This window comes from Salvia splendens, chromosome 21 (assembly GCF_004379255.2).
Source record: "Salvia splendens isolate huo1 chromosome 21, SspV2, whole genome shotgun sequence".
Taxonomy (NCBI): domain Eukaryota; kingdom Viridiplantae; phylum Streptophyta; class Magnoliopsida; order Lamiales; family Lamiaceae; genus Salvia; species Salvia splendens.
The window spans coordinates 911875-1018346 of NC_056052.1; the positions used below are offsets into that span (position 1 = coordinate 911875).

The 106472-nt window shown below is 39.7% G+C and overlaps 18 protein-coding genes and 1 long non-coding RNA gene across 25 annotated transcripts; 12 read left to right on the plus strand and 7 right to left on the minus strand.

Annotated features, from left to right (window-relative positions):
- The first annotated feature begins 2694 nt into the window (after positions 1–2694).
- LOC121784874 (putative late blight resistance protein homolog R1A-10) lies at positions 2695–6510 on the plus strand. 2 transcript variants are annotated; one of them, XM_042183132.1, is made up of 3 exons: positions 2695–3273; positions 3921–6136; positions 6239–6510. In XM_042183132.1, exons 1-2 carry the CDS (start codon positions 2794–2796, stop codon positions 6120–6122), a joined length of 2682 nt encoding a protein of 893 aa, XP_042039066.1. In that variant the 5' UTR covers positions 2695–2793; the 3' UTR covers positions 6123–6136; positions 6239–6510. The 2 variants fall into 2 exon arrangements, with proteins under 2 accessions (XP_042039066.1, XP_042039065.1); XM_042183131.1 differs by having other exon boundaries at positions 2696–3273; positions 6223–6510.
- A 481-nt stretch (positions 6511–6991) lies between these two features.
- LOC121785085 (putative late blight resistance protein homolog R1A-4) lies at positions 6992–10345 on the minus strand. The gene is made up of 2 exons (XM_042183434.1): positions 7459–10345; positions 6992–7331 (listed from the first exon to the last, which is right to left on the minus strand). The coding sequence occupies exons 1-2, from the start codon at positions 10271–10273 to the stop codon at positions 7324–7326; spliced, it is 2823 nt and encodes a 940-aa protein (XP_042039368.1). The 5' UTR covers positions 10274–10345; the 3' UTR covers positions 6992–7323.
- Positions 10346–18615: 8270 nt separating this feature from the next.
- LOC121783218 (putative late blight resistance protein homolog R1A-10) lies at positions 18616–21789 on the plus strand. The gene is made up of 2 exons (XM_042181227.1): positions 18616–21309; positions 21462–21789. Exon 1 carries the CDS (start codon positions 18768–18770, stop codon positions 21297–21299), a length of 2532 nt encoding a protein of 843 aa, XP_042037161.1. The 5' UTR covers positions 18616–18767; the 3' UTR covers positions 21300–21309; positions 21462–21789.
- Positions 21790–22069: 280 nt separating this feature from the next.
- On the minus strand, positions 22070–25364 carry LOC121785087 (putative late blight resistance protein homolog R1A-10). 2 transcript variants are annotated; one of them, XM_042183437.1, is made up of 2 exons: positions 22755–25361; positions 22070–22323 (listed from the first exon to the last, which is right to left on the minus strand). In XM_042183437.1, the coding sequence occupies exons 1-2, from the start codon at positions 25281–25283 to the stop codon at positions 22312–22314; spliced, it is 2541 nt and encodes an 846-aa protein (XP_042039371.1). In that variant the 5' UTR covers positions 25284–25361; the 3' UTR covers positions 22070–22311. The 2 variants fall into 2 exon arrangements, with proteins under 2 accessions (XP_042039371.1, XP_042039372.1); XM_042183438.1 differs by lacking the exon at positions 22070–22323 and having other exon boundaries at positions 23007–23310; positions 23381–25364.
- Positions 25365–26440: 1076 nt separating this feature from the next.
- On the minus strand, positions 26441–30124 carry LOC121784625 (putative late blight resistance protein homolog R1A-4). 2 transcript variants are annotated; one of them, XM_042182807.1, is made up of 3 exons: positions 30040–30124; positions 27060–29719; positions 26441–26745 (listed from the first exon to the last, which is right to left on the minus strand). In XM_042182807.1, exon 2 carries the CDS (start codon positions 29673–29675, stop codon positions 28584–28586), a length of 1092 nt encoding a protein of 363 aa, XP_042038741.1. In that variant the 5' UTR covers positions 29676–29719; positions 30040–30124; the 3' UTR covers positions 26441–26745; positions 27060–28583. The 2 variants fall into 2 exon arrangements, with proteins under 2 accessions (XP_042038741.1, XP_042038739.1); XM_042182805.1 differs by having other exon boundaries at positions 26441–26777.
- LOC121785237 (putative late blight resistance protein homolog R1B-16) lies at positions 27070–28362 on the minus strand. Its single transcript, XM_042183621.1, has 3 exons — positions 28210–28362; positions 28073–28152; positions 27070–27991 (listed from the first exon to the last, which is right to left on the minus strand). Exons 1-3 carry the CDS (start codon positions 28360–28362, stop codon positions 27070–27072), a joined length of 1155 nt encoding a protein of 384 aa, XP_042039555.1.
- A 517-nt stretch (positions 30125–30641) lies between the features above and the next one.
- On the plus strand, positions 30642–31340 carry LOC121784626. Its single transcript, XR_006046740.1, has 2 exons — positions 30642–30900; positions 31104–31340. It is a non-coding gene; the product is annotated as an uncharacterized LOC121784626 (long non-coding RNA).
- Positions 31341–46712: 15372 nt separating this feature from the next.
- On the plus strand, positions 46713–48698 carry LOC121783827 (pentatricopeptide repeat-containing protein At3g48250, chloroplastic-like). Its single transcript, XM_042182003.1, has one exon. The coding sequence runs from the start codon at positions 46719–46721 to the stop codon at positions 48594–48596; it is 1878 nt and encodes a 625-aa protein (XP_042037937.1). The 5' UTR covers positions 46713–46718; the 3' UTR covers positions 48597–48698.
- A 16-nt stretch (positions 48699–48714) lies between these two features.
- On the minus strand, positions 48715–52116 carry LOC121783828 (pachytene checkpoint protein 2 homolog). Its single transcript, XM_042182004.1, has 14 exons — positions 51841–52116; positions 51627–51690; positions 51419–51525; positions 51240–51307; positions 50966–51069; positions 50785–50889; positions 50445–50534; positions 50296–50371; positions 49871–49940; positions 49716–49786; positions 49541–49631; positions 49294–49427; positions 49097–49225; positions 48715–48996 (listed from the first exon to the last, which is right to left on the minus strand). The coding sequence occupies exons 1-14, from the start codon at positions 52001–52003 to the stop codon at positions 48856–48858; spliced, it is 1413 nt and encodes a 470-aa protein (XP_042037938.1). The 5' UTR covers positions 52004–52116; the 3' UTR covers positions 48715–48855.
- Positions 52117–56342: 4226 nt separating this feature from the next.
- LOC121785238 lies at positions 56343–56726 on the plus strand. Its single transcript, XM_042183622.1, has one exon. It carries the CDS (start codon positions 56343–56345, stop codon positions 56724–56726), a length of 384 nt encoding a protein of 127 aa, XP_042039556.1.
- A 3178-nt stretch (positions 56727–59904) lies between these two features.
- LOC121785336 (pentatricopeptide repeat-containing protein At1g08070, chloroplastic-like) lies at positions 59905–62097 on the plus strand. The gene has a single exon (XM_042183718.1). It carries the CDS (start codon positions 59917–59919, stop codon positions 62020–62022), a length of 2106 nt encoding a protein of 701 aa, XP_042039652.1. The 5' UTR covers positions 59905–59916; the 3' UTR covers positions 62023–62097.
- On the minus strand, positions 62033–65042 carry LOC121785337 (plant intracellular Ras-group-related LRR protein 3-like). The gene is made up of 3 exons (XM_042183719.1): positions 64308–65042; positions 62983–63149; positions 62033–62909 (listed from the first exon to the last, which is right to left on the minus strand). Exons 1-3 carry the CDS (start codon positions 64992–64994, stop codon positions 62282–62284), a joined length of 1482 nt encoding a protein of 493 aa, XP_042039653.1. The 5' UTR covers positions 64995–65042; the 3' UTR covers positions 62033–62281.
- Positions 65043–67772: 2730 nt separating this feature from the next.
- On the plus strand, positions 67773–69973 carry LOC121783221. Its single transcript, XM_042181232.1, has 2 exons — positions 67773–67942; positions 69516–69973. Exons 1-2 carry the CDS (start codon positions 67799–67801, stop codon positions 69669–69671), a joined length of 300 nt encoding a protein of 99 aa, XP_042037166.1. The 5' UTR covers positions 67773–67798; the 3' UTR covers positions 69672–69973.
- Positions 69974–71237: 1264 nt separating this feature from the next.
- Positions 71238–72863, minus strand: LOC121783220. The gene is made up of 2 exons (XM_042181231.1): positions 72620–72863; positions 71238–72490 (listed from the first exon to the last, which is right to left on the minus strand). Exons 1-2 carry the CDS (start codon positions 72765–72767, stop codon positions 72048–72050), a joined length of 591 nt encoding a protein of 196 aa, XP_042037165.1. The 5' UTR covers positions 72768–72863; the 3' UTR covers positions 71238–72047.
- A 6038-nt stretch (positions 72864–78901) lies between these two features.
- LOC121785384 (L-type lectin-domain containing receptor kinase S.1-like) lies at positions 78902–81170 on the plus strand. The gene has a single exon (XM_042183798.1). It carries the CDS (start codon positions 78989–78991, stop codon positions 80987–80989), a length of 2001 nt encoding a protein of 666 aa, XP_042039732.1. The 5' UTR covers positions 78902–78988; the 3' UTR covers positions 80990–81170.
- Positions 81171–90294: 9124 nt separating this feature from the next.
- LOC121783775 lies at positions 90295–91860 on the plus strand. Of its 3 annotated transcripts, none has more exons than XM_042181954.1 (4): positions 90295–90742; positions 90915–90989; positions 91276–91394; positions 91506–91860. In XM_042181954.1, the coding sequence occupies exons 1-4, from the start codon at positions 90500–90502 to the stop codon at positions 91732–91734; spliced, it is 666 nt and encodes a 221-aa protein (XP_042037888.1). In that variant the 5' UTR covers positions 90295–90499; the 3' UTR covers positions 91735–91860. The 3 variants fall into 3 exon arrangements, with proteins under 3 accessions (XP_042037888.1, XP_042037886.1, XP_042037887.1); XM_042181952.1 differs by having other exon boundaries at positions 90296–90737; positions 90859–90989; XM_042181953.1 differs by having other exon boundaries at positions 90298–90737; positions 90871–90989.
- A 1285-nt stretch (positions 91861–93145) lies between these two features.
- LOC121784838 (DEAD-box ATP-dependent RNA helicase 20-like) lies at positions 93146–97115 on the plus strand. Of its 2 annotated transcripts, XM_042183082.1 has the most exons (10): positions 93146–93362; positions 93527–94113; positions 94310–94489; positions 94581–94742; positions 94824–94978; positions 95059–95151; positions 95280–95365; positions 95431–95657; positions 96374–96607; positions 96749–97115. In XM_042183082.1, the coding sequence occupies exons 1-10, from the start codon at positions 93304–93306 to the stop codon at positions 96847–96849; spliced, it is 1884 nt and encodes a 627-aa protein (XP_042039016.1). In that variant the 5' UTR covers positions 93146–93303; the 3' UTR covers positions 96850–97115. The 2 variants fall into 2 exon arrangements, 1 of the variants encoding a protein (XP_042039016.1); XR_006046844.1 differs by lacking the exon at positions 96749–97115 and having other exon boundaries at positions 95431–96234; positions 96374–96515.
- A 536-nt stretch (positions 97116–97651) lies between these two features.
- LOC121785478 (60S ribosomal protein L27a-3) lies at positions 97652–98313 on the plus strand. The gene has a single exon (XM_042183923.1). It carries the CDS (start codon positions 97715–97717, stop codon positions 98153–98155), a length of 441 nt encoding a protein of 146 aa, XP_042039857.1. The 5' UTR covers positions 97652–97714; the 3' UTR covers positions 98156–98313.
- A 3975-nt stretch (positions 98314–102288) lies between these two features.
- LOC121785481 (60S ribosomal protein L27a-3) lies at positions 102289–102944 on the plus strand. The gene has a single exon (XM_042183926.1). It carries the CDS (start codon positions 102343–102345, stop codon positions 102781–102783), a length of 441 nt encoding a protein of 146 aa, XP_042039860.1. The 5' UTR covers positions 102289–102342; the 3' UTR covers positions 102784–102944.
- The last annotated feature ends 3528 nt before the right edge of the window (positions 102945–106472 follow it).

Below are 106472 nucleotides of genomic sequence, written 5' to 3' on the forward strand. Positions count from 1 at the left end.
ATTATACTTTTAGCTTATAAATGTTAGGTTTACTGCATAAAATGATAGTTTTGCCGGATAGAATGATACTTTCAGCCGATAGAATGATAGTTTTGCCGGGTAGAATGATACTTTCAGCCGATAGAATTATAGGTATTTTTGGTGTATAAAATAACATTTTTGTTTAATAAAATGATACTTTTACCTGATAAAATGATCATCTAAGCGGATAAAATGACAGTAACCATATAAAAATGATAATCTGAGTTGATAAAATGATACGTTTACTGCTTTGTAGGTTTGTATATTATGTATTGTGCTGATTATATTAGGTTTATTGCATAGAATGATAGTTTTGCCAGATAGAATGATACTCTGAGTTGATAAAATGATACTTTTGACTGACTGATAAAATGATTAAATGATTAAATGATATATGTTAGGTTTATTGCATAGAATGATAATTTTGCCGGATAGAATGATACTCTGAGTTGATAAAATGATATTTTTGACTGACTGATAAAACGATAAAATGAGCGAAATTCAGAAATTAAATGAGCGAAATTTGGATACGTAAATTTTATCATGAGCGAAATGACATATTTACCCCCGCGCTTTTTTATGAAGTAAATCTAAGTTTGAATCTAGACCGCATGATTTTAAAAATGTGTGGTCCAGATTTAGTTATAGGGTTATTATGGAAATTGGGGTTATCATTATAATGCACCCATATATATATATATCGGCAAGGGCGAACGCAGAAATCATTTCTGGTAAGGGCTATTTTATAAAAACAATTATTTAACCTATATTCATGTATAATTTAGCTCTTGGATAAGGGCTTTGGTATAAAAAATTACAAAAAATTAGTATAAATTAAAAAAATTATAAAGGAAAATTATAAAATATCATGTTTATTAGGGGTTTAAGCCTCTAGTCATCCCTATGTGTGTCCACCCATCGATTGCGGGGTGACACTCTTAAAGTGACAATGTGACAACAAGTAACATGCAATCTGCAATACATATGCAAGCAATATGTGATACATAGGCAAACAATTTGGCATATGGTTCTAAGAAATATGAGATACGAAATCAGAGCACTATGGTGACACAGTTGTTAAAATTACAATCTAGGAATGCAATCTGTGATACATAAGCAAGCATTCTGCTATACATGAGCAAGAAACTCGGCATATGGTTTCAAGCAATCTGCGATATGAAATCAGAGATAATTAAGCAATCCACAATACATAGGCAAGCAAGTCTGCCACGTGGCAGGCTAAGGTCGAATCTGCTCCTAAATCTAACGGTTGTCCTTGGTTGTACAATGTCATCTTAAATGGTGTTATCATTTTAACACAAACCTACTAATTGCTTTTATATACAGTTATTTTTGCATTATACACAATAATGTACTTCCTCCGTACCGGATAAGATGACACATTTCTTGGTGGACCAAAATTTAAGTGTTATTGAGTTATGTGTTTAATTAGATAGAGAAATGATGATTGTAAGTATTAAAATAGAAAGAGAAAGAAAGTTGAATATTTTAATAGGAATTAGAAAAAATGGTTGGATGTATTAATTGGAGAGAGAAAGTTACCAAAAAAGAAATGTGTCTCTTATTTGGGACAAACTAAAAAAGAAAACGTGTCATCTTAAGCGGGACAGGGGGAGTAATACTCAACGATCTACAGTGCAATTCATCTATTACTATCATGCAATATGTAGAAATCCATCTAAAACGCCTACTAATGAATATTGTAGGATACATCCCTAATATTACAGGATAACGTGTCACGTGGTAGCACAAGGTTGATGGTATGTTGTCACTTTAAAATTGGTGGCACCATAACACATCCCTATTTTGTTTTTTTTTTCATATAATTTTAGTTTTTTCGATTTAGTTCATTTTTAAAATTTGGTTTTCAGTTTTTTAAATTTGATTTTTCAATTTTTCGATTTCGATTCAGTTTGGATTTTGAACTAAATTTGATTTTTTGAATTCGGTTCGATATAAGAAAAAAACAAACTGAAACCTAATTAAAAGTAGTCGTATAATTATAAAGTAAAATGAAAAGGTGGTTGACGTGACATTTCAATGGACTAGTCCGATTAGTGGGGTAATATAGCGATCGATGAGAACATAACAACTAAGAGAATAATTAAAAAGTAAAATGAAAATGACTCACTACTATAAAATATACTAAAATGGCAATAAAAATTACCGACTACTATAAAATATACTAAAATGACAAAATGATTATATTATTATCGAACGGAGGGAGTAGTATAATTACTATCTTTGTCCGTGAATAAGAGTTCTTTTTTTAATCCATCCACGAATAGGAGTCCCGGTCTAACCTTCCACTAACACATTACACTCATATTTCATTTAAAACTAATATATACTAGTGAGACATCTATTTCACTAACTTTTTTTGGGGTGGAATCCCCTGTTGTGCACTTATGCACAGCAACCCAGGTTGTTCCTCACAATAGAATAAAATAATATATATTTATTTAATTAAATTTATTTAATTATTTTATTTGTTTGTATATAATAGGGCATAGCAGAGGATCCCATCCTTTTTTCACTCGCTTTAGTTAATATTCCTTAAGATTTGTGCTACCGTGAAATGAGACTTCTAATAATAGATGGAGGGAGTATAAAATAAAATGGAAAGCTGGTTGACGTGACATTTCATTTAGTGGGGTAATATAGTAATCGATGAAAACATAACAACCAGGAGAACTGTGTATGACTCAGATTTGCATCAGTCAACGCAGTGTGATTGTTGGATGATCGGAGATGGCGGATGCCGCAGTGACGTTCCTCTTGGAAAATTTGGTGCAGCTAGTGAGGCACCAAGTGAGACTCATCGGCGGCGCGGAGCGTGAGCTGGATCTGCTGAAAGATGATCTGGTGTCGTTGAATAGCTTCCTCCGCGATGCGGCCAAGATGCCGAACAAGCCGGAAGGGTTCCGAGACATAGAGAGGCAGATCCGAGATGTGGTTCACGAGGCTGAAGACACCGTCGACTCTTGCATGACCCACGCTGCAGCTGCAGCTGCTGCACCTGCAACTAAGAAGAAGGTCATATCAAAGGCATTGAATTCCATGGGCATACGTTTCAATCCAACAACCGTCAACCTCGCCCAAGAAGTCAAATCCCTTAGAGAGAGAGAGAGAGGTGTTGTCGAGATGGTCAACAAAGCCCATAGATTTCGGGAAACTGCAATGGCTAAGGCCTCCCAACCACGCCTACAGGATTTGCCTCCCAACCCCAAGGTAACCACCATATTCCAATTTTTATATTCAACTTTAATTTTTAGCAAACATATATGAGTAATTGTTAAGCAGGTAAGAAAACGTGAGATGGGATATAATGTGTGGATAAGGCTAGATTGCAAAACTTTAATCGCCGGTGCTGGTTATCTTGATCTAAGCACCAAATACTCCCGCCAGCAACTGTATAATTAATACCCCCACTGCCATTCAGAAAATATCTCATACTAGATTCATTCAGTTTTAAGAAATTGTTTAATTTAAACAAAAAAAATAAGTTATTTTTTTTTAATTTGAGTTTAACTTTTATATACGACATTAGAATTTGAGTATGGGGTACTAAAATGTGAGTGAAATGAATTAATAAGGTGTGGTCGATTACCAAAGTGAATGAGACATTTAATGCCCGGTCGAAGTCAGGATAGGGGTCTTATAGCATTGGTTAATACACATCATGATAATTTGCGAGATTAATTATGGAGTATGTAATACTCCCTCCGTCCCTTCATAGTAGCGACATTTCTTTTGGGCAAAAGATTTTTAAAAAAATGTATAAAACAAAGTAGCGAGATGAAGAGAGAAAAAGTATAAATAAATATTGTATTTGTTCATGTTGTAATTAATCTTTTGCATCTTTTACTTCCACGCAGCTCCAGATAATCAGGGAAGAAAACGTGGTAGGTTTTGAAGAATATGAAAATATAATCTTAGGATACTTATGGGAAACAAAGGAGGAATTGGATATTATCTCCATCATTGGTATGCCGGGTCTGGGGAAGACAACACTAGCGTGGAAGATATTCAAGAGTGATCTCGTGAAGCACGAATTCCCCAATCGCATCTGGGTTTACGTTACACAGACACCGAATATCAAGGATGTGTTCCTCAGCATTCTCAAGGAATTCACCAGTGATGACATGTCAGGTCTAAGTGATTATGCATTAAAAGATCGGGTTCAGTTTTATCTCAAAGAGAGAAAATTCTTGCTAGTCTTGGATGATGTGTGGACTATGGAGGCTTGGAGTGCTATCCGAACGGTTTTATCCAAGAGCAATTACATGAGTAAAGTCATCATTACCAGTCGCGAGAAGAGTGTTGGAGACAAAGCTAGTCAACCAAGGGAATCCTTTGAGCTACCCTTCTTGAAGGATCCACAAAGTTGGGAACTTCTCCAGTATGAAGTATTTGGTAAACTCAACGTGTGCCCTGATGATTTGAAAGTTATTGGGGAATGTATAGCTCATAATTGTCATGGATTGCCACTTTCAATTGTGGTGATAGGAGGAATTCTTGTGGAACAACGTGCAAAGAATAAGGATATAAGAGCAATAGAAGAAGCATGGGTTAAGGTGTCGAGCGATGTGATAGAATTCTTAAAAAATGACAAGAAGCAGCAAGTGTCAGATATTGTCGAATTAAGCTACAAAAGACTACCTGATGAGCTGAAAGATTGCTTGCTATATTTTGCGGTGTTTCCAGAAGACTATGAGATCTCTACTTGGAAATTGATCCGCTTGTGGATTGCAGAAGGTTTTATACAAGGAAAGAACTTGGAAGAAGCTGCAGAAGAGAATCTAAAAGATTTGATAAGCAGGAACTTAGTGATGGTTGTCAAAAGAAATTCCAAAGGTGAGGTTAAAACATGCCGCGTTCATGATGTCGTGCATGCATTTTGTGGTTCAAAAGTTTCACAAGAGCAGGAAAGGTTCTTCCTTGAAATGAAACTTGTAAATGGAGATTTTGTCCCTCCACTATCTGAGATTGACAAACCCCGCCGCCTCTGTGTCCATTCTGATCTTGAGACCTTCTTGGCTCGGGAAGGAAAGAAGAAAGTTCATCGCATTCGTTCTCTTTTATGCTTCTACAAGACACCAATAAATTTCCCTAAAAAGTATGCACCAACTATGGTTGATGAATTGGATATGCTGAGAGTTTTGGAATCTGAATTCATCAGGCTGGATCAGATTCCTAGAGGTGTTACCAAACTATTCCACTTGAGATACCTCACTATATCTGTTGAGAATCTGAAAACTCTTTCTAAATCCTTCTCTAGCTTGTGGAACCTCCAAACTCTTGTAGTCTACACAGAGCAGAAATCTATTGAAATCGATGCAAAGATATGGAGGATGATACAGCTGAGGCATCTGAAGACAAATTCAGTCATTACAAAAGTAGACGAAGACGACGGTGAGGGTTGCAGGAGTCTCCAAACCCTCGGTAGAATATCACCTGAAATTTGCACCACCAAATTCTTCAACAAGGCCCCAAACTTGAAGAGATTGAGCATTCAAGGAAAGTTGGCCATTCTGTTTAACCCAAATCCCTTGCAAATGCCGGATCAACTTGAAAAGTTAAAGCTGGTGAATACATTCCATGATTCTGAATCCCAACAGTCAATGCGCTTTCCTAAGTTAACAAGTTGGTTCCCAGCAGAACTCAAGATGCTGACTATCGCGGGCACAAGTTTGGATTGGAAGCATATGTCTACGTTGGCTACGATAGCAACTCTGCAGGTCCTCAAATTGAAAGACAACGCATTCACTGGAATGACATGGGAGGCTGATGGTGGAGGCTTCCACTCTCTCCATTTCTTGCTCATTGAAGATACAAAGCTATATATCTGGAAGGCCTCAAATGATAGTTTTCCCAAACTTCGGTTTCTTGTGCTTAGAAAGTGCAAAATACTTAAAGAAATTCCCGACGGTGTGGTGGGATGCCTAGAGAAATTGGACATAGAGCACCTATCAGCATCTGGAGTTGAGTCTGCCAAGAAAATAAAAAACACGAAAAATGCAAATCAAGGGGAAAAGGGAGCTTCCAGGTTCAAACTCACCATAGGTGCCGGATGCTAATTCTAGCAAACCAGGTAACGTTTTCTATTTCACACTCTAAATAATTCAGTGCCAACATCAAATAGTAGTCTGTATCTGTTTCTGACTTTCAATGTTGTAGTTGGCTCCATGTTCAGTGCCAGGGAAGAATAATGAAGTGAAGAAGACAACTGATGAAGCTTGTCTTCGACCTCTCAAATAAATGTTCGCCACCTCTTTTGAAAATCTTCAACATGTTTGCATTAGTACTAGCACTATTTTGCTTGATTCTATTGCCTAATTTGCTGCTCGGTTGGATGCTGTTTGTTTAGCAAAAATTGAACAAGATACTATATTGTGGTTTGTTTAAGGATTGTTTGTTTGTTTGTGTTGAACCACATAATAAAAGCTTTGATGTTTGTGCTGGTTATCCCTACGGGTAATGATTAGTGTTAGTGATGATCTATTTACTATTGCTGTATTGCAGAATCGAAAAACAAGATCCACGCTAATTATTGCTTGCTTACATTGTCTAATTTGCTGCTCTATTGGATATTGTTTGTTTTGCAAAAGTTGAACATGATACTGTTATATGGTTTTTTAAGGATTATTTGTTTGTGTTTAAGCTCATTATAAATGCTTTGATGTTATGTTTGTGCTATTTCGAGCGAGTGAACAAGATAAAAAAAAATGTTATGTTTGTGTAATTGTGTTACACGCTAGATTCGGTCAACATCAACACAATCGAAAGAAACAACCAAAGAATTGTTGGATTAGCCTAACATGCCTACCTCAAGTTTTATTACAGTGATCGATAATTTAGTTTACACCTTCTATTAAAGTACCTAAATCCTTAATTACTACCATGAGAAAATAGATAAAGAAGGAAACAAGAAGACTAGAGAGAATAATTGATATAGAATGATTTAGCCCAATAATACATTGATATAGAAATTCATGTACAGCTAGCTCTATATGAGCAATGGTGCAATGATCGAAATATAATACAGAGAAAAATCAATCCTTTCTTCTGATCTCTTCTTCCTCTACTCACGGCATATGTAACATTCAATACTATATACACGCGTGAAGAACCCCAGTTTTGAGGAAACAAATAAAAACACAAATTTATTGCACATGCTCAAAACAAAACGAGGGGGAAAAGGATGCAGGATTAGGCCATGATGCCTAGCCTCCAAACTCCGATAATAAACTTCATAATCATGTCTTCCAAGTTCCACATTCAGCAATCTGTAGTAAAAGTAAAATCCACATCAGTAAAATGCCAAAAGAAATAGCATTATATCATCAGTTACTACTACAAATTAGTAACTTCTCTGGAAACTTAATGATAAAGCATGAGCAGAAAGATACATACCATTTGGCAATGTATTCTCTCCCCACCAAGAGTAGATGTGAAGATGCAAGTCCTTTCCATTATCCATAAGATCTTTCCTAATTTCCTTGGCGCAATCAACAGCGTCATAATTGCAGCCGATCAATTCAACATGTTTAAGGGTTCCTATGCTTCCAAGCTCTGCATCAATACCCTCCAGTTCATAGCAATTCTTGATAATAAGCCTTTCGAGATTTTCACAGCAGAAAAAACCAATCCTCAAGAACTCCAAGTCCAAGCATTCAATCAGCAACAACTTTAGCTCAGGAAACTGTTTATCCTTTGGGATCCACACCGGTCCTTGGAAGGCAAAGTGTCGCAGTTTCAGCACTTGAAGACATGGGAACTTCCCGATATCATGCAGACGATCCCATTGGAGGCCACAGCCACTTAAACTCAATTTCTCAAGTTTCTCCGGGAAAACAAGATCCCTCTGCAGATCAATCTCTTTACCAGGGATGGGATTGAGCACTCTGAACTTAAAAGATTCAAGGTCTGGGAGATTATCTAGATACAAACTCACAGGTCCCGGTGCTTCAATCCAAACTCCCAACTTTTTCAAGTTAGGCACGTTTTTGAAGAACTCTTGTGTACAATTAGAAGCATTGATTGTGGAAAGAGATTGAAGGTTTCCAAGAAGAGGAGAATCCCCTTCTTTAATTTGTGGGAGATTAGGGAAGTCACATTCTGTCAACAGAATATGTCTGAGTTGTTTCATGTACCATATCTCCACTGGCAAGATGGATTTCCCCATGATTATGATCTTGGGATGTCGACGAACAATCAGAACCAGTAGATTTGTGAGTTGAGATAGGGATGCAGGAAGCTTCCCGTTGAAAGTTAAAGAGAGATACCTCAAATGACTCAGTTTAGCTAATTCATTTGGGAACTCAATCAAATGGACTGTAAGAGCATCTAACACCCTAAGCCAGTCGTAAACAAGACAATATGGTAAAGGGTGATGGTGGTAATGGCCAGCATAAACAAGAGTGCGTGCAGGTTTAATCAATTTGGCAGATTCATAAACATCTTCCATGCACATTAGAATGTTTTTATGAACAGATAAACGCCTTTGAGTTTCTTTACCTTTAAGAGTGCCTGCAACTTCTCCACGGTGTGGTTGGCTTGTTTGACGACTGGGAAACTTCTTAAAGGAAACAAAAAAACTCTCCTTGATGGACTTGATCTCTGCCACATGCCGAATGCTGTCATGCATGCCACAAGTTTTAACTTTTCCGTTTGAGGCTAATTTGACAGGAAAGATCAGATTCCTGTCAAGAAGATCAGCAATGCACTGCCTAGCAATGTCTTCAAAAGATGATTTTCCTTTTCGGATCAGAAACCCTTCCGCGAGCCATAGCTTCACGAGCTTGGAGACAGGAATCTCACTGTCTTCAGGGAAGGCTCCCATGTAAAGGAAACATCCCTTCAGTTTAGAAGGCAAGTGCTCGTAGCTTCGAGACAAGATCTCCATGTAAGTCTCTCCCTCTGAGTTAGCAGCATCTTTTACATCATCTTCAACAATTTTCCAATACTCTACATCATCCATTTTTGCAGAGAGTTGGCCGCCGACCACTGTAATTGACAGGGGAAGACCACCACAGTGCTCGGCAATGCTCTTTCCTACAGCAATCAGATTAGGAGGGCAATGCCCGTCTTCGAACACCTTCTCACGCAGCAACTCCCAACTCTGTTCTTTCTTTAGCAACTCCATCTTATGACAGAAACCGGACTTAGTAACTTTCCCAGCAATTATATCAATTCTGGTTGTCACAACAATCCGACTGTAGTTATAGTTGTTTGGGAAGTAGTTCTTGATTCTGTCCCAGACATCAGTATCCCACACATCATCCACCACAATCAGATACCCTTTGCTGCAGTCTTGTAGACTTTTGTACAACTGATTGGCTAGCTGCTCAGCATTCCCTTGCTTCACTGAGCCATCACTACTCCTTTGGATTGAAGCCAAGAGCTTTGAGAAGATTTCAGCATAATTACACTCTTGGCCTACGGTCACCCATGATCGGGTGAGGAATCGCTCCCCAATTTCTTTATCATCGAAAATACTTCGAGCAAGAGTTGTTTTTCCAATTCCGGGTAAACCCGTGATTGGGATTACTTGAAGATCTGTTTTTTCGCTTAGGATCTCATCCTTCAGCTTTCTGCAATCTTCTTTTTGCCCCACAATCTTGGAACTCTTGCTAGCTCGACTACTGGATTTTGAAGCTTCGGGCTTTGCAAGCGGCGTATGCTGCTCCTCTTTCATGGAACTTGCTATCTCTTCCGCCATGGCCAAGATCTGATCGAGCTTTCCTTCGTTTTCCTTGAGATCTACGAGGAAAGCGGATTGGGATTTGTTTGCGGAGATCAAGGATTCGATGAGAACTTTGGCTTCGTGGATTGTTTCCTTTATTTTTTTGGTTTCCACTTCAAAATTTTGAAGAATAGCGGATTGGGAGCTGCGGCCGGAGATGAGGGTTTCGACCAGGTCGACTTTTTCTCTGGTTTCGGATTCGCGTTGGAAATTTAGAAGGAAAGCGGAATTGGAGTTTTGGGTGGAGATGAAGGCTTCGATGAGATCTTGGGCTTTGTAGACAGTTTCTCTGATTTTGGATTCCAGTTCATTCACCTTATCGCGTTTGCTTCTTCTGACGGGATACATCTTTTCAAGGCATGACTGCAAGGAACGGATCTTGCCATGGAAACACTCGATTGTTGACTTTGGAGCAGAATCATCAGGATGCAAGATCATCTGCTTCAGAATCTGCTCAACCGAAACCACCGCAGCGAAAGCCATCTCACTCGATCAGCTTACGAACAGTTGAATTATGAATCGACTGAGCTTCAACGACAGCAAAATCAACGACTGTTGTTTACGGCAAATTGAATTTTGAAGGGTTTTTTCTTTTTTTTGTTCAATACCACGGATAACATTCCTCGAGTGTACTGGACTTTTTTTTATTCCGCCTTTGGGATGCGTCTTCTTTTAATGAAACGCATGACGGAGATGCGTCTTTTATAGAGAGGGACATGCGTCGTTAAATTTTTAATTTTTTTCTTTGTTTTTTCGAAAGACGCATAAGCCGCATGCGTTTTTGCCTGTGACGCATGACGCTAATGCGTCTTTCAAAAAAATAAAAAATAAATAAATTTAACAACGCATGAGGGTCATGCGTCTTTCTCAAACCCGGAACAAAAAAAAATTCAGTACAAACACGTATTATAGGTTCTATTCTGGAACAAAAAAAAACCTAAATTTTGAACAAGAAACCATTTAAAAAGAAATAAAAAAAATGCCAGTTAAAAACTTCTTTTTTTGACATAGCAACATGGTAAAGTTAAAGTTGGGTTCGATATAAAAATAAGTTTGGATAAGAGCATCACCAGTGGCACGGAGCTCCCGACAGAATTCCCCACGTAATTCCCAAAAACACCTTCTGCCACATTATGCGGACTTTCCACTGCACTGCCACGTCATACGGACTTCCCACTGCACAGTGGCAGAATTCCCCGCGAAATTTCCGACGGACTTCTCAAAATAAAAAAATTCACAAATGCACAAATTAAACCATTTCCGGAATTAAACAATTTACGGAATTAAAATTTCGACGCGAATACAGAGAAAATGCAAACGCACTTCATTAAAAAAATACATAATTACCAAAAAAAAGTACATTATTATTAAAATAAAAACCGGCTTCTCACTCCTAGGATTCCCCATCGCCAGTCCCATCGCCGTCCCCGCCGCCGTCGCTATCCGACATCTCGTCGAACCCAAAATCGCGCCGCATACTGTTGAGGAGGGGTTTAAGCTTCCGCTTGTAATGGGGGTCGGTCGCTTGGCGCCATTCAACCATCGCACGTAACAAGGTTTCATGTGCCGCGATGCAGGCGAATGAGGGGTTCTCGGAATCGTTTTGGGGTGCTGCCGATTGGGCCTCGGCAGATCCGCTGGTGCTTCACCTCGACATCCGCGCCGAGGACTTTTGCCCAACCAGGCGACAGCGGCGGGCCGACGATGTGGGTGTGGGGAACTCTGCCTCGGGGGGGAAGGGGTTCCGCGGAACCAGCACTGTTACTGTACTCTCCGGATGCGCTGATCTTCGTCCGCTTCGGCCAGCCAGATTCAACACCCGCATTGAACTTGGGCGAGGACTGCACCACAAGATACACCGACCAATATTTGAATTCCCCAAAGCCCTTGTCATCGTCGGGGAACTGCTGATGAGACAGCAGCTTCACATCCTCGGCAGACATGCCGCTGGTTGCCGAGCGAGGTCGTTTGTGTAAATGTCGGCAAATCGGTTGAGCTGTCTCTTCAACCGATCTCACTGTTTCCGGCATTGCTCTGCGTTGTGAGGCTTCCCCCTGGCGGTTTGAACTGGAGGTAGCTTTGGCTAATGCGCCACCACATCCGGTCGATATGCTGGTTCGCCCCGACGTATGGATCCTCCACTACACTGATCCACACCTTCGTCAGCGCGACGCACTCGTCCTTGAACCAGACGGTCCTCTTGTTCTCGTTGGATCCCTCCCCTACCTCAGCCGCCCCCAGCTCATCACCGTACACCGGGACGCCCCGTCCCCTGCCCCTCCCTTGCTCGGTCCTCCCCCTCCTCACTGTCGTCGGTGATGCGTCGGTGGGAGAATCCCGGATCGGAGAAAACCCCAACTCCTCGAGCGAGAACGTGTCATTGCCAGTGAACTGAGTCTCGAGAGGAGAACTCGTCGGGTTGTCCGTCAACAGTAGGTCCATATAGGGCCGATAGACGTTGTCCACCGGCATCTGTGGCATCATTCCCGGCATCTGGGGCATAATCTCATACCACTGTGGGTACATGTTGTAGTACTCGGTCATCATTCCCGGTGGCATTTGAGATTGGGGCATCATCCCTGGCATTTGAGGCATCGCAGCGGACATCGGCGTACTCCCTCCGATGGGAAAATGCAGCGCCGGTGACTCGCTCGAGGCGGGGGAATCGCTATCGTGGTGCTCCATTGTTCTTCGAAAGAAATGTATTTTTTGAGAGAGATACTCGTTAATACAAGTGGTGCGAATGAAATGAAGTTCACCGGGACGTATTTATAGAAATTTAAAAAAAAACATTTACTGCAATAAACGGGAATTCCGCGCGGACGTCCGTGGGAGTCAACGCAATGGCGGACGTCCGCACGACATTCCCCGCGGAATTCCACGAAACACCGCAGAACGTTTTAATGAAAAAATTAATAAAGTAGGAGAATAGGAGAAAAGAAAAAAAAATGCAATAAAGTAAGAAAGAGAAAGAATAAAAATACGTAGATCAGAAGAGAGAAAGGGGAAGATCCCCTGCGGTGGGAAAAACACAGTATTTGATACTGTGCCTCAAACGACGTAGTTTCGTCGTAAATGATACTCTAGCATTTTTCTTGCGAATTTATTACTATTAACCCATTTATCTCGTTTCCTTCCTTTTTCTTTCCTAACAATCTTAGCAAAAATTTTGTTTTTAATTTAATTGGTGGAACATCTTTTTTTTCAACCTTCTACTTGACTCACCAAATTTAGTTTCTGAAAGATAAAATATTTTTGCATATTTTATTTTCATTAGTTGTAATTAATTAATTTTTTTTCTTTTTTTAGTTATCCCAACTAAGTTGAGTCATTTCTTTTTTTGATAAAATAACAAAACATTCAATCAGTCTTACTTTATTCTATCATATATTTTCCTCTCTTTATCTTTCATAGCTACTTCTTCTCGCCTATTTTTCAACACAATTTCTTAATTTCCGTATCCAAAAGTTGTGACTCAACTTAGTTGGGACGGAAGGAGTGCTCTAATAAAATGTGAGTGTAATGAGTTAGTGGAAAGTGAACTTCATTTACCAATAATTGAAATAAAGCAAAGTGGACAATATATTGCATATGAACTAAAATGACAAAATTGGATAACGTTAGTATGAACATATTTCAGTGGAGACGTATCGAATGACAACTATCAAGATATGGAAACCGAGATTACTAATATTAGAATGTATTTTTGATACAAATAAATACACCTTCCTTATGTGTGTTTCAATTTAATTTTGTATTTAGTCACTCAAATATTATATTACAGTAGTATGATTTTGTATCTCATGTCAACTATTAATTGGGTATCATTGTTTTTTAACTTTGATTTTCTATATTATTTTTTTATAAGATAAATTTGGTGGTATAAGTTACTATGAGTTATTAGTATTAAGCACTAGAAAAAAGATTAAGAAAAGATACGAAAAAAGATTCCATATAATATGCCCATAGATAGAAGGAAGGAAGGAAAGGAAAAGGATAATAAAAGTAAAATCACGTGAATTAAGTTGCTGCAGTGATGATAAAATACTATCTCCGTCCACAAAAATTAGAGTATATTTGTCATTTTTTATTATCCGAGCACATTTTAAAAAAAGAAAGTTTTCAATAACTTATCTCCTATTTTTTCCCCTTCTCTCTTACTAATAATATGGAGCCCACATTCCACTAATACTAATTCACTCTTACTTTTTTCTCTTCTCTTTTACTTTATCAATTTCGCATTGAAACCCGTGTCATTTACAATATGTCATATTTTTCTTGGACGGGGAAGTATGATGCAATTTAAGGTGAAACTACGTCGTTCGTGGCACAACATCAACTGTGTTTTTGCCCACAACAGGGGATCCTGCCCTAAGACCATCTTTATCGGTAGTAAAAGGACGACCGCCACCTCATTTACATATTAAAAAGAAAAAGAAAAACTGAAATAACAGTCTTTCTCTCTCATAAATCACGGTCTGATTCATAGCAACCTCCATCGGCCAATGAGATTTTGTCAAAGGGCACAATCTTATTGGCTGATAATTTTTAATTTAAAAAATTATGTATCTTTAATATATTATACTTCCTTCGTTTTTTAATAATAGCAACTATTTCTATTTGGGAATGTTCCTTAAAAATAGAAACTTTAGAATCTTTCTATTTTAGGACATGGATCCCACAATCCACTAAGTCCACCTGCAATGCGTTACGCGGGTGGCTCGTGTCCCGTCCCTCCGTGACGAGACGGGCGCGGGACGCGTTGCAGCGTCCCGTCCCATCACCATTCCGCCGGAACCCCCGTCACGCCGAGACAGCCCGCGAGCTGTCTCGCCACGCGCTTGCGCGACGTGGAGCGCTCTTGGGCGATGCGTGGCGCCCACTCGCCGGCCCGCGAGTGGGTTTCGTCACGCTGACGCAATAAATTAATTTTTTATTATTTTTTATTTTTTTTACTCAATAAATACTCATATTTCATCTTCATTTCACACATAAACACACATCTACTCCTCTCAAATCATCTCTCTTTCTACTCCAATTTTCATCTCAAATCATCTATTTTATTCTTCCCCCAAAATTTAATCGATCTAATGGATCCATATGAGCTAATGCGTCAAATAATGGAAGAATCACTTGAAGAAGATCGACGCCGGGAGGCGGAGGAAGCCGCCCTGCCCCAAAGACGCTCCCGGTCTTACATCCATCGTAACCGGGAGGAAGCCGCCGCAAGGGGATCCTGCCCTAAGACCATCTTTATCGGTAGTAAAAGGTCGACCGCCACCTCATTTACATATTAAAAAGAAAAAGAAAAACTGAAATGATAGTCTTTCTCTCTCATAAATCACGGTCTGATTCATAGCAACCTCCAACCGCCTGGTTGCCTTACTAGTATTTTATTCCATCGGCCAATGAGATTTTGTCAAATGGCACAATCTTATTGGCTGATAATTTTTAATTTAAAAAATTATGTATCTTTAATATATTATACTTCCTTCGTTTTTTAATAATAGCAACTATTTCCATTTGGGAATGTTCCTTAAAAATAGAAACTTTAGAATCTTTCTATTTTAGGACATGGATCCCACAATCCACTAAGGCCACCCGCAATGCGTTACGGGGGTGGCTCGTGTCCCGTCCCTCTGTGACGAGACGGGCGCGGGACGCGTTGCAGCGTCCCATCCCATCACCATTCCGCCGGAACCCCCGTCACGCCGAGACAGCCCGCAAGCTGTCTCGCCACGCGCTTGCGCGACGTGGCGCGCTCCTGGGCGATGCGTGGCGCCCACTCGCCGGCCCGCGAGTGGGTTTCGTCACGCTGACGCAATAAATTAAATTTTTTTTATTTTTTATTTTTTTACTCAATAAATACTCCTATTTCATCTTCATTTCACACACAAACACACATCTACTCCTCTCAAATCATCTCTCTTTCTACTCCAATTTTCATCTCAAATCATCTCTTTTATTCTTCCCCCAAATTTAATCGATCTAATGGATCCATATGAGCTAATGCGTCAAATAATGGAAGAATCACTTGAAAAAGATCGACGCCGGGAGGCGGAGGAAGCCGCCCTCCCCAAAGACGCTCCCGGACTTACATCCATCATAACCGGGAGGAAGCCGCCGCAAGGTTAGTCCGCGACTACTTCTGCGATAACCCAGTGTGGGGAGATACCTACTTCCGTCGCCGTTTCCGCATGCGGCGACCGCTATTTCTCCACATCGCAAATACATTGGCAGCCCGGGAAGAGTTCTTCCAAGAAAGGTTCGACGCCGTCGGCCGTCCTAGCCACACGACGCTGTAGAAATGTACTGCAGCAATCCGTCAGCTTGCGACTAGACAAACGGCGGATGTGTTCGACGAATACCTCCTCATTGGAGAAAGCACTAGGAGGATGTGCTTGATCCAATTCTGCAAAGGCGTCCGGGTAGCCTTCACCGACGAAGTTCTCTGGAAGGCAAGCACGACAGATTGCCAGTTCCTGCTCCGCCTTCACGAAGAAGTGTACGGATTCCCCGGGATGCTTGGCAGCGTCGATTGTATGCACTGGAAATGGAAGAATTGCCCGGTGGCGTGGAGGGGGTCGTACACGAGCGGCCACAAAGGCACCCACCCTACCGTTATACTCGAGGCTGTCGCCGACTACCGGCTATGGATCTGGCATGCGTACTTTGGGGTCCCCGGCTCGAACAACGACATAAATGTGCTCTACCAATCCGACCTCTTCGCCGAAGTTTTGGATGGTAAAGCGCCTGCCATCAACTTCACCGCTAACAACCGGCGCTATAAATGGGATACTATCTTACCGACGACATCTACCCGAAGTGGCCAACCTTCGTGAAGACGTGCACCAGTCCTGTGAACGCAAAGCAGGCTCTTTTTGCGCAGAAGCAGGAGTCTACTCGGAAGGATGTGGAGCAAGCGTTCGGGGTTCTCCAAGCGCGCTTCAACATTATCAAAGCCCCGTCTCGTACGTGGTTCATGGAGAGCATGGTCGACATCATGTATAGTGCATAATCTTGCACAACATGATTGTCCAAGACGAAGGACCCGAGGCGGGAAATTGATTCGACTCTGAAGCCCCCGGAAGCTCAACAGCAAGAAGTCTGCCTCGAAGTGGAGTGCATCCGTCTATACAAGATCGGTTGTCTATTCGGGCAAGGACACGTGACTCTACCGCCCACGCCCAACTCCAAGATGATCTAATGGAGCACATTTGGGCAAAATTTGGCGGAGGAAATTAAATTATGTATTTTTAATTTTTTTAGGATTTTTAATTATGTTTTGTTTTATTGTTTTAAGAATGTAATGTTGTAATTTTATTTATTTAATGAAATGTGTTTTTATTAATTGAATTTGTTGGAAATAAAAATAAAAAAATGAAATTGAATAAATAGTAATTTAAGGGACGGTTAAGGGACGGATAAGAGATGGAGGGTTGCAGGTTCCGTCCCTTAGACCATGTTTATCAGCAACCCCCAACCCAACACAACCATCCACTTTTTCAATATTTAATTCATTTCTATCTCCTCCACATCATCTTCCACATCATTAATATTCATCCAACCCAACCACACATATTTTCATGGTTTATCAATGACCACCCAACCACACTATTATATATTTATTTTTATATTATTTTTAATACTATTATTATTACATGAATACTTATTATTGGGAATGGTAGAAATTTGGAGAATCGGATAATATATTATTCTTATCATCCTCCATCGCTAGCAAAAAGGGAAACTAAAAAATATGAAATTCTATTAAACAATAAGGATTATAGGAGGAGAAAAGATGATATTTTTTTGTGTGTAAAACTATAGCAAATGTGGTCTCTATTTATAGAGGAAGAAAAATTATGAATTTTGGTATAATTTTTATAATTTTTTAATATAATATATTAAAGATATATATTATTAAAAATAATAATATCAGCCAATGAAATTGTGCCATTTGGCACAATCTCATTGGCTAAGTGGTGAAAGGGGAGGAGATACCTTTGGGTCTATTTGAAGAGAGAGATAGACCGAGATTAAAGAGAGAGGGAGACCTTTAATTTCATGAAATTTTTAATTGGGTAATGGCACGGAGGTCGGCCTCCACCAACCGATAAACTTGGTCTTAGTTAAGAGATGGAGTAAAAAAATATAGTGGGGCCCATGAATAGTAATTAAGGGACTGTTAATGGATGGATAAGTGACAGCGTTGCGGATGACCTAACTCAACATTCACTACATTTTCTCTTCCTCTCTCTTACTTTACTTATTTTTCTTTTCTTCTCTCCTACATTACCAATTTTTATCACTTACTTTACCAATTGTGCATTAAACCCCGTGTCGTTTCAAATGTTTTTATTTTTTGAATACGGAAGGAGTATTAAAAATTATAAAAATTATACCAAAATTTATAATTTTTTATCCTCTATAAATAGAGACCACATTTGTTATAGTTTGTCATGAAAAAAATCTCATTTTTCCTCCTCCTATAATCCTTCTTCTTTGATACTACAATTTCATAGCATTTTTTAGTTTCCTTTTTAGCTTACTATGGAGAATAATGAGAATAATATATTTACAAGTTTTCCAAATTTCTATCCTTCACAAAATATGTTTTTTTGTTTATTTTTTATAATTTTTAGTTTTTCATTTATTATTTTTTTATAAATTTATTATATAATAATAAATATTTTATATAATAATAATATTATTAAAAATAAATATATAATAGTGTGGTTGGATGGTTATTGATAAATTAATAAAAAAACAAGGATGGATATCTAAAATAACAAAATAAGTTTTTTTTTATCGGAGAAGGAGAACTCCCCAACAACCCAATATACAATAAAAAAAAATTTGTATTCAAGGTCAACATGGAGTTGGCTGTCTGAAATTTCAGGTGATCAAGAAAAATTTCGTATTATCATCAGTTTCGTCATTTTTTGTGCAAGTGTTTGCAACAAGCTGAGAAGAGATGGCATACAATCTCCAATCCCTCATCACCGTCCTACAGCAAATCCTTCATCCTCAACAAACACGATGGATTGTTAATCAAAACAAGCCACAACTCGAATCCATACTTGAAAAAGCTGAATCTCTGCTGCAGATTCTTGAAAAGTGTTCACACGCCAAAATAGCAAGCTTGGAGAGCCGAATCAGAGATTCAGCACACAGAGTAGAAGATATAATTGAATCTCGCATGGTTCATCAAATGCTTTCAACCCCTCAAGGCGTGGATGGATCTCTCTTATTGTTTTCTTTCTTCACACCATACCTTGAACAAGTTCTGCAACAACTCGATTTGGAGCAAGATCTGGAGCTAGTAACTCGAGATCTTGATTTTGCAACTGGACAGGCGGTGAAGCCCACGGAACTTGAATCTGTGAAGCTCGTGGAGGTGGAGGAAAAGAAGATGCTGGATGGTGCTCCTTTCTCGAGCTCCAAGAACTATTTGGTGGGAGTTGATGAAGATCTAATGCAGTTGAAGGATCGTCTTTTAGGTATGGAGAGAGAGTTGGAAATCATCGCCATCGTTGGCATGGGTGGGATTGGTAAGTCCACTCTTGCTCGAAAACTTTGCAACGATCGACTCATTATTGACTACTTTGCTTATCGTGGTTGGGCCTCAATATCACAAGATCCAAATTTGCGAGAAATTTTGTTATGTCTTCTTCATGGCATAATTGGAAAGCTCACGGATGAACTAATTGAGTGCAGCGATGATGAGTTGAAAGATATGTTGTTTAAGAGCTTGTGTGGACGAAAATACATGATTGTCTTAGATGATATATGGAGCTCCGAATCCTTCGATGAAATAAGGATGTACTTCCCAGATGACAACAATGGGAGTCGAATTGTGCTCACCACCAGGATGGCTAGATTAGCTGGATATGCTTCAAATGAAAAGAATTTGCACCGTGTTAAGCTTCTTGATGAGTCTGCAAGTTGGGAACTATTTTGCCAAATTGTGTTTGGAGAAGAGGATTGCCCTCTTGAATTAGAAGAGATAGGAAAGAACATTGCAAGAAATTGCAGTGGGCTTCCTCTTTCAGTTCATGTGATTGGAGGGTTGTTGTCAAAGGTTGAAAGGTCAAAAGGTGTGTGGGAGCATTTTTCAACAGATGTAGCATCTTCAATTGTTGAATCAGACGAGCGGCTCTTCAATATACTTTCCCCGAGTTATAACTACTTACCAATTTACTTGAAACCATGTTTCTTATATATGGGAGTTTTTCCAGAACATTATGAGATTAAAGGATCTAGACTAATTCGTCAATGGATAGCTCAAGGATTTGTGAAATCTAATGGAGATAAGAGTTTAGAGGAAGAGGCTGAGGACTACTTAAAAGCTCTTGTGGACAGGAATCTACTTTCTGTTACACGAAAAAAGTCCAATGGCAAACCATTGAGTTATTCAATCCATGATCTTTTGTGGGATCTATGCAGAAGGGAAGCTAATGAGGACAGCTTTCGCTGTGTAAGTTTTCAGCCATCATATGAAATGGAAGATGAGTATGTTTCACCACAATTGATGCCACATGCTCGATCTTTTATATGCACTTGGAAGAAGAATATATCTCCTATGTTTTCCACATTAAGATTGCTTAGGGTGCTAGATGTAATTAGAATGGTATTCGAGGAGTTCCCACGAGAAATAATACAACTTGTCAACCTACGGTATTTAGCTTTCTCCTGCACTTCAGGTTTACCTATTGGAATATCAAGATTGTGGTATCTGCAAACCTTGATTTCTGCACAATATGTGCCCTATGTGCCATCTGAACTATGGGAGATGTCTGAGTTAAGACATCTCAAGTTGATTACAAAATTCAAAATCAAGGAGACTACATTTGTTCATAAGAAGCTGCAGACGCTTTCCTGTGTGTGGGTACTTCCTTCTCTAATTAGGAGTGGTTTTTTCGAAACCATTCCAAATATCAGAAAGTTGGGAATCTATTATGAAGACTCACCAAAGATTGAAATTGATCTTAGCTATCTTCACAAGCTTGAAAAATTAAAATGTCAGTCTGCATTGAATAAAGATGGTAGCCGTTTTCTGCACAAACTTAGATTTCCATGTTATATTGGAAAATTAACTCTAGTTGGCTGTGTGGTATTTCGGAGTTTTTTGACAACTCTACGTGCTCTACCGAATCTGGGAGTGCTCAAAATAGAGGCTTGTGTCTTTGAAAGCGAGGTAGAGGTAGAGGAAGAGTGGAAGTTGGCAGATGGAGATGAATTCTGCTCACTGCGGTATCTATGTCTCAAAGACTTAAATCTGGTACGTTGGATAGCCGATGAGACCAACTTCCCTAGGCTCGAAAAGCTGATTGTAAGCGGATGCTTTAAGCTAGAGGAAATTCCCAGCGGCATTGGAGAAATCCCAACTCTCCAAGAAATTAGCCTACATGAATGTGAAGATTATTTAGTGGCCTCAGTAGAACGAATTATGGAGGACCAATTAGAATGCGGTAACGATGATCTCAAAGTGGTTATAACACATTAGAAGCCAAAAGGTATAATCCTAAACTCCAAGCAATCACAAACATGCTCCATTTGTACATATAATGTTCTCTTTGCCCTTATGTCATTGATATTATTTCTTGATTACGACTTCTGGCTATTAAACTCTATGTTTTTTGTATGGTGTAACGATTCAACACGCAAGAATCACTCTTCGTTTGAGCTGAACTGCTTGCCATTTTCTGCTGCTGTGTTGCAAGTCGAGATCTCCAGGAGACAATGGAGATGTGATTGGCCTCGTTTCTTCGCGACCAAGACGGAGTAGCCAAGTCCTTTGTGGTTTAAGTTCTTTTCTGTAATTGAGTTATAGGTGGGCTTGAGCCTGTTATAAGCTCCTTCGTGGGTGTTTTTTTGTTTGGTTCTTTTTCCATGTTGCAGTCTTTGAACAAAATTGGGAGTGTTGTTTCTTATAGAACATTACAAGGCATGCTTTGAATGTTTATTTCATCATGATTGTTTTAGGTTTTCAAAAATTGATATTTTGAATCTGTTGGTCTTGAATTTACAGTCTAACAATGTGTCTTGAGACTTATTATAGGCTTTTTCTTGAGAATTAGGAAAGATCAGTGGCTCATAATATTCAGAGAAAATCTTGAATTTTAGAAGAACCTCAACTGGAATCCTACTTCTTGATGGATTATAGATAATGCTCTTCTCAAATTCCCCACTGCCACTAGTGATACTTGCTTTTTTCCACACACCAATAATTAGTTTAACAGCAAAGAATATTACACAATATGAGTAGTTCTTAAGTATTGGAAAAACAACTAACATTACATCGATTCATACAACATCTCAGACTCTAAAAGCAAACGAATACTACAATATTCATTAACTAAGATAATGAAACACATATGTAGAAATATGTGAAACAGAATTAGAAACATGGCAGTCTCAATCTCTAGGAGCAATCCTCTCTGCAAGCTGGACAACCTCATCTCTCATCCCCGACGTTCCTCTCTCATCCATTTGATTGCATTTTGATCGCGCTCATCTCACGCCAGATCCTTAAAACAAAAGGGTTATATTCAAGGATCACCCTTGAGCAAAAAAGAGAAGGTGTGTATAGAATCACCCTTATGAAAATAGGTTGAGTTACACACATCACATAGACTCATTATAACTCAATGCTCTAACAACTCATTATATACAAAAAACGATTATGCACCTTTCTCCACTCTGTCTACCAAACATTTATGAAAATATGTGCCAACCCAAAGTGATACACATTTTTCCATGGAGAGATGGACTACTAGTCGTTCTATACATTAAAACAAGTAGTAACTTTTGCTATAGTTGTAGTATAACTTTAAACATCCATAGAAGAGACAAGTGCACATGTTGATCTAGTATTTGTGCTTAAATTCAGCATAACACAAGCTCTGATATCAGTGATATTAAAAGAAATTCATTGAATCCAAGGAACGAGGGTTCTTACTATCAGAGATGAAGAACGGATCCGAACTTGTAGGTCATCATTTCTTCGTTCCACTTGCTCCTCCTGTATGCGTCTTGCTGATTGAATGAGGGATATACTGCAATCATCCACTTCTATAACTTTAAGTGTTAGGATATCTATCATATCAAGGGGGATCTGTTGCAGATAGTAGCATCGCCTAATAAGTAATTGTTGCAAAACCGGGAAGTTGTTAGGCTCTGCTATCAACTCCTTGATATCCAACTCTTCCAAAACAAGGAATTTTAGACAACGATACTCATCATCTTGTAATTCCCACTTGGGGCCGCAGAAGGCGTTCCATCGCAACTTTAGTACTTGAAGATTTGGTAATTGAGAAATGATGGTGGAATGCTCATCCCACAGAAATCCACATCTTCCCAGGGTTAGCTTTTTAAGACCAGAAGGGAAACCTTCAAGGGAAAATGCAACTCTTGATGGGTTCGTGACTGCGCATTTGAATGAATCAAACTGATGGAGATCGCTAAAGAGAGCAGCAGAACAGGATATTTCAACACCGTGGAGTGCTGGATCAAACCTGATCCCTAACTTGGTTAGCTTGGGAATTCTTGCAAGAACTATGTCACAACAAGTACGAAAACTCACACCTGAAAGCGTGAGAAGGTTCGTGAAGTACAGATCATCCCCATGTTCAGTTGAAGGAACTGGCAGGTCAAAGCCCATGCAGTGCAGGTGCCTCAGTTTCTCCAATTTCCAGATCTCTAACGGCAGAAAGACAGGGGAGCAGATGGCCTGACGAGAAAAAATAATCAAGACTTCAAGGTTCAAGAGTCTAGAAATTGATGATGGCAGCTCCCCTTCAAATGTGATGGCCAGGTACCTCAACCGAACTAGCTTTAGTACTTCCCTGGGGAACTCGCGAAATCTGATCGGAAGTGCATGCAGTACCCTTAGCCATCTAACACCCTCAAACACCAGAAATGGATCTTGATGCTCCGCACACATAAAAACAAGAGAGCGTACACGTGAAACAGCCATCCCTCCAAGTAAAACATCACTCTGGATGCTCAGCCGCCTTTGGTTTGTTGTGGTAGAGCCTTTGTTTACAATATGGAATATTTTTTGCTGTTGAGATTGAGTGACACATATATCCCGAACGAGCTTATGGATCATTCCGCAGGTTTTGATTCTACCAGTGTAGCTCCGCTCATGAACCATAACAAGACCTCTGGAAACAAGTTCCTCCAGATATTCCTCGGCTATTTGTTCCAAGTTTTGATCAGCTTCAGGATCGATGAATCCCTCAGCCACCCATAATTTGATGAGTTGAGAAGTAGGGATATCATGGTTTGGATGGAATAGGCCCAAGTAAAAAAGGCATGCCTTTAAATGGTGAGGCAATTCAGCATTCACAACCTTTGGGATGGTTGTTTTCCGAATAAGTGAATTCATATTCAGAACAGCTTCCATCCAACAATCCACTGTTGTTGGACACTTTGATACGTGTTTACCAATCTCAACCAGTGCTAAGGGAAGTCCTCCCATGTTTCTGGCAATTGTCTTCCCGATTTCCTCAAGTTCCGAAGGACACTTATCGGAGAATGCTGTCTTACAAAACAACTCCCAGCTTTCCTGATCACTCAATAAACGCTTTTGGAAAATATATTTTCTGTGAACAACACGATCCACGTTGGTCATTCTAGTTGTGAACACAATCCGACTACCATTTCCCTCATCTGGAAAGTAGGGATGAAGTTGATTCCAGGCTCCCATATCCCATAAGTCATCTAATACAACCAGATAAGTCCTACGAGATAAAGATGCCTTGAGACGGTTCCCTAATTCATGAACCGTCTCTTCTTTCTTTACCTCGGAAGCCTTTAGTACTTGAGAAAGAATAGCCAGCAATAATTCTTTCAACTGATAATCTTCACCTATTGTTACAACTAAACGCAATTCGAACTTATCCTCAATATATGTATCTTTACATACCTCCTTGGCAAGAGTAGTCTTACCAATGCCAGCCATCCCAACAATACAGATTACCTTGAGCCCGGAATCTGGATCCAAAAGCCGCTGTCGCAGCATCTCTACTTCATCTTCCAATCCCACAATCTCGTGGTCGATTATTGATGAAACAGAAACAGGAACATCAACGTCAACATCAGTGTGCAGTTGCTGGTTTCCTGTGAGCTTGTTTTCCTTGGCCTTCAACGTATCGATAAAGGGACTGAGTTCAACTTTGACTTCCACCAATTTTTGGGAAAACCCAGAAGTCGAACTCCCAACTCCTGCAGCATGAATTAGATCTGATAAGTGGGATTCGATGAGATCTCGAGTATTCTGTAAAACATCCTTGATATCTCTTTCCAGCTCCTCAACGCTGTTGCTGTCTTCCAAAGAATTGATTTTATCAAAAAATGATTTCAGGTAACAGAGGTCTTCGTAAATGGGTTGAAGCTTTGAGCTGGAAATTTGAAGTTTTGATCGAGTTGAATCAAGAAGAAGCTCTAAAGTTTGTTTCAGAGAAATGACTACTGCATACGCCATTTCTGCCCTCTCTCCCAGTCTCTCACTCGATCCTTACCGACTGCAGCTAATCAGATATACTAATCGAATAAAATTGAGTCAATCAGTACACTTTTTTTAGTGGATCAATTGCTGAAAAGAATTGACGGTCCAATTTAAATTGCATTAACTCCTTAATTTTTTTATTATATTCTGTTCGTAAGTTATACTCTCTCTTTTTTTTTCTCTTTTTTATTTTATTATTTATACATTAAAATTCGTGTTATTTTAAATGTCGTCTATTTTTTGAAAGGACAGAGGAAACAGTAGTTAACAAAACTAACCATGTTTAAAATATTTAAATTAGTTTATGGATGGGAAATAGTGTTAGGCCAACCAAAACCCAATGGACCAACACGGCAGCCCAATAGGCATGAATAAGGACCAATCCCGTAGGCCCAATAAGGCCAACTTTGTTTCTGTGAGCCACGTTATTCCAACAAGCACAATTGAAAGTCCAAAAAACAAAATTAAAATTTTAAATTAAATAGACCAACTATATAAAATTTGATTTATTATTAGTTTATAACTGATATATATATAATAAAGGGGTGTGATAACTTTTTTTAAGTGATAACTCATTAATGTAGTGTATTAAAAATGTCAACACGATGATAATGAAATGTTAACATAAACTTAAGTTGATATTTTAATACATTGTATTAATATTTTAATACATTGTGTTGATGAGTTAGCAAGTTATCAACTTAAGAAAAGTTAGCAAACGTATCACACCTCATACAATAAATATGGATCCTCCAATTCATCGAAAGCTTCTTTTGAACAAATTGCTTATCTCTCTCCTCGATTTCCAATAAAACCAAATTAAGATGTCTTAATTAAGATATCTCCCTTAATTCAGATACTGGAGATATCAATCTTTAACTCATTAGGAGAAAGCTAAGCAACTTAGGTTAAAATTCATACCACACTATGTCTAAATGGGTAAAAGAAGTCGAAGACACTGCAAGTGTCTATTGGAGCAAGTTTTTGTCGAAATTACCTCAAAAACTACAAAAACATTCAACATCAAAGAGACAGTATTTACTTTTCATGATTGATAAAATAGAGAATTGCATAGATATATCCCTTGTTATAATTTCTCAAATCCTACCTTTTCAATGAGATATCAATAGGCGTTATCAAGGAACATGTCAATGTGTCATATCTTAGAAGTAAAAAATTGAATCAGTCAATACAATTTTTTTAACACATGGGAAACAACCAAACAAAGAAAAAGAAAATGAAGAAGCTTATAAGTAACACATTCAAGCCCGCTTACAACTTAATTATAGAAAACAAATAAAAACACAAGGACTCGACTACTCTTACTAAATAAGCGAACAAGCACAGTTAGAGTCACGGCTCGATCGGTGGATAAGTGCTCCATCTTGGTCGAGACGAAGTGAGCCCCTGATCACGTCTTCATCGTCTCTGGGTGATTCTGGACATGTAACAGAACAGCCGCAGCTGAAACTGGCAAGCAGTTGGCTACCAAATTAAGGGAAAGTAATATATAGCTAGATAATACCAAATCCAAATCTATCAAAAATATATATGTACATATCTTTTACTACATAAGTTCAGCTCAAACCATGAGTGATTCTTCCATGTTGAATCGTTGCACCATACAAAAGACATACAGTTTCATGACCAGAATTCGTAATCAAGAAATTCTACCAATGATGTAACAGCTAAAGGAACATTATATGAACAAATGGAGCATGTTTTTGATTACTTGGGGTTTAGCATTTTTACCTTTTGGCTTCTAATCTGTTATAACCACCCTGAGGTCGTAGTTGTCGTACTCCTCTTGCTGCACCTTCTGAATTTGTTGTGCTGAGGCTACTACAGAAGCGCCACATCGATATATGCTAATTTCTTGGAGAGTTGGGATATCTCCAATGTTGCTTGGGATATACTCTAGCTTATAGCATCCTTTCACAATCAGATTCCGAAGTCTAGGGAAGTTGGTCTCAACGGCTTTCCAACGCACCAGATTTAAGTCTTTGAGACATAGATACTGCAGTGAGCGGAATTCATCTCCTTCTGTCGCCTCCCACTCTTCCTCTTCCTCTTCCTCTACCTCGCTTTCAAAGACACAAGCCTCTATTTTGAGCACTCCCAGATTCGGTAGAGCACATAGAGTTGTCAACAAAGTCCGAAATACTACACAGCCAACTAGAGTTAATTTTCCAATATAGCATGGAAATCTGAGTTTGTGCAAAACGCGGCTACCATCATTATCCAATGCTGACTGACACTTTAATTTTTCGAGTTTGTGAAGATGGCTAAGATCAATTTCAATCTCTGGTGAGTCTTCATAATAGATTCCCAACTTTCTGATATTTGGAATTGTTTGGAAAAAACCACTCCTAATTAGTGAAGGAATTACCCACACACAGGAAAGCGTCTGCAGCTTCTTATGAACAAATGTTGTCTCCTTGATTTTGAGTTTTGTAATCAACTTGAGATGTCTTAACTCAGATATTTCCCATAATTCAGATGGCACAGAAGGCACATATTGTGCAGAAATCAAGGTTTGCAGATACCACAATCTTGATATTCCAATAGGTAACCTTGAAGTGCATGAGAACGCTAAGTAGCGTAGGTTGACGAGTTGTAATATTTCTCTTGGGAACTCCTTGAATACCATTCTCATTACATCTAGCACCCTAAGCAATCTTAATCTGGAAAACATAGGAAAATTAATACTCTTCCAAGTGTTTATGAAAGATCGAATAAATGGCAACAATTCTGGCCATCCATACTCATCTTCAACTTCACACCCTGGCTGAAAACTTACACAATGAAACTTTTCCTCGTCAGCTTTCCTTCTGCATACATCCCACTATAGATCATGGATTGAATAACTCAATGGTTTGCCATTGGACTTTTTTCGTGTAACAGAAAGTAGATTCCTGTCCACAAGAGCTTTTAAGTAGTCCTCAGCCTCTTCCTCCAGACTCTTATCTCCATTAGATTTAACAAATCCATGAGCTATCCATAGACTCATAAGTCTAGATCCCTTAATCTCATAACCGTCTAGAAAAGCTCCCATGTATAAGAAACATGGTTTCAAGTAAATTGGTAAGTAGTTATAACTCGAGGAAAGTATGTTGAAGATCCGCCCATCTGATTCAACAATTGAAGATACTACATCTGTTGAAATATGCTCCCACACACCTTTTGATCTTTCAACCTTTGACAACAACCCTCCAATCACATGAACTGAAAGAGGAAGCCCACTGCAATTTCTTGCAATGTTCTTTCCTATCTCTTCTAATTCAAGAGGGCAATCCTCTTCTCCAAACACAATTTGGCAAAATAGATCCCAATTCGCAGACTCATCAAGAAATTTAACACTAAGCAATCATTTTCATTTGAAACATATCTAGCTAAATCAGTCATCCTGGTGGTGAGCACAATTCGACTCCCGTTGTTGTCATCTGGAAAGCACATCCTTATCTCATCCCAGACCTTGGTGCTCCATGTATCATCTAACACAATCATGTACCTTCGCCCTAACAATCTCTTATACAAGTTGGTTTTCAACTCATCGATGTTGCATTCAATTAGTTCATCCCTGATCTTTTTATTTGGGCCATGAAGAAGACTCCATACGACTTCTCGTATAATGGGATCATGTGAAATTGTGGCCCAACCACGGTAATCAAAGTGACTAATAATGAGAGGATCGTCGTAAAGATTTCGAGCAAGAGTGGACTTACCTGTTCCACCCATGCCAACTATGGAGATGATCTCCATCTTGGTCCCCATATTTGTAAGACGATCCTTCAAATGCAGTAGTTCATCGTCAACACCCACCAAATCGTTCTTGGAGCTCGAGAAAGGAGCACGAGTCCGCATCTTCTTTTCCTCCACCTCCATGAGCTTCACAGATTCAAGTTTCTGGGCTGCTTGCTGCACATCTGGTCTTAGACCACTGCCACCTAACACCGCCGTCCCCTCCATGAGCTTCACCACTTGTTCCATTGCAAAATCCAGCTCTTGAGTTACTCGCTCCAGATCTTGCTGCAGATCAAGTTGTTGAATAACTTGTTCTAGGTATGGTGTGAAGAAAGAAAACAATACGAGAGATTTATCCACGCCTTGTGGGGTTGAAAGCATTTGATGAACCATGCAAGATTCAATAACATCTTCCGCTTTATAGGCTGCATATCTGATTCGGCTCTCCAAACTTTCTATTACGTTGTTGGGTGAAGACTTTTCAAGAATCTGCTGCAGCAGAGATTCAGCCTTTTCGAGCAGGGATTCGAGTTGTGGTTTGTTATGATCAAAAGTCCAGCGTGTTTGCTCAGGATGAAGGATTTGCTGTAGGATGGTGATGAGGGATTGGAGATTGTATGCCATTTTTCTGATCTCTTTTCAGAACACTCCAAGAATAAATGACGAAACTAATAGTAATACAAAATTAATCATGATCAGCTGAAATTCTCAGTATTGACCTAGAGCAAATAATAGTGGTACTATAAAATTTTAATTTGATACTAATATATAGGGTTGTTGCCTATAATTTCACAATATGAACAAAATTTGAGCTCGCAAATGAATATGAACATAAAAAATAAAGTATTTTCCTAGTAGTTCATTCAAGTGAACAGATCCATCCCACCTTTAAATTATGAAAACAGAACATGATCCTCACATTTAAAACAAGGTTCACCATAAATGAAATTCCTTTAATCTATCCATCCATTCAAGTCAAAATTCTTACCTATATTCGTATGAAGTGGAAAGGCCGACGGTAGCAGGGCGGTTTCCGGCGAGCAAAAGAGAGATCGGGAGAGGGGAATAAACGAAGACTCAGAGTGGTCTTAAAGATGGTAATCGAGAGAGGCGTTGTATTGGAGGTAGAACATGGTGGCAAAGATAGAAGAATGGTTTTGATTGTATTTTTCTGTTATGTTTTGAATAGGTTACACATGTTCCCTTTTATAGGGGAATTACAACCATAGGAAATACCACCATTACACTAGGAACTATCACTAATTAAATGTATCTAGGAAAGTTCACTCATTTATTGTAATACCAATTACCAAGTTATGGAAACTTGGTACTAGCCGTTATTCTCTTCTTTTTGACACTCCCCCTCAAGTTGAGCAATGGTATCTCCAATGTTCAACTTGGCCAAAACTTCTCTAAAAATTTTGGGATTCACTGCTTTGGTTAGGATATCAGCCAATTGTTCCTCGGATCGCACAAACGGGAATTCTATGACTCCACCTTCCAATTTTTCTTTAATGAAGTGGCGATCGACTTCAACGTGTTTGGTTCGATCATGTTGTAATGGATTTTCTGATATGCTGATTGCCGCTTTATTGTCACAGAATAACTTACTCTTTCGGTTTGGGGGAAAACCGATCTCAGTAAGTAATCTCCTAAGCCATATGATCTCCATGAGTCCACTCTTGATGCCTCGGAACTCTGCTTCAGCACTTGATAAGGCTACAACCTTTTGCTTCTTACTTCTCCAAGTAACTAGGTTGCCTCCGATGAAGGTAAAGTATCCACCGGTTGACTTTCTATCGACTGGATTACTTGCCCAATCGGCATCTGTATAGCCATCTACTTCAAGGTCCTTTCCTTTTCTTAAGAACACTCCATAATTTGTTGTGCCCTTGAGGTATCTTACTATTCGTAAGGCTGCGTTCATGTGTTCTTCTTGTGGTTGGTGCATGAACTGGCTGACAATTCCTACTGCATATGCAATGTCTGGCCTGGTGTGCGACAGATAGAGTAATTTCCCTACTAACCTTTGATATTTCTCTCGATCTGCAGGTTCAGCTCCCTCAACAATTTTTAGCCCATGATTCGGTATCATTGGTGTGTCAGCAGGCTTGCAATCTAAGAGGCCAGTTTCTGCCAACATGTCGAGGACATATTTTCTCTGTCTTAAGAATATTCCATGATTCGACCTGAGCACTTCAATTCCTAAGAAGTATTTTAGAGGGCCGAGATCTTTCATGTCAAATTCTTTAAACAGATTGATCTTGAGGTTGTTGATTTCTTCTGTGTCATCCCCTGTGATGATCATATCATCGACATAGATGATGAGACAAGTTATCTTATCTCCTCTCTTTTTTGTAAAAAGCGTATGATCAGAAAGACTCTGTTTGAACCCATGCTTGACCATTGCTTGGCAAAATCTTCCAAACCAGATTCTTGGGGACTGCTTCAAGCCGTAAAGAGTTTTCTTTAATTTGCACACTTGCCTGTAACCAAATTCGGTCTCAAATCCAGGTGGAACTGCCATATAGACCTCCTTTTCTTCACCTAATTCTCCATGGAGGAATGCATTTGTCACATCAAATTGATGTAGCGACCAATCCTTACATGCTGCAACTGACAATAATGCCCGGATCGTGTCAAGTTTAGCAACTGGGGAGAAAGTCTCGTCGTAATCAATTCCATACACTTGAGTATATCCTTTGGCCACCAATCGCGCCTTATATCTCTCGATTGATCCATCTGCACGTCTTTTGATGGTGAACACCCATCTACACCCGACTGGTTTCTTCCCTTCTGGTAGACTATATTTTTCCCACGTTCCATTTTTGATCAGGGCATCAATTTCCTTTTTCATGGCTTCTCTCCAATGTTTGTGCTTAACAGCTTCTTGGAAAGACTGAGGAATTTCTTCTTCTTCATATAGGGCAACCTCGAATGCTCTGGCCATCTCTGTGAGGTGTCTTTGAGCTATGTTTGCTATTGAATACGTTGTTTTCCTTCCTTTCCAATCTGGAGAGTATCTTTTGGGAGGGATCCCCATTGTACTTCTGTGTGGCAGTTCATACCGCTTCTCACTGTCCCCTTCTTGGCCTTCACTGTAAGTGTTAGTGATTTCTAAAGGAACTATGTTGAGTTCAGCAAGATTGTTTACCTCAGGATTCGAAGACGGAGTTGATGGTTGGGTGATGTCTCCAAACTTTGCGGCCTGACTAGTGGATTTTGATAGCTCATTGGCATGGCTTGTTTCCTCGTTTAAGTTGAGTTCTGTGCCAATGATAGGTCTGTTTTCCTTCCCCTCATCTCCCCCTTGCTCGGTTTCCCCTAGTATAGGTTCCGGCTGATGGATTGCGTCCGTTGGGATGTATAGCCAATTTAGTGGGTCGCTAATTGGTCTATGTGGTTGGCTCTCCCCCTGACCGCTAGATTGGCTATAGTAGTATTCTCCCTCAACAAAATCACAGTTCATGGTAGTATACATGTGCTTATTTATAGGGTCATAGCACCGATAACCTTTCTGATTGACCCCATACCCGAGAAAAACACATTTAACGGCACAAGGAGAGAATTTGGTACGGTCATGTTTCGGGATGTGGACAAAGACTGTACAACCAAAGACTTTCGGGTCAAGGGTGAGATAGGTTGGTTTCTGTATGGCTTCATGGTTGATAAAAGTATCGATGGGAGTTTTGAAGTTGAGGATACCTGTTGGAAGACGGTTCATAAGGTACACAGCGGTGGCTATAGCTTCTGGCCAAAAAGATGTGGGGATTTTTGACTCGATGAGGAGAGCCCTGGTGATTTCTAGGATATACCTATTTTTCCGTTCTGCTACCCCATTCTGTTCAGGTGTGTATGCACAAGAAGTTTGATGGATAAGCCCTTTTTCAAGAAAGAAGGATTTCATGTTGGCATTTAAATATTCCCCCCCATTGTCGGACCGTAAGACTTGGATATTTTGTTTATACTGAGTTTGGACCATGCTGTAGAATTGGGTGAATTTTTCAAAAACCTCAGTCTTATTTTTTAAGAAGTAGACCCAAGTCATACGAGAAAAGTCATCTATAAACAGGAGAAAATAACGGAGACCCTGGCCCCCATTGATTGGGGCAGGACCCCAAACGTCAGAGTGAATCAGAGAAAACGGGGTAGACACTCGAGTATTATTCAGTTTAAAAGAATGACGATGGCTCTTGGCCAAATGACAAGTTTCACAATCAAGAGAGTGCACACTAGAAAACATCTTAGGAAACATTAATTTCAGATATCCTATGGAAGGATGTCCTAACCGATGATGTAAAAGCCAAGCCTTTGTTGTAGTTGCTTCACGGGTTAGTAATGCCGCACTTTGTTGAGCTATCTCATCCACGTAGTACAATCCACTTCGTTCAGTGCCACGCCCAACTATCATCCCCGTCTTGGTATCCTGTAACACGCAAAAACGAGGTTGCATCAGTAATTTACAGTTTAACTCCTTGGTCACATGACTAACAGATAATAATTTGTGTGAAAAAGTTGGGACAAAGAGGCAGTTAGAGAGCCGGAGAGTTGGAGAAATATTGATAGTGCCTGCCCCCTCGACTCGAGCTAAATCCCCCCCGGCAGTTTGGACATAGGTTTTAGTCGGTTTAGATATTGTGGAGAAGTCATTTGGATCGAAGGAGATCGTGTCAGTAGCCCCACAGTCAAAAATCCATTTGTGCTCCTTTTGTTCGACTGTGGTGGATGAGGTAAAGGCTAAGGCTTTAAAAGGGTTATGACACGGGATATTAGGTTGAAAGACTAGCCCGTCTGATTTGTCGGGGAATTTTTTGGACATTTTTGGGGCATTTTTAGGATTTTCGGAAGTGTTGAGGTAAGTTTGGGGTTTTGTGGTGGTATTGGGGTTAAATTTGAAAGTTGAGGAAGTAGTGGGGTGATTTCGGGTAGGATTAGATACTCGGGAGTTGGGGGGGAATTTAGGAAACTTCTGGGGGGGCGATTCGAATTTCCGAAATTTGTTAAAATAACCCCCAAATCCCTCAGCCCTAATTTCATACGGCGCCTCAATCATCTTCTCCTCTCCAACTCTCAATTCGGCCTCTGTCGTTCCGTCGGTGCTGGTGACCGTTGACGCCACCGTTGACGCCGGGTTACCTTCCGACCAGACCCGGGCGATTGAGACCGATGCGACGGCTTTTTCATCCCCGCCGTTCCCCGTCGCGATGAAGCTGTGGCGACCCGGACCTGGAAGCTGCCCGCCGCCGTTCCCCACCGTGTTGGCTTGACCGACGTTGCCCGCCGAGCTCTCGGTGTTGGTGGCTCGGTCCCCAACGGTCACCGCCGCTGTTGCTCTGCCTCCTCCACCCCGATTCCGGTTCTGCCTTTTCTTCATGTCTTCCCACCAATCGGGAAATCCGTGGAGGTGGAAGCATGTATCCACCGTGTGCTTCTTCCCACCACAGTGGCTGCAAGTCATTTTGCTCTTGTCGGTTGGAGTCGCAGATCCGGCAGAGAACTTGGGTGGCGGTGGTGGTCGGCTCCGGTTCATCGCTGCTAATCCGGCACCTATTCCAGCTCCTTGTGAATCTCCATAGAGTTTGTAAACCCGCTCATTAGCCGATTCGCGTCTTACCAATCCGTAAGCGCTTTGTACAGTGGGTAGTGGATCTTTGTTTAAGATTTCTCTCTTTAATGCATCATATCTTTCATCCAACGCCCATAGAAATTGATATAATCTATGCCTTTGAGTGTTGCTGTTGTATTTCTGAATAGATGATGGAGTATCCATCGGATTTGGATCCATTTCGTCGATGGAAATCCAGAGCTTCTGGAACTTATTCCATAAGTTTTCAAGGCTCATATTCCCCTGCTTCATGTTGTACGCTTGCCTGTGCAGATCCGAGACTTGGAACGGATCAGTTCCACTCCCGTATGTAATGGCCAGACCCTCCCATAGGTCTCGGGCCGTTGCGTATTGTGATACTTCGTTGACAAGATTGGCTTCGATGTTGTTTATAATCCAGTTGAAGCAGCAATGATCTCTCTGCTTCCACTTCGGATAACCGGGATCACTAGTTGGGGGAGGGTCGGTAACTCCGTTGATGTGAGACGACAGACCCTTCCCTCCGATTGCGTGTTCCATCAGAGTTGTCCAGAGGGAATAATTGTCGCCATTCAATTTGGTTTGAAGGTGTATCTCCCCCAATGATTCTGGTTGATTTGAGGGTGGAGGGGGCTGTTCTTGAGTTTTTGGTGGTATATTGATTTGCCTAAGGAATTCGGCTAATTGGGCAGCGAATTCCCCTGAGAAATTCATTAATGGTTGGTTGGTGTTTGTAGCTTCTGAGTCAGATCCTGACATGGCTTTATTTCTGATTTTGCAGGTTTAAAATAAAAGGGCCGGGAAAGGTATAAGGCCGGGAAGGGTATAACCGGGACGGTGATGAGAATTTTCTGAGTCCCACACCGTTGCAACCTGCTTTGATACCATCTTAAAGATGGTAATCGAGAGAGGCGTTGTATTGGAGGTAGAACATGGTGGCAAAGATAGAAGAATGGTTTTGATTGTATTTTTCTGTTATGTTTTGAATAGGTTACACATGTTCCCTTTTATAGGGGAATTACAACCATAGGAAATACCACCATTACACTAGGAACTATCACTAATTAAATGTATCTAGGAAAGCTCACTCATTTATTGTAATACCAATTACCAAGTTATGGAAACTTGGTACTAGCCGTTATTCTCTTCTTTTTGACAGGTGAGAATGGAGATTAAAGTGATTTAAGGACTGCAATAATGTTGCACTATATCACTTGGCCGACACCACATAACACCATTGGTAGGTAGCATTATTAAATCATTGGTTTTGGTTTGCATTTACATATGATTTCACTGCCGCCGTAATACATGTAATTATGCTAAAAAAACAGATTCCTCTCACGATATCATTGCGATTTGCAAGAATATTCAATCCTAATGTTTTTCTTGTTCATTTTTCAAATTACGAGAAGGATTATAGTTTAACTGAATTTTAAAAAAATTCTAATTTACTACTCTTTATTAATAAAAGAATTTAAATTCGAATTGGTCCCAAACTAGTACTAGAGAAATACTCTTGCCATGGACCGAGAGTGAACATTTCCAAATAATTTCTTAGGATTTTTTAAAGGAATTTATCATTTTCATATTGTAAAAATAAATTTTCCAATCCAAATATTTGTTTATGGTATTTTAAGGGAATTAAGTTTAGTCTTTACATTTTATACTAAAAGCTCCCATATAAATGGATAAACGGGTTCGGGTCGGGACTAACCTGCAGAGACCCACCCGTATATTAAAACTTCCCCAAATTCAAAAGCCTTGCAAAAGCTGTGAGATCCAATTGTAGTTGTAGCGAAAGAGAGAGGATAAAATGAAGTAAGTTGGATACAAAATCCAAAAATTGAAGAAACAAAATGGACCGAAATTGGAGCTTCCCTTTTTACCTTCTCTTTGCAACTAACTTCATCCTATAAATCCAGAATTGAAGGTGGCGCTGAAAAAGAGAGAATTTGATTTTGGAGAGAAATGAAATTAGAGATAAAAAGTCGTAATATAAAGTAGAAAAAGTCAGTCCCATTAAAGTCAGTTTAAACATTAGTGTATATCAAACCTAATAGGCTAAAATTTGTCACTTAATCCAACCATTGAATTCCGACTTAACGGGATTAGCATCCAGCACCTATGGTGAGCTTCAACCTGGATGCTCCCTTTTCCCCTTGAATTGCATTTTTCATCTCATCTATTGACTCAACACATAGGTGCTCTATGTCCGGGATTTCTTTAAGTTCCTTGCACTTTCTAAGCACAAGAGACCTAAGTTTAGGAAAACTATCACTTCCAGATAAATAGCTGCTTTGAGCAAGAAATGTAGAGAGTGGAAGCCTCCCATGACATTCCAGTCAACGTGTTGTCTTTCAATTTGAGGACTCGCCAACCTAGACATATGCTTCCAATCCAAACTTGTGCCCGCGATAGGAGTTTTGTCAGGAACCAGCTTGCTTGTTAACTCAGGAAAGCGCATTGATCGTTGGGATTCTGAATCATGGAATGTATTCACCAGCTTTAACTTTTCAAGTTGATTAAGCTTTCCCAAGGAATTTTTTTCAAACACCTTGAATGCCCAATCTCTTCAGGTTAGGGGCCCTGTTGAAGACATTGGTGGTACAAATTTCAGGCGATATTCTGCTCAAAGTTTGGAGACTCTTGCAATTTCTGTAATGACAGCATTTGTTTTCAGATGCCTCAGTTGTACCATCTTCCATATGTTTGCTTTGATTGGAAGGGATTCCTTCTTGGTGTAGACTACAAGAGTTTGAAGGTTCTACATGCTGGAGAAGGCTTCAGAAAGAGTTTTTAGAGTATCAACACATATGGTAAGGTACCTCAAGTGAAATAGTTTGGTAACACCTCTAGGTACCTCACCCAATTTGATTAACGCAGATTCCATAACTCTGACCATATCCAATTCATCAACAATAGTCGGGGCATACTTTGTGGGGAAATTCATTGGAGTCTTGTAGCAGCATAAAAGAGAACGTATGCAACCAACTTTGTTCTTTCCACCCCGAGCGAAGAAGATCTCAAGATCAGAATGGATACAAAGTCGGCGGGGTTTGTCAATCTCAGATAGTTGTGGGACAAGATCTCCATTCACACATTTCATTTCAAGAAAGAACCTTTGCCCCTTCTCAGATGAAATCCTAGCTACGCCCCTGTATACATTGCCCAACAACTTTCAAATCGTCATGACACTTGTCGAGTTTACCAAAGACTTGGTATACTGCAATAGTTCCCTACTTTCTTGACCCGTCAAGAGAGGTAGCTCGTAGGATCTTGTAGCTTTTTCTCCAACACTTTTCTCGCAGCTAGTGATGAGGGCATTACTCATGTTGTTGCTCTTGGACAAAACCTTTCTGATATCATTCCAAGCATCAATAGTCCACACATCATCTAAGACTAAAAAGAACTTCCTCCATTTGAGGTAAGACTCAACCGTCTCCATTAGTGTAGGATCCGATAGACCCTACACGTCGTCGCCGGTGAATTCCTTGAGAATGTGGAACAGCACATTCCTGATATTCGGTTTCTGAGAAACGTTAACCCAGATGCGATTACGGAATTCATGATTCCCGCAGATATCCAACGATTACACTTTCATGATCTTGGAAACCTAGCAAGCTTTCTTCCCTGATTATCTGGAGCTGTGTCCGAGACCGAGTAAAAGGTAAGATAATTTTCTCAAAGATTATGAAATTTGGAATAGAGTTTTGGTTGTTTACCTTAGGTTTGGTAGGCGAATATGATTGGGGAATGTTGGCCATTGCAGCGGCCTCAAAGCTTTGAACCTTCTCTCTCTCTCTCTCTCTCTCTAAGGGACTTGACTTCTTCGGCGTAAGGGTTGCCTGTGACTTGCAGATGCAGCTTGGGCAATGCAAGAGTCGATGGTGTCTTCAGCCTCATAAACCACATCTCGGATCCGCCTCTCTATGTCTCGGAACCACCCTTCCGGCTTGTTCGGCATCTTGGCAGCGTCGCGGAGGAAGGTATTCAACCTCACCAGATCCTTTTTCAACAGATTCAACGCCGCGGATGAGGCTGCTCACCTGGTGCTTCACCACGTTTTCCAACAGGAATGTCACTGCGGCATCCGCCATATTCACTTCAGTTGTACTAGTATTGTTTTACAGACATGCAACTGCTACTATATATACATGAAGATGATTTACACAGATTGATGGAGTACGTACTAAACAAGCCCAACAGCAGTAAAGCCCAAGACAGAGTATCAGTTCGGCATGACTAAAGAGTATCAGTCCGGCGTGACTAAAGAGTTCAGTTCGGTACAACCAAAGAGTTCGGCCCCAGCCTACAGCTCGGTGAAAGCCAACTCATCAAGCTCTGCTCTCAGGTCGGCATCAAGCTCTACTCTCAGATCGGCAAAAGCTGCTCGGCAATAATTCAGCAGTTCGGTCTCAGTATTCGACCGAACTAGGAGATAGTGGACTCATACAAGATTTCCACCTCCACTACACCGACGATCTATTTAGTGGTGTCAAGCAGTCATTAACTCATGCAGGATAGTGGACCCATGCAAGGTCGCCACGATCTCCACGACATCCACTACCTAATAAATGCTGCATGCCACGATCTTAGTTCACTGTATAAATAGAACCTAGGTCAGATAGATAAGGTCTTCTGCTTCTTCTTTTAAACTCTAAAAAAGCTCTCTAGAGAGAATATCATAAAGCAGGCCAGTGTTGTAAGCTGTAATTCGCAGATCAAGCAATACAAACCTGCCCCCATTTCTCCCCGTGGACGTAGATTTACCTCAGTAAATCGAACCACGTAAAACCTCTGTGTCGTAATTTATTTTTACGTGCATTAATTACCATCGAAAATTCGCCGCTTCATCACTGGCGCCGTCTGTGGGAAACGAAGAACCAAATTTGTGATAAAGCGAGTTTTTGATCCTCTTCTACCAAAAAAAAAAAAAAAAAAAAATGCATACCAGATCACATAACACCCGTGCCTCCGTCCGTGATAACCATGAGGAAGCTAATCCAGCAGCCCATAGGCCTGGAAAGCAGCCTCGTGAAAAATCTACTTCCAGTTCTCACGGAGAAGGAGCAAGCCGCTCAAAAGGTCCACACACCGAGTCTTCCCAGCAGCCTGATTTGAACGAGGCTGTCAAGCTGTTCTTGGCCGAGAAGCAGGAGGAGTTCTTAACCTTCCTGCAGAAGAGCCAACAGTCGGAGAAGACAACGGCGGATTCTCCCTCCTCATCCAGACATGAAAGTCACTACCGCAGTAGTGACGTGTCTTCCAGGAGAAAGAATCCTCAACCCCGACATGTTCCTCCTCGGTACCGGAACCACAGGAGAACTCCATCTCCTCCGTACCGAAGAGATGTCGGGTTCGCCATGTACGGAGCATTAAAGACTCCATTCTCGGACGACATCACCCGGACTCCTTTGCCGCGGAACTACCGGACACCGTCAATGACTTATGACGGGCTAGAGGATCCTCATGACTTCTTGGGACGCTATCAATATAATATGGCGAACCAGGGTCTCAATGAGGTCCACATGTGCAAGCTGTTCCCCGAGTTGCTCATCGGGAACGCCAGAAGGTGGTTCGACAGCCTTCCTCAAGGCAGCATCAGATCCTACCGAGATCTCATGGATGCTTTCCACAGGAGGTTCTTTCAGAAAGCGGAAGCCCGAATCACTTCGGCTCAGCTGCTTTCTATACGTCAAGGTCGCGACGAAAAGATCAGCGATTTCCTGACGAGATTCCATAAGGAATGCCTACAAGTAGATAATCTCAATGATCTACTTGTCATCTCGGCATTCCAAAATGGAATCCTGCCCGGAGCTCTCTACAGAAAGCTCGTGGAGTGCGGTCCGCAAACAGCTCAAGAAATGTGGGACATTGCGGACCAGTTTTCTCGTGCGGATGAGGCAGACCGTCGAAAACGGTCGTTAGACAGCTCATCCCAAGGAGACAAAAGGAAGCCCGATCAAAGCGACCAGGTGCTTCCTCGCCGAACTCCTTTTGAAAGAATTCAAAGGGCACCAGTACAAGGCAGATTGGGACCACGTCTCCATCCTGAGAAGCCGCCCGCTCAGTTCGTACCATTAAACAAGTCAAGAGCGGAAATTTTCGAACTACATTCCGATATGTTCGAAAAACCAAAGCGGATGACGAAATCAGCCGCACGGCGACTTCAGGATCAATATTGCTCCTTCCATCAAACCCACGGTCACGATACCGAGGAGTGCCGAGATTTGGCTGCAGGTATTGACGTTCTTGTGAAAACAGGAACGTTAAAAAAATACCAAAGCAAGCAGCCGAAAAAGAACAAAAGGCAGAGAAGTGCGAACTGCAATCCTCAGGATCCGAAAAGACATGAGGATCCCGAAGACGACGACGAGCCGCAATACGATGGAGTAATCCTGACTATTGATGCTCTCCCAGCCGGGAAGACTAAGTCGTCCCTAAAAGCAGAACGCAGAGGTTCCAATCAAGAGGAACCAACACATAAAAGGCTGAAGAAAGACGAAGTGATTACATTTTCAGATGCCGATCCCGTCCCAGCCATCTCTCCTCACCAAGACGCTATTGTCATCCAAGCCGGGGTGGCAAACAAACTGGTCCACAGAGTATTTGTGGATACAGGAGCGTCAGTCAGCATTCTTTTTAAAGAATGTTTCGATAAAATGGAAGTGGATCCAGCTCGGCTCAGTCCGGCTCCACTTCCTCTGAAAAGTTTCGCCCAGGAGGACACCCGCCCTGAAGGTATTATCAGCCTTCCGATCACGGTGGGAAAAGCGCCTACAAGCTCCAATACGATGATCGAGTTCTTTGTGGTGAAAGCTCGGTCTCCGTACAACATCATCCTGGGGAGGGACTGGCTCAACACAGTTCGGGCCGTTTGCTCTACTTATCACCTCACCATCAAGATTCCCACTAAAAATGGGATAGCGGTCATCCGAGGTGATCAAAAGAGAGCAAAAGAATGTCTGCAGATTGCGCTAAAAAGTGCCGAACAATCAGTTCGGCACCATCAAGCATAGCAATCACAGCAACCGGAGTCGGAGGCAAGCGAGATGACCGAAGTCACTTCAGAGCCGAACTCAATGACCGTTCAGTTATACGAAGATGATCCATCCAGAACGGTCAACGTCGGCTTCGCAGGAACGCCTCTACTCCGGGAAAAGACCATTCAGCTCCTCAAGGAGTACAAAGATGTCTTTGCATGGTCTCCGTTGGACATGACCGGAGTGCCCCCCGAGGTAATCACTCATCGGTTAAATATTGATCCTTCAATCCGGCCAGTAAAACAGAAGCAAAGACTCTTTGCGGCAGAAAGAAGCCAAGTCATCCATGACGAAGTCCGCCAATTACTAAAAGCGGATGTACTATTCGAGGTGAAATATCCTTCTTGGGTGGCCAATCCTGTGATGATCAAGAAAAAAGGAGGAGGATGGCGGATGTGCATAGATTTTACCGATCTAAACAAGCACTGTCCAAAAGATTGCTATCCCCTTCCGAATATAGATAAAAAAGTAGAAGCTTTGATCGGCTTCGAAATTTTCTGTTTTCTTGATTTATACAAAGGATATCACCAAGTGTTGATGGATGAGAGTGACGCTCCGAAAACAGCTTTCATCACCGATTTCGGCATTTTCGCTTATAAAAAGATGCCATTCGGTTTAAAGAATGCCGGAGCCACTTATCAAAGGATGGTAGACAAGCTTTTTCGGCACCTAATCGGGAAACAGGTTGAAGTGTATGTCGACGACATAGTTGTCAAAAGCAAAAGCACTTCGGAGTACGAAGACAACCTCAAATCCACTCTCGACGTGCTCCGGAAAGCCAACCTCAAACTCAACCCCCAAAAATGTACCTTTTTGGTAGATTCAGGAAAATTTCTGGGTTGTTGGGTTTCAAAGGACGGACTCAAGGCAAACCCTTCAAAAGTCCAAGTCATTCAAAACATGGCAATGCCGAAGTCCATACATGACGTGCAAAGGCTAACCGGATGTCTAGCCGCACTGAATCGATTCCTTTCCCAAGCAGCCGAAAAGCAACTGCCGTTCTTCAAAGTGTTGAAAAAAGCACCAAAGTTCGAGTGGGGAGCCGAGCAGAAAAAGGCCTTTGACGAGCTCAAAAGTTATCTAGCCGAGCTTCCTATTCTCTCTGCTCCAACCGAAGCCGAAGTAATATTCTTATACTTAGCGGCATCAGATCAAACCATCAGCGCGGTGCTTGTACGAGAAGAAGGCCTAAAGCAGTTTCCCATCTACTTTACAAGCCGAGCATTAAGAGGTCCAGAAACAAGGTATCAACCTCTGGAAAAAATTGCTCTGGCGTTAGTAAATGCAGCAAGGAGACTGCGGCCATACTTCTATGCTCACAAGGTATGTGTCTTAACCGATCTGCCTCTTCGGCAAGTTTTGACCAAGCCAGAAGCATCAGGCAGAATCGCCAAATGGGCCATAGAGCTGGGAGAACACTCGATCGAGTACCTACCTCGGAAAGCCATCAAGGGACAAGCCTTGGCAGATTTTCTTACAGAGGCCAAGTTCGATCAAGCAATCCCTGTCATTGCCGAACAGAAAAAGTCTGCCAATGCCGAACTTGCACAGCCCTTGGAATCCGAAGTAGAGCCGCCAGACTGCTGGAGCGGATTCGTAGATGGAGCTTCAAACAAGATGGGAAGTGGAGCTGGTATTTTACTCGTCGCTCCCGACGGACACGAGGTAACCTACTCACTTCGGTTCCTATTCCCCACTACTAATAATGAAGCCGAGTACGAAGCCCTCCTTGCCGGACTTCAGTTAGCGCAAAGTCTGCTCGTCAAATCTCTCAAAGTCCATTGTGATTCACAAGTCATAGTAAATCACATGTTGGGTACCAGTGAAGCCCGTGACGAGAGAATGAAGAAGTATTTGGACAAAGCGCAAAGCATCAGCCGAAGTTTCTCCTATTTTCGGATAATCCGCGTTCCCAGAGCGGAAAATAGCCGAGCAGATACCTTAAGTAAGTTGGCCTCAGATCCGAGCTCAAAGGCGGAAGAATTAATGCATCGAAGCATTGATGAAGCCGAGGTACATTCGATATCCAGCTCGCCGAACTGGATGACGCCGATCTTGCAATATCTGGATCAAGGACAATTGCCCGAAGATAAGAGAGAAGCTCGGAAGATCACGTGCCGAGCACTTCGGTACGAACTTCATGAAGGAGTCCTCTTTAGAAAGTCTTACCTCCAGCCGTTATTGCGGTGCGTAGGACCAGAAGAGACGGACTACATCCTCAGAGAAGTTCATGAAGGGTCGTGCGGTAGCCACATCGGAGCTAGAGCTTTAGCTAAAAAAGTTCTAAGATGGGGATATTATTGGCCAACCTTGGTACAAGAAGCAGTGCAGCTCGTCAAGACATGCCCGAAGTGCCAAATCCATGCAAATATCCCAAGAATGCCGCAGACCGATCTATCCACTATGCAAAGCCCTTGGCCTTTCATGCAATGGGGCATAGACATAGTGGGACCACTTCCTCAAGCTCCTCGGCAAATGAAGTTCCTAGTCGTTGCCGTGGATTACTTTACGAAGTGGGTAGAAGCTGAACCATTAGCTACGATAACGAGCTCGAAGGCATTGGATTTCGTCTGGAAGAACATAGTGTGCCGATTTGGCATACCCCACATCCTCATCTCGGATAACGGGACTCAGTTCACCGACAAGACGTTCAAGAATTGGTGCCAAGAGCTGAATATTCAACAGCGGTTCACTTCGGTCTCTCATCCACAAGCAAACGGACAAACGGAGGTAACAAATCGTATCCTGGTGAAAGGGTTAAAAGCTCGGTTAGAACAAGCCAAAGGACAATGGGTAGAAAATCTCCCTCAAGTCCTATGGTCCTACCGAACTACACCCACAACCTCCAATGGTGAAACTCCATACAGTCTGGTGTACGGCACTGAAGCCGTAATTCCGGTGGAGATCGGCGTACCCAGTCCCCGAACTCTAAATTTCTCCTCAGAAATGAATGACGACGGACTGAGAGCCGAGCTAGATCTTGCCGAAGAAAGAAGAGAATTGGCATGCATAAAAGCAGCCAAGTACAAGGAGCAAGTAGCCCGGTATTACAACCAAAGGGTGAAGAAGCTGCAATTTCAAGTGGGAGATCTCGTCCTGAGAAACAACGAAGTAAGCCGAGCAGAAAAGCTGGGCAAACTCGAACCCACATGGGAAGGTCCGTATCGGGTATCAGAAGTCCTCGGCAAAGGGTCTTACAAATTGGCTCACATGTCAGGAGAACAGGTACCCCGAACATGGCACATTTCCAACCTCAAAAAGTTCCATTTGTAAGAGACAGTCCGGTCAGTCAGTCTTGAGTCCTGTTTGCTCAATGTGCTTTATTTGGTTTACTTGGTCTTTATTTGTCTCTGTGCGTTTTGTTTGTGTGTTTTGTCTGTCTCTGTGCGTGTCGTCTCTTACAAATGTTACTGAGGTATCTTGTTCTTCGAAGACTGATCCCCTTCTTAGAACATATACAAGCTAAACAATTGTGAGTCAAAGCTTCTAAAGAGGATACAAGACCACAATTCAGCTTAAACAAGCAGTTCGTCTGAAACGAGCTGCAACAAGCCCACGATTGTGCGTCAAAGCTTCTAAAGAGGATACAAGACCACAATTCAGCTTAAACAAGCACTTCGTCTGAAACGAACTGCAACAAAAGTCCAATTCTCGCGATAAAACTTGCCTGAATTAGGACTAGGGAAAGTCCGATCCACGCGATAAAACTCGCCGAATTAGGACAAGGGAAAGTCCGATCCCCAAATTAGGACAAGGGAAAGTCCGATCCCCAAATTAGGACAACGGAAAGTCCGATCCGAGCGATAAAACTCGCCAAATTAGGACACAAACCAAGTCCGGTCAAAGAAGAGTTCACTTCATGAGACCGTGGACAAACATCAACTTACCCCATACTTTTTTCCAGAATGCCGAAGTGATTCACTTCGCTTTTCGGGGGGGGTAGTGATGGAGTACGTACTAAACAAGCCCAACAGCAGTAAAGCCCAAGACAGAGTATCAGTTCGGCATGACTAAAGAGTATCAGTCCGGCGTGACTAAAGAGTTCAGTTCGGTACAACCAAAGAGTTCGGCCCCAGCCTACAGCTCGGTGAAAGCCAACTCATCAAGCTCTGCTCTCAGGTCGGCATCAAGCTCTACTCTCAGATCGGCAAAAGCTGCTCGGCAATAATTCAGCAGTTCGGTCTCAGTATTCGACCGAACTAGGAGATAGTGGACTCATACAAGATTTCCACCTCCACTACACCGACGATCTATTTAGTGGTGTCAAGCAGTCATTAACTCATGCAGGATAGTGGACCCATGCAAGGTCGCCACGATCTCCACGACATCCACTACCTAATAAATGCTGCATGCCACGATCTTAGTTCACTGTATAAATAGAACCTAGGTCAGATAGATAAGGTCTTCTGCTTCTTCTTTTAAACTCTAAAAAAGCTCTCTAGAGAGAATATCATAAAGCAGGCCAGTGTTGTAAGCTGTAATTCGCAGATCAAGCAATACAAACCTGCCCCCATTTCTCCCCGTGGACGTAGATTTACCTCAGTAAATCGAACCACGTAAAACCTCTGTGTCGTAATTTATTTTTACGTGCATTAATTACCATCGAAAATTCGCCGCTTCATCACAGATCATTGCAATGTTTTCTATATATAAAAATCTTTCCTTTAGTGCTCCGTTTTTTAAAATACAAACTTTCCATATCATTCATGTATTTACATATATACTACTATAAAATAAGAGTTTTAGAAATATTTAGCATTTTAGGAGAAATTTTTTACTCCTTGATTAAGGATAGTGATTATGTAATTAAGGTAGTGATTTTTAACAATATGCCAATATCATGAGGTTTATATTTTTATGATTTTTAAGGGATTATTTTTAGCTTTTTCTTTTTATGAAATAAAATTCCAATCCGTTGACCCATGATATAAATGCGTAAACGGGTGCGGGTCTGGACTAACCCGCAGACCCGTTTATTCAAACTCACCCAATTTCAAAAACCCTTTCAAAACCTCAGAAATCCAATTGCACAGAGCAGCCATGAATAAAGCTAAGAGAATCCTGACTCACCACCTACTCGCTAACGCGCTCTACTCAACTCAGCCCTCTCCACCTCTCTCCCTTCGAAAACAGGTGACCCATGTGCCTCATTTCTCTACTTCCTTACTGGTAAAAAACCAATCTTTAATCAATTTCAGCTCCTTCAATAAAGGCATCTTCTTTTCATCAAAACCTGAATCCTTTATCGAGATACTATCCTCAGATGATTGGCCTATGAAATTGGAGAAGGAGCTAAAGGGTTCGAATTTAGCGTTAACCCATGAAACTGTAGTCTATGTGCTGAAGAAACTGAGCAAAGCCCCCAAAAAGGCATCGAAGTTCTTGAAATGGGCAGTGGGGGAGAAAGGGTTCGAGCCGAATTCGTCGATTTATAGTTTAGTTTTGAGAATTTATGCTAATAAGGAACTGATGAAGGAGTTTTGGGTGACTATTAAGGAAATGAAGGAGAAGGGGTTTTACCTTGATGAGGAGACTTACAGGACTATTTGCTCGACGTTTCGTGGCTTGAGGATGGAGAATGAGGCCACTGCTTTGAGGCATTTTTATGAGAGGCTGATTCAAGAGAATGTGATGGAGGATAGGGTGAAGGAGGTGGTTGATGTGATCAAGAGCTGTGAATGGGGAGAGGAGGTTGAGAGGAAATTGGAGGAGATGGAGATTAAGGTTTCGGATAATTTCATGTTGAGGGTGTTTAAGGAGCTTAGAGGAAAGGGTCACCCTTTGAGAGCTCATAAGTTTTTCAAGTGGGCTGAGGGGAGTTTGGGTTTCAAGCATAATGGTGTGACTTATAATGGTATGCTGAGGGTGCTTTGTTGGGAGGAGTCGATTTCTGAGTTCTGGGGCGTGATGGAGGAAATGAAGGGTGCGGGTTTTGAGTTGGATATTGATACGTATATAAAGGTTTCGAGGCAGCTACAGAAGAACAAAATGGTGGGGGATGGTGTGAAGCTCTATGAACACATGATGGATAGCTCCTTCAAGCCCTCGGATAGCGAATGCAGCTTGCTTCTGCGGGCAATTGCAACGTCTAGTACTCCAAATATCGATTTGGTGTATAGGGTTGTGAACAAATACGAGGCATCAGGGCATTCTTTCTCTAAACATATATATGATGGGATTCATAGGTCTCTTACTAGTCTCGGGAAGTTTGATGAAGCTGAGGAAATCGTGGAGAAGATGAGGGATGCCGGGTTTGAGCCTGATAACATCACCTACAGTCAATTAGTATTCGGTCTTTGTAAAGCAAGAAGATTTGATGAAGCTGCTGAGGTTCTTGATGAGATGGAGGAACGAGGCTGTCCTCCTGATATCAAGACATGGACAATTCTAATCAAAGGGCATTGTGCAGCTAACGAGATTAGTGACGCATTGGCTTGTTTCACAAAGATGACAGAGAAGGGCTTTGATGCCGATGCTGACCTCTTGGATGTCTTAATAGGCGGGTTCATGAGTCAGTCACGTGCAGTGGGTGCCTACGAACTGCTGATGGAGTTGGTGCAGAGAGCTCGTTTGAGGCCTTGGCAGGCGACTTTCAAGAATCTGATTCAGAAGCTTCTAGCTGAGAGTAAACTCGAAGAAGCCATGGAGCTTCTCCGTCTGATGAAGAAACATAACTACCCTCCTTTCCCAGAGCCATTTGTGCAGCATATTTCCAAATTCGGGTCAGTCGAGGATGCCTGGGAGTTCTTGACCGTGCTGAGTGTGAAAGAGCATCCATCTGTTTCGGCTTACCAGCATGTCTTCAAATCCTTCTTTAATGAAGGTAGACATTCTGAGGCCAAAGATTTGCTGTTTAAGTGCCCTCATCATATTCGCAAACATCCTGCAATTTGTAGCCTTTTTGGTTCTGCTATTTAGTGGCATTATTCTTGTTGTATTTGCCCATATTCTGCTAAGAGTTGTTACACTTTATTTAACTCTTATTTTAAACATCAATAGTTTTGGGGTTCTTTTTTGAGATGTCCAGGCTTAGAAGTAGAGTGACAAAAGAACATTTTTTTTATCATAAGCCGAGGCTAAAAGTTATATACTGAAGTAAATCCATACCTAAAACTAGTACTAATACATTTCTAATACTCATGGCACCGGGTGTCATTGAAGAAAGACGAAGATCAGTTCACTCGAGCATCTCGGAGCGTTCTCTTCTGGATGTTTCAATCATCTTGTGCAAGAATTTTCCAGCTTCACAACCGAATGGATTTGCAAGAGCTGCGTGTGTCAAAAACGGAAGCTTCCTGAGCGAGCGGCCGCTCAGTCCCTGAAGATGAAGAGAAGATTATAGTAAAGCAGACTTCTCAGACTTCTATTTTTGGTTATGTAGTAGCAAGAATGTACGAAGCTAAACCATAAAAAATTACCTCACATACTTCGGCAGCTGCAAGCAGATGCTTAGCAAGATAGAATGGAGATGCTGTGTCTGGGCTAACAGTTGAGTTCAGTTGCTCTCTCAGATTGGTATAACTTGGAATTAAGAAGTTATTCCCATCCTGTAAAGATTCCATGTTAGGCACAGATTCGAGTAATGTATTCAGTTATTTAACTCTTGAATGAAGACCTGAAACTCAGAATTTGATAGTATTCCAGTCCTTAGAAGCTCTTCCAAGCAAGATCTTAGAATTTCATAGCGTGCTTGGAGAGTTGGAGGCCCGACATATGCCTTTATATCAGCTCGATCAACAAATGCGATGTCTGCATATAGGATTGATCTTAAGACAACGATTCATATAAAGCAGCACAAAGAGGGCATAACAGATAGAATTCTGTTTTAGGACAGACATCAAGCATTAGAACTCGTATCTTACCAATTGCAGTGGTTATGTTCGATGTAGTAAGGATTATTACATTAGGTGACGATTTCAACTTGTCCATCTGGGTCAGCAGGGCATTCACAACCTGGAAGACACAATTGATTTCTATCAAGGGAGATGCAAATGTATTCAATAAACTTAGTTGTTCTGTTTAGAGCAAAAAAGCTACCCTTATAGAATCCGAAGGCTCAGACCCAGATAAAGCAGCCTTCCTGGCAGCAGCAAGGCTTTCAACTTCATCTGCATAATTTGTTTGAGAAGTATTGTGTCTCAATGTATATAATTTGATTGCTGAAGGAAAATATCTGTTATCAAAATACTCACCAATCAGGACGAAAACGAGATTGTTTTCTTCCTCTACCATTTCTTGTATTTTGGAGAAAAGCTTTGCAACCTGATATTCAATGACAATTAAAAACCACATTGACTTGGGGCTAAGAATAAAGAAAATAAGTGATCAGCATAGAATGTGAACTTGAAGAAAGTTTAGCATACAACCAGTTGCAAAGAAAGCAAATGTAATATTTATTCTTGGACAGAGTTATATTTTAAGAAAATCAGATCTGAAGATGTGTGCAAACTTATTAATAAAAAAAACATACTCCACAGTTTGTATGATTCAGATAGATGCAAGATATTTAATCCTCAGAGGATACTTATCACCATAAATGTAAAGTAGAAAATAATTTGAGAAATTGAGGGAAAATGGAAATATTTATCTTTGCATAACAAGGATTTCAAAAACTTACCAGCTTTCCACTTTCAGAAAACCATTTACTGAACAAAGAATGGGCATTAACCTCGATCAACTGGCACTGAGGGTATCTGGTTTGGTTACAACAAATGTCATGCAAATGATACTTATATACATGAAGAAACAGGAGCAGTTCGACTCAACCTTGCGCTAAAGCGTATTGAGAGTTTTTGAGCCAATGCTTTGCATAAAGACGTCTTGCCAGTGCCCGGGGGTCCATGAAGAAGAACAATGCTGCGAAACAGTCATAGATGGATCAGCAAGTCATTGAGATGCAATATGGAACTCCCCGAGTAAAGCATGTATGATATCATTGAATGGTTTTAACATTTCTAGAAAGAATATATTGAGATAAAGTAAACATAAATTTATTATACTTAATACATATCATCAAGTTAGTAATCCTGTAATCAGAAACCTCATGTAATGTAGGCATTCAGAAAAGGATGAGAAAGTCAAGCTTTCTGGGTTCAGAAAAACTCACCGGTTCCAAGAAACAAGGACATGATTGACACCCTTCTCAGTGAAAAGCAATGCACTTGCTGCATATCGTAGTAATCTCTGTTTGAGACCAGAATCATATATTAAGCTGCAGAGAATAACAAACAGCGTGATTTGGAGTTTCAACTTTCATCCATGGTGAAACTGAGAATTGTTAAACAAACCTTTCCCACATTCCATCAAATTCTTTTGCAGGAAGAATCCATTCATGAAAACTCGCAAGTTGACCATCATTGCTTAATTCTTCGCATGGTCCTTCCTCACTGAGCTGGAAAATTAAATATCTTACATCAGAAACAAAGATTTGATTTGTCACCTTCAGCTATTCCCATCGCTAAACCTCCAACAAATTTTTGTCGTCTCTCATCCGATAAGGATGCAATGTAACATGTGAGAAAACGGACAACAGTAACCACAGCCACTAGGGAAAAAACTGACCTGGTAAACATGCACAACAGGCTTGACTTGCCAAAATAAAAGAATATCCTGCTTTTCCACCCAAACATCTGTAGAGTTCATTAAACATACAGTATATTAGGAATTGAATTGTACAAAAAGACTTCAGTTTTAACAAAATGATACTTTTCAAGGACTTGCATATAGATAACATAAAACACCTGAATCACATATACATATTCGTTGCACATTGTCCACTAGAAATGTATCATCCAGTGGGACTGGGATCGGACCATCTGCATAGCTCATACTTCTCTTTTCCAGCATTCTATGTTGGAATCACAAACCATAACATACTCATCAATCGGCAAAAAATGCAAAATGCAGAAGTAAAAACTAATACTGCAATAAACACCATGCTAATTTTACCTCTCCACTGCCATACGCACATCTTCAGCCCGAGCTGTGCTAGATGGTTTCAGTAAAACCTCAACTGCGGAAACAATTTTGGATCATGTTACACAAGATACAACATTGCACACGATTCAGGAACAAATTAGGCTTGCATTACCATAAAGCAGTATCTACTCAGAGAAACAAGCTAAGAAGTTTCACATTCCGTAACTAACTACCCACGCATTACCTGAAACAAGGACTTTCTCTTCGTTGATTAAAGGCGGCGGAGGTGGCGGAGCAGACGCCGCAGCAGGTGGCTCGAAAATGGTAGCTTCCTGCTCGGGGCCATTGCATTCGGCGATGTGAGGGATGGATATATCCATGGGAACACTCGTTTCGGTAGCAGACATCACTCCATCGGCGAATTTGATAGGAGAAGAATCAATTGACCTAACCCTAGGTTGATTGGGGATTTTCAATTTGAAATTGTGCGCGGGAAGAAGGAAACTATAATGCAGTCGGATTAAAGAATTCTTGGAATTACGCGCTTTTATATCTAAATATTAAGCCTTACTTTTAAAATGAACTAGTATCACGCCCGTGCCTTGCACGGGTCATTTTAATTTCTTCATATTTATTTCGTTATGCGAAATAAAATTTGTGAAATGAAAAACAAAAGAATATTCGACATCATCTTCCTTTGGATTATACTGTTTCAATTACATTAACCCCACATGGCCACAAGAGTGCGTTTAAATGCTAACTTTTCTTAAAAATGTCAACACGATCACATTAAAATTTCAACACATATTTATGTTGACATTTTAATAAACTGTCTTGACATTTAAATATCAGACTTAAAATTAAAAAGCATTTTAATTCTGTGAAAATATGAATTAACCGTTGAGTTATAACTGCATGAGCAAGTTTACGTTGCAATAATTTACGATTGCACTGGTGAGACACTTCCTAGTCGAGCTTCATTTCATTGCAATATAGTGACCCTATACACTAAAAACCCAAACCTTGAAACCTAAATCATAAACCCTTAACTTTAAAATATACTCATCATGACTAACAAATGAGTCAAATATCAATAAAATTCTCCCTCCGCCCCAGTTCAATTTTACTTTGTTGACCACTTATTCAAAATATACTCATCATGACCAACAAATGAGCCAAATATCAATACAATTCTCCCTCCGTTCCAATTCAATTGTACTTTGTTAATCACTTATTCTATTTGGGGGGTTTTATATCTGTATTTGATATCTTACATTGGGTCGGCCTACTTGATAATCCTTACTGATAGTGGAGGTTTTTTACCTGAATCTTGTCTGTAAATCTGCTTATATGCTCATATCAAGAAAGTGCTTTACAATAGGGCTATGTGAACGGTAAACAAAAAAAATCTTGCTTGCATTCATCCAAGCATTAAAATGAAAAGGTTTTTAGTGATAGTAAATTTATTTAAAAGATTTCTTCAGTTACATAACTTGTGTAATTATTTATTTTGGAAATTATGAAAGAGAACGGTTGGAATTGAGAAGGTCGAGATGTCGTTAAAATGTAAAAAAAATCTGTGTGAATTAAGTGTACATTTCATATGCTACTAAATTGGGGATTTTCATCTTTTGGCTTGTCATTTTAATCAAATACTAATAATATTGTAACTGAAGAAATCTTTTAAATAAATTTACTATCACTTCTAAAGAAAATGTATAAGAATTTTAAAAAAACATAAAACTCAATCAATTTGACATTTAAATAATGCAAATACATACGCCGATATATTTTGACTATAATACTTTTGGATCTGTATACAACTTTAAACAATTATACTATTATACGCATGTCCTTTGAATTTCCTCATTAAATGTATGTCATTCATGTTTTAGAAAATAGTAGTAACTCTCTATTTTGGAAACTGCCGCATTGAATAAAAATAAAAATCGTAACTGCTAAATTTTATTTTACAACTTTCCACCAATTGTACTACAAATAATTACTCTTTTCATTTTTCAGTATTTATGTTATGATTAAAACTATAAATTAAATTAAATTACTACATATTATAATACTTTTTGAATCAATTTTAATTAATTAGTTAAAATTAAACAAAATATTTAAAAATTTATTTAATTATTGTGAATCAAGTAATGACAAAAATAAAAAGCATTTTCACATAACATACTCATTAATTTTATTAAGCAATCCATATTATTAATCTCAATTCAATTTTATTACGTACCATACAATCCTATAAGTGATCATGTTATTAATTATTTTTGGTAATATTGAAAATTCAAAATAGTTTTACATAAGTGATTATATTATTGATTATTATTAATAATGTTGAAAATTAAAAATACAACTCATCAATTACACTTTAATGCCCAACGAAAAAAGGCAATCTCACTTTTCATCAATAATTCGTGATTATAAGTTAGAAAAGTCAATCCCACTTTAATACATTATGCTGATTGAAAAAAAATAATTCGCATAATATATATTTTATTATACATCCAATATTTGAATAAGGAATGATCTAAATCTTTCAATCGGGACGTAAATTTACCCATTGACATCAATATTATTGAAAGTGGTAATTAATAGTACTATATTAGTATGTGGTTGTAGATTAGACTTTCTAAGCTAAATCCAATTACTACCGTTTAAGAATTTCATTAATTGAAAATCAATTAACAATAAAGTACTATTAATAAACTCTTTTAATCAAGAAATTATAGATTAGAAAGAAAATGAAAATTTCAATAAATTCAATTAGGTTAAAATCTGTTTTCCACATATATAATATGAACCACCATAAGTTATAAACCTACTAAAAACATACAATAATTAAATCAATACATTAATATGATACAATACAAATAAACTAAATCAACCATCCATTCTTGCCCCAAAAAAACCCTAAAGAAGAATCCAACGCCTCCGTCATAATTGCCAGAAAATTCACCGACGGCTATGAGAAACACAAACACAAACTCGCACCACCAACACTACTCATCTTCCCTTTCAATTTTACATTTGATCTATCTCCAGGTTTGGTCATTTCAAAAACACAAACGCCTCGAAATTTGATGATTGATGAAGTTATGCTAGACCGTACGTAGATCATTGAGGAGGATGAATTTTTCTTCTTCTAGGAAGATCACAATATTAGTAACATAACAATCACACAAAAAATTTGTGTAAAATAGATGAATATAAATATACTACTATTGGGCATTAGTGAAGAGCAAAAACCTATTGAAAACAAATTTTTTTCCTTCAAAGAATTCAATGATCCAACGGAAGAAAGTAATAGAGAAATGAATAATAAGCTAGCAACAAACATATTTATAGACAAAATATGTAATGAAGCTATAGCATGGTGCAGCCAGAAATTGATATTAAATTATTATTAATACTACAATTCATAATAATATAGCAGTTACAAATCTTCTAATTTATTAATTTTATTAGACAACGTATGTCATTATTGTTAAGAAATTTATATTAAATTGCCAAAATTTTAATACTACAATTCATAATAATATAGCAGTTACAAATCTTCTAATTTATTAATTTTATTAGACAAAGTATGTCATTATTGTTAAGAAATTTATATTAAATTGTCAAAATTTTAAATGGATGCTAAAAGGAAGGAATCCATTTTCCATTGTCAAAGGAATTGAAACGATTCTTTCTATATATAAATTTTTATGCACCCATCAACATAAATATTATGATTTCCACATTAATATGGTTAAACCGCTTAAACGGAGGATGCTATTGCTTGCAACAGTCAAACTTTTAATTGAATTATCATTAATACAATTATGAGTAATTGGCAGTTACAATATTAAGAAAATACTCAAATTAGTCCAAAACTTATTAATATTTAAATTCACATCCAAAAGTTCATAAATATTCTAAACCAAGGCCAAAACTCAACTTTTATATATGTATAGATTTAAATTTAAGCGTTATGATTTGGGGAGGCTTACTTATTTTGTAGTTTAGTGATCCACTGAATTTCGTTCTATTATTTCTTGTTTGCTATTCTAGAGTTGGATTTGAATATCCTAATCTATACACACATAATAAAATATCCTAATAATGTGAGATTGCATTCATCCTTTTTATAAAAAAGACTTGACAAGTGCTTTAGTTTTGGGTTTAAATTATGTTTAGAACCAATGAAATACAACAGATTAAATATGGACCCACTAGCAATTTGGCTTATACGAATATTGAAAATGAAAGGGACATATACCATTAATTGGTGCAATGAATGAAATTAATGAACAAGAAATGGAGTACCTAAATATGTGGTGGTAAAATAGGAAATTAATTATGTTTTAAATTTATGATTTGATACCATATTAACGTGGAAGACTCTCTTCCATACGATCGGATCATTAATATTTTTTTCGGATTTTTATTACAGTGCAATTATTAAATTTTTTGTCACTAGTTTAATATACTAGTATTCCCAACATAATAAGGAAAAAGACAAAAAAAGGGCCATCCATGCCCTTCACATTCCTCCTATCCCATTAGCCACTCATCTTGAATCACAACACTTCCCCTACAAAAACACAAAAAATTGATTATTGAATCAAGATAAACAGCTCCCAAAATCTTAGAATTCCATCATCACAAACTCAACATGAGGCTCAAATTCACCCCAACAAAATAAAACATGGCCCCATAAACAATCCTCAAAATAAAAATTTTTAAAAAATGAAGAGGAATCAAAAGCAAGAAAAAGAAGACGACACCGAGCTCCTCAAGGCCGTGGCGCAGGCATGGCACGCCCACTCCGCCTCCGCAAAGGCCGCGGCCGACTCGGCCGAGTTCGACGCGCATAGGCTCTACTTCAAGGGGAGGCCGAGTCGGTTCAAGCTCGAAGCAATGCGCAAACCATTTAAAAGAGGAGATGATAATAGTCAAAAGAGTTGGGATTTCGGGCAGTCGCTGTGGGACTCTTACGAGATTTTATCGGTCTCGAAGAAGCTCGAGACCGGGCTGGTGGCGGACGATCCCTTCTCGGACGAGCAGCTCCGCCGGTCGAGGCGGAGAGAGAGCAAGAATAGCTTGAGGAATTTGTATAAGATGTCGTCATGAAGGTTTAGTGAAGTTTGATTAGTTGACTATCAAAACAAGATTGTTTTGGTTATTTATTTAATAATTCGGAATTTAGTTATAGTTCGTGGATTTATTATTTAAGGCCAATTGGCGTTTTATTGAATTTCTTGTTTTTTTTTATATACTTTTTAGTTTCATAGTGAAACTGAAATCAATTGAGGATTTCTCTTGAAATGAAGCTAGATTTTGATCTTTAAATATAGTACTCCATATTATTGGATAAGTGTTTGTGGTTATAAGATATGTCTACTTTTGAGGATTGGTCTAAATAAATGAAAATGGTTTAGATTAATCGTTTATTAAAATAGATTGAGATTTTGGGATTAATTTCTTAAAGTTCATGTTAATTCATAATGTTTGAATTTATTTTGCTTGATTCATATTTTATTTCGGGAAAGTATTATAGGAAGGTATTAGGGAAGTCCTGATAATTATGATAAAATATTCAATAATTCATTTTAATAATCATGAATATGAATTTCCTTGATATAATGATTTTTTACTAGTATCCTACAATCTACATATATCACGTGATTCACATGAGCACTAAGCAATTTTTGGGTTATTGGCATATTATTCAGCATATGCTGCTGCTGAATAATATGCTAAAATAATTATTCCTACCACTTTTTTTTATTTGTATTGATCTAAATGAGACCAGATTATTCTACAAGGAATCTCGTGTGTTTTAGAACAAGGTATGTGCCTTTATTCTTGGACATTTTCAAGAGTTTTTCACGAGATAGGAAATGGAAAGTATTTAGACCTAGCTAGAAATGATACCTTTGAATGATTGGTTGGGCCTGCCCATGTCAATATGTTAATTGTTGGGCCTAATAGGATCGTTCAATTCCTATAAAACATATTCCTAAATTATTGAGCTTAGAAGAAGAGGCAAAATTGGAACAAAAATATCATTGATCCTCAAAAATAGAAATATGTCAAGTTGCGAAATGACAAATGAGAAATTTGTGAAAAGTTACAATCCCATTACGTATATAAGCCGAAACATCTCTCGATTGATTTTCAACTTAGCAAGGCGGCCATACTCTCTTCACCTAAACTGGAATTAAATTTAGGGGCACTTTCTAAAAGGTAAGAATTTTTAAACTATGCCCAAATTGATTTTCATATAGACTATACTAAAGTCTTGGCAAAGAGTGATTCTCTTTGAATGTTAGAGAGAATGTGTGGAAAACTACATAACTTAGAAACTAACTTATGGCATTAATTTGAAGAAGAAGAAAATACATTACACAAAAAGTGAAATTTTGTGGCCACACCTAAATAAGCAAGAAACAAATACTACTACAATACTAGACATGGTAGGGATGTTTTTATTTAAAGCATAGATTCAAATAAATATCACACAAGACATCCCAAATCTTCAAACTTAGTAGCCCTTGTAGGTATTGCAAGACTCAAAATTCTTGTGCCTTTTCTTGATAAATCCATCAGCTTCCATATCAATGGTCCTCTCCTCACACACTTGATGTTTGCCGCCGTTCCCATCAACTTCAACACGCTCTTCACTCTCCGTGAAGTGCACTTTCTTGTGCACAACGGGAGCCTGTTGTTGTTGTTGCTGCTGCTGCTGATGGTGGAAGATCATGGTGGCAGGAGCTTTGTGCATCTTGTTGATGTCATCAAAGAACTCATCAATGGAGGGCATGGAGTTCCCTCCATAGTAGTAGAGACTTGTCATATGATTTTTTGGCTTTTGTTTGAGGAAATGTGATCAAAGATATTTGGGTTTTATAGCTAAGGGGGGAGATACTTTTATTCCATTTGGAGATATATGGCTTAGGTTTGTGATGAATCAGATGCTTCTCTTTAAGTCAGTTTCAAATATTTGCTTTTTTTAATAGTGGTTTATCTTGAAAAATTAGTCCAATGCATGTTGGTGATATTGATATGGAAAACAGAGTGAATCTTGCTTTGTTATTTATGGCTGGAATTGGAAATAAAGATGAGTTGATAGTTTATATAAATACACACGGAGTAGTATATTTGAAAGAATGAAGTTTGGAAACATGAAGTTACATTTTTGCCATATTCCTCCCTTTTCTTATTCAAGTTGATTCATCGATTTTAGGCTAATTTTATTGACATACCAAGTATTGATCGACTGGAATAATCAATTTGGATCGAAATCGCTTTTTCTAGTATTCGAAATATAACCACCTCTCTCGGAATGGACCGAAACCAACATAGTACATGCTATAATTCTTGGAACTGCCGTCACTGATAAGAGCATTAGCAATGGGGCGCCCTAAGGCGCGCCCTATGGTGCGCCCGTCAGCAGTTTTATCCTCCTACCTCCCCACATGCAGTGGGGCGCCCTAAGGTGCGCCCTATGGCGCGCCACATCATCATTTTATTATTTTGTTTAATTAATTTAAATAACAAACGGTGAAGTATTAATAAAAAAAAGTTACATCATTGAACTAATAAAAAAAAACTAAGTCGGACCAATTCCCAACTTCCGACGCAGCTCATCGAGCAACGCCCGGAGATATTCGGCTTCGTCGGGTGTCGAACGAACGATAATCGCCGGGTTCTGTACCCGGCCAATGCGCCCCTGTGCTAAACGTAGGACTATTGGGGCTTGAATCCATTTCGTAGTAATTATGTAATTGTAAGTTTCGAAAATGAAATCGAGTGAAATGAAATGTTACAAATGAACGTATTTATAAAAAAACAAAACCGCGTGCCATCGTCCGCGGTTGATCGTCAGCGACCTCCACAATGGGGCGGACGATGGCCATCGTCCGCGGCCATCGTCCGCGACAGCCGCAATGGGGCGGACGATGGCGCGGACGATGGTCATCGCCCGCGCTATCCTCCGCGACCGAAGTATAGGGCGCGACTATCGTCCGCGCCCTATGGCGCGCACCTGCAATGGGTGCGGACGATGGATGGCGCTGACGATGCGCGCCATCGGGCGTGCCATCGTCCGCCCATTGCGGATGCCCTGAGCTACCAATTTTGGCCCAACATTGAGAAGAGTAAAAAAACTTGGGAAATTGGTTATAACAAAACACAAAAACATTGAAAAAGTCGATAAGTAACATGGAAAAAACGTCCAAAACCAAAATTGAAACTGTAATTTCATTTTCTCCGTATGAAAATAGCTTTGGTTGGCAACAAACTCAACAAAGCAAACAAAATGGTATTCGCCCTTTCAATTTTTCCCTCCCATTTTCCAACGACAAAAACCGCCATTCCCAAATTCCCAGCAAATCCGAAAACCTTCATTCTTGAAAAATGCAAAACAACCAAAGACTTCAACCAAGTCCACGCCAGCTTCATCAAAACCCGCCTCTTCCACCACCCGGCGGCGGCGGAGCCCCTCCTCGAGGCGGCGGCCCTCCTCCTCCCCGACTCCACCGTCGACTACGCTTTCTCGATCTTCCGCAAACTCGAACACCCCGACGCCTCAGCTTACAATATCATGATAAGGGGCTTCACTAAAGAGCAATCTCCTCAAAAATCAATTGTTTTATTCAGGCAAATGATCGAACAGTTGGTGCGCCCGGATCCGTTCACATACTCCGGCATTCTGAAGGCGATTTCGAAGCTCGGGGCTTTGAAGGAAGGCGAGCAGATCCATGCCCACGTTTTGAAATCAATGGAAAAGTTTGACCGTTCGGAATTTGTTGAGAATTCATTGGTTTACATGTATGCGAGCTGCGGTCAGCTCCAATCAGCTCGGACGGAGTTCGATGAAATGTCAGAGAGAAGCCTCGTCGCTTGGAGCTCGATGTTTTCCGGTTATGTTCGGTGTGGGAATTGGTTAGAAGTTGTGGGATTGTTTAGAAAAATGAGAGGAATGGGTATTTATTTCAATGAAACGACTTTGATTAGTGTATTGAAAGCATGTGGGAGGCTTGGTGATTTGGAGTTGGGAGAGTGGATTCATGAGCATGCTGTTGCTAATGGGCTCATGAAAAATGATAACTTGATCACTTCTCTTGTTGATATGTATGCAAAGTGTGGTCGTTTGGGAACGGCGAGGCGCTTGTTCGATAGCATGTCTAGTAAAGATGTTGTTGCTTGGAGCGCCATGATCTCTGGCTATAGTCACTCGGACCAGCGAAGGGAGGCTCTCGCTCTATTCCACGAGATGCAGAAAGCGAATGTGAAACCGAACGAGGTGACAATGATCAGTGTGCTTTCTTGTTGTGGGGTTCTTGGAGCTCTGGAGACCGGAAAATGGGTGCATTCTTACATAAAAAGGAAGAATTTGAAACTCACTGTCAATCTCTCAACTGCTCTAGTTGATTTCTACGCGAAATGTGGTTGCATGGATATAGCCCTCGAGGTGTTCCACGCAACGCCTTCTAAAAGCGTGTGGACGTGGACAGCATTGATCCAAGGTCTTGCTAGTAACGGGAGGGGCGAGACGGCTCTCGAATACTTCAACCTGATGGTTGAGGAGAATGTCGAGCCAAATGAGGTGACATTCATCGGCGTGCTCAGTGCTTGCAACCACGCGGGCTTGGTTGATCAAGGGCACGCCTACTTGGCTAGGATGAGCCAAGATTTTGGGATCAAGCCAAAAGTCGAGCATTATGGTTGCGTGGTGGATATGCTTGGCCGGGCAGGGCTAATCGAGGACGCGCACGACCTCATCACGAAGATGCCCTTCAAGCCGAACACAGTGATATGGAGAACTCTGCTTGCTTCGTGCAGGCTGCACAAGAAGCCCGAGATCGCAGAGGAGGCACTGAAGCAGGTCGCGAGGCTGGAGCCCATGCACAGCGGGGACTACATACTCCTTGCAGACGCGTACGCGTCTGCAGGGAGGCTGGGGGACGCCACGAAGGTGAGGGATAAGATGAAGAAGATGGGAGTCGAGAAGAAGAAGAGCCCGGGGTGCAGCTACATCGAGGTTGGTGGCGTGGTGCACGAGTTTCTGGCGGAGGACAAGGGGCACCCGGAGGTGTTCGAGGCGGTGCACGAGGTGATGGAGAGGATCAAGAGGGGAGGGTACGAGCCGGATTCTACGCAGGGGAGGGCGGAGGCGGAGGGAGAGGGTGATAAGGAGGCTTCTGTTGCTCATCATAGTGAGAAGTTGGCTATGGCGTTTGGGATTATAAGGCCAGGTGAGGGAACTACGGTCAGAGTGTACAAGAATCTTAGGATGTGTAGTGACTGTCACAATGCTGCCAAGGTTATCTCTAGTGTTTATAGGAGAGACATTGTTGTTAGAGATAGAAGTCGTTTCCATCACTTCAAAGATGGATCTTGCTCTTGTCATGATTTTTGGTGATGTATGAAAGTTTTGATGCAATTTGCTTTGTAGCTATTGATCTTGTTTTGTAACGATTAATATCCCAATGATCCACCAATCACAGATCAGAGTCTAAAACAAAGCTAGCACAGCAAATGTATCCTCAATGTTTTAAAAGTACACAAACAAAAAGAAACAAAATAGGCAAAATATCCGTTTCTCTCTGGTTTCTTGTCATTATGCCTCGATCATGTGTTTGTGGAAAGTAGATGCTTACGGCGTATCCAGGAGAGAAAAGTCACAGCTGCTGGTTCAGGTAAGGGTCCTCGTTCGATTTCCCCGTGCTTCCAAAGTATCCCGAAACAGCACCTCTCAGCCAGGTGGTGCTTCGAGTAAACAAACTTGCCTGTGGCTGCTCTTGCACTGGGGTCATGCTCTTCTGTTGTTCCTCTAGCAATATATCAGCCCAACGTTTCGCCATGTAACCCTTGATCGCTACAACTCCTGCAGCCACAGTCTCCTTTGGAGGTATCGTAAGAGGGTTGTGCTCTACGTTGAGCTTAGCCAGATTCATGAGCCGCCCAAAGGCGTCGGGCAATGCATGAATCTGGTTGTTGCTCAGATCAAGTTCTTTGAGGTTGATAAGGTCAGAAATTGTCTCAGGGATCTCAGTCAGGTCATTGAAGTTGCTACTGAGATTCAGAATCTCGAGATTTGTCAGTTTCCCGATCGTAGGTGGAAGCCCACCTAGCTCATTGAAATGCAAGTCCAGATGCTGCAAGGACTTCATCTCGCCTATAGACGTCGGCAGGGAGCGGATCTTGTTCAGATTCACCGAGAGACGTCTAAGATTCACGAGTTCGAAGCCAATATTGGTCGGTAGGTAGGTGAGTTTGTTGAAACTTGCATCCAACTGCTCTAATGACCTGGCAAATGTAAGGAAACTCAGCAGCATGCTATGAAGTTAAAGTTTTCATCTCCTATGCTAAATAAGCAAACCTGCAGTGAGAAATGCTGTCGGGCAGGGCGTGAAGCTTGTTTCTAGAAACATTCAAGATTCGCAACTTAAACAACAGACCAATGGAATCAGGCAACGACACCAAAAGGTTTTCTGAAAGATTGAGAGTGTCGAGATTTTCCAGTCCGGCAATCGAATCAGGAAGTGCCTGCTTTTGTTAGAATATAGAGCCAAATGTTAACATCTAAACTCATAAAGCTGTTTTCCATTTCAGATCAAACACTCGCTGTTAAAATAGTATAAATGCACAAGATGATATTTATACTTCAATATTGGATCTTTAAATAGAAAGCACATAAACTCCACTCACATCTAATCTTTTCACAGATGTGTTGTAAAAAATCCCTTGTGACATAATAGCATATTGCAAAGCATACTCACAAAAGTTACAAACTAGAAAGCAGAGCATACAAGATCAATAGATAATCAAATCTTCAAATCTCAAGTCAGTTTATTGAATTAGACAAAATCTAGAGCACAATAAGTATCCACAATTTTCACATTCTTATCATTATTGCAAAAGTACTATTAGATTATGATGAATTAATACTCCATTGATGTATCTCCAGTTTAAGTCAAACTTAATGGATATTGATGCAACAGTCCATTCATATCACCAATGTTATCAAATAGCGGATATGGCGGCTCCATGGCGCTATGGCATGGCGTTCGGGGGTGGAAACGCCATAGCACCATTTCGCTGTCATAGCACCAGCATATCCGACATTTGACAACATTGCGTGTGTACTGCATTTAGGAATAGGGCATTATGCAAGAAACATGGTGGTTAGAGTGGTATATTATGCTTTATTAATTGTTTAAAGTGTTTTAGATGTTATATTTTTAATATTTTTAATTTTTGAATTATATATAAATATATAAGTATTATTTTATTTATTTAATTTTTGACCGCCATATCCGCCATACTAATACGCCATATCCCTGTGGCGGTTTTTAGGCAAACCGCCATAAGCCGCCATACGAGATTGATAACATTGCATATCACAGATTCACAGTTAAGTAAACCATATTCAGAAAATGAAAATTGATCAACTAGGAATCAAATTCAAACCCAATTTTCAATAGCAATCACAAAATCAAACGGTTCAAATATGCAATCTCAATATTCATAATATCCAAGGTAGAATACTATCCCTATTTACTGTTAGCTATCATCTCTCACCACATTCATAAAATGAAAATGCACGAAATTTAAACACGATTCTCAATAGCAATCACAAAAACAAACAATTCAAATATGTAATCTCAAAATTAATACGATCCAAGGTAGAATTGTATCCCTAACCTCGAGCTGGTTATTCGACAGATCGAGCAAAACCAATGAATTCAACCTCCCAAACGCCTCCGGCAAAATCCTCAACTTCCTCCCAGACAATTCAACACTCTCAATCACTTTCCCCAATTCCGCATCCTTCAAAATCCCCACCACTTCCTCATCCAATTCACCCTTCTCCAAACCCTTCCCCTCGCCGCCTTCCTCCTCATTCAGCTCCTCCCCAGCCACCGCCGCCTCGTAAATCCTCTCCAGCCTCCGCTCCGCATCACTCAGCATCTTCTCATACTTCTCGTGCATTTCGTCCAGATCGATCACCGCCTTATAAATCTCGTAATCCTCGGCTCTCTTCTCCGGCGTCAACGAGGTGTCGGCCTCGATCTCCGCCAGCCTCAGCCGCGCCAGGTCAACGGCCTCGTGATCGGGTCGGGTCCCCAGGATCCGCAGCGCGGATCGGGTATGCGCGACGCCGGTGACGGCTTCGCCCATGGTGGCGATGAGCTTGCGGTTTTTCAGGTACGGCATACTCGCGGAGGCCTCGAATTGTGGCTCATTGGGGGAGAAGTTCGGCACCGGCTGATTCTCGATGTCGAAATCTTCGCCGGTGGAGGCGCCGGCGGTGGATGAGGTGCGATTGAAGGTGGGGAACTTGGTCATGACATAGGAGAGGATCGGGAATTTGTTAGGGTTTGGATCCATGGCTGAATTTTGAAGACGCTCAGATTTTTTTTGGATATATTGCGAAAGCTGAAATGATAAGAGTGCGAGTCAGTGAAGTTAAATACTCCTAATAACAACTTAATTAATGATTAATGGTAATTTGCATAATATATTTATTTGCGGTAACTGAAATAACAAATTTTGACCAAATTTTACTAACTAACTAACTACTACTGCAATTTTAAATTTAATCGCAAAAATCTTAGATTTTGTAGACCAATTAACATTATTGAGTTACTACTACTATTTAAAGTATTTACTACACACTAAATGAGTATTTAGCAAGTAGTAATATTAACTAGATGATAATAGAATAACTTAGGATTTGAAATTTTATAACAAATCTCATATATATTGCCTACTTACATGAAAAAAAATTCTAAATCCAAAAATAACTTAAACTAAACAATAAAATCAAAGCTCAATAAGATAAACCCACAATCCCAACGCTGCGGGCTACAGATTTACAACCTCCTAAAGGAAAGAGTAATAAGCTAAAAGAGGACGGACTCACCGTGGTCCACCTTTGTATCTATGCCAACATGGGAGTGGATCCTCTGCTGTGTATTAAACACAGCAGAGGGTGCTGTGGAGTGAAACACAGTCGTTTTAACACAAATATGAGATTCCTACTTTTACTTCTTTCTATTCTTAAATATTTTATTCATTTTCAAATGTGCTACAGTGTTTTGTTCCTTTTTTGTCTTGTTATTTGTTTTCTTTCGTCTTTTTTGTTTTCATTCTTTCACATATTACTATAACCGACCGATTTTCTTATCAATTAAGAGTGCTGCTATTTTAATTTTCTAAGAAATATATAGTAATGAAATATAACTCATTATTATTTTGTAAGCTCATTAATTATTTCATATAGTGTAATTATCTAATAGAGCTCATAAAAATATAAAAACGTATGTGCTTATTCCAAATAAAGTTGTTTTGCTCTATTCGCGCCGGATTTGCTTCCGAGCATCACTGATGGTACTTGGAAATTGCTTTGTTATATTCATCGTTTTACATATTTTGTGGCTATGTAGATGTGCTCGGAAAATGCTCAGTTATTTTAATTTTTGCTCACAAATGTGCTTGCAATGTTGTCAGAAATTTGCAAGCACACCCGTGATGCTCAGTGTTTGGTGGTTGGAAACGATTTTCTAAAATAAAAATGTAACTTTTGTGGGACAAACTGAAAAAAAAAGTGACATTTATTATATAATGGATGGAATACCATATTTTTTAAGATTGTACTATGTAAAGTTCAATTGATACTTTTGATAACTTACGTGTAGACCGTGATAATTTATGTTTTTTAAAGTATAGTTCTATTAATAATTATATTAAATAATTTATAAATTTTGCAAGATCAATCACACGCAGTTTAATACGATGTGATAGAACTCTTTAAATATTTTGCAAGATTTGATAAATTTTGAACTTATGTACTGTATTAAATAAGTTATGAGCGAATACAAAAATAATGAGTTACGCTATGTTTTACAAATAGAAAAATAAAATAGTAGCACCGTTATCTATAAGAAAATCACTAACTTTGATAATTAAACTATATGAAATAATTTATGAGCTTACAAAATAATAATGAGTTATATTTCATTACTATATATTTCTTAGAAAATTAAAATAGCAGCACTCTTAATTGATAAGAAAATCAGTCGGTTATAGTAATATGTGAAAGAAAGAAAACAAAAAAGACGAACGAAAACAAATAACAAGGCAAAAAAAGGAACAAAAACACTGTAGCACATATGAAAATGAATAAAATATTTAAGAATAGAAAGAAGTAAAAGTAGGAATCTCATATTTGTTTTAAAACGACTGTGTTTCACTCCACAGCACCCTCTGCTGTGTTTAATACACAGGAGAGGATCCACTCCCATGCCAACATACATATCGCTGTCCAAATGTGATCAAATTCATGAAAGCAAAAATTAAAGAGCAAAATTAAGATAACCAAACAATATGAGCCAAATTATGACGAGGGTTTATGTCAAGGGTGACTCATTCGTCTCGACACTGAAATCTTTAATTAAATTAGTCAAGTTGGTCCATCCTAACGAAAGTTTCATTAGCAACTATGAAAGCATCATGCGATTGTGGACCATATGATGACTCACATCCGCTACTTCTAGGCGTCCGAAAGAAAGCAAGGCGACCGCAACTGTTGTTTCCAACTCTAATCAAATATGTCAAAAAAATTGCATAGCTAGTGACAATCCGTGAAAAAGAACAGCAAGCTTCGCTTTGAAGCTTGAGGCTATCTTGAGTGGAGTGCATGAGGCACTTAGAAGGCCCCCATCTGGTCCACGGACAACTCCACTGCCACCGAACTCTTATGTTTCATTGAAGAAGGCACTATTAGTGTTCAACTTCATCAATGAGGATTATGAGGATCTAAAAACTCCGAGAGATCTCAGAACTCATGGACAAGAATGAACTAAATGCAATCAATATGATTGAACTATCACACTTGTGAAGGGGAACATATTCCTGGTCGCCGCTAAAGATTTGTAGCTCCCGTAAAATAACATGAGAAAGAAGAACGAAATAATATCACAATTTTTAATTGTTTACATATAAATCAAATGATTATGAAAATAAGTATAGAATAATTGGTGATTCCCTTAGAGAATATTTAATGAAAAATTATTCATGATTCTATTTTAAAATTTTTAAATTAAATATTGAAATAAAATTATTATCTAACTCAATAAAAGCCTCTGTTCATTAACAAATTTTAAAGATACCAAAGAGCAAAGAGAGAGAAAATGCTGCAATACCCTGCGTTCATGACTCAGTTCCCATCGTCGACGAGGGTTATTCCGACGTCGTATCTTTTGCCGGCGCAGTGGCCGCAGCCCCACAACGACGAGCTTCTTCTCGCTATGGAAGAGTCCGAATACGAAGATAAGGTCCATCTCTCATCTGCTCATCTACACTACACACTTACTAGTTAGTTACGAGCGCAGATTTTTAACTTTTGGGCAATTTAAGAACCCTGATTTGTGTATACGAACAGTTTATTCTTCAATTTTGTTACTGGAGAGAGGGATTGTTTCTTTTCTGCGGTTCCGAAAGACGATTTTTTATAGTAAAAAAAATTAGGGGATTTGAATTAGATGATTGAAAATTGGTAACTGGATCGACATTTTTTGGTCATTCTGCGGTTTTGGCTCAGAGTTGATTGATTTTGCTAATTGTACAATTTAATTTTTAGTCTTGGCGATCATACCAGTACAATTAATTCAAATAGATTGGAAAATGTGGCTTTGATTCATAGTGGATGAGTGATGAACTCTGTACTAAAAAGTTGAAACATATTAGTATATATTTTTAGGATAGCTTATGGCACCTAGTTAGGCAGTCCGCAGTAGCTATTAAATATACAGCTGTGAAAAATGAGAGTTTTGTAGTTGGCTCAACACTCAGCATAAATGTGATGGATTAATTTTCCTGGCACCTTTAAGATCTTTATCGTCGTTTTGAATATATGCTCGAAATAGTTGCAGAATAGATTGTAACAATCATAGAAGCAGCAGCATCGCTTAGCAGCTCTATGACTAAAAGCTTGATGTTAGAAGACCTTAAGATTTTTATACCTTTTACATATACTCCTCTCTTAATGGTTTCAGAATCAGTTGCAACATTTGTAGAAGAAGTATTGTAGTAGGCTAGCATCTCTAGAATGTTACCAAATAGTAGATGGTAGCGTTTTTTACCTTAAGAGCCTAATTGTAGTTTGGAAGCCTTGAACATACATTCTCCTTCTAATGGTTGCAGAATAAGTTGTAACATTTGTAGAAGAAGCATTATATAGCAGCTCTAGGACTAAATGGTAGATGAATGAGTATTCTTGACCTTAGGAGTTTTATAAGTTTGGAAGCTTTCGACATGTACTCCCCTGTAATGGCTGCAGAATTAGTTGTAACATCAGTAGAAGAAGCATTATGTAGCAGCTTTGGGAATAAATGGTAGATGTTTGAGTAATCTTGACCTTAATACTTGAGTTTTATAGTAGTTTGAATTGAAAGCCTCCGACATTCACTCACCTCCTAGTGGTTTCAGAATCAGTTGTAACATTTGTAGAAGAAGCATTATATAGTAGCTCTAGGACTAAATGGTAATGTTTGAGTATTCTTGACCCTTCAGAATTTACAGTAGTTCAGAAGCCTTCGACACCTCCTAATGGCTGCAAATTCAGTTGTAACATTCATAGAAGAAGCATTCTAGTACATCTAGAATGCAACATAATGGTAGATGTTAGCTAAAGTATTCCTGGAGCTGGGGCTAGAGAAGATTTGGACTGCTTGATTGATTGCCATACTCAGTGATATTGTTTTAGGGTTCATGGTTAATTCAGTTGTGGGTATATATGCTGTATAAAGCTTGAAGTGCAACCATTTCTGCATCTTGATCTCATTTTCTCTTTTCCATGTGAACTATATATTGGGAGATAAGTAACCGTTGTTCCTTCTAATTTTGCAGTGCAATGAAATCAGAAAGACAAATAGCAACTTAACCATAATTGGGAAAACAACAGTTGATCACGATAAAGAAGATTTTGACAATGATGCTGATGATGACGATGCTGACAATGCAGAAGAGTCTGAAGGTGATGAATTTGAGCAGGAGACTGGTTGAAGTGTGTGTGAGAGAGAGAGAGAGAGTTTGTATGTTACAATGAACCACGATACTTGTATGTTGCAATGAACCATGAAAAGATTTGAAGATAGTTTCTGAAATTCAATCACTCACACTCACATTGAAAAGTTTATAGGTGATCCACATCTGCAGTCTCTGAACAAAGATAAATGCATGTTTGAAGTTTCTGTAATAAGGTATAATATCGTTCGAGGACGTATTTCGCCTTTTGTTTTATTTTAGACGAAAATGCTATTTGTGTCTTTACTTTGGATGAATAAACCATTTTTGTCTTGTTTCTTCCTTTTCTTTCACATGCTTCTATCGATTATCTATTCTCGTAACATTGTCCGATTATCTATTCTCGTAACATTGTCTTGTCTTCCTCTCTCTTTTGCGAGTTTTTCTCTTCTTCCACGACGGATCCGGGTGATAATCACAATGCTTCTCTTAATACTTCAATGTTTTAGGTATCACGTATCACCTAGGTCTTGTCGTTGAAGAAAAAAGGACACCTGAAGAGAGAGAATTGTGATAAAACAAAAGGGGTAAGTCAAAAAATTGAAATAGAACTTTGGAACATCACATGTGTGACCACCAAAATTCATGAACTAAATTAATAGTTTGCTCTAATAATTAATAGTACCATGACACATTGTAGGTAGCCATTGATAGGAAAATGTAATTAATATATCCTTCAATAATCCACTTGAATTTGGCTTCTTGCTCTCATTATCATCGGCTCCACTTTAAGACTATTACTTTCAAGAAAAGCAATAGTGAATACTCCTAAACTCTTTCTCCCCATGAAATATGAATTCACTACTCTTTTTGTTGATATTATGCGTTTAGCATTTATATACTTGAAAGAGTTGTTCAATATCTGTCTCTATCCTTGGATTTTCAACCCCAATTTTTGGAGTAAACAAATTGTGAGACACACTACGTTTTGAAGGTGCCAAATTCATAGTATTAGTTGACATGCATTAATAATTTTAAAATAAATAGAAAATTTCAGTTCAACTTTACGTTTACACAAAGGTCAGGATTTCGAGGGCAGTTGTGAGTCTTTCCATTAAAGAAAATAAATTGAGGACATAAAAGAAAAAACAAAGGGGGAAAGAGCAATTGGTTAATTAGAAATTTAGAACTATTAAGTCATTTTCAACCAGAAATTTACAACTATTAAATTTTTCAGTCACAAAATTTAGGACACAATTTAATTTTTTAATTCATTATTTTTTTGTTAACCTACAATTTTATATATTTATTTAAATTGCTTAAATTTTCAACATATTTATTTGAACTTCAAATAATATAATATACTATTATCAATTAAATATATTAGAAATAATACAATAATGTGAATTTCATTATAAAATAAAATTATTGTTTAATTGAAAAAAGTACATGAGTCTAATAAGAGAAATATTGTTTTAATAATTTGATAAGCTTCAAAACTAAGAAAGGAAATAAAACTAAGAAAAACAGGAAAAATGACAGAAAAATTATCACTCATTTCCCCCCAATTTTTTTACCACATCAAGCCACTTGTCACATTTTCTCGTTCATAACCTGCAGGAGTACTATTTTATAATTTCATAAATGAAAATTTCTTCATCAAACAAAGAAGTGCCAAATTCACCTTAAAATGTCCTTTCACACCCCCTCTTGGGCAACTTTTGTAACACACGTAATTTACACTGAAACAATCCCCAATTATGGTGTCCTTCAAATTATTAGCTGGCCAAGTTGCCTTATTTCAAATCAAAACCCCATTTATTATCGTTGTAATACGATTCTCCGACTTAACTCTATTACTAAATATTATTGTGTAACATACCAATATCTGATTAAAATTCTAAACATGGTATTGCAGCCTTGTAGGTCCCAAAATCACATCAAATCCGTTGCTTTTAAGGTGAAGTCATGAAACTCCTTCCATAAAATATACCTGCCAATATAAATCAATTAAAAAATCAGTCAACGAATTAAAAATCGTAAAATAAATTAAATAGCATATTAACCGTTGTAAAAACTATTTTGCCCTATCGTGAACCCACGCGCCTATCTGCAAAAGGAAGAAATCAATATGCAACGACTTGGTCGCGTGTACACCACGCGACGACGGAGAATAGGAAGAATAGGCGGTGTCGGAAAATTAGTTAGCGGCAGCAGGCTTTTGATTGATATAATCAAGTTTTCGATTAACGGCAATTGAAAATTTTCGAGAATAAATTACCAGAAAAAAATATATCGTTTGTATATTCATATGTTTTTTTTTCTTCCCCGTTTATGTTCAATAAAGAAAAAAAAAGCTCATCAAGAAAAAAATAGAAACAACTTCTTCTTTTTCCCCTCTTTTCATTCCAACAACTATTGAGTGTAAATCCTTCTCGCCGCATTGTGAATATGCCTCAAACTCCTCACATCGTGGCAGTAGTTGTTCACGGCGGCGACGGGATATCCGATGACTGGAGACGCGTACCGGTACCCCGCCGTCGGTTTCTGATACCGCGGCGGCGGATTTCTCTGGAAGTGCTGGGCAACCGCCGCGGCCACCACATAGGGTTTCGAAACAGAGGGGAAATCGAAACAGGATACCGGAGACGGCGGCTGAGAAATTTTCTTCACTGATTTCAACGGAAACAAAACGGCTCTGATCTTCGATTCCGGCGAAACTCTTTCGTACTCTTCGATCACAATACGTAATTCTTCGTCGGATTTGATTGAAACCAACACATCTAGATCCTCCGTCGGTAGCTTGCACTTCAAAATCATTGAAGATCCACACGATTCAACGAATTTCACCAACAGTTCTGTACGTGAAAATTGGGGGAAAACACTCAATTTCTCGCGAATTGAAAATAATTAAACAATGCGTGGTAAATTAGCGATTAAAGGAATGCGAATCGTAATCGGAAGAAAAACGGAATCGGAATTAATACCTGCGTATGAAATGGAGCGATCGACGGCGAGGACGCGAGTGGATCCGCCGTTGTAGCGGAGTTTGCCGTCGGTAGGTCGGGGAACGATTTTGCCGCCGTAGCTGTAGAGGAATTTGAGTGTTTTGGTTGAGTTTTCTGGCTGAGCCATGGTAGCGAGGAACGAGGTTTAAGAGAGGAAACCAGAAAACGTGTAGAGAGGAAAGCTGCGGAAGTGTAGAGAGGACTTTGGTTGCTTCGTTCAAGAAACGGAGAATGAGAGCGGTGGGGGTATTTATAGAGTTTTGGAGACCTAAATATTGGAATTATTCTTAATTTGAATTCTTCCTAAGTTGAAATTCAACAAAAAGATATTCGAATATTCGTATTTCGTAGTTTTTTCAAACTTTTATTAATTGATGGTCAAAGTAGTACTAGTATTCAACTATTTGTGGGAAAAGGAGTAATATTTACGCGTAAGAATAAAATTTGCATAAAATAATACTCCTAAGTAGTATACTCCATTAGTTATGGATCATACGTAATTATAGAATATTTTCAATTATTAATTTATTAAGATAATTTTTATTAAATTTTAAAATTATAAATCAGAATCATATTTTAGTGTATAATTATTATTTTACCAATTCATAGTTAATACTTGTAAAAATTATTAATTTCTTTATTATAGTATATCAGTTAGTTGGATGTTGTTAATCAATAAAGTTCAAAATGGTAACATTCTTCTTATATTTCAAGCACAATAGTAATCTTTTCAACATCATAATACTAATTCCTATATATAAATCTAATTTACTAAAATTATACTAATAATATTAGAATCTAAAAGTATCGGAATCAAAAATCTACTCTTGAAAATATTTGTGGAAATTGTTAACATGAAATGCAAATTAAATTAAGACCATCTTTATTAATTTTAGAAATTTTATTTTTATAAAAATATTAGGTTCCTCGCCGTGTTCAATTTGTAAAACAACAAATATGGATAGCCATGTGAACATATGAGATAAACTATATTCCTTATAATTAATGGAAATAGTGATAGCTTGATCAATAGTAAGATTATTCACCAAATTATTATTTGCATATAAATCAGTTAACTAAAGGTACGTATATAATTGACTAAATTGGTTAACCTTGGTGACACTAATCACACTATTATATGAAATCCCATTTTGTGAATGATTAAATTAAAAAATCTAATTGCAATATTTTCGATATTTAGTCGTAATATTTTTTTATAAAAAGAACATACGAGTATATTGAGTTAAAATATTTGGATCTTCAATCCACATCCTCAACATGTACAAGCATCACCATCCACTAAAATGTGCTCCTAATGTATTAAATTGTTTTCAAGGAAAAAAATAATAGTACTACTATGCAATTTCTTAGAACTGACTCAAATTTAGGCTTCAACAATGGTGTCCCATACTCATCACTTAAATTACACTATTTTATAAGCATCAATGGCACTATATAACTAAAATTTCAATCACTCAAAATCATATCATTAACTCATCGCTTCCGTATTTATAAGGCTTCTACAATGCTAAATATTTATGTAGTACTCCTATTAATGTTCATATTAAATGTAAAAATAAAATAGAAAATATAATAAAATGGAGAGTTTTTTCTTTTTTTATTTAAAAATGTGTTACTTTGGATTTGATTAAAAAGTAATTTGTGCTACTAAATATACTAGTATAGTACAACCTAAAAAGATAAGGAACAAATATCGGATAACAGGTATTAGGATTCAGACTCGAATATTTGCACGTCTTTGACTAACAGGATACAACAATTTATTTCAAAATATTCTTCGAAACATTGCAGCAGTAAGCGGTCATGCGCGTGCGTCTCACCGATACTCGTTACGACACCAACCCGTCGTATCATAAATGAAGTCTCTGTATTTAGATGGGGTTGTGGATGACCTTACTTAACGAATCCTAACGATCCTCCAAATCGAGCCACTAATCAGATTGTGTGTGCGTGAGAGAGAATCACGTGACATGGCCCACTGAGGGTGAGATTAGTGGCATTAGAGAGGTGGAGTCAGTTACAAAGACATAGAAATTCGCGCTCATATGGAAGCGACACGTGGAGTTAGGTTTGCTATGTCTGTTGCCGATTCACGCCAAACCCATTCATATTTGGACACAACTATAACCGCCTCCGCCCTTTTCCTTTTTTTAAGGTGGGCGTGTTTTGGGATTTTCCGCCCAACATTCTTTTGTCGTTATTCCTCACTAACTAATTCTGTTTTAACAAAAATAAATTAATTGTATAGTAGTAACTCATTTTTATTTTCTATATAATAATAACATGAAAGCGTTATGCAGTATATTAAAATGAGAAATATTATGGTATTCATGTTAAAATTTTGTAACGTACAGTCTCGTTTCACGCTATGTAGCAACAATATGACGTACCATCAAAAAATTATTTTTAAAAATATTAATTACTCCTAATTGTCTTATTTAATATTTACATTTCTTAACACTATTACTCATTTCGCCGATGGAAGTATAATAATCATTGTAAAAATTATGTTGTTTGGTGAATTAATTATTTTCCTAAACTACTAATCATATAATTATGATTTGCATGATTTTGTAACTGCAACTCATAAAATATTTTTTATTGCTTTTTATTTATTGATTTAATAAATTAAATGGAGGATTAAACTATAATTGATTCGACCAACAAAACCACTAACATCGATTGATTTCCTCCCATTAAAAAACTCACTATGATGGAAAATGTTGAGTTCATGTGCAAAGAATCAATTAGAGGGAATAAATCTCACTAATTGAGATTAATTGAAATTAATCAATATTTTTTGTGGTCCTCGAGCAACACGTACATGGAATGTGAGCCAGATTTACGCCATTATTCCCAATTTTATATGATGATATTATTCTTGAATGCTAATATATAATTATGATTATGCGCACAACATAATTAAGATTCTTGTCGTATTTTTTTCTTTAAAAAGGTGCTATAATATCAATCATAATTGTATATCATGAAACAGACGAACAAAGAGCATTACGTGGCTCCAATAAAGTAAAGATTCTTGTGTACTGTTCCCTACAAATATTACAAATTGAAAAGAATTAATCATGATTGATAGTTAGTCCAATATTTTTCCAACATTTCGCTATGGTATGTTTGTTAACTTTAATAAAATTTTCAAAGTAATAGTAGCATGAATTTTGGATATCTCACTCAAAAAAGATATATTTTTATCTTTTAATTTATTCCTTTTCACTTAACTTACTTAAACACCCACATAGATTCCCTATCGAAAAAGACTTGGGTCACTAAATTTTACAATATTATTTATTTTTATTGACTTTAGTAGTGATTTGAAAAATTATATTTTAAAGTGAATTTAATGTTATGAAATCACAACAACTAAATCAAATTATGGCAAATCACATTTCCTTCTTTTTCAAATCCATATATTAACAACATCATCATAATTGGATCAATTTGGGCCAGAACTTTGGGCTTTTCAGTTTTTAGTTTGGGCTTACCGTTTTATAAACTCTAATTTCATTTTCAGCATATCCAATGTAGTTTGCAAAAGATTAGTGTGGTATAATGGTACAGTATATGGTTTAATTTTTCAGAGTTAAACCTTAGGAAAATGAAAATGAGACTGGTTGGCTATTTAGCACTTTGAATTTGTGGTTTAATGTCTAAATAATATATTAGTGCTTAGTAAGGAAGATAGACATTTTAAATGGTGGCTCTCAGCTGTAATAACTTAGATAGTCAGATTCCAAATGAACTGAGTATTCGTGGCCATTCGAGTCTCGGCTCGAAAAAAACTCGTTATTCCTATCTCTGTTCCCAGTAAACAAGTCGAGCTTGAACATGATTTTGAAATCAAGCTGGTGGCACTGTACACATGTTTGACCTTAGATTAGTAGATCTCCTCTTCGAAATTCAAACCTCATTAATGCATACTTAGTCCAAGTTCTGGTTTATCTGATTTGCAAATACTAATTATAATAGTATTAATATTAATTATAAAGGGTTGATAAAATCTCAAGTGCCATATAAATGGTTTGAACGTTACTCTTAAAAACTAAATATTAAGGTTGATCACAAAGTCCAATAATAAAGGCATGCATTAGAATAATGCGACTTCCGTTCACATACAACCACTAGAATTTATCTAAATATTACTAGTACTCTAGTATTTTCCCATTGAGTCAAAGATATAAATTTCGCAATCGTCATTTAAAACCGATAACTAGGGTTTGACTAGTAATCTCTAAATCAATTAAATATACAAAAGTTATTTATGAGATATATTGTGAAAAAAAGTGCTCGACATTAAGTGATTTTAGAGACATATAGTTAAAGAAAATTCATAACACTTATTTATACATACTAAAATACTTATTCTGTTAGAAAACAATGTTATTTTTGCCACCCTAACATTTCCGCCGAATTGGAAAAAACAATTAATTTTGAGAAAACAATAAAACAAATTATTAAATTTTATGTATATTTAAATTTTAAAAAAACTCGAAGATAAATAAAAAAAAAAGTTATCAAAATCTTGTACTTTATGTTTTATAAACAATAGGAGCAATACTACCAAATTTACATGGTTAGAGAAAAATAAAATCATCAGAGCATCCACAATAGCTTTCGCTCAGTAATAGTTCAGCCATAGCTCAGCCACAAACTCTTCATGCCACATCATCAGCACTAAAAATCCTCTTGTCACATCATCAGGACAAGCAAATAGCCCGTCCAGCAATAGCCTAGCCACATCACTCAAAATTATATAAGCTGAATAATTGACAATCACACAAAATACGGAATTAAATTGACGACATAGATACGGGAAAATCCAATAATTTTATTTAAATTAAAAAAGAAAGTACATTTTAAAAAATTACATAATAAAAAAAACTAACGCCGTACAGTCCTCCGCGCCCACAACTCTTCAATTAAATCCTTTTGGAGTCGAATATGAGCATCCGTTTAGCACATGTCGGCATGTGCTTGGAGGAGGTCGGCTTCATCGTGCGGGACCCCACTTCGTACGTTGGGGGCGGCCATGCCGTGGCTTGGACCGGCTTCATTATCATCGTTGGCCCAACTAGTCAGTTATACACCTTCATCTTCGACAATCATGTTGTGCATGATAATACATGCGTACATTATATCAGCAATGCAATCGATATGCCACAAACGCGTTGGACCCCTAATTGCCACCCATCGAGACTGGAGTACACCAAATGCGAGCTCCACGTTCTTGCGCGCCGACTCCTGCCGTTCCGCAAAGTAGGCCTTCCTCTCATCTGATGCGCATCTGATCGTCTTCACAAAGACGGGCCACCTAGGGTATATCCCATCCGCCAAGTAGTAGCCCATATCATGTCGGTTGCCGTTGGCGACAAAACTAATGGTCGGACCGATGCCCAGTGCGAAGTGGTCTTCGTATAGGCGCTGAGTGCAGCTACGTGATCACGTTCAATCACTGTTCGGCGGTGGCCAACTGGTCGTGGTCGAGGTCGAGGTACTGCCGGCTGCAAGGCCCTCTTCATCAGCCGATCAATCTCACGGTTCGTATAGGCCTCTAACGCTTCGTTCATTCGACGTTCGTACTCCTCAGCATCCCCAGCACTACCACCACTACGTACTACCACCAACGTTGCTCATTTCCAGTTGTTGATCTTGTACAGAAATTAAGATAGAGAGAGTACTCGTTAAAACAAGTGGTGCAAATGAAAATGACGTGTAAAACGCGTATATTTAGTGTTTCGAAAATTTAAAAAATAAAAAAAATCGCTCGCCGGTCCAGAGCCTGCAATAGCGGCGAGCGGACCGGCGAGCGCATCGGCGTGCGCTCGCTGATTTTTTCACCGAAATGGCGCTCGCCGGTTACAATGGTTCGACGAGCGAACCGGCGAGTGCCGGAGATCGGCTAGCCGATCCTCTCGCCGCAATTGTGGATGCTCTCAAACAAAGTAGAGAATCTAAAAAAAGTAAAGTGAAAAAGTCCACGTTCTTCACCACGTAAAAATTCAAACTTTCTGTCCGAAAACGGCAACCATCATCATCAATTCATCACCATGTCGGAGGTCTAGCACGGATTTGGATCCCCTGCTGTGGCTGATAGCACAGCAGGGGATGCTGTTACACACAGCACAATAATTTAATTTAAAATAATAATAATAAAATATTAATATATTTTTTTATAAAATAATGTATTGTGTGTGTAAATATTGGCACTGCCCCTGCTGTGCACAGCAGGGGATCCTTGCCCGTCTAGCACACCTCCAAAATTCCCTTAAAATTCCACAAATCCAACACCAACACTAGCCGAAATCCCCAACAATGTTCCCAATTCCACCAACAGCGCTTCTCCTCCTCCTTCTCCTCTACTCCGCAGCTCCATCCACCGCCCTCGACTTCATCTTCAACTCCTTCCCCGCCTCCGCCGCCGCTAACTTCACCTTCGTCGACCACGCCCGCATCGACCCTCCCGTCATCCGATTCACCAACGACTCCGAGGATCTCTCCAACGGCCGCGCCTTCCTCCCCTTCCCAATCCCCTTCCGAATCCCCAATTTTCCCGCCAACGCCACAACGACGTCTTTTTCCACCCAATTCGTCTTCTCCATCCTCCCCCAAATCGCCGACAGCCCCGGCTTCGGCCTCGCCTTCGTCCTCTCCAACTCCACCACGCCGCCGCGCGTCGTCACCGGCCAGTACTTCGGCGTCTTCTCCTCTCCCCCCCGCACCGTCGCGCCGCTCGTCGCCGTCGAATTCGACACGGGGAGGAACACCGAATTCAACGAGGTCAACGGGAATCACGTCGGCGTCGATCTCAACAGCGTTTTGTCGGAGGCGACGGCGCTAGCTGGCTATTACGATTCCGATTCCCAATTTGTGGAAATCGATATGAGGAGTGGGCAGAATGTCCACGCCTGGATCGAATTCGACGGCCCGGGAAACGAAATCAACGTCACGATCGCGCCGGCCGGAGTTCCCCGCCCGGCGACGGTTTTGCTGAGCTACAAGAATCCGGCGGTGGCGGACTACATCGCGGCGGAGATGTTCGTCGGGTTTTCAGCCTCGAAAACAGAGTGGGTTGAGGTGCAGAGGCTCTTAGCTTGGAGTTTCAGCGATGAAGGAATTGCTAAGGATATAAACACCACCGTTTTGCCGGTTTTCCGCCCCGGGAATTCGGGTGGATCTTCGCTATCGGAAGGGGCGGTTGCAGGGATCGCGGTGGTGGCGGTGGTGGCGGTGGTGGCAGCAGCATTGCTTGTTTCTTGGATTTGGTGGAGAAAGAGTGGAAGCTTTGATGAAGAGGATGATGACATTGAGGATTGGGAGATGGAGTATTGGCCTCATAAATACTCTTACGAGGAGCTCACCGTTGCTACGAAGGGCTTCTCGAGCGAACAATTGCTCGGGTCGGGTGGTTTTGGGAGGGTTTATCGAGCTACATTGGCTGGCAACGACGCGGACATGGCGGTCAAGTGCGTGAGCCATGACTCGAAGCAGGGGTTGCGAGAGTTCATGGCCGAGATCTCGAGCATCGGGCGGCTACAGCACAAGAATCTAGTGCAGTTGAAAGGGTGGTGTAGGAAGAAGAATGAGCTCATGCTTGTTTATGACTTCATGCCTAATGGGAGCCTCAACAATTGGATTTTTCACAATCCGAGGAAGTTGTTGGGTTGGGAGGGGAGGAAGTTGGTTCTTGCTGACGTGGCAGAGGGGTTGAGCTACCTTCACCACGGGTGGGACCAGGTGGTGGTCCACAGGGATATCAAGTCGAGCAACGTGCTGCTAGACGGTGACCTGCGGGGGAGGGTGGGCGATTTTGGGCTGGCGAAGCTGTACACGCACGGGCAGGTGCCTAGCACGACTCGGGTGGTGGGGACGCTGGGGTACTTGGCGCCTGAGGTGGCGACGCTGGCGTCCCCGACTGCAGCCAGTGATGTTTATAGCTTTGGGGTCGTGGTGCTGGAGGTGGCGTGTGGGCGGAAGCCTATTGAGATGGGCGTGGAGGATGAGGAAGAGTTGTTGATAGACTGGGTGAGGCGGAGGTACTTGGAGGGGAGGATATTGGAGGTGGCGGACGCGAGGATTGAGGGGGAGTACGGGGCGGGGGAGATGGAGGCCGTGTTGAAGCTTGGGCTGTCGTGTTGCCACCCTGATCCGGGACGGAGGCCTACTATGAAGGAGGTGACGGCCGTGTTGTTGGGCGAGCGCACGGAGATGGAACCGAGGGATATGCTATTTGGATTGACTCCGAAGCATAGCATGATTGATAGAGATGAAGATGAAGATGAAAATGAGCAAGAAAAGGTGTTATTGCCTCAATAAAAGGTGTTGTGTATATATATAGTTTTATTGTGTAAATTGAATGTATAAGGTTCATGATATTGTTGTTATATCATATAGTAGTACTTACTTAGGATTTTTCCATTCATGTACAAAGTGCTTCGTTACATTTCCTTATGAACTATGATACCCGGTGCTATGTCTAAGTTCTTTCTTGTTGGAAGTATATAATTTTAGATCAAATCACTTAGTGCTTGAAATATATGTGTTTCATATGCATCGTTTCTCGTAGTGGGATGATAGATAATTGTGTGGGGAAGTTGACCTCAAAGATTCTTGATGATGTGCTCAAATCTTTGGGAAAGTTATACTACATGTGAAGAGAGAAGAAAGAAGTTCAAAGCTATTGTAGTAACATGTGAAACAAGTGGTCTCCTTTTGTAAAAAAAAAAAAAAAAACTTGCAACTTTTGTTACGTATAGCGGTTCGAATATACATAAACTATGTGAACTATAACTACCAAAAGAGCTAATTTTTATGAATAATAAATTACTTGGATTGATTATTCCATAATTTAGGACCATCTTTGAGTAATAAGCCATGAAGAAACAGACATGAGTGGAGACTACTTAAAGAAGAAGCCAAAATCAAGTTTGGGATTATAATTTGCATTTTGTACAACGAATTTCATAATGGGCGGTTAATAACAATAAATAAAACAAGTTTGTTTTTGCTTCAATTCTATCTCAAAATCTCAATTCAGTCACATGAATTGAAAAGGGTAGATAAATCGAGTTTCTTACAACATCACTCACATTTGTTCCTTTCCTCTTGTGTGAATCTGCTACCTCAAATTAAAAGCAGTGAACTAAAACACCCAAAACAAAGTGTGAAATAGAAACCATACTTAATTAATTATACATTGTGCCCTACTCTCCTAAGGTTGCAGTGAACTAAAACACCCAAAACAAAGTGTAAAATAGAAACCATTTTATTACAAGACCATATGAATTCGAAGATACCACCATACCCGCAGCGAGTCCGAGCTCGTGTAGCCTACATATCTCAATCTATATATATCAGCACTTGAGACAACCATCCCAACCATACACATTATTTTTAGACGACCAACGATGCAATACCTGACGAATACCGCGAATCAGGATGCAAGCAAGCCCCCAATGGCGAAGAACACCAAGAGCAAAGCCTAGTTAATTTTGACCATATTAAGTGGTCACCACAAACCAAGAGCGATCTGGGAAATATTAACAAGTTCAAAATTTAGTATTTCTATTTCAATAAAAAAAAACGAACAAAATCAAAACAATATATAGAATTATTCGACCTTTGTTAGTAGAGCGATCATTGTCTCTCTTCATAGACGGCCACTGCATTGCATTCAACGTATTCGAGAGTTGAAACGGATCAAAGAAAGTAATTAAATTTATTCAGAATTTGAACAACACTCGACCTATTCACATGATATTGATCAAATCCTACATGAACACAAGAAACTCAATTAGAGAGCCTAATCTCATAGGAAGATAAACTTATGCATGATATCTTGAGGAGATAAACACAATATCTTGAGGAAATAAACACAAGGAATCTAATCATACAAGAAACTCAAAAGATAAAACCTATATAACAGATAATGACATTTGGTTGTTGATCAAGAATCTCACCAAAGATAAAAAAAAATCGAAGAACCAAAACACAAATTGTTAAGAGAAGAGTCCCTCAACACTGATTTGACGGCGATGAGAAGACGGCGTCGGATACGTAACGTGGACGTCCCGGGCTTGCCCCGAGATCAGCTCCAATATTTAGGGTTTGCGGAAAGTAACGAAGACAAAAATGGGAAAATATGTTATTTCTTGATTAGCAATTCATAACACAATCCCTTTTTATAATCTAAGGACCCTAGATGATTCGACTCTCTTTTGCGATCCGGGAAAGAATCACCAAGAAAACCCGGAAAGGAGCTTATTGGGCTCGACTCTAGTCTTTAATTAAATAAGTCCAAATAATAAAATAACAACATTAAAATTAAATACTATTACTATGGAAAGCAAAATAAATCTTCACGCATGAATCCTCAGCGCTTCTTTCGCGTGACCACGAAGTCTCCATACTTCACTGGCGGCTTCGTCTCTCGTCGTGGCCGGTCGCTCCTGACTGGTGCTATCGCTGGCTGTCTTTCTTCCTCTGCAGTTTCAAACACTGGTTGAGTCTCCTCTGCTCCCGGTACTCCGTGCTCCTCCTCCCGTCTCACTCCGTCCTCGTGACCCTCCGTGATCGTTGTCGGGGGTACTCCCGTATCAACTCCTCCCCCCTTAAGTGACTCCTTGTCCCCAAGGATGTACGGAAAATGCTCTTTCACCACCGTGAGTGGCTCCCACGTCGGCGCTGCTCCCCCATCATCACTCCACTGCAATCTACATTCTTCTCGCGCCTCTCCGGCGTTCCACACCACACGGCGCTCCAGCAGCTTTACCGGTCGGGCAATGGACTGACCTCTAGCAAACACAACTGGGAAGTCCGCCGTCTCCTTTGTCAAGCCCTCCACGTATGGTTTTAACAGGCTCACATGAAAGACATTATGAATCCTACTACCATCCGGCAACTTGAGGCGATATGCCACCTGGCCAATGCGCTCCAATATTTCAAACGGCCCATAGAACCTACGAGCCAACTTCGCCGATATCGGACGAGCGACCGAGTGCTGTCGATAAGGTTGCAACTTCAAAAGTACATACTCGCCCACCTCGAACTCCAGATGCCGTCGGTGGCGGTTTGCTGCTGCCCGCATACGATTTTGTGCTTTCTCCAAGTTTCGGCGCAATTCCACCAGCAATTCCCCGCGTGCACGAATGTCCTTTGCCACGTCTGGCGGAGTGGCAGCTGATGGTGGTGCGGCTATCAAAGCCGGGGGATCCCGACCGTATAACGCTCGATACGGGGAGGTCCCTAACCCCTCGTGATAGAAACAGTTCAGTGCAAGTTCCGCCCATGGCAGAAAATTCGCCCACTTCGCGGGTCGATCAGCCACGAATGCCCTCAAATATTGTTCGAGGCCGCGATTCCGAACCTCGGTCTGCCCGTCAGATTGGGGATGGTAAGCCGTCGTGAAATGCTGCTTGGTCCCACTCAACTTCAACATATGCTCCCAAACCTCATTTAGGAATAGAGGGTCTCTGTCCGAAACGAGCGTTTTAGGAAATCCGTGATGTTTGACCACAGTGTCAATGAAGAGGTTCGCCACTCGCCACGCATCAAACTTCGACGGGAGTGGGGCAAAGTGGGCGTACTTAGATAACCTGTCAACTGCAACCAAAATAGTCGTATAACCCCTTGATTGCGGCAAACTCGTAATGAAGTCCATGGAGACGTCCTCCCAAACCTGCGACGGAATAGGCAATGGCTGGAGAAGTCCCGCGGGCTTTTGTGTTGAATACTTTGTAGTTTGGCAGACAAAACACGAGTTCACAAAGCGTTTGACGTCCTTGCGCATCGTATCCCAGAAGAAATAAGTTGCTAGCCGGCGAAAAGTCCGATCCACCCCGGGATGCCCCGCCAAAGGCGTGCTATGGTGCTCATATAACAATGCACCCTTCACCGCAGAATGCTTCGCCACTACCAGGCGTCGGCCCGAATAAACCAACCCATCAGCCACCGAAAAGCCCGGCTTGGCCACCCCCCGCGTGACCTCATCGTGGAGTTTCAACAAATCTGCCTTGGTCCGATTATCCTCCCGCAAAATTTCCATGATATGAGGGCTTGGGTGACATACAAGTGTCAACACAGCTGCATCCGCCGCTGCTTGCTCGGTGTCCATGTCACGCCGAGATAAAGCATCCGCCGCCTTATTTGAGGCGCCCGTCTTGTATTCAATGCGGAACTTGTACCCCATTAACTTCCGCACATAGAGTTGCTGATCCGGGGTTTGAATTATCTGATGCAGCAAGTCCTTTAGACTCTTCTGATCGCTCCTAATCACAAATTCCCGGCCCAATAAATATTGTCTCCATTTCTGCACTGCTTCCACGATGGCGTACAATTCCTTGTGGTACGTCGACGTCACCCGACGGCGTGGACCAAGTTTCTTACTGAAGAATGCCAATGGGTGGCCGTCCTGCAACAACACCGCGCCCACTCCAAAGTCTGAAGCATCCGTCTCCAAATAGAAAACCTTAGAAAAATCCGGCAAACGCAAAACCGGGGCTGATGTCATGGCTGCCTTCAACTGCCTGAAACTGTCGTCTGCCAAAGGAGTCCACAAGAACGCATCATTTTTAAGCAGCTCTGTAAGGGGAGCTGCAATGGAAGCATAACCTGCAATAAACCGCCTGTAATAACCCGTCAGTCCCAAAAAACCACGTAACTGCTTGACTGTTGTAGGCTTTGGCCAAGCCACCATCGCCTCTATCTTACTCGGGTCGGCCTTCAACTGCCCCGCCTCGATCAAATGGCCTAAGTAATCCACCGTAGAGCAACAAAATGTGCACTTCGATAATTTCACAAAGAAGCTATGTGATGCTAGGATAGAAAGCACCTCCTGCAAGTGCTCGGTGTGGCTCTCCAATGTCGGGCTGTAAATTAAAATGTCATCAAAGAAAACAATGACTGACTGGCGAAGAAGAGGTCTAAATATATCATTCATTGCCGCCTGAAATGTCGACGGTGCATTCGTCAGACCGAACGACATTACCAAAAATTCAAAATGGCCGTCATGCGTCCTGAATGCCGTTTTGAACACATCCTCAGAATGCATCCGTATCTGGTGATAACCTGCACGGAGATCTAGCTTCGTGAACACCCGGGCTGCCCCGAGTTCATCAAACAGCTCATCCGTCGTCGGGATGGGGAAATGGTCTGGCACAGTCGCTGAATTCAAAGCCCTGTAGTCGATACAGAAGCGGAAAGACCCATCTTTCTTCCGGATCAGTAGCACAGGTGACGAGAAGGGGCTCTGGCTTCTCCTGATGATCCCCGCATCTAGCATCTCCTTCACTTGCCGCTCTATTTCTGTCTTCTGAAAGTAAGGATACCTGTATGGTCGGACATTAATTGGTTTAGAGTTGGGCAATAGGTGAATCCTATGGTCAAATGGTCGAGCCGGTGGCATGCCGGACGGCAACTGGAAGACCTTGCGATGGCGGTCCAAAACTCCGACCACCGATTATGGCAAATCAGCCGGGAAAAACATCTCGCCCTCGGGCTGATCCAAGTCAGACGCTAACTGTAGTAATTCAAACACATGAGCCTCTCCCCTCAGACGGAGCAACGAGGCAGCGGCACTGGGGGAAACCTCCCGAGGCACGGAGGGCGCCACCCGCAGACATACAGGGGCATCATCCCGTAAGAACTCGATCGTGCCCTTGACAAAATCGTTGGTCACCCGCCGGAGGGAGTGTAACCAAGATAATCCCAACACAACATCCAACCCATGTACAGGTAGAATATGCAAAGTGACAATAAATTTCTCCTGTTGAATCCACAGCTCTGTTGCCACGCTAGCAAAAGAACAAACCAACGACGCCCCATTACCTACGTAGACCCGGAATGGACGTACTGCAGTCAGCGGCAGTTTCAGCCTCTCCGCAATTCGCGGGTGTAAAAAGTCATGGGAGCTGCCCGTATCGACCAAAATCGTCACCTGTTCCTGTCCGATCTGACCCTGCAACTCCATTGAGGCCGCATGCGGTCCCCTTCCTAGCGCGTAAATGTGGGACAGATCCGCTGTGATGACCTCCTCCGCCGCCTGCTCTGTCTCCACGAGCTCCGATCCCTCGTCGTCCATGCCCATATAAACCAAGAATTTCCCCCTACACACGTGCCCGGGGACCCACTTATCTGGACAATACCAGCACAACCCTTTTCGTGTACGCTCGGCTCTCTCGGCAGCCGATATCCGGACCACTGGTAAGCCTGCAAAGTCAGCACTCTTCCCTGTTGGCTGCCCCTCACGCTGTTGCTGCGGTCCCGTCGCTGACCCCGACGGTGTGATGGTCAAGGAAGATGGATGTTGTGCGTTCTCCCGGGGTTGCCAAGCTCTGCGCTGGAAGGACTGTTTAGGCGGCTGCTTGTCGATTGCAGCATCAAACTCTACGGCCAAAGCCATTGCCGCAGCCACCGACGGAGGGTACTGAAATTTAACTTGATTGCGAACCGGTTGTTGTAACCCCTCCACATACAAAGTCACCAATCTACCGTCTGGCACCCCCCGAACTCTGTTCAGCATACCGTCAAACTCACTGTTATATTCCTCCAACGATCCCGTCTGGCATAATTTAGCAAGAACCCCGAAATAGTCAACAAAGCATTTAGGGTCAAAACGTCGACGAACATCCTCCAAAAACTCCGACCAACGGGCCGACGGGTTACCCTCCCGATAGTTGAAAACCCATTCAGCAACCGGTGGTTCAAACAACATAACCGCGTAGTGTAAGCGGTGATCCTCTGGCAGCCTACAATGATCAAAATAAAATTGGACTCTAGAGATCCAACTGACCACGTTTGATCCATCAAAACGCGGCGGCTTCATCGTTAAACCGCCTGGTTTATCCGACCCATGCGAGCCGCCCCACTGACGCGATCCCGGCAGATCCCATGCGGACCCCGGATTCTGAAATTGCTGCTCCGGAAACGGACGTTGTCCCCACGCGTCCCACGTCGTGGCTGGTCTAGTCGCGGCCGGTATGTCCCATGACGAGTGTTGTTCCGGCATGGAGAATCGCTGGGCCGATGAAAGACGCCCAAAGCCTGGTGGCCCAGTAGGGTTAGGGCGGAAACCCTCATGAAATCCTAGGAACGGGGCGCTCGCTGCAAGCGGTAGAGCTGGAGTCGCGATACTAATCGCCGACGAGGGTGGCAACGAGGGCATCGTGGCCGCAACCGGTGTGGTGGTGACACCAGAGTATGGTGGATCTGGATCGGGCCTGGAGGCCTGTCGCGACGACGAAGAACGACGTTCGAAGTCATCCATTCGAACTTCAAACCTAGCCATATTCGCCACCAGATGTTCCAGCAAAGTTTTCACCGGGTCCAAGGCCGGCTGATCCGGCAACTGAGACACCACCGGGGTAGTCACCACAGGCAGAGAACAGATCGCCTCTAGACGCCCAATTCCCGATTGAGTATTTGCCATGAGTTCGTCAATGGAAGCACCAATTGTTAAGAGAAGAGTCCCTCAACACTGATTTGACGGCGATGAGAAGACGGCGTCGGATACGTAACGTGGACGTCCCGGGCTTGCCCCGAGATCAGCTCCAATATTTAGGGTTTGCGGAAAGTAACGAAGACAAAAATGGGAAAATATGTTATTTCTTGATTAGCAATTCATAACACAATCCCTTTTTATAATCTAAGGACCCTAGATGATTCGACTCTCTTTTGCGATCCGGGAAAGAATCACCAAGAAAACCCGGAAAGGAGCTTATTGGGCTCGACTCTAGTCTTTAATCAAATAAGTCCAAATAATAAAATAACAACATTAAAATTAAATACTATTACTATGGAAAGCAAAATAAATCTTCACGCATGAATCCTCAGCGCTTCTTTCGCGTGACCACGAAGTCTCCATACTTCACTGGCGGCTTCGTCTCTCGTCGTGGCCGGTCGCTCCTGACTGGTGCTATCGCTGGCTGTCTTTCTTCCTCTGCAGTTTCAAACACTGGTTGAGTCTCCTCTGCTCCCGGTACTCCGTGCTCCTCCTCCCGTCTCACTCCGTCCTCGTGACCCTCCGTGATCGTTGTCGGGGGTACTCCCGTATCACAAATGCATGAGCAATGCTATGTTAGAACACCAAGAGCAACTAATGAGTCAACACCATTACAAAAGAACACACAAATGAACTTGATCACAGGGGCTTCAAAAGGTATTATAGATACCATAAACATATAGCTCAAATTTTCCTCAATTACTGCTCCATTTAGTATTTTATGAATTTGAACATAGTATAAAGAAAAATATTTGAATTTAATTCTTCCGGCACACGTGAGAATCAGTGTTGGTTCATCCACTCAGTTGCAATCATCCTATTATTTTTGTAGAATTTATATTTTATTTTAATTTCTAGTTTGGTGTATTATTTTGCAAATCACTCACTTGGAGACCTGCTTAGGCTGTATATAAGCTACATTGGTTGGCAACGATAGTGGCGGATGCAGTTAAGTACAAAGAGGTACGAGTGCACCCTCAAAAATTGTAAGTTACCTAGTGGTTCATATGAAATATGTGCATCGTTTCTCGTAGTGGGATGATAGATAATTGAGTGGGGTAGTCGGCCTCAAAGATTCTTGATGATGTGCTCAAATCTTTGGAAAAGTTATTCATGTGAAGATAGAAGAAAGAAGTTCAAAGCATTTGTTACATATGCAACAAGTGGTCTCCTTTTGCTATAAAAAAGGTGCTACTTTTGTTAACTAATCAATAAGACATTTCAAATCTTTAGTTAGTAGATTGGAGTATGTGATAACTACAAAAAGAGCTTATTTTTTATGAATAATTAATCATTTGGATTAATTATTCCATGTAATTTAGGATCATCTTTTAGTAATGAGCCATGGAGAAACAGACATGAGTGGAGACTATCTAAAGAGAAGAAGCCTAAATCAAGTTGGACTTATCGTTTGCATTATATATTCTGTGTACAACGAATTTCATAATGGGCGGTTAATAACAATAAATAAAACAATTAATAAAACAATTTTCTTTTTGCTTCTTTTCAATCCCAAAATCTCAATTCAGTCGCATGAATTGAAAAGGCTAGAATAAAGTATTAGACTATTTATAGTGGAATCATATGCAAGCAATTTAGTCTTACATGTATATACTCATTAAGACGGTAACAAAACGAATGGATAGTGGTATTTTTAAACGTTCATTACCAAAATAAGTTTTCACTAGCATATACCCTTTTAACTTTGTGTACTCTATTTGATTACTTGCAATACATCAACAACATAAATTAGGAAACAAAACTCGTGAAGTTGGACAAAGAGAAAAAAGTCATAGTTAGCGTAAGGCTGTGCCACGATCGTTGTTGACAATGAATGGTGAATGAATAATAAAAGTAAACCAAAATCCAAAGGTGATTAGGTAAAATTGTCACGCCTTGTGATCAACTACAACTTCAAACGTTGAAGGGTATAGAGTTTAACAACCGTCATAGGTTGACGATGAGATCATTAAACCCCGATCCGCCAATAGAAATAAGACATAAACAAACCAAAGACAATTTTAAATTAAAATTTTAAAAAAAGTTTGAGGAGAGTGCAAACCTACACCACATAATCCATACCAAGTTAGCCAACTCAAAATGGGTTTCTAGCAAGTGGCCATACACTAAAGAAAAAGCACCAATTTTTTTTAGCAATCACTCACAAATATAGACAATTTATAAATGTTAAAAAAAATTCATTTTCCAATATTTTCTGTTTTGTTTACTCCCTTTTCTTACAACCTCATCACTCACATTTGTTCTTTTCCTCTTGTGTGTGTATCTGCTGTCTAAGGCAAAAGTGGTGAACTAAAAGGTTAAGCGATCACATGGAGGGGCACTATCGTAATTTCCTAGCTACCTCGTCGTCGCCAGAGATCGTAGAGATCGGGGAGGAGAGCAGGAGCACAGCCGCCGGCAGAGATGGTGGAGCTGGCGACGTATACGTTGCTGTCGGCAAACGCGATTTACACGTGCTTAAATGGGCTCTCGATCATGTGGTCTCGCCGGAGAGTCGCGTTTTCCTCGTGCACGTTTTCTCCCCGATCGCCTACGTTGCCACACCAGGTCCGGTTCGTGCAGTTGCTTAATTAAGTGATGTAATTTGTGAATATCTTGTTAGTTATCTATTTATTTCAGTTTCGATATTGCAATGCAATTTTTTTTCAATAATTAGTTATGTCTTAAGAATTAATGGCAGTTGGGAGGCTATCAAGAAGCCAGCTTAGTAAAGATCAATTGCAGGTTTACATAAGGGAGGAAAGCAATAAGAGGAGACACCTCGTGGACAAGTACATTCAACTCTGCAATGAATCGAAGGTATGTAGGATAACATTTCTCGAATCAAGATCGTATATGTGTTGTTCTGTTGTTAGAAGTAGCGGACACAAGTGAAGCCAACAGGACTTAAAAATATTTGAGAAGTTCCATTTTAATTGATGCATTTTTTAATATAAAAATATTATTTTCTCTATCTTATTTTCTCCTGATTTAACTTATAAAACAATAGTACTGCTACATAAAATCTCGTGCAAAATAAAAAATGTGTCTCTTAGAATGAGACGAAGAAAGTAATTTTCGAACACGTTGTTGAATTATTATGCAGATAACTGTGGATACAATGCTAGTAGAGAGCAGTGCATCAGCCAAGGCCATTTTAGAACTCATTGGTGTTGCTAACATCACTCATCTTGTTATAGGAACGAAACAATCTCCCTTCTCAAGGTAAAATTTCCCATCACAAGATTGAAAATTTGGTTTTGACCCATTTCATCAATGCATGTCATGTGTATTGTTGATGACCTTATCATATCAGTCGTGTCTTCTTGTTTTTAGGATATCGAGAAAAGGGAAGGGCGAATATGTAAAGAAATATGCACCGGAATATTGTGAAGTTAGTGTGGTATATGATGATGGCAAAAAGATGAAAGACGAGCAATCACTACCACAAAATAGTGAGGTGTCCAAATCATCCAAGAATGCATCTAATCAAAGGCCACAAGTAGCCAAGAATTATGAAAGGCACTTCTTTGAGTGTGTGTGCTTTTCTAGGAAATTCGATTGAGAAAAGTTTCATATTTGTAGTAATTTTAAATATTTGTCCGTTTATTATTGGGGTCTAGAGAAATAGGAAGGGACTATATACGAAATGTGTTGGATGTTGATGCAAATAAATTTTTTTGGTTTTGCATTGTCTGCATCGACGAATTTAAGGAGGCGAGACGAGATGGTCTGGCCGCCCTCGCAAATAGCCAATATAGCGTAAATCTTATTAGGTTAGCCAGAAACGCCATACCCGCTCCTAATCTACCGACATGTCAAAAGATGTTTGAAAAATTTTTAAAAAATTGTGTTGAAAGATTGTAGGTTTACCTCGTTATAGTTGTCAAGAAAACTATGCCCCTCTCTGTTTTGTTTACTTCGTGCTACTAACAATTTTCAGCCAATGGATCCAACGACCTTCATATTATGTTTCAGAGCTAACCACTTTGCTTCAAATTGCAAACTATTTCCCATCAATCGATTAAATGACACCAAAATTGGGTTCTGAATCAGCAAGTGAGAATTTGTTACTAGTATTATTTTGTGATGCATTCTTACTTGTCATGGACTTGGGCCAAATCGGGTTAGTGCTAAAAATTGATTTCAGCTCAACCCAATTGTGTGTGATCTATCCAACATTTCAAATATGACCCATAAAAATTAAATAAAATCTAAATAACATAAATATTGTCAACAATTTATTTATTTTTATTAAATTATTTCGAATAATTTTTGAACGAATATTATTGAGAACATAAATAAAAATAAAAGAAAAATAGTTATATCTACATTACTATAAGATATAAACACATATTCACTTTCCCAATTTTATTAAATATCTGTAATGTGATTTATGTTATTATTCCTAAAACCCCATTTCTTATACGTAGATAACAACCCGGTTCAACAAAGAAAAAAAATCAAATGTTCATATTATCGCACAGATTAAACATTTTCGCTTGAACAATAAGTGTCATGATCATGCATGGATCAAAGGTTCACGTGATCGTGCGATTTTGCATCGTACGTTGGCAATTTGTCAAATAACATAAGCAATAAAACACTCCATCATCCTCAAGAGCGATCATGATATTGTTTTTTCTTATTACAAAAATACATCCTCAACACATCAATCAACTTCGAAAACAATAACTATTCAATATATCCAAAAGAGTTACGAGCCTATACCATGAGGATTATGGAGAAAAAAGCTACCAAAGAACAACATTAACGATAAAAGGCGACAACTGTCTAATATGTCGAACAACGAAAATGAACATGAACGTAATCATCATAAAATCAGGTCATTACTTTATTGTAGGTTAATTGGTATAAAGCCTTAGCATTTTTTCAACTACTAATAATATAAACTATTTATATTCAATTAAGCTAATTATTCCTACTATATGGTTATTATATCATTTTGGGGAAAAAAGAGGTCGAATCCTTTACTCCTTTTAGAAGCTAAACCCTAAATTTCAAAATCTGTCTCCTCTCAACCTCTTTCCCTCTTTTCAATTCATTTCTAGCGTTCTTAACTTCGGCGAACATCTCAAATCCACAAATCATAAAGCTCCGAATTCGCCACATCATGTTCAGCAACCATGATTCTAGACTCCACGATGCCGGATCTTACCGACAGCGCCGAGTGTATGTTTTCATGTTTAAAGCGATCTTTGTTTTTGAATCATATTGATTTTAGAGTTTTTTTTATGTTTTCTTAACAAGAAATGTGTTTAGGGATATGAATTGAGTGTTCAAAGACAGTGATTTTGTGCTTCTGTTTCGTGATTTTATTCTGTTTGACACTGTAGTGATTTGGTTGGGCCGCCACCGATGATGATTCCGCCCCCTATGCCAGATGGTGCTCCGCCCAGCTATGGCCGCGGAGGTCCTCATGTGGCACCTCCGTTTATGGTGGGTGGTGCTAGGAGTGGATATCAGATTGATCATGGTGCTGGAAGAGGGTTTGGAGCTGGTTATGGTGGTGGTTTTACTGACCAAGGTAGAGGTGGAGGTAGGGGAGGGTTTGGTGGCAGAGGACATAGCTATAACGGCGTAGGAGATAGGGGTGGCCATGAAGGTGGGAGAAAAGGTCATTTCTCGGGAAGGAGTTTTGATCATGGTCGTGGTGGTGGTTTTGGTGGAGGTCGTGGTTTTAGTGGGGGTCGTGGTGGCAGAGGAGGTAGGTCGAGGGGGGATGACTTGGACAGCATTTCGCTTCCTAAACCTGATTTTAGTGGGTTGATTCCCTTTAAAAAGGATTTTTATGTGGAGAGTCCATCTGTGAGGGCAATGACTGAGCAGGAGGTGATGATGTATCGTGCACGTCGGGAGATTACTGTTGAAGGACATGATGTCCCCAAACCTATCCGGATGTTTGAAGAAGCAAGTTTCCCTGGTACTTATGTGAAGCTCTTTGCTTTTAAATTGTAGTACTAAAATGGCATGCTAATGTATCTAGAGTTGGAAGCATTCTTTGATCTCGAAGTGATCAGCCATTGGCTTGGTCTAACCCAAGTTCATGTTTTCAGTGTATTATATGTTTTCATTATTAACTTTTAGCTGTGGGTAGCTGATTGATAGCTTGCGCACAGGTTACTGCCTTGAGGTAATTGCCAGACTGGGGTTTGTTGAGCCAACACCTATTCAATCACAAGGATGGCCCATGGCATTAAGAGGTCGAGATCTTATAGGCATTGCTGAGACGGGTTCTGGAAAAACTTTGTCATATTTGCTGCCTGCTTTTGTTCATGTTAGTGCTCAGCCCAGGTTAGGTAAGTTCTTTACAGTTTATGTCTATGGAAATTGAGACATTATCTTTTATATTTTGTATGGTTGGAGATCTTTTGTTTTATATAATTCCAGCTCAAGGTGATGGTCCCATCGTACTAGTCCTAGCACCTACTAGAGAATTAGCTATTCAGATTCAAGAAGAAGCTTTGAAGTTCGGATCAGTTGCTAATATAAGAAGTACTTGTATATACGGCGGTGCCCCAAAGGGGCCACAAATTCGTGATCTTAAAAGAGGTATTCAACTTTGTTTATCTTGTCTTTCTTAAATTCATTTGTATAGTGTAATGGAAATGTCTGCAATCTTTCTTTTTTCAGGAGTTGAAATTGTCATAGCTACACCTGGTAGATTGATTGACATGTTGGAAGCGCAGCACACTAACTTGCGAAGAGTGACTTACCTTGTGCTAGATGAGGCCGACCGTATGCTAGATATGGGATTTGAACCCCAAATCAGGAAAATTGTTTCTCAGGTATTTGTTTGCTAATCTACATTTATTCTGTTTCTATTTTAGATAAAACATTTAGAAACTCACATTTAAGGGAAATGCAGATTCGCCCAGATAGACAGACCCTGTACTGGAGTGCCACATGGCCTAGGGAGGTGGAAACTCTGGCAAGACAGTTCCTACGCAACGCCTACAAGGTTCGTCCAACACCTTTAACCTATGATCTTCTTACACTTTTGACTTCTGCCACAGTGCTAGGACCTTAAATGGTGCTGGAAGTCTGTTTTATTGTAGGAACACTTGATAATATTTAATGTATTAACAGGTCATCATTGGATCTCAAGAACTGAAAGCAAATCAATCTATACATCAAATTGTTGAAGTTATGACTGATATGGAGAAATATAATAGGTGACATGGGCGATAGACATTATGATGCACTTATAAATTTCTTGCTTATCATTTATTTATTGCAGGTTGATCAGATTGCTGAAAGAAGTGATGGATGGGAGTAAAATTTTAATTTTTGTGGAGACTAAAAAGGGATGTGATCAAGTTACAAGACAACTAAGAATGGATGGATGGCCAGCTCTGTCCATACACGGTGACAAAAACCAGGACGAAAGGGATTGGGTTCTAGCTGAGTTTAAAAGTAGCAGAACTCCTATAATGATTGCTACTGATGTTGCTGCTCGTGGCCTCGGTAGGATTAGTCTAAAAGTATGGGTTTAGAGTGTCATTATGGTCTTTGAACTACATAGCTCGTCTCCTGGCTGTTCTTCATGTTCCTAATGATATAGTGGTTTGGGTGCGGAAGTTTTTTGTATTATGCACATTGGCTGCCTACTACGGTATCTCTACGCTATGAGCATGGTGTCTTGGCCTAGCAATGACCTAGAAAATATTGAGATGATGCTGTTGCTTTTTCTGTTTCTCGAAAGTTCAGAGCAAAAGCGACAGAACCTCTAGAATACGCATGTTTTTTTATAGTCCAGTGTGTCATAGGCTATAGGCTAATGAGTGTCGATAGGTTACGTTGATTGTTGTGATATCCATATGATGGGGAATCAACACTATATGTGGACACAGGATTTAGTAGACTGTTCCATATACAGCGTGCTCCTTGCATGTGCCCGAGCGACATAATTAAGGCTAAAGTGCCCATCCACTCTTAGGGAGCTAATAGTTGTACAGCCGGTAGACTCGTGCGAGGTTATTCATTGATTGGACAGTGATTTTGAAAGTTGTGGAGCAGCTGCTTCTTATCCCTGCAAAGTAAGGTAGGCACATTTAAAAGATGTGTTATATCTTCAACAAGATCTCTTTGGATCATAGGACTGCAGGGATAAGGGGCCATATTCTTTTTGTGTTGCTTTTGAATTCTTATCTGATCCCAACTCTTTCTGTATGTTTCTCTAGATGTGAAGGACATTAAAGTCGTAGTCAATTACGATTTCCCTTCAAATTTGGAGGATTATGTCCATAGGATTGGCAGAACTGGTCGTGCAGGAGCCACGGGAACTGCTTTCTCATTTTTCACTCATGCAAATGTGAAGCATGCTAGAGAACTTATCAAGATTCTGCAACAAGCTGGGCAGGCTGTGCCGCCTCAACTTGCTGCTTTGTCACGAACTGCTGGATCGGATATGGGAGGTAAGCGTGTTGACCATGCTACTATCTTTCGTTAGTGCTGAAATATCATAAATGTTTAGCACATGTAGGAGTTTGTGGATGGTTGTTGATGTGAAAAACGTCGGTCGATCTATTGTTGTTCTAACCCCGATGTTTCTGCAGGGTCAGGGCGTAACGTCCGATCCAGAGGCCGAGGAGGTGGCGGCTTTGGCAACCGTTCGGGGTCTAATGTGATACCTATTGGTGGAAGAAGGCCTTATTAGTTTTGTGCCTTAAGTTTGTAATGGATGTACAAGTTTTACTATGATATTTATTTGTGGTAGGCGCAATATGTTTTTTTAAGGCATACTAGTTCTACTTCTACCTTTAAAAATAGAAATTAGTAGAGTTCATGTAAAGTGAAAAAAAAATACTCCAGTTATATCAAATCTATGCAGATTTGGGATGAGTTGATTTGTATCAATGCACCATATAAACTCATTTATAACTATGTTTATTCAATTTATTTGACCCTTATGAGTTTCGTTTTTCTGCTCCTCTATTGTCTTAGGCCTTTCTTATTACCTCAACTTATTTACAAATAAATATTCTCAGTTCGTAAAAAGTAGAAGTACTACTAGTTACTAGTAGTATAATTTATTTTTTAAAATTCATTACTCTGTTTTAAATCTTTTTTCTTTGTTTTCTCTTTTACTTTCTCTATCATGTTACAGAGATGTACTTTTGATATCAATAATTTTTCATTATAAGTATCATTGAATTCATATACTAGTAGTATGACTTTTGGGCTTTTACTCTGCCCATCTCAAATCTAGATATTTTGCTTGAAGGGAAAAAAAAATTCTTGTTAAAATTTAAAAATATTTTTAATTAAAAAAAAATAAATTATAGTCTATATTTATCATTTTGTCTTCAAAGAGGAGAAAAATTAGCTCTCTAGCTCTCCAAATAGTTTTTTTTACAAAATATAATTCCGAATTCCACCGAAGAAGGGCATTATTGTAATATTACTAATCTTTTCTGAAACCCTAAACACACACACTCAAAATCAATTTCCTTATAAATCTCCAAAACCTAACCTCCATTTCGCCTCCTCCCAGCGCCGCCGCCCTCTTCTACCCAGAGAAAATGACAACCAGATTCAAGAAGAACCGCAAGAAGCGCGGCCACGTCAGCGCCGGGCACGGTCGCATCGGCAAGCACCGCAAGCATCCCGGTGGTCGGGGAAACGCTGGAGGAATGCACCACCACCGCATCCTCTTCGACAAGTACCATCCCGGATACTTCGGCAAGGTCGGTATGAGGTACTTCCACCGCCTCCGCAACAAGTTCCACTGCCCGACCGTCAACATCGACCGCCTCTGGTCGCTGGTGCCGCAGGAGGTGAAGGACAAGGCGTCCAAGGACAACGCGCCGCTCATCGATGTCACTCAATTCGGCTACTTCAAGGTGCTGGGGAAGGGACTGCTGCCGGAGGGAAAGCCGGTCGTGTTGAAGGCCAAGCTCGTGTCGAAGAACGCGGAGAAGAAGATCAAGGAAGCTGGAGGCGCTGTTGTGCTCACCGCTTGATTAGGGTTTTTTCCCCCAATTTAATTTTGCTTTTCAAATTTTATGCAATCGTGGATACTGGTGATATTGCTAGTCTATGCTCTATTAGAAGCTTTAATTAAAATGAATTTTGTGTTTTTGGGATATTCCAGAGTAATGCAATTTGATTTTTGTTTTTATGTTCCTTGTTTGAATGTTTTGAAAAGGCATGTTAATTTGATTTTTGTTTGCTCAATTTGAGTATGTAGGCTGGTAGTAAGCTATGCTTGATGCTCATTTCATGTGCTTACTCTTAATTTGTTTGATGTGCTTGTATATGGCTTCGGTTTTTGGTTGATTTGTTAGTGAATTTGTTTTGATCAGAGCTTGTATGTATCACTATAAATTTGATTGACAAAGGTTCTGTTGTTTGATTCATACAAATTCTGTGTTCTAAACTTTGGCTGATAAACACATTCATCCTTTCTTAATCAACCTAATTCTCAGATGTCACTGTCCTCAGGAGATCTCATCCTTGCTCTCCATCTGCTTCCTTATACAGAGTATTTGTTTTCTTAAATATTTTCCTGTTTTTTGCCGATTTTCATCTTACTAAGAAATAGGCTCTGTGTTGAAATAGGAAGATATGTTAGTAGAGTAAAAAATGAAGGGGGGCAAATATATTTTGAATTGTTGCATGAAATTAATATCGGAAGGCAGAAGTGAGGACATGTCAGGAATCGTGATGATGTCTTAATTCTACATTCTTATATTTTGTTTTTGAAGAATCAAACATAGAAATAATATGTATCTTGATAAATGAAAGCGATGTTCTTATATGATGCTCACTAAGATTCATTGTCGGATCTGAAACCATTTTGGGGGATCAGAATTCGCTTTGCGCAACAAGGATTATTCACTATTTACTTTGCAATTCTAGCTGTTGCTTTATAATCAATAATCAAGATCCAATTTTTTTTATGTTATTAATTTTATTTTAAATTTCGTATCAATAATACTACATTCATGCTTTAAACATAGAAACTTTTATGTGCAATTTGTCAAAGAGATGGGAGTATAAAAAAGTGATTTAAGTTGGTGGAAAATGAATCTCACTCATTAAAAAAGAAAATCATTTCTTGAAATAGAATAATTCTAATTTTAAGAGCATCCACAGTGAAATTGTAGGGGGAGCCGCAAAACACGAGGAAGTGCAACATTTGTCCCACTTCGCCGTGGACAACCGGTTGCCGGGCATACGACAAGACAAGCGACGGGGGAGGAGAGGATCGTGTCAAGGGGTTTTTTGTGGGTGGGTAGGATTTGTCATTGTTTTTATTAAATCTCAAACTCTATAAATACTCACCTTTAGCACCTAAAACTTCATTCTTTGATTGACACATTAATCTTTCATCTCTCTTCAAAAAATAATCTGCCGTAAAGGGAAAATTTACTTCTTAATTGGGCCTTGAATTTGGTTGTAGATGTATGCAATCCAACATAGGATATAGTGTTGCCCACGGTTCGGAACAGCCGGTTCCGGTTCGGTCGAAGGCGGAACCGGAACCGAACCGTGAGGCTATTTCACGGTTCCGGTTCCGGTTCGAAAACCGGCGGTTCCGGTTGCGGTTCGGAACCGCCGGTTTTTCCGGCGGTTTAGGCGGTTCCGGTTCGGAACCGGCGGTTTCGCGGTTCGGTTGTATTTTTTTTTTTTTAATTTGAAATTTGGATTTATACAACAAATTGGAACAAGACAATGTATACTTCAAATAGAAATACGGCGAATAAGGAAGAAATGATATCTATTTTATTGAGTTTGAGTTGTAACGGACAACGATACATTACAATTTACAATATGTATACAAGTATACAACATACAATAATGTAATATAAATTTGAAATTTGGACTTATACAATAAATTGGAACAAGATAATGGATAATTTAAATTGAAATAAGACGAATATGATGAAAATGATATCAATTTTATTAAATTTGAGTTGTAACGGACAACGATACATTACAATTTACAATACATATACAAGTATACAACATACAATCATGTAATATAAATTTGAAATTTGGACTTATACAATAAATTGGAACAAGAGTACAAGACAATGGATAATTTAAATTGAAATAAGACGAAGAAGGTGAAAATGATATCAATTTTATTGAATTTGAGTTGTAACGGACAACGATACATTACAATTTACAATACATATACAAGTATACAACATACAATAATGTAATATAAATTTGAAATTTGGACTTATACAATAAATTGGAACAAGACAATGGATAATTTAAATTGAAATAAGACGAATAAGATGAAAATGATATCAATTTTATTGAATTTGTGTTGTAACGGACAACGATACATTACAATTTACAATACATATACAAGTATACAACATACAACAATGTAATATAATTTACAAATAAAAAAACATGAAATGGAGGGAAAAATGGAAGAACTACGGGAACAAGTATAAGTGTATAACAATGCGTAATAAGAGTAGCACTTGAGTAATTAAATGGAAGCACAATAGCACAAATGAGAAATTGGAGACAAAGAGAGAGAATTGGGAGATTGAAGAGAGAAACTCTTATTAACATAAGAGTGTGGTGAATGTAAATGAGAATAGAGGGGGGTATTTATAGATTAAAAACTGGGGGGAAATGGAAGAATTTAATTTCAAATTTATATTACATTATTGTATGTTGTATACTTGTATATGTATTGTAAATTGTAATGTATAAATCCTTATTCGCCGTATTTCTATTTGAATTATACATTGTCTTGTTCCAATTTGTTGTATAAATCCAAATTTCAAATTAAAAAAAAAATACAACCGAACCGCCGGTTCCGAACCGGAACCGCCTAAACCGCCGGAAAAATCGGCGGTTTTGGCGGAAAACCGCCGGAACCGCCGGTTTTCACGGTTAACCGCCGGTTTCCGGTCCAAAAACCGCCGGAACCGGCCGGTTTTGCCGCTGAAAAGCTGCCGCCGTCAGCCCCATCCCTGACGCCTTGATTTACGCGCCCGAACCGGCGGTTCCGAACCGTCCCGAACCGCCGGTTCGGTGACGGTTCCGGTTCGAAAAATCATGAACCTGAACCGGACCGCGACCCGAATTGCGACGGTTCCGGTTCGGAAAAATTGCCACGGTTCCGGTTCGCCGGTTAACCGCCGGAACCGGAACCGGTGGGCATCTCTAATAGGATAGCATTTCTAAGTCTCTTCATAACATCCACGTGAGTATGACCATTGACAAAATATACTCCCAAGTGTAAGCCCCATAGGGATGGCAAATCGTGCGTGTCGGGTCGTTATCGTGTCGACACGATAACGACACGAACACGATAACAACAAACACGAACACGACCCGTTAAGAAAACCTCAAACACGAACACGAACACGACACGAAACCCTCAGACACGAACACGACACGAACCCATTAACGACATGAACCAATTCGGGTCAACACGACACGATAACAACACGTACACGAGATGACACGATAACGACTCGATAACAACACGACCTGATAACGGTTAAACCTATTAAAAATGAAAATAATAAGAATTAATAATATTAAAATATTATTTGTTAACGGATAACACGAACACGACACGAACACGACACAGACACGTATTGTTAACGGATAACACGAACACGACACGAACACGACACGAAATTTTCGTGTCCTTAACGGGTCGACCCGATAAGGACACGAACCCAATAAGCTCTGACCCAAACCCATTATTTTCGTGCCGGTTCGTGTCGTGTTATCGTGTCGTGTAAAAAATTGTCAGCCCTAAAGCCCCATATGCCGAAGATGACCGATGAGGAGATCCGAGCGCACAATCTCCTTTTGCATACAGTTAGGAAGAAGATCGAAAAATTTAGTTCGTAGATTGATTTCATTTTCTACAAAATTGTAATTTTAGTTCATTTTCTGTGAAGTCGTAAATTTAGTTTGTTTTCTATGAAGTCGTTTCGTGTCATAAATTATGAGTCATGGGGAAATGGACCCTTAATGGACCAAGGTAGTGTTAGTTTCATCAATGATTTCATACGGAAGTATGAGTTTTGGGCTTTTAATCGGCCCATCTCAAACCTTGAATTATTGTAATATTCCTAATCTCTTCTGAAACCCTCTCACCAACACACCATTTCCCTATAAATCCCCAAACCCTAGCCCTCATTTCCCATCGCCGCCGAAAATGACAACCAGATTCAAGAAGAACCGCAAGAAGCGCGGCCACGTCAGCGCCGGGCACGGTCGTATCGGCAAGCACCGCAAGCATCCCGGTGGTCGGGGAAACGCCGGAGGAATGCACCACCACCGCATCCTCTTCGACAAGTACCATCCCGGATACTTCGGCAAGGTCGGTATGAGGTACTTCCACCGCCTCCGCAACAAGTTCCACTGCCCGACCGTCAACATCGATCGCCTCTGGTCGCTGGTGCCGCAGGAGGTGAAGGACAAGGCGTCCAAGGACAACGCACCGCTCATCGACGTCACTCAATTCGGCTACTTCAAGGTGCTGGGGAAGGGACTGCTGCCGGAGGGGAAGCCGGTCGTGTTGAAGGCCAAGCTCGTGTCGAAGAACGCGGAGAAGAAGATCAAGGAAGCTGGTGGCGCCGTTGTGCTCACCGCTTAATTAGGGTTTTTCCCCCCAATTTAATTTTGCTGCTTTTTATTTATGTTTTATGCAATCGGTAATACTTATGATATTGCTAGTCGATGCACTGGTAATTGCTTACATTGAAAACTATGGATTTTGTGTTACGTTTTATGTGATTTTGGGATATTTCAGAGTAATGCGTTTTTATATTTGATAGCGTGTGTTAATTAGAATAAGCTTATGCAATGCTTGATTTATATTAGTTGGATTTGATTATGAGGCTTTTGATAATCTACATTAATCAGTTTACATGATTTCTATGTCATTCTTATATGAATTTTTGTTTGTTTCTATGGTTTTTGATGCTCATTTCATGAGTTTTTTCTTCTTGCATTGTTTGATTTGCTTGAAAATGGTTGTTGATTTATAATTACATTTGTTTGATCAGAGTTTGTATCATTAGAGTTTTGATTTGTAGTTTGATTCACAATGTTCTGTTGTTTAATCGAGTTTAGCCGTGTGGATTAACTTTGGCTGCTAACACATTCTCCTTTCTTATTCAACCTGATTCTCAGTTGTCACTGCATCTCAATTCTCAACCTTGTGATAGATTCTCGTGATCAAACCCTCCTTCTCTGCCGCTCCCCCATCCTACACAGCCGCCACTCCTATTTCGACCACCTCCATAGAATGTCGTCTCGTTTTCTCTTCCTCCATCACTGCCTCCTACCCATGCCTTCTTCTGCGAAAAATCCGTCTTGATAAAATAGTTTGTTGAGTATTTTATCTTCAATTCTAGGATTGCTCAAATTCATTTATTCAAGTGATAAGTAAATGCCCTCTTATACTATTTGTTTGTTTCCTTAGCAGATTTGCATTGACTGAAACTATTAATTTGATGTTGGATGTTAAGTATTTTCCTGTAATTTTTTGTTACATAGTAAGGAGCTTTGTCTTGATTTGAAAATAGTAGTCATGAAAATCTAAGGGGATAGTATATGTTATAAATTATTGCATGAAATTGGTTTCATAAGACAAATGATGCGATACCATGATGTCTTGTTCTTCATTCCCATGCTTTTAAAGATTAAAAGTGTAAAACATAAAAATAATACCATACATTCTCATTTAGTTGTGTTATACTCCTAAATCTATGTGTATATTATGTGTGATCTTCGCCTTTTCTTTTTCTTAAAAGTCAAATTTTAACTTGTTCTTTTATTCTCTTGTTTATTGAAATAGAATAATTCGAGATTTGATTTTTCTATATAATTAATGATATCAATTATACTCTTTTAAGTATTATAATAAAATTAAATGATTAAACAAGAAATCAATGCTCGTTTGGGCTAAATGAAACTGTTTTAGTGGAATTGGAATTGGAATTGGAATTGGAATTGGAATTGCAATGATTAAACAAGAAATCAATGCTCGTTTGGGCTAAATGAAACTGTTTCAGTGGAATTGGAATTGGAATCGGGCAAATGTGGTTAGGTTTTTTGTTGGTTCTGGTTCAAATCATCGGTCTTTTATTAATCTTTCCCTGATTTCGACTCGAAACCGTTATTTGATGGTTTGGAAAATAATGACATCGGAACCGTGGCATTTGAGCAGCGAAGCAAGTTCCGATTCAGCCCATTACCATTTATGACTATGACTTACCAATCCGATTTTGAGTCAACATAGCCTCCGGCTATAATATAATCACACATTTGTTCATAAATGTAAAATAATATTTCTCGACATATTTTGAGAGTAGATACGTAAAATATAAATGTCATGCTTTATTAAAATCCAGGTCTCTCTTCTCTCTGTCATTGTTATAGCAATGGTGTTGGGCCACAGATATCCAACTCAATTTGCTTGAGCATGTGGGCTATATTATATACCCTTTATTAAAGTATTTAGTTGCCTCCCCTCAAATGGAAACTTCCCAATAATGGATATTCTATTTTCAATAAATAATTGATGGCTATTTGGTGTCTCCTTTCCAAAAATCAACAGTCATCACTTTTGTACCATTTATATTAAACTTAAATCTCTTTTAATGTAAATATCATACTCAAATAGTGATTTTACTTTAATTATTTATATTAAACTTTAAACTTAAATATTTTGTAGTATATTTTTATTCATTAAATTTGAAAATATGGTTTGAGTTTATTTTAGTGTAAATCCAAAAATGGGTATATTTTACTAAAAATTCAAAATGGAATAAGTTTTAGAATATCATTGGAGCTAAATTGTCTACTCCATTTCAGGTTCTTGATTGATAGTGTAGAAAGATGCTAAGTAGCTTTGCAAATTGCAATACTGTTTTTAGCCGATTTATTTTTTTAATAGACCAATGTGCATGTAAGAATTTAATGTATTTTATGTAATGAAAACCGATTTTATTATATAAGATGTATATAGAAAAAAACAAAATATCATATGACTATGCAATATAAGATCTGATATCTAAGATCCATTATTTGTTTATCTGGAAGAAGAAAGTCTAAAGGAGTTGATATATTTGACTATCATAAACAACTATCCATCACAATAATATTTCACACTCTTATTTGCAGAAAGCATTTAATTTTAAAAAATGTACATCCGATTTTGCTGGGCTCTTTATGTGAACTTTGGCTCACCATAATTGGTGGTTTGCGCATTTTTTCTTCAAGGCACAAATGCAATAAAACAGAGTATATAAAATAATTATGTAATTTGCACAACTAAGTGGATCAAATAATTCAAATATAAAAACTCGAAATATGACATATATTACCATTCAACTACCTCAATTGAGCACATTTGTTTCTTAGTTTAAAAGAAGAAGATGGTAGTTGGAGTGAGTGTAAAACAACCATTAAAATCTAAGTGGATTTCAATATAGTCCACACATATAAAAAGTGACCCCTCATACATAGGATAGAAAGGATTGAAAAACATTACACTATAGATAGTGACAAGAAAAGCACAATAATTACATGCAATAGAATCAAGTGATAATGGGATGTTAATGTACATTTCCCTTATGATGTCATTTCACCTTAGCAAAAGTGACATTTATGGTCCCTTTTATATATGTTGACTTACCATAGCTTTGAGTTTTATAAGTTGAATGCATAAGACTATTCACTTATTGATCATGATCTCATGTTATAGAATGGTTAGTGTTTGTTGGTTATTCACTTTTTTTTTATGAAAAGGATCAATAATATTAGTTCATCATTTATCTTCATGATAGACTCAAATCTTCAATTTATTGGATGGAGGGAAAACATTTTACTCATAGTTCAAGTTTCCTATTTAATGTGTTTTTCAAATAGAAAAGTACTTTATGTTCTCACTTCATAAATTCTTAATTTTTAAAATAGGCGTTGGTTTGACTTACTATTATCACAAAGTTGTATTGTTCTCGAATTTCTTAGATGGATAGAAATTTGGTGCAAATAATGCTTCAAATTAGGTAAAGGTTTAAAGATGATGTTCGATTAGGCATATATTTTGTTAGCGAGAGAATTGCCTATAACTCCTAGTTTATTCTCGAGAAGGTATATAATGATAACTATATGACTTTGAATAATTGAATAATTGACATTACAAGTGCCAATGTATTATGGATACCATTGATACAAACATGTAAAAAAATTAGAAAATGTTTTCTTACAAAAGATAGATTAAAATCATAGTTTTATCAACAATATCTAGCTAGAGTTAGGTATAATTTTATATTC

Excerpts from the sequence above, each read along its gene's own strand:
- LOC121783220 (XM_042181231.1), bottom strand. The coding sequence starts at position 72,767 with ATGGCTCAGCCAGAAAACTCAACCAAAACACTCAAATTCCTCTACAGC. Across the intron at positions 72,491-72,619 it reads TCGCTCCATTTCATACGCAG|AACTGTTGGTGAAATTCGTT; the intron begins GTATTAATTCCG and ends TTTCACGTACAG.
- LOC121783827 (XM_042182003.1), top strand. The coding sequence starts at position 46,719 with ATGAATAAAGCTAAGAGAATCCTGACTCACCACCTACTCGCTAACGCG.
- LOC121785238 (XM_042183622.1), top strand. The coding sequence starts at position 56,343 with ATGAAGAGGAATCAAAAGCAAGAAAAAGAAGACGACACCGAGCTCCTC.
- LOC121785478 (XM_042183923.1), top strand. The coding sequence starts at position 97,715 with ATGACAACCAGATTCAAGAAGAACCGCAAGAAGCGCGGCCACGTCAGC.
- LOC121785481 (XM_042183926.1), top strand. The coding sequence starts at position 102,343 with ATGACAACCAGATTCAAGAAGAACCGCAAGAAGCGCGGCCACGTCAGC.
- LOC121783218 (XM_042181227.1), top strand. The coding sequence starts at position 18,768 with ATGGCATACAATCTCCAATCCCTCATCACCGTCCTACAGCAAATCCTT.
- LOC121783775 (XM_042181952.1), top strand. The coding sequence starts at position 90,500 with ATGGAGGGGCACTATCGTAATTTCCTAGCTACCTCGTCGTCGCCAGAG. Across the intron at positions 90,738-90,858 it reads CGCCTACGTTGCCACACCAG|AATTAATGGCAGTTGGGAGG; the intron begins GTCCGGTTCGTG and ends TTATGTCTTAAG. Across the intron at positions 91,395-91,505 it reads AAACAATCTCCCTTCTCAAG|GATATCGAGAAAAGGGAAGG; the intron begins GTAAAATTTCCC and ends TCTTGTTTTTAG.
- LOC121785237 (XM_042183621.1), bottom strand. The coding sequence starts at position 28,362 with ATGGGAGCTTTTCTAGACGGTTATGAGATTAAGGGATCTAGACTTATG. Across the intron at positions 28,153-28,209 it reads TGGACAGGAATCTACTTTCT|TGGGATGTATGCAGAAGGAA; the intron begins GTTACACGAAAA and ends CATGATCTATAG. Across the intron at positions 27,992-28,072 it reads GGGTGTGAAGTTGAAGATGA|ATTAAGATTGCTTAGGGTGC; the intron begins GTATGGATGGCC and ends TATGTTTTCCAG.
- LOC121784625 (XM_042182807.1), bottom strand. The coding sequence starts at position 29,675 with ATGGCATACAATCTCCAATCCCTCATCACCATCCTACAGCAAATCCTT.
- LOC121785336 (XM_042183718.1), top strand. The coding sequence starts at position 59,917 with ATGGTATTCGCCCTTTCAATTTTTCCCTCCCATTTTCCAACGACAAAA.
- LOC121783828 (XM_042182004.1), bottom strand. The coding sequence starts at position 52,003 with ATGTCTGCTACCGAAACGAGTGTTCCCATGGATATATCCATCCCTCAC. Across the intron at positions 50,890-50,965 it reads TTTGATGGAATGTGGGAAAG|CTTAATATATGATTCTGGTC; the intron begins GTTTGTTTAACA and ends TATTCTCTGCAG. Across the intron at positions 49,632-49,715 it reads AGCCTTCGGATTCTATAAGG|GTTGTGAATGCCCTGCTGAC; the intron begins GTAGCTTTTTTG and ends TGTGTCTTCCAG.
- LOC121785384 (XM_042183798.1), top strand. The coding sequence starts at position 78,989 with ATGTTCCCAATTCCACCAACAGCGCTTCTCCTCCTCCTTCTCCTCTAC.
- LOC121783221 (XM_042181232.1), top strand. The coding sequence starts at position 67,799 with ATGCTGCAATACCCTGCGTTCATGACTCAGTTCCCATCGTCGACGAGG. Across the intron at positions 67,943-69,515 it reads AGTCCGAATACGAAGATAAG|TGCAATGAAATCAGAAAGAC; the intron begins GTCCATCTCTCA and ends CTAATTTTGCAG.
- LOC121784838 (XM_042183082.1), top strand. The coding sequence starts at position 93,304 with ATGTTCAGCAACCATGATTCTAGACTCCACGATGCCGGATCTTACCGA. Across the intron at positions 93,363-93,526 it reads TCTTACCGACAGCGCCGAGT|TGATTTGGTTGGGCCGCCAC; the intron begins GTATGTTTTCAT and ends TTGACACTGTAG. Across the intron at positions 94,979-95,058 it reads TCAGGAAAATTGTTTCTCAG|ATTCGCCCAGATAGACAGAC; the intron begins GTATTTGTTTGC and ends AGGGAAATGCAG.
- LOC121785337 (XM_042183719.1), bottom strand. The coding sequence starts at position 64,994 with ATGGATCCAAACCCTAACAAATTCCCGATCCTCTCCTATGTCATGACC. Across the intron at positions 63,150-64,307 it reads TGTCGAATAACCAGCTCGAG|GCACTTCCTGATTCGATTGC; the intron begins GTTAGGGATACA and ends TAACAAAAGCAG. Across the intron at positions 62,910-62,982 it reads GACAGCATTTCTCACTGCAG|GTCATTAGAGCAGTTGGATG; the intron begins GTTTGCTTATTT and ends TACATTTGCCAG.
- LOC121785087 (XM_042183437.1), bottom strand. The coding sequence starts at position 25,283 with ATGGCGTATGCAGTAGTCATTTCTCTGAAACAAACTTTAGAGCTTCTT.
- LOC121785085 (XM_042183434.1), bottom strand. The coding sequence starts at position 10,273 with ATGGCTTTCGCTGCGGTGGTTTCGGTTGAGCAGATTCTGAAGCAGATG.
- LOC121784874 (XM_042183132.1), top strand. The coding sequence starts at position 2,794 with ATGGCGGATGCCGCAGTGACGTTCCTCTTGGAAAATTTGGTGCAGCTA. Across the intron at positions 3,274-3,920 it reads ATTTGCCTCCCAACCCCAAG|CTCCAGATAATCAGGGAAGA; the intron begins GTAACCACCATA and ends ACTTCCACGCAG.